This window comes from Lingula anatina, chromosome 2 (assembly GCF_051362555.1).
Source record: "Lingula anatina isolate TDL-2025a chromosome 2, LinAna3.0, whole genome shotgun sequence".
Taxonomy (NCBI): Eukaryota; Metazoa; Brachiopoda; class Lingulata; order Lingulida; family Lingulidae; genus Lingula; species Lingula anatina.
Window position 1 is genome coordinate 26,961,502 of NC_141768.1, and position 125,994 is coordinate 27,087,495.

The following is a 125,994-nucleotide window of genomic DNA, read 5'->3' on the forward strand; positions in this document are numbered from 1 at the left end:
GGTAAATTCAATTCAAATAAACACACAAATCCTTAATGGAATCAGAAACGATTTGTTTTGACTTCTGCGTCTGTGTACGTAGTAATGCTAACAGAGGGCTCTAAACGGACCCCGGTATCTCCGTTTCCAAAGTGCATAAAAACCTCTTAGTTTTGTCTATTCATCGATTCTGATACCACTTCAATTTCCAGCTGATACACAGAAGAGGTGGCTAGAATTTCTTATTCCTCCTTTATTTAAGCTTAAGATCTATAAAGAAATAATTCATATGTATCTTAACCGTGAGAAATCGCAAATGGTGGAGTGGACTCAAAAAAAGGATCTCAAAAGTGAGAAAATCCTTCCTGCTTTGGGTGCTGAATTGCTTTCCTATTATTTGCCAAGTGTTTCGCTTGAAGACACAGGCGTTTGTTATGTTACTTGGATATTAATTTACCATTTCCCCTCATACTTTACGCCACTAGGAAATACACACCATGACGTTGGAAAATGGAAGAGAGCGGCGTGCAGCCTATTTCCTCTTCTGTCTGCTTTATTCTCTCTTCTTTTTAACAGATAACGCCTTTTTCGCTTCTTGCACGGCACTTAAACGACTCAGTTCCGTAGCAAAATTTCAAATTCTCTATTCTTTTGTTTGAAATATTGTCATTTTCAATTTTCGACCTATAACATTAGCGAAACACCAATATATGATGGCTCTTTATAACATGGAATTTTGCCTTTTATTTTTAAGAAAATAACTGCCCCGTCTAGTAACAGTAAATACTTTCATGTGCATGTACAGTAAGATATTTATGCGGTATCAAAGGCAGGTGTGCTGATTTGATTAGCCGGCGTCAATGAACGCATTTACAAAGACATCAGGCCAGCACCAAGGAATGACACCAATATGTAAACAATAACAGTTTAGTTGACTTCTCAAATTCTCTTCGAGGTGCATAATGCGTGTACGTTTGAATAGACATGGCACCGCTCGGCAACAGGAGACAGATTCAAAATGACGGATGGCTTTCAGAAAAGTTATTGAAGAATAGTGCATCGACTTTGACAGCAAACTGGCTCAAGTCTCATGGATTCATTCTTCATTGTCTGTTTCACTACCAAAACTGACTTTTATACAAAAATGAATTAATCTGAAAATGGCTCAAATTTGTGCGCGCTTTGTGTGGTTTACTCGTCTGCCCCGCTTTGGCGCCAGATCTGCGGAGCAGAAGATGGAAGCTCGGCGGGAAACATAATCAGGCATTATCAACCAGTGGGGATCGTAAGGAAAATGATTGAAGACATTTAAATACGATGCAAAAATAACAATGCCACGCTTCAGGGAAATAGTTGGAAATACTTGAGCTTCACTTTGGCATCCCTCTAACGTGCGGGAAATGAATAACGATTGTAGACTTAAAGGTTTTGTTAAAATACGTTACATATATAATAAAGATATTAAATTAAATAAATAAAATCTGATTCGATACTGATTAAATTGAATAATATTTCAAACTGATCTTTGGGCGAAAAGGATATATGTATAAGTGGATGGATTGGATAAAAAAATGAAAAGATTAAAGAGCCCGCCTCATAATGAATATGTGGAGCATTTTTAAGGTCTGAGAGTCAGTATTGTCAAAAAGAAAGAAATTACAGTGATTATCTAGGGCATCATGGCACATTATTCTATGATTACCCCTCTCATTTTGGTGTTATTTGAGCAACAAAGGCTTCGTACGGAGCTGATTAAGCTTGCAAACGATCCCCCTATAGATTTCAGACCGCGCGGGTCGTTTTCAGACGGATCGGGTTTCAATTTATTAACTAAAACATATGCCTGGATCATTTGATACCTGTCAGCCCAGTGATTTTGCAGAAAAATTTCGAGATTTGAGACGGTGTAAGTATCCCAGTTAACGAGAGGAGAGAACATTGATCAGAACGACGCGTGAAGTTGATGGATGAAAATAGTAGCGAAAAATCGCATAATTACTAAATTGGAACATAATCTTTGCAAAAACGAAACAGTACTAAGCGCTTTATTGGGTATTACATATTACCAGGCAGATGGAATTATAAAGATAACGTGTCTCATAGAGCTTGGAATTGTAATGTCTTTGAGTTGGTGGCTGTCAGGCTAATTTGACATTCTCTAGACATACATAACAAGAAAGAAATAATAGCACATACATAAATTTCTGTTGTATTCTACCACAAGTGCGCTTCTCCCAGGGCCTCTAGCGTGTAAACGAGAAGGGGTAATTTACCCATCTGGACCTCAGGCAGTTTTGAAATAAATGTTAATCGCGAGTGCATTTCTTCGGCATTTCGATGTTGCACATGATCTTTTTTGTCTTTTGCTGAGGTGAATATTTTATGGTCAGTGACATACTTTGTAGCTGTAGCCCTTATTAGACAGTCACAGGTGTGCCACTCTTTTTATTGTGCGCTGTGGTCGGGACAAACTATCATATATATATAAAGAGATGGACAAGCCCTTTTATCATGGTGTAACGCCTTAAATGCCTGGAATTGTTGCAGCACAATAGAACTTATCACAGCGTCATTTTCCTGAAATAAATGACAGGGGCCGATGGATGGCGCTGCGATCATTTGTCCAGTGTTTGAGTATGTAAATGTTGATCTTCAAGTGAAAGCCTGTTTGGTGAAAATTTTAATCCATTCAATATTTGTATAGCTACCGTTGATCGATATGGAGCATCTCTTACGACGCTCTGCAGTCGCTGATGATGCTCTCCAAAACACCGTCGCTTTGATTCTGGTGGCGGTGGTGGTGGGGGTGAAAATTGACCGTGGAGAGCGAAATTGAAATGGTTTCATAAATTAATGATATCTCCTCGTTATGCCTGTTTCTTTTATGCTGCTGCTGGTGTGCCACAACTTTAATCGCAATAGTTAAGCAAACAAACCTGTAAAACGGCTCAAAAAGTGGTTTCTTTTTTATTTTGTTTGCTATAGCTTATAATGTGTGTTCCGCTATAAACATGAGCGTTCTCAAATGTTAAAACTGAGTTGCAAGAGAGAGTGCTTTCCCATTAGTAGACATACGATCTGGCATTCACGACTGTTTGCCAAAACAACCCATATTATTCAAGAAGGATGCGTAAGGTCTGTGACTCATTGGTACCAAAAGAAAAAAAAAATGAAGACAGAAAAAGGCTATATTTCAGAAATGTTAATAAAGGTAATATATACAAATTGTAAAAAGAAAGAAAGTAAGAAAGAAAAAATAAGAAGGAAAGGCAAAAGAACTGAAAAAGAAAATCTTTACTAATTGAAAAAGGTAAACTCTTATGCCAGGGGCGCAAACACAGAAAAAAATAATAAGTTGAACACTGTAGTTGCGTCAATTTGACAAACAGGAAGGACAAATCGTTAATACAGAAGAAAAGGGTGTAAGATTTTGGCAACACGTTCTCTTTCACGTATCTAAAAATATCATTGATTCTGTACAGCTTAATGTTGATCGTCTGCGCAGTTTTTAATCGTTTACGTGCTTTTGATACTGCCCCATCCCTCCCCACCTGTCCTGACACATCAATATTTTTGTCTGCTGTTGAGTTTGTGTTTGGGGAAGTAACTAATTCACAACTCATTACAAGTCGGGTGCCCGTTATTGATCGGGCAGGGGGCTACTTTCGAAACCCAAAGATTTATATTAGAACGTTAGCCTCTTTTCCCCCCTTTCATAGTGACACGTCGGTAATTGAGGGAAACGTCGGTAAATGCAACGGGCACCTTCCTGCCTCGCGTTACAGGATAAAAGAAGAAATACCTTTTTCTGAAAAGAATTTGAGAAGTCTCGATTTTTGGATCATTGTTCCGGCGTTCAATTTGCGGAGAACGATTGCGCAACAATAATATTTTTAAATTATCGTATCGGTTTGAAATCTCACTTCGCGTGATCGATTCGCAGCTTGAAGAAAAATCGGCTATTAATTGATTTGAAAGGTATCAAAGCGTGAAATGCAATTTACGGTCAAATTTAATGAAGTTGCAGTTTGAAAGGGACCGTTGAACGCTATAAATTTCTGAAGCAAAAACAAACATTAACTTTGCACTACAAATTGTATGGAACAAAAATGGTTCCTTTAGTTTATGATCCGTGAAGTATTTGGATAAAAAGCAGACGTTCAATATGCTCTGACTTCTTTGGTGGCATGGCATTGAAGAAGACATTTCTTCAGATACGTTTTAATAGTTACAAAACATCTGGACCACTGCGATTTTGATATCACCCCCAACAGATGTCAAATTTTCGCGTCTGATACTAATTAAACTTTAAAGTCCCTTACACCTAAACAACCCAGTTGTGAAATTCATCAAAAATTCATGACCATTCACTCTTATATTGAATATCCATTACAGATAAACAGTATTTGTATTGCTATAATACCTTGCTAAGACTGAACAACATCTGTGTATTGTGAAGGAGTGCTTTTCTTAAGTGTACGGATTTTGTGATAATTGGCAATTGTTTCGTCTTACAGTTTCTTTAATAATTGAGCCGGGTTCTTTTCTTTACGCAAGGCTCGTGTTAAACAGATCAAGAAAAAAAAAAAAAAACTACTTCGATATGCTCGCAGCAGCTCTTCAAAGTTTTTGTCTTCATTTTGCTCTCGATTCAAACAAAGGTGATTCCTTCAACCGCACAGCGGAGCCGTTACTTGTCTACTGAAACAAGTGCAAAGAAAACTGTCAAATGATCATCTTTTATCCTCTGTAATACGATACGTCTAACTGCTATTTCTTTCGTGCTGAGATAATCACAAAATACATGGTTAACTTATAATTTTCTTTTTGCAGTGCTTCTTCACGTGTGAACGCTGGGAGACTCTGGTGGGAGATTCGAAGCCGACATTGCCATTACGTCAGATGCGTTTCCCTCCCGCTCTGACGTGAGTCAGGTGGGCGGGACCGAAACCTCTGACGCAGAGGATCAAATTTCTTTTCTCTTCTGCCCCCTGCCCTCTGTGTTGATCCAACGTTACCTTACACTGATCAATTTAGAGCAAAACGTTAGAGCATTGGTCCAAGTAGCACTGGAACAGCTGTTTTGTCAATATTAGCGCAGTCTGGGGAGCATAAAGCATACCACTAATACCGGCCCTGTCAAATATTATCTTACCAAACATGTCAGGCAAAGTTGCACAGCCAAGCCGTGAGATTTACCTTCAAGAAACAAAAACATGGCGCTCAGGTTACTATTTGACTTTCTTGTGAAACAAAAAAAGTTTCCCAACAAATATACTCTCCTGTCATGTCAATAGAGGATAGTAGAACCTTAAAAGAACTAGCTGGTGGAAAGCCTCCATAATCTTTCTCCGACATCCTGTAAGTTGGGTCGGTCCACGTGTCCTGACTGTCCTGTCCTACTTGAAAATATTAATAAGAAACTTTTCAAACACGCGCTCTTTTGCTACTTATCACTATCGACATATCATAATTTACCATCTCATTACATGACAATACATCCACCGCCGTCCTAAAGTTTGCTATCCATTTCTAAAAAAATTCTACTCGAGCGATTTTGCTTTCGATTTTTTACCCCCGAGCCTTTCTACATCAAGTACCTTACAATGGTGCTACTAAACCGCGACCGTCTCTGAAAATAAACTTGGGGTTTTGTGGAGCGCGGAAGTTGACAGGCAGCATTTAAGTGTATAGAAATGGAGTGCATGAAGTCAGTCCATATCAACACCCCTTCCCGTATCAGGTTTCACTGATTGACGTGGTTGCCATGGTGTACCAACTCACTAAGTATTGTATGAATATCGATATTAGCAAGGGGTCGGGAAGCTGAACCAATCAGCTTCTAGCTTACTTCCACTAATGTCGCCTTAAAATAATAACGCCAAGATGTGAGCCCCACACGTTGGGTTGTTTTCACAAAGTTCAGCAGTGGCGGCAATACAAGCGTTCCGAGGCTACAGTGACACTGTGCCAGTGCTCGCTATGCTACACGAGCAGGGCTCACAAGTCCCAGTCACTAGTTCAGTTAATCCCCAGGGTCCGCCCGCGACCATGCTCCCTTCGTTCGGATTTACCCAAGAACAAGTCGCATGTGTGTGCGAAGTGCTACAGCAAGGTGGGAACATTGAAAGACTGGCCAGGTTCTTATGGTCTCTACCGGCCTGTGAACATTTACACAAGAATGAAAGTGTCCTCAAAGCCAAAGCCGTGGTAGCATTCCACAGAGGCAACTTTAAGGAACTGTATAAAATTCTGGAGAGTAATCAGTTTTCTCAGCACAATCATCCCAAGCTTCAGGCACTCTGGCTCAAGGCGCATTATATTGAAGCAGAAAAACTCAGGGGCCGACCCCTAGGAGCAGTAGGGAAGTACAGAGTGCGAAGGAAATTTCCACTCCCTAGGACTATTTGGGATGGGGAAGAAACTAGTTATTGCTTCAAAGAAAAATCCAGAACTGTTTTACGAGAATGGTACGCGCACAATCCGTACCCCTCCCCCCGGGAGAAAAGGGAGCTAGCTGAGGCAACAGGTCTGACAACTACACAAGTTAGCAACTGGTTCAAAAATAGAAGACAGAGGGATCGAGCGGCTGAGGCAAAAGAAAGGTAACTATACCCAAAAATAACACATATTGCTCATATAAATCTCTAGAAAAGGTCAGTTATGGGGTGTTATGTTTCATACCACCAACAAACCCCCGATACCCCCATACGACGAGCTATGCAGGGACTGCGATAAAGCCGCAATGCTTCCTTTTTATCTCTTCCTTACATCACTTTAAAACAATTTCTCGAATATCAAGCATAACACACTCGGGGCACTCGAACCCTGTTTGCCATCGCTTCCAATTTTTGCAACCATTAAACATAGGGTGAATTCTTTCTGGTTGAAGGCAAAGCACAGCAGCACGTCAGGTTTATTTATGGCACACACATGGCTAAAAGGCAACTAGCAGGGAAACAGCTGAACGGGAAGATTGTGAAAATTCACACTTAAGCTCCTCCGCTTTCAATTTCGTAATTATTATTTTACTGTAATCTTCTTAATAATGAAGTAACCACCATTTCCCCGAGTGATGAGCGGATTGTCCTGGCGTTATAAAAGTTATGAATAATTCCAGGGGCCTTTATTTAACAATGATAATAGTATCTTCGATTTTGTCTCGTCTGGTAGCATTTGAAGTGATTTAATGGGTTTTTCTTTTAAATGACCTTCACTTAAGTAGAAATTATGTCACAGCGATGAAAAGCAGACAAAGTGCGATATTTCTTCAAAGTTTAACTTTACCAACCTTCGCTGACCCTTACTCGGCACAAAGTGCAGAAATCAGACGAATTCAGCAATCGTCAGGATGGCAGCCATGTTTTCAACTAAAATTGACGAAGCGTAGAAAGAATGTGGAGTTATTCATGTCCTGTTCCTCCAATGGTGGGAAACAATAGGGTGTGTTTGAAGAGGAAAGAGCTTAGTTTGTGTAGTCTTCGACCTAACATTTTAACTTTTGCCACGCTCTAAAAACCCCCCATGTCAGTCTTAAAGAGTGTTGATCTCCATTTAACCACGTGTAAAGTTTAAACAGCACGTAAAACTGCACGGTGTAATGGGTCTTATATGAAGGCCTATGTTAAGTCAACATAACTGCAGAGTCACGGAGCGACTTAACGATTAAAATGAAAGCACACGGATTCGATGTGTTTACCAGCAGTCCCAAATACATATGCCGTGAAGTGCTGCCAACGTTTCCATCTGATTAAAACAGCAGGCTTCCGACTTCATATAAAATTCTTGTTAGTGTTGTACTTCTGCTTACTTCAACGGGACGTCCTGTAGAATTCACGCGGAAGCTTCCTTAATTATTGGAACACAGACGCCGCCATTGAGTAAGATATAAAAGAAAATAACCCTTAATTTCCTTGTTTTCACAACTCGATTTTTTTCTCTTCAATGTCGTTTATCAAAAATGAAACCAAACACGGCAATACAAAAAATGAATTATTTATGCAAGGTCGGGACCGTAAAGAACGTCAATTCGTAGTCCGTAATATTTCTTTATTATTACACAAAACGAAATACAGTTGGTTTGAATCAAAGGAATTTATTGTGAAGTAAACGGTAATAATGATTAGACAGAACGCTGGGGATTGGCCGTCCTGCCTTCTTTGAACTGACTAGACTCATTCAGATTTTGAGCCAATGATTGTTATGTATTAAAAGTTTCATATTGAAAGACATTGTAATTGTCTGAATCATCCATGGTGAAATGCCGCATAACCGGTGCGTAGGATGCTTCTCGTCGAACTGAATAACGTGATGAACGCACGTTTTATATTTAAATGTCTAGGTTAAAATGTAACTTAGAAAAAGGGATGTAAAAATACCTAAGCATGATATAAACAAAGTTACATCCTTCTCCTTTGTGTTTGTGCATATTTAATCCCTCGGCTTACTATGGGTTTGAAATGAGCTGTTAAATTGAATTAATTCCTTTTGTTGAACTCGGAAAACCCAATTACTGTGTTTACATTCGCATTTAATTAACAACCAATGAATCCGTGCATGTTATAGCCTATCTTTCTATTAAATATTCCAAATCATTTGTAAACATGCATAATTTATGGAAGTTAACACGATTATCACGGAAAATTAGGTATTCTGGCAAATTATCCGTACTCGAAGCACAGCGAACAACTGGACCCCGTTGAGAAGGCGCTAGGACGGGGATAAGGCCCTCGAATACGCTGGGAGGGGTGAAAGTGAAATTCGTCACCATTACGCAAGGGGGGAGATTCTTCGTGGATAATTATCAGTCTTGAAAGAAAATAGCACCTTACCGTCGTTCGTCTGGCCTGGGAACTCGACGTCCTAATAAGAGTAATGAAGGTGTTACTGTTCGGATTACGCAAACCTTAAATTAGGGTCAGTGTTGGGGGGTGTCTGGGGACGCAGAAACGATATTTAGAGAAGAATATCAGGCGAATAAAAATATGAAATAATTACGGATGAATGAACGGAGGTGGTGCTTCCTTCCGGCTACAAACTGACGGTCTGGATAGTTTCATCTGTGAAAAGTCTGGGCTATGAATGCTATATTATTATTTCTCTCTCTGTAAGGTTTCTCGGCTTGATAGTTTATTTAGTTAATAGATAAGCAGAGAAATCGCTCCTGGAAATTTGTCCCAGCAAATTGAAATCTTGCTGTGACTTGTGTTTATATAAAGTCAAGTAAGATTAGACAAAATTCTCTTAAATGACTCGAGTGGAATTTTTGACATTATTTCAATATCGAATTGTTTTACTTATATTCATATTTATGCTAAATGTCCAAAAATTCTAGAAAATTTTGTTATTTTTACATGTACACTTAATAAATTACAAACAGAATTTGAAAGAGATTTTGATATGTTCTTTTTTTGAAAATGAGTAACTAATGAATTTCATTTTAAAGATAGATTTATTCATTCATTCCATGTATGGTCAAATAGTGAAATTTTATGCCATGAATTGAACTAAATAAGGAGTAACTAATTTTATAAAAGAAAAAAATCATCTTTTTTATTTCCAGAGGAGACCATGCACCAAACGGAGAAAATGGAGGCTTGGGAGATACGTCTAAAGATGATTCTGATCTTGAATCCAGCTTAACATCGCCAACCAAAATCGAGCCCCCAGACCCACCAAATAGTATGTACGCCGATTTGAAGCCGTCCCCGACGTCGATGTCGTCTGGAAATCCTTTGCAATCGATGCTGAACACTGTAGGGGGACCTGTGGGGGAACATCATTCGGTGAGCGGAATGCTACAAGACTATCACGCACTCTGAAAACGATAGCATTTACTATACATACACAAATATATATATATATAGAAATATATATACATTTACTTATTCTAAAATGAAAATTTCCATATGTTATGTTATTCTGTCGTGTCTCCCCAGCGTTGCCAAAAACGGAACACAAGGCGTGCTGCTTTAATTTCCTGGATTTACATAGTACTTGTGGTCAAAGACCATTATGGAAACAAACTCACTGTTCAAATTTATTGTCGTGTGTATGTACGAACGTGGAGTTTTTTCAAGTTCTCTTTTTATTTTTGGCGTTTTTTTTTTATTCTGTGGATGGTGCTTCATTCGAGAGAATCAAAAAAGATATAGAGAATTAGATATTTTATTAATATCCTGTAATTTGCCAAGCTTGTTTTCACTAGTCCAGCGCTCGCTCTGTGGTTTCATCAATTTTGAGCTCTTAATTTGGGACTGCGTTTTTTTCTCACGTTTTTTAGCCTCGATATGAATATATAAGTCCTCATAAGCTCAGAAACGCAGCAGAACACTTGCACTGCCGAGTCTTAAAGGCAAGCGCTCTTAATCGTGATGAGGACGCAAGTTTGACGACCGGGGGGAATCCCTTCATTCGGACAAATTGTCTTGTTAGATTTGACAGAACATTTTAAAATAGCAAGAAGAGTCAAAGACAGTTGCGTTAGGTCAACATTTCACCGTCAAACCGCGAAAGATCCGGCAGTGCTCTTGTTCTTCCCAAATGGAGATGCTTTAAACCAGTATGGAGAGGGTCTTTGTTTGGTTTAGTTACGGTAGGTGTTTCAAAAAGGATTTTCGTTTTAATTGATGAAAATGTTTAAGCTTCATAAAATTTTGATTGAGATGCCGGCATTTCATTTCATTATCTTAACGTTTCCCGTTTTAGAACTCTGTAATTTCTAACGCATTGTCCTGCTTAGTTGTAGTTTGTTATGATCATGTTGTTAATTAAAGAGATAAATGGAAAACAGTGTTTAGCTTAGCAAACTCTTCGGCCTAGAAAGCCGTTAAATCTTAGTTAGAAATAATCTCAAATACAAAAATAACTTAGTATGTCATAGACGCTACTGGTGCTTTTTCTGTGCAAGTAAATATATCTATATTTTTGAAACAGTCGCCTTCGCTTTTGAAAACTATTCCTTTATTAGACAGCGAGATACATTGAAGCGAGTGTCCATTAGAAAGAGGTGCCTTTTCTTATGAGAAAGTCAAAATATCCACAGCGGTCGTTTTCCGTACTCTGAGCTGTAGACGGATCAAAAGAATTCCATTTGTATGTATATAATATATTATTTTACTTGTAATTTTATATCGTGCATAATTTTTTCAGCTCTAGTATTTGTAATATTAGACGCTTCCAAAGCTTGTTACTATGGCGGTTGTCATATTTATTAGAATTACAATTTAGAATTCTTTATATTAAAATCTTTCAATAAAAAATATCGGAATAAACATCAATGTCGTATTATCACTTGAACCTCAATTATTGGAGTACAGGCACATCTATAATGATGATTAAGTCGCAATTATATTGGATTATTTCCCTGATGATCGAATTATCCATAATGTCATGTAGACCTCGAACCCGGCATTATATAAAGACGGGTTGCACAAGTCCTAGCACGTCTGAAGTGGTGATGTATTAGATCCACTGCATAAAGTAAGCTGCTCGCCACAATTCTGCTGATTCTTGCGGTCTGGCGAGTCCGATCATATCTCTTCATTCTTACTATGCCAGGGACTTTTCCGATGTTCTTTTGCCTTTTATTTGAAGACGGTGTAGGGTTCCTTTCGGTCTATTAGGCAGGGCTTTTACTGTGCACCATTTGTTGCTCTGAAAGGAAACGACTTTTGGGGCAAAAGGGGAGAAAAGGCACAAGTAAGATATGATCTGTGTGCCGAGTTAGCGTATAATGCTCGTTTTTGAATGGAAGTAAACACACTTGTACACAGTACCTATTCTACGCACAGTGAATCGGGGTTACACATTAGGAGCGCAAGTTGGAAGTATTTTCATAACGGGTAAAAATATACAGCTCGGACAATTATGTAAATAGATCGGGTTTCCCCAACAAAATTCATACGAAGGAGACTAATGTGTCCCACCTGAGCTTCTTACTACGTACGCGTGTTAGGCAATTTAAAGGTTACCTAAAGTTGTACGGAGGTTTACTAGCCCAGCTTTCTACCAAATGTCGCTACTTATAATCTCGACGGCTGTATCCTTTTTTTGCTTTCCAAAGTCGTGGAAACACGAGGACAAGTGCCGCAGAAGTCGAAGTATGCCCCCAGTGAAAAGGCCAATTTTCGTTTGGTTCAGCGAACAGCGGGAGATCAACAGTAAAAGGCAAAATTATGCATTGTGCAGTGACTTTTCACATTCGTTTGTTAATTTTATTGAGTTGTTTTAAATGGGCATGTTTGTTCTTTTCTCAGGTGAGCCGTCGAAGCGATGCGAGTAAAAAGTAAAATAATAGTGGAATAATGCTCCCTCTAATTTGATATTCAGTTGATTGGCGTGACCGTTTACCATACCTACGACGTATATACGTTGCCCTTGACTCACAAAAGTGGCTGGAAAAACATTTGGTTTCCATTGTACAGGGAATCGTTGGTATTGTTCAGCGTTAACCCGGCTATTTAAAAGGAGTTGTGTTTTGATACTCAATACTTCAGCACAAAAGTCGCGCCTCGAGAGTCTGTGTGACAAGAAAGCTCTCATGCCGCTCAAGAGCACCACCTAAACGCTCCGTATTGTCACCTTTTCAGCCGTCCCCCTTCAAGTCTTGCTTACTTTGCCATTTTCCCGTACAAGTGTGTACACTGTTGGGATATCTAAATATATACCTGGGACTCCCGTGTTCATTATGTGGCTGTGGGATCAAAACCCGCCTGGCTTCTTGCCGTAATCATTCATTAAACACTAGTGTCAATAATACGGAACGTGATATACAGATATTGATATGATCATTTTGTAACTTCTGGATTTGACACAGCAGACAATGAGTACGTGTAAGATTCTAAAGTAAGATTCTAAAAGTATAATATTCTGATAAACCTTCCATGGACTTGTACGATCTTAATGATGCACATTTTATTTCATTTTGTTATTTCTGTTTTTAAATGAGGATGTCTGTGATGTAGACATTTTAAATGCCATTTTTGTTCGGGATGTATTTGACAATGTTGATAACTATTGTTCCTGAATTGTTAGAACAAGTAATTATATGTAGTAATAATATGTTTACAAAAAAGAAAAGTAAAAAACGGCACACGAAAAATGGCATAGCCCTGAGTGCGACAGACGTTCTTACATTTCCTTCAAATTCTGTCAGCAATCACCTTGAAACCACGTGATTTGATTTTTAAAAAAATGCCTCTTTGTCATTATATTCCAGATGGTTTATTTAAGAAATTCTTTTACAACAAATTATTTTTTCAAGCTTATCTTCATCTAGTTTCAACAAAATTAATTTCTGTTCAGATGTTAGTACTTAGGCGTTTCAACTAGGGCATAAATCACGTTAACTGCTTTTGTGTCGTGCGACCAGTTGAAACTTTCTGTCAGATTGTTAGTATATCTACTTTGACATACTCCAGCTTTTGTGGGGTTAATTATTTCGCAGTGACATAATTTTGAGTGTCTCGAACAACTGGTGGTTACTCGATCCCACTTAATGGGGTATCTGTTTATTTATTTCTTTGGACTAACGGCGGGTTGGAGTCGAGTGTACACTTTATATTAATGCCATTTACATTAACCTTTCCCGACTTCTCTTTGGCGAGGTCAAACGAAGTATAGTTTCAATTGTACCAAACAGATATTTCATACTTGTACAAGTATACACTCTCGAGGACGGAAACGGGAACGTTTCGAGCAACATCCTTGAAACATCCTGTGAGGAGCATTCCACAAGCAAAAAGGTTCACTGAATCATCATTCCCCCACGCTCCTCAATACTGTACTTTGCACAACATTGCGTACAAATGTCAGATACTGTTACTGCTCAGGTAATAACATAGTCAGATATTTCGGCCGAGAAGGCCTCACACAATCTGAATGCACTTTTAGCCCATATTTTGTCGGTATTGAGAATCGTATATCATTCCCTCACGCTCTTCAATACTGTACTTTGCAAGAACATTGCGTAAGAAAGTGGGATACTGTTACTGCTCAGGTAATAATATCTGCAGACATTTTGGTTTAGAAGAGAAAGTCTCGAAAAACAAGAGAAGTACATTCTGTCGGCATTTGTGGCTTCTATCAATCATGCTTCCCATTTCAAGTTCTGCGAAATGCCAGTATAATGTTGGTTGTCGGATAAGTACTGGCATTCTCCTAAGAACACATATAATTTCGGTTACATGGATGTTCCAGGCGTATTGCTGACCTGCGAACACGATAAAGTAAGCATTATCAATAGCACCAATTGATTAACACAGTGGACCGGAGGTTTTAGGGAACTGCCGACGGATACGGCACTAAAATACACAGAAACTATAATATTACTAATAAAAGGTGGATTTAAACCGTACAAGAATAATAAAATCACCAGGTTAAGGGCAACGTATTGTTTTTACTTCATTTCCTTGGTTTGTCGATAAGAAAAACAATGGTTGCGATCGCGGCAACAGGGGAGCATTAATTATTCTACGGAGGTATCGGGTTTCTGGCGAGCCACTCGTCTTATCTAAATTGTAATTCGAAATCGAGATGCTATGCCAGAAATCCGATGGCAGAAAATTAATTCTTATACATATTTGGGGCAACGTCATTTAGATCGGACTTGTGGTTGTTGCATACAGTTATTACGGAGCAGCCTTGAACAGGTGTTTTTAGTTTTAAGCGGTTTTTTTGTTGCTTTCGGGTCAGTGGAACAGTGGCAAACTTCATCAGTTTATGTGAATAGTTGGCAAAGCTGACAGCAGTAAAAAAACTATTTCAATTAGTAGGAACATTTATTAACTGAAAGCATTATTGAGAACAAAAATGGTTCGTTAATTTTACACGTCTGTGAATGAGTGCTGTTTGTGCACATTTCGGCATATTTGACAAGATGTAATGAAAACTCATTAAAAAAAATTAAAGATTCTCACCTTAGTAAACCCTATATTTCACATGTTAACACTTTTTGGACACAGAAATATAACACTCAAACACAGTCTAAGGTATTCTATTAAGAAGCTTAGATTGGAAATACTTAGATTTGAAATATATAATCCGATTACTACATATATTCATCTTTCCTCTTGATTGAAACTAATCTTCAGATATCTAGTTCACCAATATCTTGCCATCATGAATTCTTCTCGTATTCCATAACGGATTAAAGCGAAAACATTCTGCACCTAAAGCTATGAAATGATTGTTGCTATTTCACAAGGGTTTTTCGAGTCCATTTTCTTTCCTACCTCCTCGGCCACCCGATTACATAAATTGGGTAGCACACAGACTTTACTTTTTGATGCAAGATCGTGAGATCGCCACTGATTAAAAGATAATTAATTTATAATTAAATGTTTTAAGGTCGTAATGAAAAAGACAAGAAAATAAGATAAGCTGTCAAGCGAAAATGGTTGGCAAGGCGCAGAAATGAAATGCGACATCATTGCTCTCTAGAGACGAATGTTCATTTTGCCGTCGATATGAAAGCTGAAGTATGAGATGGTGTTGTCTCTCACTTCTCGAGCTCTCACGCACATCACGGCAGCGTCCGCGCTTGCCATTTCTAGGGCTGCGACCAATTCTATTTATGTAAACCATATAGAATTTGCAAGATATTTTTCTTTGTTTATTTCAGTAACGATGGCTGGTTCTCGCTACTCCATTTTCTCCTTTTATTTATTGAACCTCCTCTATGAGAAAAAAAATCAACACCATTGTAGATAATCGGTTGAATAACATATCGATCCTCCACTGTGCAGACTTTGAAGCATAATAATTTAAGGTGACAGTATTACCATAATTCGTTTTGAAATTTTTAATTAAGTCTCATTCCATGTTGCGTATAATTCGTGTTAATAATAACAAAAAATAAGAATCAAATCAGAGAGTATATCAAAGTCAAATAAATATTTCCATTCTTCGCTAAGCAACTGTGCCGTTCGTTGGCAATATTGACTCACTTTAAAATCGGTGAGCCAAGTGTCTTTTTACACAGCGTTCCAGTTGCAAACATTAATATTATGAGATCAAACCTCACGACAGAAAGAAACACGACCTGTCATTGAAGAATAATCAAACATTTGCCTTCAAATGTTTCTGTTTTCTGCTTAAGTAATTTACAGGCATGTTTTCCCAAAAAATCAAATGCGAAGGTTTGTTTTTTAAAACAACTAAGATATTCAAAGGTTTGACTTTTACATTTTAGTCGTATATTATTTCTGTGTAAACCTATTAATGGCGGTCGTCTTCAACGGTGGGGGAGCTGTTTTCATGGGCTTTAAAACACCCAAACAGAAAGAGTACATATATATCTAAAGACATATTAAAATATTACAAAGAAGAAACTTCAAAAGCCAGAGGATGATTACAGCGAGTTTATTAAGGGTTTTTGAGCCCCTCTCACCGGGCAATCTTATAGCAGAAAAAGTACAGAAGTCAAGCACTCCATTATCCACTAAGTAAACGAAGATCCCGCAGAAAAGAGTATTATTAACTTTATTAAGAAGCGTAAGTTAAAGTAAATTCCCTTCCAATTCAGCCTTGGGCTAGCTTTTATACAAACGGCGAGATGTTAAGAGAAAATTACCAGGCTGTGCGTACGAACCTTAAAAAACAGATTCTTTGTAACACAGTGCTATCCAATTACCGTTTGGCCCAGAGCTAGTTAGGAGCGACAAAAGACGAAAATGGTTTTCCCGCGATTGAATAGCGGGCCGCTTCACGCATGAAAAAATCTAAGTTTTCAATAAGAACATGTGCCTAAAGACAGTACGCTTTCAAATTAAAATTGTTTTTTTTTCTTCGTTTCTTTTTTATCATTGTCACACTAACCGTGATATATGCAACCGGGAGCTGAGAGTTACAGTTACTTAAAAAGGAAAGAGCGGTAAGGGTGAGTTGAATTGAACTTTTTTGGCAACGCGTTTATATCAAATAAAATTTCAAGAATGTGAATACAAATAATTTAAGTATACAAATATAGAAGTTCTATATATTCCATCTTTCTTATGTAATAAAATTTATTTGACTACACAGAATATTTTTAATCTGTGAAGTCCCATTACAATTGGGAGATTTTATCAATGTTAAAGAATACGTAAATGTGTGTTGAATAACGTCAGGGATCCAGATGTTAATTTTGAGAGAGAGAGAGAGAGAGAGAGAGAGAGAGAGAAGTGTATGCTACAAAATTATGTAACATTCCAGGAAAATGTAAATGTCCGGACATTTTACTCAGAAAAAAGAAGCCCGAGGCAGAAAGAACATTCTGTTGTTTTACGTAACAACCGGGAGAACATTTTGTTAATTACAGCTAATTCATGGTCAAATTAGTCTTTTTATCACCGTGTGTCATAATCATGGGAAATTACTCAGTCATTGCTTTCAAGCAATATTAATGCCTCATTTATTATACATTATGGTCAGTGAATTTATTTAATAAACATAAATATTAATAGAATTGAAATAATTGGTTGAGGTTGTTTTTTTTTTAGTGTTTATAAATTCACCTGGCACCAAAACCATGTCTCAAAATATAGTAAAAACACCTTTAATGAAATTAATAACGCCTAGAGCAACTTCGAAGTCGGTCGTGAAAGCAGTCACTAAGAAATAAGAACATGCTGACTCGGTGGAACAAAAGAATTCAACAGCTGCCTATTTTTGGCTGGCAAAGAAGTGGCTAGAAGGAGCAATGACCAGCATGACAACTACGGCAACAAACGGCAAAAATATCATTTCCAGTAAAAAAATAAAGAATTAAGTGAACAGTTATGAAAAATGTCCGTTTGTTCGGGGCTTGAGCCCACGCAATGCTGAAAAAGCCGACGGTTCGCTGAAAGAAGTTATTCACGTGAAATGCGCATCGGATTTACAATGTGGAAAATATGTCATTATTACTGATTAATCAAGCAACCTACTCAGTTGACGTAGGTTTTTTTTTCATGCCGGGTGTATCGACAAGTAAAGGCAGTTAGAGGTAAAAGCGGGGCGGGGAAGACACAAAAACAGTCATTAGGCGCACAAGACCTATTGTCCTTGCGACCACTCTTAGCAGTGTGTGACAAGACCGTGAAGAAAAAGCACAGAAGTAATGCAGGTTATTTGTTAATATTGTAGGAGACATCAGTTTCACATCCTCTGACAAACATATTACCCGCCCAGCATAAAAACGGCAAACTCAGTCTCAGATGGTGTAGTTTACAACTTGAATGGAGATGAAAAAACAACCTGTCTCGCTTTCAGTGAACCAGACGAATATTATTGTTCTCAACGAAACAAAACGTTCACGGTCATCAATAACTCAAATATTTTGCAGCACTTTTCGAGTCAAAAGTCAACGCGCGATATTCCATTTCACGGTGGGAATTTATTTGTTATTAAACACTCAAATTGGATTGAGTTTAGCAAATTTCAAATATGGATTACCGTTTTGAATTTGAAATGCGTCTCTGAAAAGAGATCTTCATAGACTAAGATTTAAACGGTCTTTAAAATGTTTAATTTTAAAGCGAAAATTTACTCAAATTTCAATACCATTGTAAGTTAAATAGTCGCTTGTATTTGTCCTCGCTTGCCTATCCCCTAGCTCCTAACAGCGGACAATACCGAGTGTTGACACATTAGATCTAACATTAGCACGGCTAGGGCTGGCATGACAATCATTTCACAAAGCCAGTGCATTAACTGGCTTGCTTGTGATTTGATGCTGTCACTTCTCTGTGGATTTTACATGTCTGTTATGCGTTCCTGGGTCTGACTTTTACATGTGTAAATTTGCTTTTTGCTCTTTTCTTAAAGTATAAGGAACAAAGACTCCTGCTGAACGCTGCCTGACACCGCGGGAAACAATGGCCAAAGGTTTTTAAGAATCACGAAAAAGGTTATTTGAAATACGAGTTACAAAAGATTTTAAGGGAAATGAAAAAGAATCGATAACGTATACCAAAGTAAAAAATTAGAGCACTCTAATTCGCAATTTTATTTTAAAAAATTAATTAACTGTCATTATTTCGAGAATGCAGTGAAGTGTTGTGAATTTTATTTAACTAAGAGCGTTTTGGCAACGAAGAAAATGCTGTATATTCAAGAGTGAAACGGCTACACGACAGGATAAAAACACAAAGTAAACCTATTCTTTGCGTGTATTAATAACATTAAATGGCGGATTAGGAGGCAAAGGATCTGGGAGTCTTTGTTCTGAAAATATGATCATATTATATATAAGAATGTTTTTAAAATATTCATTCTCCCTTGTTAAGAGATTCTTTCTCCCCTGTTTCAAAAGTTCGCCTCACAGAATTCATTATCAAAGCTAAATAACATTCGCTCATTTTGCATTCCTCGTCTCTGCTGTGGTCGCAGAGTGACCTGCTGTTTATACAAAGATTTTATGTCCCCATTCTTTTCAGACAAGATGATTTGTGGGTAAACGACGGGATCGAATTGCAGATCAGCTCACCCGAACACAAAATTCAGTTTTTTTTCCACTTCTTTCCAACAGACCGCATCCTTCAATATCACCTCCCTGAGGGGCAGTTATAAGGACGGGGCTCACAGGAGGTCGTTGGCGTTGCTAACATGCTCGCTCTGTTAAAACTGAGGAGTATACATCTCTCAGTAGCTGAGGAAATATCATGGAAATGAAACTGTCAGAAATTAAGATATTTACTATGATGTGTAAAATGCGTCGCACTTCACGGGGAACACGAATCCTTTAAAGGGCATTTATCTGTTAAATGTGTTACTAAGGACACAATCATAGAAGTAGATCAAAGTGACGATATTCGACACAATGGGACAAACTTGAAATTCAGGGTACACGAAAAGGGGTGGTGGTGTATGGGGCGGGAATGGCTTCCGTCCCGCTTTTTTCAACTCTGGGATAACGTTACTTAATGGCACCCATCAATCATCCCGTAGAGCTCGTTTGTGTGTGCCTCAGATCGTTCTCTCTTAACGTAAGACTTTTTAAGTCCCACTAATACTCATCAATAGTTTTCCTAAAATATTTTCAGTTGACGCAGTTTTATATAATAACTGAATAGGAGAAACACATTACCACAAACATGATAACAGCACAAGTTTTCAATCTAAAATGGCGGCTTCTTTCATCGAACCGCCTTTATATTTCATAATATCCCGACCAAACTCTATATAAAATAAGGTTTGGGTTTAGGTTTGGTCTTCCTTTGTTTGAGGCCTATTCCGTTCCAGTGTAAATTTTATTATAGTTCCCCCATGTTTTAATTCTTCCCCAGCTGCTGTAAAATGCGCATTCGTCTCTTATAATGTATCAATGCAACTGTTTGCTTCACAACTCTCGGGTTACAAGAAAGTCATTTTCCAAGTTTAGGTTGTCATTATCTATTCATTACCTGATAGCAAGGAAACCTGAGACGGCACTCTTACCGTTGAAATACTAAGTCCCGTCTACAGTATCTTAAATCATTGCAAATTAAGTATCGGAAGATCGTAAATACGGCACATAAGTAACGTCAGTCCACGTTTTAGGTCCAAATAATGAATTGCGATTGACAGTGTGGCAATTAGAAGGCATAAGATTCAGTCAGGCTTAGAGGTTTTAACAAAGAAATATAACATCACATTTACGTCAAAGACATTCATCTTCTCCTCCGACTTCATTGCCCTCCCCTACAGGTGTTAAATTATGGGTTGCGGCCATAACCTGCAATGTCAAAGGTCCGCTTGGCACAAATGACCATCGCCAGTCTGAAGACCATAGATACCCTGGACGCAGGCCCTGGACATTCTGTGTGGACAAGACAAAGTGAGTGCGTTTTTGATAATGACCATGGGGGCCACACTAACATTACAATCATTAGTCCCTGGGGCAGTGTACCTCAGCGCTTGGATGGAGGGAAGGAAATGACAATTTTAGTGCAAAGCTTGGTATTTTCAGTGAAATTTGTGGTCTGTGAGTTTTATATGTTTTTAAAAGTATTTTCTTTTCAAAATTATTTCATATCTTTGCAAGAGGACTGTGGTAATTAAAATGCAAAAAAATGTATATTTCAGGTGTTGTTATTGATTTTTTAAAAATATAATTGCTGTTGTTTATTTATTTATTTTATTTATTTACGTGAAGGAGTGTCACAAAAGTACGTTTTCACTCACGTCAAAAAATATACACGCCAAATTAAACAAGTGGTAGAAGAGAGTCAGACTGAGAGGGTTCACTGCAGGCGACAAAAATAACTCTATTATCTCTCAGTGAGTTTGATCCTGAGCTACTTACGTGATATTTTGGCCAGTTCGCCGACAAGGGATCAATTTTCTTCGACCATGGGACCCCACACGCGTTGTCGCGTCTCGGGATATTTAATCTGAGAGCGGAGCACACCTCAATCTCTAGGTCATTATCGACAGAGAATAGACTAATTACCCAAAGCTTGAAACTACAATGAGATGGGGAACGAAATCACCCAGCGTTTAGAGAAAAACTTTTATGGCGCTGGGATATGTCTCGACGTCACAATGCGAGGAGATCTTGGTTTAATAAATCAAAGTTTAACTACTTTGTCAACGATATGGTGCGTTCGTGATGTTGTGACAAACAGAGAGAAAAAACCTAGTTTTTATGTCCATAGTTGGAATTTGATACAGAAAACACTCCTTTATATGTAAAAATTCAACAAAGAATGTATGCGCGGCTACTTAAACTGCAATGAAAAAAATACATTTCAGGACAGAGTGCGTTATAAGAACAGCGACCTGATTGTATCATGAAACACTAGGTCACGTGCTTCCCTTTATTCCTGTAGTTGATAGGGAATTGGAATTTAAGGCGATGTTTCTGGGGCAAGAGCCTTACAACATGAAAACGAAACGCACAATTAAATTAAAATGAAAAATACTCAGTAAATTACACGATGAACAATAATTATTTACGGCCAGTCTTCCCATTCCATAATTTATGCCGCACGTAAGGCGTCGATGACAGAAAACAGATACACTATGTTTTAAACAAATTGTCTTCAGTTGGGATGTCTGTTTCTACAAATTACTAAAATTACCAAATTAATGCTAAGTGGTTAGCCCACCTAAGTCGAGAGATGAGATAAGGGTGGAGCTCACAGCGAGATAATTGTTTATTTTATTCGCGATCAAAACCACTCTTATTCTTATCGGAGGGGTAGGTTTATACATATCTTAATATTCAAGGATATTTCATAGCGTGGTGTTGGTTTTACCATACAGTCTTGAGTCCAGCGATATGAAACCTTGAACCCACCGTCTACCGTCTACTGTCTTTCCTTTCGGCAAGCACGGTTTCTTTTTATGTAACATTACCATCCCATACATAAAGTTTCATTGGCAGACCCTCATTACACGGGGGCCCCTGGATGTGCACGTACAAAAGACACTGAGAAATCGGGCGGTAAGTAATAGGCTGGGGTTTGTTATGTCATTGTATATGATGCCATCCACATCTGTACAATATCTGTCTTCATGTTCAATCAAAACGAATATGGCCACAGTAGTAATTACATGTACGTAGAGATCGTGAGAATGCTGTGCAAAAAAAGAAGCGACACCCACTCGGCAACTTTAAAAATAAGCAACGCATTTTTTTGGCCCAAGAAAACTTTAAGTTAAAAAAAAAAACACGAAATTTACTTGAAGTATGATTCTCTATACTACTTTTATAAGTGACTAGTGAGTTGATTTATGTTCCCAATGAAGTGCTCAATCATAACGCGAAATTAACTGCAGATATATAAGATATAGATATATATTTCATTCAGTTGAAAATTAGTAATTGTGTCTGTGATCTCTGGTGCTATGGGACATAAAGAGACTAATAACCTGAGTTTAAATGTAAGGTTAATACTCATATACGATGCAGAGTACTGCAGTTAATTGCTTAACTAATTTATAATTTCCTGAATAACAAACAAGTAATGAAAAAATGGCGATAGTCACATTCCGTAATACATGATTATCAGTGGATTAGAATGAAGGGAAATTTTATCTTCCACCTCAATTGCTTTTGATGCGATAATCTAATTCACCAGGCTAAGTAGAAAAGATCATTAATAATCCCATTTCCTCCGTAATATAACAAAAGCGCTATCCTGTGATACCGACAAGGGAAAATTAGAGGAAAACGTTGTCATTCCCAATCAGATCATTGAAATAATAGAAAAATGCTCAACAACATAATAACTAAACTGCAAAATTGTACGTTTCTGTGTGGTTGTTGTTGTTGTGTTTTTTTTCCGAAGGGCTTGTTATAATGGAAAAAAGAGGAATTAATTTGTTTTCGGTTTAATCATTGTAATAATATACCGCAGTATGAAAATGTTTCAATTTAAGTAATCTAATAAGTGTGCATGGATACGTTATGTGTTCACAACGGTCTTTTAATGGGCTTTGTTATTAGCAAATAAAAGGGATTCAATGTCCCCCTACACCCGCCTATGTTCGTCCAGCTATGTTGATTGAACATAGTTAAAATACAAGCAGATAATAAAAGCTGATGTCAAAAAATCCTTTCTCTCGCAATAACGTTGTCTGCCGTCACACGGGCATTGGTAGCGAATTAACCGGCGTGTGTAGGATGAATTGGAGACGAAATGAAATGTGAACTTTATCCGGGATCAGATGCAAAAATTGCGGACTCGGCACAGGTATCATTTCCGAACTCGTAATTGCAATCCAGAATTAATGATCACTGTGGAATTGATATGTCTTGGGGAAGACCAGAGCGCACACTTGGCATGCGATAGAGAACGCTTTGCTATGCCACGTCTGGTCACAGAAATCCAGATTCCTTGACAACGGTTATAAGAGACACGGGTTAATTGATGGATAGTATAACTCTCAGGTGCAAAATTCATGTTACTATCAAATGAGATCGATTCAAGGCCTCACGAGATGGAAAGATATAGAAGAAAGCCGCGTTGTTTTTGCCGAAATATGATCTTGATCTCATGTCGATTGCAGAAAGATGTTGTCGATTCCACGTGAAATGAAGGCACAATCATTCAATGAGCTCTGGCGTTTTCCTACCCTCCGTGATGTCTGACTGCAAGACTAATGAATAAAACCTTTTGTTCAAATTATTAAATGTGAAAGTCTATACACCGGCCTTTCACATATTGTAATTAAAAGACTATCGTTCGCCGTCAGCTGCCTAGGATATGGATTGCGCCTTCATCATTGCTGATATTTTTTCATCCAGCGAAATCGACACCGGATTGGGTTTTATGCATTGACGTGCACGAGACGATCGGATCAAAATGATTATATCTCAAAACTTCTATCCTTTAAAAAGCAAGAAATATTCGAGTGATATGTCATTAATCAAACGAAACGTACACTGCTTAAATTTCAAAGTACAAATCTCCATAGATCGTTTGATTATGGAGTTAGTAGCGGTTTTCATCAATAACGCATTGTAAGCTATCCATTGCTAAAACACCGCCTCGACACCTTGTCAGATGCATGGCTGTGTACTTTTTCATTTATTTCACGAAATTTTGAGTGTTGAATAATGATATCATATTGTATTTTAATACCTTGTAAGTGACACTCGGTTTTGCGTTGAGGCACAATCATAAATACACTGTATATGGAAAAATTGCAAGCTATGTTGGCGATCTTTTGGCAGGCTATTAAAGCAATGGTAGACGGTTAAAGCAAGATGTTATTTCTCCAACCTGTTTGAAGTTTACGAAGCTTGAAAAATACTCAGTAGAATTGAAATCTTTAAAAAATCAGTGCTTGATAAGGTTCAACGTCTTATTTCAAATTTGCATTAATGTCTGGTAACATATGCCCTAACTGTTTAGGACGAGAGGGTATATAAGAATGAACATTGTGATTATCTTCAAAAAGATTACGTAAATTTCAGCTGTTTTATGCGACGTCCTCATCGACTTTTGCGCATTGGATTCGTAGGTGTTCTATATAATTTGAGAGTTGTAATATTCTCTATCGATTTCGCCATAGCAATGGTCAGAGCGATTCGCAACTAGACTATTTCAAGAACCTTTAAACATTCATTAATTCTGATATTTTATATAACCAGATATCACAAAATTGAATGTTAAAGATGAAGATCAACGCACGCGGAGACCCCAATTGCCGTTCAGCTCGCTCTTTCCTACCTGTATGATAAATAAACTGCTTCTGGAACTGTACGTTTGTGGTGCGAATCAAGAGCAGAATATTTCCTATTGCAAACAAACTCCAAACTAGGTTTTGATAACTGTGTATGCTATATTCGAAGTGTAACTCAGTTCATATGGTTTGGATTTTGATAGTCATCAGCACATAAATAACCAACCTGCAGCTTCTGATGTATGAATCAGAATGACGGACACTTTTTAAAAATTTAACCAGCAGAATAGAAAATGATTACAGTGATCACAACAGTAATTTAAAATCAAACTGATAAATTGAAAAATACTGAGATCATTATTTGAAATGCTTTAATCGCTGGAATTAATGAAGACGTACGATAAATGTTTCTGATTAGAAAAAATTAAATTTGGTACGTTCACTACAGTTTCCGGCTTTCTATTAACGTGCAGAGGACCTGTGAGTCAATTGGTCTACAACTTTTTCGCCTAACAAAATAAATATATTCCGCCTGGAGCCGTTGCAAATTTTTGTTACTAGTTTTTGGACGTAACGTTGCAGTCTTGCTTCTTCTTTGTTGATTGTCGTGCATTTTCTTTATTTTCCTTGTATTATGCTTCCCGGACTGAAATGCAAAGAAAAAATTATAACTAAAACTTAAAAGTGTGTGTGTGTGTGTGTCTGAGAGAGAGAGAGAGAGAGAGAGAGAGAGAGAGAGAGAGAGAGAGAGAGATTAACGAGGTACAGTTACAGTGACAAGAAGGAGCATAATGAATGTCTCTCCAGAACATTAGAAATAAAATATGAAAAGGAAAATGATACAATAATGGCGGTCTATTTATAAGTACTGTGGCGGATACATTTGTGACCGCATATATGGACACAAAAACCAGTTCACAGGAAAAAGCCACGTATTCCAGCCTCATGAAACACACTGTCTGTCAACACGAAATCTTATACAACTTCAAGTCATTCCAGTGTAAATTAACAACAATGTCGGGTAGCTCCTTCCTTCTTGTCAAACAAAAATGCGAATGCCTGTCCTAATACCCCTTTAGAAATGTCGTCTCTGATGTCAAACCAAATTCTGGCTCTAAGTGTTCCATTGAAAATGATGACTCAATATATTTTTTATGATATCACTGAATGTTGATTTAACATTCTTTTAAGTGGATATCGTTTCATTAGTTTAAATGACAATTGAATGGAAAACATAACCTAGATCAGTTCAGCATTTTAAATACCCAGAAATCAATTTCTTCCAAGGAGGTCCATACTACACATTATAATGCAGAGTTATAGTATCACACATTTGTTAAATTTAAATTGTGGGTCCCAGTCAATATTTCAAACAGAATCGTCAGCGTTGACAATCGTAATTTCAACAATGCAACAGACCTCTATTAAAACTTTCATGGACGGGCACGTATATATATATATATATATATATATATATATATATATATATATATATATATATATATATATATATATATATAGTGGTATTTTAATCTTTAAATTCTTAATTTTGTGAAAGGAAATGTTGTCCTAATAAACCTTGTTAATATTGATGTCTTATTAAAGGCATAAGAAATGTCTGTATGATATTCTTATTTCACAATAAATACATTTTAAACAACACATAGAAATATAATTAATTCCATTTTACCACCAAAACAACGGTTATTGCAATTATTCTGGAATCTGTGCTTGTCATCAGACCACCTTCATGGATGGTAATACATGTACCTCGGCAATAATCTCTTGAGAGATTACTTCAAAAAAATTTAAGGAAAAAAACGTACTTACATGAATGTCGAAATAGATTCTTTAACCATTGGTAAGTATGTGATTTTTTTAACCAAAACGAACAGTTGTTATCCCTTAAAATCAAATCTGTGGAGTAACATCACATTCAGGATGGAACTCTTCTTATCAGTGCTTTTTACAAAGACAAACTTTTTTACCTTCTACACGTACGAAGTTTTCACAAATTTCAAAAATACGTACTTTTAAATGCATGGTTATTTGCATACTGTTGTCTGTTTTAGGATTAAAAAAATGGCGTTCTAACATTCAAATCTTGACTTTTATCCACTCGACACAGGTGCAAAAAGATGTAGACAGGAAAACTAGATGTTCGAGTTTCGATTTTTTATTTGCTAAAAAAAAAAAAAAAGAAACAAAATAGAAGTTGTTTTATTGTTCTTGAACACGCACTACGAAAGTAAGAGGCGCATGAAAATTATATTCTGCTTTCCTCGAATCAGGGAGGAAACATCTAAGACAAGCTTTCCAATGTAATCTCAGGAAGCTTATACAAAATCTAAACACCAGATAGATATCACATAAGGTTGTAGTATATAAAGGAAATTGTAATGCTCATGCTGGCAAACAATTCCTGTTAATGCCCATAAGGGTGTGCATTGTGATAGCGGTGTGCTAGAACTTTTTCTGTAGGAATTTTAATCCCGTTTATGATTAAATCAAACATGTGACAACAAATGCCTTATTCATTCAAACAAGTTTACTCAGTTTACTGCACGAGTATTTTAAGAATGCTAATGAGATGCTTTAGTCGAAGTCTTACATGTAGCTGTAGGTCGAACTTTCAAGAAAACAAAATACAAAAGTAGATTGCATTAAAAAATTTATCCAAAAAGCAAATTCCAGTGTTTTTTTAATCTTAACTGTTGATGTTTTTAAAAAATTAAAATGAATCCCCATTGGGCATATTTTTGTCTAACAAATCTGAATATAAGCTAAGAGTTGGATTCAAATGCGGTAAAGTACAGTTCATAAACAATGATACTCATTTTCAAAAAGATGTCAGAAATCATGACAAAAAATCTATATCTGCTACCGTTTGTTGGTGGATGTTGCAGTTAGAATGCAAAGCGTATTATTTGTCTACATTGAAATCGAATAATCCCTCTGTGTTATTAATTTCTTCAAATTGGTCTCCTCTGTTGATTAACATTTCTTTTCTTAAGAAACAAAAGATGTGCACACGAACTTCATTAACTCAGGAGCATTTCACGTCTTTATAATAATCCAACCAAACAACGTGAAAACTGCAATGGGATTCCTGCATATTAATTGAAATAATTGTCGCAGGTAAAAAACTACCAAGAGAGACATATTATAATTAAAAGGAGTTATGCACTGATTGATGATACGAGAAGAGAGAAGAATTCGAAATCTTAAATGTTATAACAGTAAATATGGTGTTAAAATTGTTTACTCATTTTGTTCGTGGCAATAAAAATTTTCAACATTATGACGACAAAGATCGTGGTAAATTATTATAGAGCAGAAATAAATTATTCCATTGGATGTAGTGCATTAATTATGCACGTGACATATTTTTGTAACTTTTACAAACAGATGATTTTAGGATATCACAAAATATTGGGAATGTAAGACATATCCGATAATGAAATTAAAAGACGGTCCATTTACAGTCGGGAAACTCTGAAGTCAGGGTTGTTTGAGCGCGAATAATTCGAGTTGACAGCGTTCTTAATAAGTATTGCCTGCAAAGTCAACTGTCTACAAAAGACGTGAAGAAGGGATGCAGCTAAAGCTTTGTATTGTGACGTGGTTCTCGTTGGGTGTAAAAAGGATATATTAAAGGTCCCATTGCAGTCATGGATTGAAATTTTGTTAGATCTTTTGTTTCCTGTGCATTATAATAAGCGGTGAATATTTTGTGTCTGACGTCGCCCTGTTTCTCTCTCTCTCTCTCTCTCTCTCTCTCTCTCTCTCTCTCTCTCTCTCTCTCTCAGACACACACACACACACACACACACAAACACGCGCACACACATACATTCATACACCAACATAAAAAAGATTTGGTCGGCGTTTTTCTGAAATGAAATCCTCGCCTATCTTTTACAGGCCGACATTTGTTTCTTTTTTGATAACCAACTCCCTGTGTGGCCACACAAACCGAGGTGAGTTGAAACGTCAGAGAAAATCTTTCTTTGCCGACTGTTCCCCTGTATATATTTCTTCTTCGTTCTCTAATATGTCAGTGGGAATTAAAACATTTGTTTTTGATACCGAACCAAGATATTCTCATTGACATATACTAAAACCGACACCGTCTCAAGAGTATGATCCAAAAAAGACTTCATGCTTTACATAATTTCTTTAATTTCCGCTCTAAGTGGAAGTAAGGGTGTGCAGACCCGCAGTGGAAAATCTATCGTTCTGAACTCGACCCTTTTACGTAAACCCGATCCTATCATTGCCGACTGACCTTTCGGGGGTTCTCCAGAGTAGTTCTGCATAAATGTGAAGTAAAGGCGACCAGGTATCAAATCGTGGATAATATAAACACAATCTTATTAAAACTGGGCGAGTGACACCGCTCGCTAACGATCCCTGATTAAGCGCGTCTCTGATCTTTGTTGGTTTAGGTTCAGGCAATCCCGTTACCTTGGGATATTAACTACCTGGGGAAAACAAACATTGTTCCATTAGACGGCGATGAGAAATGGAACCTCTATTAAAACAATCACGTGAAATGTAAGAACCGCTTTTAAAGAATACCGGTAAGGAATATAACGAAGTGGCAATCGTCTTTAAAGGTTGGGATGGATGCTGTGAAAGTTCGATGCTTTTAGTTTTATCTATACATGATGATAATTAAGAATGCAAAGAAGAAAAAAATCCAAATAGGTCTAATAACATTACGAAAATCATAGTTTTAAGATGGTAAAAAAGATACGCAAAGAACTACATCAAAATGGTTTTGAACTTGGGAGAAAAACTAGATGCGGACACATTTAAAAGTCACGCACTGACTCGCAATTATAACGAGTTGAACGACAGGGCTTTTAAGTGCAATTGATAGAAATCCTAATATTTACAGGGACGTACACAGGTGAAATTGACAGGAAAGCCTTCGATGACAACCTTTCAAATATTACTACTGTTCGTGCAAGTACCTAGAATTCCATAAATGTGCTCTTTCGTTAAGCAAAAAGCGACCTAACTTAAACCAAAAAATAGGAAACGCATCTCCTTAAAAAAATTCATACCCGTCCAGAAAATGGCACATTCGCGTGCTTCGATCTAGTTAAGGCGGTACCTAACGGAAGAAATAAAGCAGAAAAGCGTAAGAATAAAAACAGTTGAGTTATTTATTAGACGGATAATAGCTTGTAGTACATAATGATGATTAGATATAATTAACAAGTGCGATACTTTTTGCACCTGTGAGGGGAATAAAACGTGGTAATCGCTACTTTACGTGTCGTCGTTTTCACGCACAGTTTTACTTCAGAGTTTTTTCAAAGAGGACGTTTTGCAACAATGCAAAACCATCCAATCGATTACCAAGCGTTACTAACAGGAGCATATGCACTGGTACAATAAAGTTTAATATAATTAATTAGCCCGTATTGATGGAGTGTGAATTTTAACTACACATGCATAATGTGCACCCTGTGACCGCCCGCCAGCCGTCCAGAGAAAGATCCGTCTGAACAATGCTTCTGCACATTAACAACGTTACAAAATAAAAGACAACTTAGAACTTTATTGTCCTAACAAATTTTTAGGAGTTTATGAAAATGATCTTAGATATGTACATAAAACATCGCATATGTCATCCTTATATATTTTTTTTGCCAAAAATAAGCGTCTTTTTTATTTCACTAATGGTAAGGTACATGTAGGATAAAAAATAAAACAGCGCGACGTTTCCAGTGGGTTCATTTGAGATGTTTCCATATTGTGTGTGTGTGTGTGTGTGTGTGTGTATGTGTGTATGTTTGTCTACCAAAAGTGGGGTTTTCTTCCAAGACTGTCGTCTTTATTTGCATTTGACGTTTTACCCTTAAACATTACGTGAGTGATTAAAAAAAACACTATAATCTTAATAGACTTTTTAAAAAATGAACTAGCGAAGGTTATTAATTAGAAGGGATTTTTTTTTTGTTATTCAAATATTCGAACGAAGAGAAAAAAGATAAATAAATATAAAGTTGTAAATTGCGTGCATTTTAATGGAAGCTATAGTCTGGTGTGGTACAAATCAACTGCTGTATACAAAGACACGTCGATCGCAGTAGATATGAGAATGAATTTTTTTTCATGCAATTTTCACGGTTGAATCCACAGTGGATGGGGTTGATATCTGCCTTGATGTGAACGTACGTTTGTGTCGCCTTGTCCAATATATCTTGACTGAGAACAAAGAGACAAGTTCCCACACTAATAAGACAAAATTGTTTTTTCTCTGAAAATGAGAAATACCGAATAAATCTGCTATCAAATATCACGAAAACGTGAAATGAAATCTCTCAACCACACGACTTGAGTAATTCAAATTGCGCGGCTAGAAGACACAGTCATTTAAACAATTTTCGTTTCGTCAGTGTGAATTAAATATAGCAAATATGATTACGGTATAACACTGCAAAAGGAGATATGCCTGTCTTTAGTATTAGTTATTTTTTGTATTATTTACGTATTTTGTTCAACGTCAATTGATAACTACATAGGACTATAATTTCATATGATGTAAAAAAATAATAAAAACACAAGCGTAACATTTACACAAATAATGTCTCACTCAAAAAAATCCGGTAATTTGAAAATCAGTGCCTTCAGCATTGTTATCGATCACACATTTGAAGACAATACCTGTCCCAACCTGAATCTTCCTTAATACATGAACTTTACGAATTCATTACTACTTCAACATCTTTTTTGAAAAAAAAAAAAAAAAAGAAAATAGACAAAATCCTCTCTTTCCACTCCGAGAAAAAAAGGATCAGCTGGTATTTATATGGCAACTATTTTGAACCGAAGAGAATTTCCCACGCGTATCTCACTAAGGTGTAAGTTTGTTTTTAGAAATGAGTGCCGGTTCATCGGGGCTCCGGGCCTTAATTGGACCTGGAGTCATCTCCAAGGAATCAAAACTCAATGGTTGGATTGAAATGTTGTCTCGTAATTGTCCCAGACATTTATCAAATAAACCAAGGACAGTGGATGCCTGTCGGAAAGATATTGATTGATGACACGATTGGCCAAATCATGTAATATCTACAATTACCGAGTACAAGGGTAACTTTACTGCGTGCTTTCTAAATAATTTATGTATATTTACCATTAACATTTGGGATGGTTATTGTAATGAAACAATTCTGTTTAATGATATTTATCGTAAATACAAGCTGAAAAATTATACATAAATATTTTTTCGGGATTGTACTGAAAATAAATTAACTTGTTTACAATAAATAACTCAGAAAATTTCCGGAATAATCCTGGCATTCACCCAGATAACATTCCAGCGTGTGTGTGTCCTCCTCAAACACTAAGTATCTTTTTAATACATCGACGCATCAAAACCAATCATGTTAGGAGAGCCCACCACAGCTTGAAGCTAGCTGCCAGATCAGCCCACACTATGTTCTATTATCTGTCAATTGAGATCATCGCCCGCTATCCAAACTTTCCCACTCGTTCGTATTTCATGCTCTTTTATCTTATTTAGACTGTCAATATTTATTTTGAAGAGGGAGCCGACACTTGCGGGGAGATGATCTACTGGCCAGAGACCGACTGGCTGCTGCTAAAGTAGATGGTGAAAAATGACACTGGTCACTCTCGCTGGTCAGTTGGTTCCCGGTGGCTTGATTCTTGTTATTTAGATTTTTCAATATCTACACAATTTCGCCCACCATTTTTTTTTCTGAGAAAAAATTGTGGCCTAAGATACGGTTGTTGGGTCTTTGTTGTTATGTTTTTTTCAAAATATCTATAAGGCTATACGAAACTGATAAATGCTGCATATAATGCAAACAGCAATAAGACATAGGCTATGTGGGGCACGGATTTTTAAAGAAATGAAATTGTTCATTAAAAGCGAGTAACCACAGAATAACATGGGAAAACAAACCACACGGAGTTAGGACATTATCAGGTTAGACAATGCCACAAAATGCGAAACCATTCAGCGAATCAAAACTAATAATATTGCTCAAAAGCTGCAAAACAGCGCAACACAGCCAGTTCTTTTTCTGGTAATTATCTGACAAGAGTAGTCTGAAATTGAGCGTGTAAAACCCGACAAACCATGCAAACACAAGCAGCAGGTGACGAAGGCAAACCCGTGCGTCGACGGCACGCAACAAGACCGGGTTCTCTTGTTATGGCACACCGGGTCACCTCAATGATACACGCGGAGCAGCAGCCCAACACACGGTCCACCGTGAGCTGCCAGCACACCAGCATCCATTACAAAAGGAGACAAACAATAGCGGTAGAGTATTTTCACTTTCCTTGCGGACTCTTTTTACCTGCACACCTCATAGATTTTCATAATTACACGCAGCACCTTAGCTAGTCCCAAATTTGATAAATGAAAATGAAAAAGAGCTTACCTGAACCATTAAGCAACGTGCTTTCATGGAGATCCACTGATTGCTGTGCCCCCTAGCGGACAGCTAGAGAAAATGGAAGGAAACTTCATTTATCAAGAAATGTCTTTATTTTTTATTTTCAGTGCACATTTTCGTTTCAGAAATATTTGAGTGTCTATGGAAATTAACATATCTACTTTTTCTTTATATTTAAATGGACTAAGTGACACTTTAGAAAGACAAAAGATGTTGGGCGGTGACATACAGTGTGGTATGGTATTTGAGAACGGGTGTCAATCGCAGCCAGCGTGATACCAAGTGTATCATTATGGATAGTTCATCTCTGGTGTGAATGCCATACACCCTAAATTATGAAGGGGTTTTAGAAAACCACAACAAGCTATGGGAACATGATCTATTTATCGAACTCCGCTCTGTTTTCAATTTGTGACCTGTCACACTCATCACACGCAATCTGGTAACACAGTATCTTACATGAAAGAGTCGCCGAACATCGTCAGTTACAGATCGTGCATTCCGGGTTTATATCAGTCCCACATCCCTGCTATTAATGCCCATTATGTCTATTGTCTGATAGCATATCTTATTCTGGTTTTGTTCGGTGACACTGTATTTTTCTGGATCAGATGAACGTGTAAGTTGCTTGGATTTCTAAAGGAACTAACGTGCAAACAAAAAGCCACCAGTAAGTTGGTCACGGTAACAAAACCGTATGAAATTTAAACAAACAATAGGCATAAGTTCTCTTGTCATTTTGACGGAAACTTAATCTGTAAAGATTTGCAATTTAATCCAGTCATTTAACATCTCACGCCATTGCGATGTGCTCGTTTTCACACGAAATCGAGCAAGGTCTGTTTGCTTTGTGTAGGAGAGAATTTTCGCTGCTTTTTCCGATGCCATCTTGAGAAGCGAACAAAGAGCTGGCTTTGAAGAACATTTTCAACCGATTTATTTATTCTTTATAATCGTCTGTGGCGTGTCAAGGTTGCTATCGAATCTTAATTACCGTTGCATTTGGATAAAAAAACGTACGCGTCCCCTTCCTGTGCGCGTGTATACCGTTTTCCGTGTTATTGAAGGGGTGGGGTACGCTGTTATGCATGCAGGGAGAAACACGTTCTTACGCCATTGTTTTTCTTTCGAGCAGTCAGACAGCATAACAATGAACGTCACAAATTTGGTATCAGAGCTTTTGGTGCACGTGCGGGCGAATGGCATCCCAGCGTCTGCACATTTTCAGACAGCGTTAAAACTCGGTTTCTCCCGGAACCCTACCTCCCCTTGGTAGCGCAAAGCACATGCTAGCTCTGTGGGGTGTGTTTTTACTATTGATTGAGAGTCATTAAATGTATTTTTTTCGCTGTTCTTATTATTCAGTCTAGCAGAAAAACGCGTCTGGTTTGTTGAACACACGACCCCCGATCACCTGGACTCTAAGGTTTTCATCATACGTGGTAACTTGCGGTAATCAACCCTAAGTCGTCTTTGAACAAGGTGTTTCCTTAATTACAAATTCGGGCGCTTTCCTCCATGATCAGTGAAATTTAAACGAATTCACTTCATCAGCTTTTTCTTTGAAGAAAGCCGAGCCTCGGAAGAGTATCTCGGTGCTAGAGCGCGACCGACGTCTCCGTTTTCTCAGGTTAGAAACTGAAACCGACTAGGTTGTTAACTTTTGACTGAAGACTTGTACATACTAGACCCTGCCCCAGCTGTTGGAGAGCTTTATTTTTGACACTGTTAAAAAATCGAGATTTGACCTTCGATCTCTCTGTGAAATTTGAGGGGTCGGAATGTCACATTGACAAATCCATTGCAAGAAAAAAAAAAAAAAAAAAGAGAAAGAAAGAGAAAACAAAAAATATATATACATCTAAATGAAACGCATTGTATCTTATCTATTGAAACTTGCAATAACTCTTTCACCGATCATTGATATTTAATTCAGTGATTTCTCCATTTTCCATCGAAATAATTACTTCTTTTAATGATATATTTTTCTCTCATTTTAATAATAATGACAAAACCAACCTACTATTTATCTATTTATTCACCAACAAGGAAGAGATCTCACATATTACAATATTTCAGAAGAAATTATCTGGGCTATTTTAATTACTGCAACGAAGTAACTGTTGGGCAATATCACGGAAGCAATTAAAATTTAACATAATGCATCAAATAAATATCTAAAGGGGACAAAATATATCCATATATATATTCAACCGTTTTTGAAAGTCAGTAGATATTGGAAAGTTAATAATGAAAAACTTGAAAAAAGGGTAAACTGTACAATGCATTGAAATTGCCACAAAGTGACACGCAAAAAATAATGATCATTTTTTCTATAAACAAAATGGCTCAATACTGTTTATTCTTATGCAGGTTGTCACATAAAACAATCGATGTATTTCAGGTTTTGTCGTGAGAACGGGATGAACTGTGTATTTCGGCATTGAAACATTTATCCAAAATACATATAAATGAGAATTTTCCTTGCCGAGAGGTTTTACTCACAGCTCTCACTAAAATATTCTTCCTCTAAAAATTATGTTTCAAGTCCGATCGATATATCAGTTCAAACTCTAAGCTCGTTCACTGTATCAATGGTGTCTTGGCAAGGGTAAATCTTACCAGCCCACGGTACATTGAACTAATGATGCAATTTTCGAAATTCGTTTAGAGTTCTTAGATTAAAAACGCTTATTTGAAAAATTGCTTTTTTGACATTTGGAAATAATAACCACCAAAACGAACATCTAACGATGTCTAGCTCAACACCTGTGGTAAATCTGAACATGATAAATCATTTTAAAAACACGAATTCGTAGTTGTGCAAATGTTGATTTCATTAGCCAGCCGCCTAGGAAAAGATATAAATCATGACATATAAGCGAAAATAAGTCCTCCAAAAAGAGCTTTGAAAGCCAGATAAAATATTTCAGCAGCCTTGGCTTGAGATAAAAAAAGTCACGTTTCAGACTTAACAGTGTGTGTTCATTAAATCCCCCGGCGTTACAAAATAAATCATATCTAACTAGTGATTTGAAACGAAAATACATTTCAATTAACGTTCTGTAACACACAGAAATCGACAATTGGGTGTCTGTTTCAAATAAAAACTGCGAATAGATCATATTTAAAAGGCGTGAACGGGAAATATCTTAGATCAGTTTCACATGGCAAGATTTAGGGACGCGACACCAGTGACCCCGGAATCGAGTTTGTTTGTTTAGAAACGGGATCATAAATTATTTTACCGAACTCTTCACAGTACGATTTTCCTTCTAATTTTCCGTAAAGGAAGCAAAAAACCCTGGAATCTTTATGTGCGAAAAAAAGAGAACACAAAAAGAGTTCAGTAATTTTGCCACCAGGTTATTCAATGCCGTATTATGCTTTACCGTGGGAATAAGATCTCTATTATGGCAGCTGAACTGCTTAAGAAAGGTAATGAAAAATAAATACATCTTTGTCCTCGGATGATCGTTTTGACTTATCATAATCGTGAATACAATTGAAGGTACCGTGTTCGTTGCACTTAATGCTGTGAGCTGGTTTGTCGCCCGGCCAGGTACACCTTTCTGGGTTCGGGATCAAAATTGAAACTTTTGTGGAAATAAATCAGTTTGAATCTCTTCTGTTCCCGATTCTTCGTGTCGTGCGTTTGCAAGTGACAAAAAATGAGCAATGCTGCTTCTCACGCAATCTTTACAATATCCTCACTACTTAAAACATCAATTTAGAAATTTATCAGTAAAAAGAGTTAATATTTTGCTTTTTGTCAATCTTAAGCCTACATAAAGAAAACGTGAAATGAGATTGATTTTAATTTTTTCGACGTAAGTTTTTGTATTTGTTTCAATAATTTCCCCCATTTTTACGTTTTTTTCAACTCTGAGGATAATCTTCATCCCGCGTATAATGAATTGGTCGCCGTTATGTACAGCTTAAAATGTCCTGGTAATTCGACACTATCTAGAATTTTGTTCATAACACTAAATGTGTTTTAAATCTACTAATCAAATGTTTTAATCTCATTTGTAAAGAAACCGACTCCCTGAGAATGTACTTCTTCGTAATCCAATGTTTTGAGTGGGTTTTAATTATACATGTATAATCTAGTTACTCGGTCTTCTTTTACGTAAAAAATGGATCTTTTAATTGCTGTGCAAACTTACTCCTCTCCATAACTATAACTCCTTATCAATTATAATTTTTTAGACAAGAACCCCATCTTATTTACTTATTACGGTGGGTTCACAAGTGACTACGAACTTTGTACGATTGCTTTTGGTGAGAAAACACACACTAAATGTTGAGGCAAATGCGTTTGCAGCAACAGTGGTAGAAGGAGTTTTTCATCTAGTTATTGAACTATCAAAACAATAACAAGGCAAACAGTCTTTCATCTTTATTGAATAAAATTAGACAGAAGTAAAGATAAGGCGTAAAAGAAAAAGAGAGTATTTTAACGTGCTTGCATGGCGCTTGTGCGTATATTTATTTTAGATTGGACACTTATGATTGTATGGTTATGATTCTGAGACCATATAGAGATATGCTTCGAGACCGACGCCTCAAAGAAAACAGGATTCGCTCAAGGCCTATAGTGTGAAAATAAAGTGCAAACATTGTTTAGATTTTGCAACGGAAAAGTAAATATCCTGAAAAACAAGACGGGAAAAGACACGAAAAATTAACTTAAATGTATTCATATTGTTGGCTATTAAGAGCACGTCCATCTTTATAATTAATAGCCTGATACATAGACTACGGATTCCACGAATCGCCAAGAATTGATAACTTTTAGAAATCGTGAGGAATTGTGGAATTTCGCACAGTTCTGGTTGAAGTCTTGCCCCTCTAGGATTCAGTTACAAATTTTAAAATAGACTTAAGAAAATAGACTTAGGAATATTCTGCTTGAACAACACGAATGTTGTAAAGAAACAGCTGCGATTTGCAAGAGTGACTTTTAAGTTCTTAAAAGAATACTTCACGAATATTAGGATTCAGTCAAGAGAAAGCAAAATAACTGCCGAATGCACCTGCCATTCCGGTACGATTATAAATATAATCTTGGCTATTCTTGAAATTTCAAATAATGTTTCCTCAAGACAAGTATAGAAACCCTCATCCCTGCTTGGGCATCTTTTCCTGGTATTCTTTACAGAATCGTAGTCAAATCTTGGTTATACAAATGCCTCACGATTCTCAGAATAAGCTAAAAATACATAAGAATGGCTAGGAATGTACTAGGAATCAGTTACGATATCTAAGAATGTACCACGGGTTTGTTAAGGATTATCCAAGATATTTTTTGCATTCGGGAGTTCGGGAGCAAAATTTTTGAACAGTTCAAATTTTTGGCCCGATTTCACAATCTCTCAAGACTTGCAAGAACTGACTTAAAATATATAAGAATCAGTTAAGAGCTTCAAGATTTTATCATGATTAAACTAAGAACGCTTGAATTTATTAGTACCTGGCGATTAGTGGAATTCGTAGTCTGTGTCGGAATAGTAGCATTAAATACTTTAAAATTTGATCTTAATAAGTAAATATTTTTTATGAAAAATCAATCTAACAAACAAACAAACAAACATAATTTTCCATTTTTTACGTTAAGACTTTTTACGTTGTGCCCTAGAAAATACCTTATATTTGTGAATGGGTTTATTTAAACTGCAGAAGAAAAGTTTTATGAAATAACACACTCATTCGACACAAAATGACTACCGCTTTGTTGTTGTCATTTTCATTGCGTAAGACCATTTAACTTCTGATGAATAAAAGTAAAGATCGCAAGTTGCTTTTTAAGATTGAATTGAACTGGGTAAATGCGGCAGTTGTGCCAGCACCTGTGAACCCCTTACTCATAATAAGACAGACCAATGCATCAACATGACAATAGACAGGTGAGTGAACTGTATCTGTCTAAGCCAGTTACCGCCGGGTAATTTTGAGTGGATACAGTATAAGACTTAGCACATTTGGCAATGAGGGGTTATACGATACTTTTGTATTAAATCATATATATCAGACTAACGTTAATATTTAAATCTATTTTTATTAGTTTAGTAAACCTATGAAGTAATATATATTGGCCCTTTTGAAGAGAGCGATTTAAAACAGCTATTTTCAGATCGGAATGTTTCGTACAAGGCTCTAGGGTAATTTGCATAACAACAGGCGTCCAGCGCAGTGCGAACAGTCTTTCTGCCTGGTCACTTGACGGTTGGATCTCAAAAAGAGAAGACGCAACGTTTGGTGTACAGAAGTCAGGAGCCCGTACTGTCAGTGTTGCTGCTTTTTCATGGTAAGTAACAGTTCTTCTACGGCACAGTATTTATTTATTTACCAGAAGTTTGATTTATATTCTCGATTTTGAATGATATTATAGTTAAATTGATACAGAGGACAGACTCCACATATCTCAGGCATAAAATTTCATCAAGTTACCGTGCACAAAGGTTCGAGTTAGAAAGTGCTCATATTGGGTGTCAACTGATACAAACATGTACCAAGGGAAAATCTATTACAGATAATTAGTTTGATATTAAAGTTAACTTGAGTTATTAGATGAAGAGTTATGCGAAGTCTTCTGTATTTATTGTTCATCGTCGATAGATAATCAAATGTCTTTTTTGTGTACCCAAGATAATTTCTTGCAACTTTTATTAGTCTTTTTGAATTGAAATTCCTCTGTATTTTGACTTCTCCATTGAGTCTTTACTTTGAAAATACTTTCTGATAAAGTTTCTTTTATGGACACTCTTTAGAAAGTGAAATTTCCTTTTGTTGCAGATTATTCAGCATTGAATTGTCACTGTGTTTATATTGATATTTCAGATCTGCAATCTCCTATTCCAAGAAACTGAGAAATCATATGCAACTGATGAAAACATGCGAAGAATTCTGTATGATTAGGATTATAACACATGTATACGGCTTTGCACGCTCATACGCTGCTATTTGAAGAGTTGTTTAACGAAATAACATGCAATGTAGACTGCGAAAGTGAGGATTCTATATATTTACTTGCATGTCATTATTTTTATGGTTCGAGAGGGAATTGCTGGATGAAAGTCGAGGAATATTGATCATTACTACAGTCAACTGCCATTTCATAAAATAAATAAAATTGAATTAAATTCACTTACGTTCATTTGTAAATGTTTCTGAATGTTATTGTTTAATACCGAATGTTCTTATCTTAATCGAATTCACTTGAATAAAGACACTTTTCTGGTGTTTTTGTTTAATCCATTTCACTTGATCTAAAGATGCAGGGGTCAAATTGAAATCAATTTTAAACTAAATTGTTAAATGTATTTCGTATTCTTTTGGATTTGAGACCGCGTGGTTTGTATCCACATCTTTTAAAAAAATTACATTACTTCAAAGATCTGTAGATGAGTTTTCGTTCTAAATTTCATAATTTGAAATTTTATTAAGCACATGCATAAACAAATATTGTTAGAATTGCTTTTATAGTTTTTCCAATTTTTTCAATATTTAGCTCCACGAAACTAGTATGAAGTCTTTATTAAATTACCTTTTCCACTTGACCTAAATCTGTGCATTGTAATTCTATACTTTTTTAAAGGGTGTTTCATTTTGAGTTTTCAAAAAAAATTCTGCATAATAAATGAAAAATCATCAAGTGTTTTGTTTTTTATTTCAAATAAGAAAGCTCAGAGAGTCTAATGTAGTATGGGGTGTTAAATTGGGTAATTCCATTCAAATTGAGGGTGTGATTGGTTTGACCATTCCGTTCGATTGGAGGGGAAAAAGAAGGGTTAATAGGCGGTACGCGTCCAATCATTTAAAGGGTGACAGGTGGGACGACTTTATTCCATTTGAGGGGTGACAGGTGGGGAAGTCCATTCATTTTGAGGGGTGACAGGTGGGACGAGTCCATTCGATTTGAGGGGTGACAGGTGGGGAGAGTCCATTCGATTTGAGGGGTGCCAGGTGGGACGAGTCCATTTGATTTGAGGGGTGACAGGTGGGGAGAGTCCATTCGATTTGAGGGGTGCCAGGTGGGAAGAGTCCATTCGATTTGAGGGGTGACAGGTGGGGAGAGTCCATTCATTTTGAGGGGTGACAGGTAGGGAGAGTCCATTCGATTTGAGGGGTGACAGGTGGGGAGAGTCCATTCGATTTGAGGGGTGACAGGTGGGGAGAGTCCATTTGATTTGAGGGGTGACAGGTGGGACGAGTCCATTCGATTTGAGGGGTGACAGGTGGGATGAGTCCACTCGATTTGAGGGGTGACAGGTGGGGAGAGTCCATTCGATTTGAGGGGTGACAGGTTGGATGAGTCAATTAGATTTAAGGGGTGACAGGTAGGGTAAATCCATTCGATTTTAGGGGTTATAGTTGAACACGTCAGAATTATTTTTATCAAATAGCATTATCAAACAACAACAAAACATGTTCACTTTTTATTTTATTTCAATACTTCAAATAACTTACATTATTGATTGTAAACCACTGTCCAAGTGTGTACACAGACATAAAAAGTGCTATAAATAACAGTATACAGATGTGCCATTTATTATCAAATGGTTAAAAAAAATTTTCAAATCTGGCTTAAAATGAAGATAAAAATTTATAAGATTTGAATTGTTTTATGACTATCGGTATCTATTTTCATGAGAGCAAAGCGAAACTTTAATAGATTTGTTCTGCAACACTTTTCAGCTTTCAACTGAATTTATTTCCCACTTTTCTCAAATTTAGAGACTCCTTTCGTCATACTTTGACACAGAAATCAGATGAGAAATCAGTGTTGTCTGTGGCAGCTCTAAAAAACATAAGAGATTTTTCTTCGACTTGTAACATCTGAATCACGTTTGCATTTTAACAATGTTGAATAGAAATGGCCAATTAAATAAACGTGAGCATCTTTGAATATTTCAAACAAAGTAATTGCAAAAGTGTAAAATTCTTTCTAATCAAATGTCGCTACATTAAGTAATCTGATACATACAAAAGGTCATTTCAAACAGATCAAATATATTATGAAAGGCGTTTTTCTATCAGAATTCGGATAATTTACTCTATGTATCGAAATATAATTTTAAGTAGAGAGCAATGCTGGCAAATATACAGACACTTTCCAGAAAAAAACTCCATTGCGACATTTCAATATAAGCTGACACAGTAAAGTAAACACTAAACAATATTAAAATCTTGCAAAATTTCCCAGTGACTGACACCATGAAATGTGCACTTCTGCCTTCTAAATTTTTTCTTCTTTTTTTTTCCATGAAACACAAGTTCTCAATTAAAAGTATGCATACAGATTCAGCTCTATTTAATTTTTCAGTAAAAACCTGGGACAAATGTTCCCAAAATTGAACATAACCTTTTATCAAATAAAGCTTACTTGTAAATTTAAAGTAAAGGAAAATATCGTTTTGCCCTTTTTGGGCAAACGTCACCAAAATGCATTTTTTTTTTAAATCGCGCATTTTTACCGAAAAAAGTCACTCAGTTAATTTTAAAACAAATGAAAATTATGGTCTTTATAGACGCCTTTGGGCAGCGCCAGAGACGAGATGAAGAGACACAGTTAAACAGAGTATATACATACTTTATAGTGTCTGCATACAAAAAACCAACGCAAGCAACATATTTTAAAAATATCAGCCCAGTAAATTGTCTTGTGACCAAATGCTGTGAGCTTGGTAATATTGTAAAGGACCCCGACGACCTAACGTGTGACAACTTCGCAAGCCGCTCAGTTTTGTGGCATGACGTCTAGTATCTGAAATATACAAAATATGCTGTTTTAAATAGAGAAAAATATTTTTAAAATTTTTTGTAACTGCATTAAACAACGATTAAGGACAGAAGTAAAATACCATGTCTACGTATACAGTAAAAGCTGTTTACATTCATCAAGCTGGGGTAGCCTGCACATTTAAAGGTACATACGAACCGAGTATCGGATTCATGGTAACACATGTAAACCACTTCTACTAGTTTGTTATAAATAAATATAAATGTCAAATAAATTCCACATGCCAAGGGATAAACTGAATAGATCACTCGATCAGCCATAAAAGAGCTTTAGACTTTTGGTCTGAAATTTAACCTACTTTCGTGACCTACTTTTCTGCCCCATTGACATACAGCATCGAATTCTAGCAGAAAAATCTGTTCAAACACCATTTTCGGGTAAAATTAAACAATGCCTTTTGGTAATTCGCTTAGTTATACTACTTGAAACTATATGCTGCCATTTGGTCGGTTTTTGTGACAAAAAATTGACATTGTATGCATCTTTAAGCAGGACTAGTCAAAATAAAATTGATATATAAGGGAATTTCATAGTTTTGAATTTTTACATTTGCTTTCATAAATCTTTTCAGAATCGACTGAAATATCTGCATACACTGGCGGGAAATAATAAAAAACATTTAGCTATTATTCTAACACGAAAAAGAAACCCAAGTAATATCCAAGTTTATATAAAACGGTAAAATGGCCTTGGTGTTCAAAGTACGAACATTACTTACAACACGTTTGTATACTACCGCTTGCAGACTAAAGAATCCGTAAGCAAATCGTTCACTGTACTCGTTATGGTTTTCCTCCACGTATCAGTGACTGAAAGCAAAGGAAGAAACTTGGTAAAACTGATAAAATCAATGATCATGATAAAACAAAACGATCCAACAAAGTTCCCCTTATTTTGTATCTTCTGTTAAAAAAACACGAAAAAATAAACATTTGCCTTAAGCAGTTAACATGTATAATTAGATGAAAATATTTTACGATTGATTTGCATTATACAACGATAATATTTGTAGTCGGCTGTTTCACAATCAGGGTGAACAATTAAATGTGGTTCATGTTACAAGTGTCTGACAAATTAGCAATTTATGATTGGAGATTGCTGATAGACTGATATCAAAGACACTGTACATAGGAGCAAAATATGAAAAAAGAATTATAATAATCGGACTACAACTTACAAAAATATAGCCAATTATGTGTTCAAAAAGTAAGCATTTTTAGCTGTTACGATGGGTCATTTGCAATTAAGGTCATAAATATAATGCACTAGCTCTTTATGTCAATGATTTATGGTGAATATGATATTGGTATATAATTCCCACAACATATGTCTTCTCTTCTAGCAGGTACTTCCAAAGATATGTTCTGAGAAAAAAATATTTTAACCATTTTGGTGAAATAGGCTTTGATACACATTTTATTTATTTTTGTTCATGCAATGAAAAACATGTTTGACAAGGCCAAATATTACTTTGAAATCACCTACGTGATGATTAGATGAATTTACAATGTTATGACTTAAACATAATAAAGGAGTTGTGCATATGTAACAATTATTAATAATGCTGTGGTATTTATAATCATGAGCCCCTTGATATCTCATAATTTTTGTAGTGTCCGTATCCCCCAATCTGTTTTATTTAAGAATCACGGCATATTCTGTCTGATTTTATTATTTTATGTATGTCCACACTGACATTTATTTTGCAGGAAGAAAATAGCACATAACCCCTTATTATGAAAAGATATGCACGTATTTGCTGCCAAATGTAGTGTCCGTACCCCCACTGTAGTGTCCGTACCCCCAAGTTATACATTAACCATTGGATAACTGGCTACTTATCAATGATGATAAAACTTCAAAATATGGTACAAAATATTGTTCTAGATTATATAAAATGCATCCATGTCTTATGATGTTTAGAAAAACATTGAATATAAATATATATTAGATAAAGTGATGCTAATTAATTAGAGTCAGGCAAGAAATTTTGCAAAGAAATAATATCAGTAAAGATGCTACTCTTTGCATTCAAAATGAACAATATTGCTTTGAATATATTGCCAAATATAGCTAACTGCAAAATAATGAACTGTATATGGATATTATTCTATGGATTAATGTATATGATATTTTTTCAGGGGGTACGGACATTACAATACATGCATAATTAACAGAAGAACATTTATAATTCTCTCAGTGAATGAAGTATCAAACATGGATGACAATGAACAAAGGCCAAAAAGAAAAAGAAAATGGGAACCTGAAAATTTTACTGTCAGCAAAAATACTTTGAAAAAAGACATCAAAGAGCTAATATCCGTAAAGATGCTAATAGTCTTGCTGAAGCACGTAAGGAAGACGCTGAATGCAGGGGCGGATCCAGAGTTATTTTCTGACAGTATTCCAATTTATCTTTGTTGATCCATCCCCCATTTTTGACCGTCTTCCGACAGAAAAAATTAGATACCAGTCAATGTAAACTTGACAAATCTGACCGTCTTCCGGGAGACCCAGAGGACGCCCTAAATCCGCCGCTGGAATGCACGCAATATAGCAGAGAAGCAAAAGAACCATCCAAGGATGTCCCTGCAAGAAAGACTAAAGAAAAGAGAAGAAATGAGGGCATACTGACAGAGAGTCAAGGAGAAGCAGAAATCCAACAATCCTGAAAACAGCAGAGCAAGAGGTGCAAATTAACGAGAGATGAAAAATAAGAAAAGACTCGAAAAACAAGAATAAAGACTGAAACAAATAAATAAATCAAAAAGGCCAAGCAACAGAAAGAAAATGTTTAAATTAAAGTCTGGTGAATGAAAGTCAAACTGAATGACAGTGGGTGTAACAAGAATAAAACGCCTTCTCACACAACCAAACGCCAGCATCCACTGAAAAACGTGCTGTGGTGTTTCTCCAAAAAAAAAAACGTTTTGATTCATACATGTACTTGTATCCTTTTGGTTAAAGATTTGCTGTTATATCTTTATTTTGATATTTTTAGAATGTTGACAAAAATAACCGGTAAACAATATGATATTTCAGTTACAAAAGCATCAGTCACTTGAATGTGTAGTGTCCGTACCCCCAAATCATAGCCTAAGCTGCGTTCTGTTAATTTGAACGTAGCACAAAAAGTAATTAATATTGTGTTCTAAAAATTTTGGATGTCATAGTTAAGATGTTATTCATTTTTTCTGTTGCAAAATTAAACAAATGCATCAGAGTTCATTTTTCTCTATTTGGTACCCCTGATTGTGAAACAGCCGAGTGCAATGTGTAAAAACGTTTGATTATATTTTATGTCGAGGACTTGTTGTGGCCTGATAGCTTTCGAGAATTTTCTGTTTCTGTGAGTGAACAATAGTGTTACCTGTACATTGTCGAAACTCAGAAAATTATCTGAAAATTTTACCAAATGGTAATCTTAGGGCCATTTACGAACCCATTAAAATATTAAAAGAACATTTCAAACAAAATGTCTTAAATTTTCGTTTCAATTACCAAAACAGTTCTACAAGTGGTAGATGGCGAAAAAAAACGTCCCTACGCAATGTCACATGCTTTTACAGAAACTAAAGAATATATCAATTTTAAGATATCTGTGCCCTTGTGTTATAATCTACCTGCCTGTGGATCTTGACAATAGGCCCATTCAAGCACCTCTGCTTTTCTGCGTCTTTGTCTTTGCTTCTGTATTATTTTGCTTCGTCTCTGTTGTGTTGAGGTTCATCATAGTTATATAAAAGGGGTACATTTTCCAAACTTTATCTGAGCTGCTTTTGAAGCTGTTAAATGACTCTACTGGAAAGTTGTTCCAGGAACCGGTGGTTCTAACTGAAAAAGAAAATGATTTTTAATATCGCTGACGATGTCACGTTTGAAGATTCAATGGGCGTTCCCTTGTTGAAAAACATTATTCACTCAATTTGTTTTAAAATTGATACCTTGGTCATTAATTTGTTAGAATCTTGTTGAGTTCTGTGATATCTGATATCTTCTATCAATCTTCGACATGCTAAGCTGGATAGTTTTAATTTTTAAGCGTTGTGGAGATGGGAGATCCTTTGTTGCGAGCTTCTGTACATTTTCAACTGCAGTTACGTTTTTCTCATGCCGTGCCCAAATCTGGTTAGCGAACTCTAAACGATATATTACCAGTGATTTGAATAAAAACTTAAGTTAACAGTGCCAAAAATATGAAAAAACTATGAAGCTGAAAGTGTATGGAGTATTTCCCAAGCCACACACATTAGTAGATGTACTTACGGCACACTATTGCTGGCACAAATAAAAGCCCTCGGTACCATCAGCGTCTCCGCCTTGAACCTCCACCTTATTTAGTTGGTCCTACCTGAGCACCGCTCACTAAATGGTCACTTACCTGACCTTATTTGCATAATAACAATCAACTCAAGCATTCTCCAATAGGGAGCGCTCTCTGTTTGGGTGTGGCGTAACGAGATCGTCTTGTACTCAGACTGATCTGCCAAGTGTCTCGTCTTCTTACTATTGGAAACCCAGTAGTTGGAAATCAGTGGTACAGAAAAATTTTTTTAAAAAATCTACAGTGCGGCTGAGTGTGATGTGATATTATGTTAAATAAGAGAATATTTATAAATGTAAAACAGCATTTAAACAATTTGGCAAAGTAAACGAGATTGTAAAAAGAGTAATGTTTGAAATGGTAATTGATATCGAAACATTTATTGAAATATTATATAGGTATTTGTCATAGGTTTTCAGAATTTTTTATTCGTTCTTTGTGATCCATCAATTATCTTCAGTCTACATTTGCCAACTATCTGAAACGCAATCCTGAGACGTGTGAGGAACGAAGATACTTCAGTCTTTATTTTATATTCTCTTCTAATTTGACCAAAAAATCATGAGACAAAATTCCAATTTCACAATTTTGCTGAATAAAGAACCAACGGAGTTCCAGTTTGTAACCCCGTTTTCTGCTAAACTAAGATGCAATTATTGTTATATCGATTGCTGTTTTAATTTGGTAACTGATAAAATATTTTCCAATTTCGTCACCTAGAAGAGATGTTGAACAAGAGATTCAGAAAAATGAAAACTATAAATAATGTATAATCATGTTTTATTCATCACTAGTAACTGGTCAGAGTGATTCTGTATTCACTTATCAAGGTTTTTCTCCATAAATCACAAAGTAGCCACACATTGGAATAATGATTACCAGTACAGCAATGAATAACTACACACATAACGCCATGATAACAATTTCAAATTGATTACGATGATATTAAAGACAAGTTTCAAGACATGGTTTAAGACAGAATATAAATGTAACATGTAGGCAACGTCTTTAAACTTGACAGATTGTCGCCATTAATTGTGCTTTTATTCAGGTGTTTTTCTCAATTACCAGATTCTACTTATTTTCATACATTACAGCAATGTCTCAACATGTTTTTTTTAACTTGCTACTAAACACATGTTAATTCACTCCAGTAAATTCAAACTTAAAGTATAGTTAGGCTTAAACAACATTCAAATCTGCTTAGCAGTTGGTTACCTTTAACTGATCTGGATTCTTTACCATGAAACAATACTTTCTAAACAGGAATAACAGTGATTGTTATATCAGAGGCTCACTGCTATGATATGATTGCAAAAATACAAAGTAATAATTTACTGGCAAAACTCATAATAACAGCAACATTTCTTCTTCTGTTTGGGTCTGTTTACTACAGTGCCATGACACCCATATAGACACCAGAATATTTGACGAGGTAAATAATCACCACAGTTAAAGTGTGTTGTCTTGAAGAGGTGTCAAGTTCATTCAATTTTGTCCACTGTGCTACCTTTCTTTGGTAGAGTTTTTATTTTCAATGGAAGAGTAAGTGTCCTTGCTAAAAACATAGCTCAGCCCAGACAACCTTCATGCAATAAAACATAATACTTAACAGCATATTGACCATCAAAATTTTTATAAAAAAATAAAAGTATCATGAATATTCAGAAAATGTGATTTGGGAAGGTCTTCAAGGCCATGGAAGTTCAGTCACACTTTCAAAATGCCAAAATGTAAACAAGAGATAACTGTACTGAAATGATTTTCTTTCCATTTTCAACACCTTTTTTAAAACAAAACTAGAGGATCAGAGAGGCGATACCGCCTCTGGATATTGTACCACCAGCTGGAGTAAGAGCATTCGTATGCCCCCCCCCCACCAAAAAAAAAAAAAAAATTGGACACTACCACCAGTCTTGTGCTTGACAAGCTCTATAAAATGCAATAAACAAGAGTTCTCAAAATATGCAAAAAAAAAAAAAAAAAAAAAAAAAAAAAATCAAAAAAACATAACAGTTAAAATGGTCCAATCAAGGAGATGTTCAAATTGACCTGTATTTTCCTAACACTGATCACTCCTGTGATTTTCTAGACAATAGGCCTATTGGTTTTCCTTGAAATGCATTATCAGTATTGCATATACCGGTATGCTGACAAAAGAGAAAACCTAGGGACAACACTGGGCAGATCTCTGCTAGTTTTGAAGATATGAAGGGCAAGAAAATATGCAGAGTTCAGTTTGTGATAAAAAGTAGGTCAAAGGTCAATTTCAAGGTCACAGTATATGACTTCCTATATAAGTTCAATAGTAGCTATGGGCATTTCTTTGCCAATGTTGGAGATATGAAGGCCAGGAAACAGCAAAGTGCAGTTCATCATAAATAGTAGGTCAAAGGTCAATTTCAAGGTCACAGTAAGATTGCCAGTATATGACTTCCTATTCAAGTTCAATAGTAACTTTGGACCTATCTCTGCCAGTTTTCGAGATATAAGGGATAAAAAAATTTGCAAAGTTCAGCTTATGTTGAAAAGTAGGTCAAATGTCAATTTCAAGGTCACAATAAGAATGCTAGTATATGACTTCCTATTCAAGTTTAATAGGAACTATGGGTGTATCTCTGCCAGTTTTGGAGATATAAGGGATGTAAAATTTGCAAAGTTCAGTTCATGGTGAAAAGTAGGTCAAAGGTCAATTTAAAGGTCACAGTTAGATTACCAGTATATAACTTCCTATTAAAGTTCAATAGTAACTATGGGTGTATCTCTGCCAGTTTTGGAGATATAAGGGCTAGAAAATTTGCAAAGTTCAGTTCATGGTGAAAAGTAGGTCAAAGGTCAATTTAAAGGTCACAGTTAGATAACTTGTATATAACTTCCTATTCAAGTTCAATAGTAACTATGGGCGTATCTTTGCCAGTTTTGGAGATATAAAGATCAGAAAACTTCAAAGTGCAGTTCATCATGAAAAGTAGGTCAAAGGTCAATTTCAAGGTCACAGTTAGATTACCAGTATATGACTTCCTATTCAAGTTCAATAGTAACTATGGGCATATCTCTGGTAATTTTGGAATATTTAACATTTTCCCCACTGAATATTGCGATGTTGTAATTTTTGATATAGCGCAATGCCTAAACCATATCTAAAACAAAAAAATGGACACCACCTCCAGTATTGCACTTGACAAGTTTTACAAAATGTAAGGAACAAAAGGTCTCTGGCATTTACCATTCCAGAATAAAAGCAAGTTTTCAGTTTCGGTATCTAATGGCTGCTTCTCCCGTGAAAATGCACCGATTGACCCCAAACTCCCAAAGATGAAAGGAGTCCCCAATTGTAACCCCTCACTATAACAGGAGAGCTTAGATCTGTGTAGTTTCCAAAAAATAGCACAAACAAATATTTTTTTGCAGAAAATTCCCATTTTTAGAAAATTTTGGCTTGTTTGACCTTGAAAAAAAGGTCAAAAGTCAAATCCAAGGGCATATTTGGAATTTCCAGATATGACTTTCGGTCAGGCTTCTGTGGTAATTTTTCCCATAATTCCTTTGGTTTGGGAGATATTTAGCCTTGAATTTTCAAAAATTTTGACAAGGGTGCGTTTCAACAAGTGTCAAGCCCAGGCCAATGCACCGACAGAGACAAAAAAACCAGGGTGTTCAAGTTGAGATCATATGTGACCTAAATCCAAGAGATGGGGACACAGGTCCTGGCGGTCTAGGAGGAGAAGCGGTAACGGTGACTTGTTTCCGGCGCCCGACTGCGGAGCCGCAGGAGCCGGCGGAGCCGCAGGAGCCGGCGGAGCTGTACGAGACGGGTCGGGACTAAAACCATGAGTACCGCCAGCGTATACGCTGGTGGTACTAATAATCAATAAACTGTCATTTTTAAATGTTCAACTAGGAAAATTGTTGACATAAGAAAAATATCAATAGAACAATTTTCAATGTCCAATTTGCTCCATTTGCAGATGCTGAACATAGTGAATGATTAAATCTGACAAACTGCAATGATGAGTTCCTTTCCATTTATGAAACTTTATTACACAATGCACAATAACAGGTTTACCGTCATTTTTATATAATCAACTAACAATATTGTTAAGAAGCAGAAAATGTCAAAACAACACTTTTACATATATTATTAGTTCCATAATGAGACTGTTAACATGCCCAAGAATTAAATCTGAAGAAATAACAATTATATATAAAAATACAGAAAATGCACAGCACTTCTGGTGGATGGGAGTTAAAAATCACATCTTGAGGATGCTAGTGTTTGAAAAATAATTTTAAAAAAATTTTAAATAAAACGTAAAAATTTCCAATAAAGCTGCTATTCAAACTTTCAATCTAGCTGTATTAACTTGATATTAATAACCCCACCAAGTTTGAGAAAAATAAAGCACTGTTATTCATCTATAGCATGTTGGCATAACACATTTTTTTGTTGTAAATTTATTTGCAATGTTAAACACCATTTATCTGCACAATTATCCCCAAATCCTAATTTTGTGACACAGTTAAGAGAGCTAAACCTATGGGACTTTACAGGGAAATCTCAAGGAGTGTTTTATGTAATCTCATTTAATGGCCAAGTAACTTTATAGACCTTAATTTAATTAGTGATCACCCATTCCTACAGTACCATCATATAGCACAAATGTGTTATAGGTGTTGTATACATGCTGAAAAAAGTGAAAAAACAGCATTACTTCCCTAAAAATGACCCGAACATGCTGATTTTCAAACTTGACCTGCGTATTATAAATATACATTTGTTCTGCAAGTTTCAAGCCAAAAGGTAAAATGGTTTTCCACTTATCATGTTATCAGTGTTGCATATATGCTGAAAAAAGTGAAAAACAGCATAACTTCCCTAAAAATGACCCGATCATGCTGATTTTCAAACTTGAACTGCGTATTATGAATATTCATCAGTTCTGTAAGTTTGAAACTAAAAGGTAAAATGGTTTTCCACTTATCGTGTTATCGGTGCTGCATATGTGCTGAAAAAAGTGAAAAAACAGCATAACTACCCTGAAAATGACCTGATCATGCTGATTTTCGAAACTGACCTGCGTAATATGAATATTCATTAGTTCTGCAAGTTTCAAGCCAAAAGGTACAATGATTTTTCACTTATGTTATCAGTGTTGCATATATGCTGAAAAAAGTGAAAAACAGCATAACTTCCCTAAAAATGGCCCGATCATGCTGATTTTCGAACTTGACCTGCCTATTATGAATATTCAGCAGTTCTGTAAGTTTCAAGGCAAAAGGTAAAATGGTTTTCCACTTATCGTGTTATCGGTGCTGCATATATGCTGAAACATGACAGCACTGTTCTGCAATGGGTTTACTTCCATTTTTAAAACACTTTTTTAACATAAAACAAAATAAACAGTTTACTACCATTTGTATATGACCAACTAAGAAAATTGATGAGATGGGAAAAATATCAATAGAACAGTGTTAAATGTCCAATTTCCTCCATTCTGAGATTCTGAAGATAGTAGATGATTGAATCTGACAAACTGCAATGAAATGAGTTTATTTCCATTTTTGACACTTTACTACACAATACACGATATCAAGTTTACCATCATTTTTACATAATCAACTAACAATGTCATAAAGATGCAGGAAATGTCAAACAAACACTTTTACGTATCTTATTAGTTCAATAATGACACTGTTAACATGCCTAACAATTGAATCTGAGGAAATGTGAAAAAACAGCATAACTTCTAAAATAATGGCCTGATTATGCTGCTTTTGGAACTCAACCTGCGTTTTAGTAAGATTGACCACTCCTGTAAGTATAATGACAATTGGCCTATCTGTTTTTCTTATATTGTGTTATCAGTGCTGCATATATGTTGAAAAAAGTGAAAAAATAGCATAACTCCCCTAAAAATGGCCTGATCATGCTGATTTTCGAACTTGACCTGCGGATTATGAATATTCATCAGTTTTGTAAGTTTCAGGCCAAAAAGTAAAATGGTTTTTCACTTATCGTGTTATCGGTGCTGCATATATGCTGAAAAAAGTGAAAAAACGGCATAACTTCCCTACAAGTCACCCGATCATGCTGATTTTCGAACTTGACCTGCGTATTATGAATATTCATCAATTCTGTAAGTTTCAAGCTGAAATAAAAAACAGTTTTCCACTTATCGTGTTATCGGTAAAAGTGCACGACGGCGACGACGGCGACGACGACAGACGCAGATGATGGCTATATGTACAGACACGTGTCTGTACATAAAAAGATGCCAAGGCCCATAATACATGCTAATGATTGTGTTACATGTACATGTATAATTAAAATAAGGTTGTGAGGACTTTGTAGAGCCAATCTGAATCAAAAAGGTGATATTGTAACTTTGAATAAGATTGAAAAATAAACTTATCAAAAACTGTATACCTTTTCAGTCATGATAGATAAAATAATATGTTGACTGAAATGTTAGTGACTGACCTTAATTGGAGTGATGTTTGTTTGTATTGGTCACTGCAAATTTACCAGTACTTGTAAATGGTTTTCTTGCCTCAGTTCTCAGTCTTGCCTATAAGTGCTAAGTACCCTCACTGCAGGTAAGGCCTCGCCCCATCTAGTGTTTCAGACTGTAGTGACTAAGGTAGTAAATATAAAGAGACGTGCATACTTACTATACTGTGTCTTGTTCTCCAGTTTTCTAAAATTTGTTTGATGTAACTGAATTTTTGGTATTTTCTTCACCCTTCTTTTCAGCATCATTAGCTTTTATGGCACTTTCGTGAAATTGTCCCACACTGCATTTCAATGGATGAGATTGTAATTTGCATAAAGGAAATGACTTTCTCCTTTCGTAGTTCATCCTCTCAGTTCTCTCATTTTATTTTCACCACTGAACATTGCTCAGTTGTGCTTTTTGATATAGTGCAACTCCTTGACCGTATAGCAAACAAAAAAAAAAAAAAAAACGTACACCTCAAGAGGTCTCTAGCATTTATGGTTCCAGAATTAGGGAGAGTTTTCAGTTTCAGCATCTAATGGCCGTTTCTCCCATGAAAATGCATCGATTGACCCCAAACTCCCAAAAATGAAAGGAGTCCCTAATAGCATCCCTCCACCATAATATGAGTGCTTAAGCCTGTGTAGTTTCTGAAATTCGGCACAAATAAAAATATTTTTGCAAAAAATTCCCATTTTTAGAAAATTTTGGCCATTTGACCTTGAAATAAAGGTTAAATGTCAAATTCAAAGGCATATTTGAAATCCTCATATATGACTTTCGGTCAGACTTCTATGGTAATTATTCCCATAATTCCTTCAGTTTAGGAGATATTTGGCATTGAATTTTCAAAAATTTTGACAAGGGTGCATTTCCATGAGCGTCACACCCAGGCCAATGCACTGACTGAGACCAAAAAAACAGGGGGTTCAAGTGAGACTATATGTAACCTAAATCCAAGAGATGGGGGCATGGGATCGTGCGGTCTAGGAGGAGAAGAGCCGACAGAGCCGTACGACACAGGTCGAGACTAAAACCATAAGTGCCGCCAGCGTACACGCTGGCGGTACTAATAATCCAGAAGTTGAAGAACAGTGGTACAGAAAAAATTACCAAAACAAAAATTCTTAAGTGCGGCTGAGTGTGATATGATCACAAGATATAATGTCAAATAAAAGGACATGTACATGTTAGGCAGCATTCAAAATGTCGGGCTAAAACACTAAACACCCTCACATTGGAATAATGATTATCAGTCCCGCAATGACATAACGACACACTGCGTAGAGGCACCGTGATTACAATTTCAATCATGACGATATTGAAGAAAAAAGTTTCAAGACAAGGTTTAAGACAGAATATAAATGTAACATGTAGGCAACGTCTTAAAACTTGACAGATTGTTGCCATTAATTGTGCTTTTATTCGGTTGTTTTTCTCAATTACCAGATTCTACTTATTTTCATACATTTCAGCAATGTCTCAACTTTTTTTTAACTTGCTACAAAACACTTGTTAATTCATTCCAGTAAATTTAAACTAATAGTATGCTGTTTAGGCTTCAACAACATTCAAATCTGCTTAACAGTTGGTTATCTTTAACTGGTCTAGATTCTTTACCATGAAACAATACTTTCTAAACAGGAATAACAGTGTTTCTTATATCAGAGGCTCACTGATATGATTGCAAAAACACAAAGTTATAATTTACTAGCAAAACTCATAATAACAGCAACATTTCTTTTTCTGTTTAGGTCTGTTTACTACAGTGCCATGACACCCATACAGACACCAGAATATTTGACAAGGTAAATAATCACCACAGTAAAAGTGTCTCTTGAAGAGGTGTCATGCTCATTCAATTTATCCCACTGTGCTACCTTTCCTTGGTAGAATTTTTATTTTGAATTGAAGAGTAAGTGTCCTTGCTATAAACATAGCTCAACCCAGACAGCAAAGTGGTTGCCCCAGTCACATACCTATATAATAATAAAACAAGAAAAACTCATATTTTTCATGATTTTCACAATCTACTTTTTCTCAGAAAAACTCTTAAAAACATTAAAAATATTTATCTACTAGTAAATTCATAGTAGGAACCTGGTAGCAAGACAGTCATAAGACACTGCAGTTGAATACTTTAGAAATTGTATGACAGTCACTGTATAAGAAGGAACATTTCTGTAACTTCTGACTATAGTTTATTTCCAATAATAAATAAATAAATAAATAAATAAATAAATAAATAAAAGATTAAAACCTACCACATCCCATGCAATACTGTATGATCCACATAGTTAAAAACTGGAGCTCCGAGTGTAGCAGCAATCAGTGAGATTTGGCAAAATGTATTAAACTGAAACAAACAGTATTTACACTTCATGAAAACTTGGTTTGTATATCCAAAAATAAATGTTCAACTCTGTCTCCCCCTTCCTATTCTTTTTACCTCCGCCAAAAAGGTTATGTTTTCACCCCTGTTTATCTGTCTGTTTGTTTGTCATCAACATAACTCAAAAAGTTATGGACAGATTTTGATGAAATTTTCAGGAACTGTCAGAAGTGGGCCAAGAAAGAGATTATTATTATTTGGTGGATCAATAATCAATCAATAATCAAAAATCGCTGTCTTGGCAGAGGTCTGTGCTCTCAGAATGTTTTTCTAGTTTTCTGTTATTTTGCTTAGGCCACACTTTTTTATTTTTATGGATGACATCCTCTGGGGACCCCAACATCGGTGCGAGCGGGCGATAAAAAAAAAAAAGTCAAAAAAAAAAAAAAAAAAAAAAAAAAAAAAACTGCTTAAGAAAAGTTATGTTTTCAGTACACAGCTGGAAACACTAATTTACCACAGAAACACGTATCAAACTAACAATATGTCTTTATCCATGCTCTCAAAATATTAAAGCATTGTGAATAGGGCCTACTTCGTAGAAAGGTAAAAAGTCGAATATATATGCTGCATATTACCAAATCTATTTAGGGTTATTTCATGCATTCTGTTGGTAAAGCAATCAATAAAACAAATATCAAATAAACAGCGTATCTTTATTTGCACTCTCAGAAAATTAAAGCATTGTAAACACTTCAAAGAATTGTTAAAAAAATGAAGCAAAGATAGGCCTATGCTTCCTACTACCAAATCTAAAAAAGGTTATTTCGGTCGATACCATTTTGTCTACTTCGACTCACACGTAGCAGCCAACTATCGGGTGGCCCGTCCGACCTTCAGTCCACCAAATACCACAACGCTCTTCGCTACAAAAAAAAAACCTGGTATGTGCTGCTTTGGACAGAATGTCACTGAAATTTTCCGGGCGATGATCGCTGGCCGCGGCCAGCCTTTCGTATAATTGTAAAAGGGTGATATCTCCATGTCCAATATCAATGGCAAACCAATCCAAAACGACGGCCCCCGTTCTCTTTATGACTTTAAAGGTATAATAACTCTTCGTTTTGGCCAAAAAATGAATTTTCCTGGAGTACACAACAATTTTCCCATACTTACCAATGTTTAATGAATCCATTTTTACATTCAAAGTTAGTCCCTGGTTTTTTTCTAAAAAGTTTGGTTTTTTGTTAAAATCTCTTAAGAGATTATAACAGAGCATAGCTATCAATGGAGGTCACGTGGTCTAAAGACAAGCTCTGATATCAGAATAATAGCTGTAACTGCCGATTTTGTGGTACAACAGAAAATATTATATTTTTATGAGTTGTTCACAATGTTTTTATTGTGAAATATAGATCTCATACGAAGAGTTATTATCCCTTTAATTGTCGTGTATTTTGAAATTAATGCTAGAGATGAATTTGACGGCAAAGCGGCCATATTTCCACGTGGTGATAATGCGCATGCGCAGAAAGCTCATTTTCCGCACTTGGAACTACTCGGATGTCTCCGCAGTCGACAATGACAGTATGGAGCTTGCGGAATTAGCCGAGGATTGCCGATTGCATTTTCTGGCAAATTCAATAATGACGTTTGCGACAACCGACTTCCTTGGGGAGGGGGGGGGGATTTTTTTTTTTTTTTTTTTTGGATAACGGACGAAAATCAGTGCATGCGCAGGATGTCATCCATAAAAATAAAAAAGTGTGGCCTTAACTATTTGGTGATCTGTAGAGATAAAATCAAAAAGTTGTTACAAAAAATTCATACTTACTTTGCTTAACACAGTTGGGTTCACATTGTGTGATGATAATGAAGGATTGAATATTCTGGAAAGGGTTTTCTGAAAAAGATTCAAACATCAAAAAATGCTTCAGAAGTGATCTAATTGTAAAATGTGCACTGACTACTTTTATTGTTTTGAAGAATTAAAAAAAATCCTGAAGTTTAACTGATTGTTAAAACAATTTATTTAATGTACCATAACACCACTTTCATAAACAAGGAGTTCATCCTAGAGAGTAGATTGACTGTAGCATTTTTACCAGTTAATATACTTCTATACTTACTGGAGGGGGCAACATTCTGTATCTGATATAGATTCCCCCTGTCAGCAAAGCTACATCTCTGCCAATGATCAAAGCAGCAAGGGGGACTAGAGGAAAAAATAATATATATTTATACATTTATCTTTCTTCTCACCATTCTCATATTACAATAATGACAGATGAAAATAAATTACATATTTCACAAGTCTCACTTTTCCAAAAGTTAACTTTTAGTAAATCACGAACACTGATCACTTTTCAGAACTTTTAAATGAATCCCTTGCAGATATTACAAATAAACTGAGCAAAATTATATATTAACTCATACAAAGTGAATCTTATTGTTCAATGTGCCACAGATTAACATCAGCTCATTTGGATTCGTCCATTTTATGTTACATAAATAATTCATATGGGTCCTTTTTATTTTTCCTCTGTGAACAGTTGATTAATTTTGTTCAAATTCAATGACTGTTTCTCCCAATAACAAATAATTTCAGATGCCATGTATTATTATCATTATTATTATTATTATTAATATTATCATTATTATTGTACACAGCACTGAGATGGAGAGTGTTTGAAAGAACTTATTTATCACTTTTATTGATTACTGTACTACTGCAACACAAAAATTGGTGCTTACATTGGCCTGTTGTGGATGGAAGAGCTTTATAAGTGAATACATACATGGAAGCAAGTCCACTTGGGTCAGTGTGACAGTGAGAATGGTCATCAAAATCTTGTCCCCCAGTGGATCAATCAGGCTTCCGAGAGCTGACCTCTGGCTGGGGAATTTCCTGGCAATGTAGCCATCTATCTGTGAAAATAAATAAATAAATAAATAAATAAATAAATAAATAAATAAATAAATAAATAAATAAATATGTGGGAATGTCAACTGGTCTTAAAAGCTTGCTCTATTCAATTGAAAGGAAATTGTGTTCATAGAAATGAAAATAACAAGGCTGAAAGAATTACATGTTCAACAAACGTATATCAAGATAAGGTTCGTGTCTAATGGAGGAATGGACTGACAATGCAATTCCTTATATACTTTTTCAATTATGTTTGCTTGTGTGATAATAAAAAACAAGGCAGCAAAGCTGTCAAATGTACAGACAAAAAGCAGGAAATAACTATGCACAAAATAGGCTACTGTCAATTCTGATGCAAAAGTACATTATGTTAAACTGCAAATTCAACATCAAATTTTAATTATGCTCAACAGGTAATACCAATGTAAGGAAAACGTGTAACAAGCCTAAGGCTTCAGGCCCATGGGAGTTCAAGTTCACACTTTGAAAATGTATAACTTCCAGAAAAAGAAGCCAATTAGACTACTTTTCCAACCCAGGCTGCATTTTAGTCCTGCATTTCTTTTTTGAACATTTGGCAATCATAAGTAACATGGTTTTCCCATAATAATCATGGCAGCAGCACCCATAATTGTTTTCTTCTATTCTGATGCAATATTACATATTGGTTAACAGCATAATGACCGTCAATTTTTAATAATAAAATATACGTATCATGGATTTTCAGAAAATGTGACTAGCATGGGTCTTCAAGCATGTAGAACTTCAAAGTCACACCTTGAAAATGCCAATATGTGAAATATGCTGAAAAGTGAAAAAAAGCATGACTTCTACAATAATGGCCCGATCATGCTGATTTTCGATCTTGACCTGCGTTTTATGAATATTCATCAGCTCTGTAAATATAAAGCCCAAAAGTAAAACTGCCCTCCACTTATCGTGTTAACAATGAAAGTGCAAGGCGCCGGTGACGGCGGTGACGGCAAAGACAGACGCAGGTGATGGCAATATGTACAGACACATTTTTGACACATCTGTACATATTTACTGTACTGTTTGAGAACAGTAAGTGACATGGTTTTTCTTAAATGGTCATCATGGGAGCAGTGCCCAAAATAGGTTTTTTTCAAATTTTGATGCAATATTACATAATGTTTAACAGTATAATGACCATCAATTTTTAATAATAAAATATTAGTATCATGGATATTCAGAAAATGTGACTAGCAAAGGTCTTCAGGCCCATGGAACTTCAAAGTCACAACTAGAAAATGCCAAAATGTAAACAAGACAGCACTGTTCTGAAATGTTTTTTTTTCCCATTTTTAACAATTTTTAACATAAAACAAAATTAATAGTTTACTGCCATTTTTATATGATCAACTAAGAAAATTGATGAGATGGGAAAAATATCAATAGAGCAGTGTTAAATGTCCAATTTCTTCCATTCTGAGATTCTGAACATAGTGAATGATTGAATCTGACAAACTGCAATGATATGAGTTTATTTCCACTTTTGAAACTTTATTACACAATACACGATAACAAATTATATTAACCATCATTTTTACAAAATCAACTAACAATGTTATAAAGATGCAGGAAATGTCAAACAAACACTTTTAATATCTTATTAATTAAATAATGAAACTATTAACATGCCTAAGAATTGAATCTGAGGAAATGTGAAAAAATAACATAACTTCTAAAATAATGGCCCGATTATGCTGATTTTTTAACTCAACCTGCGTTTTAGCAGGATTGACCACTCCTGTGAGTTTAATGACAATTGGCCTATCTGTTTTTCGTATATTGTGTTTACAGTGTTGCATATATGCTGAAAAGTGAAAAAAAAGCATAACTACTAAAATAGTGGCCTGATCATGCCAATTTTCGAACTTGACCTGCGTTTTAGTAAGATAGATTACTCCTGTGAGTTTCATGACAACAGGCCTATCGCTTTTCCTTGGAATGTGTTTACAGTGTTGCATACTAGTATATGCTGAAAAGTGAAAAAAAAGCATAACTTCTACAATAATGGCCCGATCATGCTACATGTATTTTCGAACTTGACCTGCGTTTTATGAATATTCATCAGCTCTGTAAATATAAAGCCAAAAAGTAAAACTGCCTTCCACTTATCGTGTTTACAATGAAAGTGCACGGCGCCGGCGCAGGCGACGACAGACGCAGGTGATGGCAATATGTACAGACACATCTATATATATATATTTACTGTACTGTTTGAGAACAGTAAGTGACATGGTTTTTCTTAAATGGTCATCATGGGAGCAGTGCCCAAAATAGGTTTTTTTCAAATTTTGATGCAATATTACATAATGTTTAACAGCATAATGACCATCAATTTTTAATAATAAAATATTAGTATCAGGGATATTCAGAAAATGTGACTAGCAAAGGTCTTCAGGCCCATGGAACTTCAAAGTCACAACTAGAAAATGCCAAAATGTAAACAAGACAGCACTGTTCTGAAATGTTTTTTTTTTCCCATTTTTAACAATTTTTAACATAAAACAAAATTAATAGTTTACTGCCATTTTTATATGATCAACTAAGAAAATTGATGAGATGGGAAAAATATCAATAGAGCAGTGTTAAATGTCCAATTTCTTCCATTCTGAGATTCTGAACATAGTGAATGATTGAATCTGACAAACTGCAATGATATGAGTTTATTTCCACTTTTGAAACTTTATTACACAATACACGATAACAAATTATATTAACCATCATTTTTACAAAATCAACTAACAATGTTATAAAGATGCAGGAAATGTCAAACAAACACTTTTAATATCTTATTAATTAAATAATGAAACTATTAACATGCCTAAGAATTGAATCTGAGGAAATGTGAAAAAATAACATAACTTCTAAAATAATGGCCCGATTATGCTGATTTTTTAACTCAACCTGCGTTTTAGCAGGATTGACCACTCCTGTGAGTTTAATGACAATTGGCCTATCTGTTTTTCGTATATTGTGTTTACAGTGTTGCATATATGCTGAAAAGTGAAAAAAAAGCATAACTACTAAAATAGTGGCCTGATCATGCCAATTTTCGAACTTGACCTGCGTTTTAGTAAGATAGATTACTCCTGTGAGTTTCATGACAACAGGCCTATCGCTTTTCCTTGGAATGTGTTTACAGTGTTGCATACTAGTATATGCTGAAAAGTGAAAAAAAAGCATAACTTCTACAATAATGGCCCGATCATGCTACATGTATTTTCGAACTTGACCTGCGTTTTATGAATATTCATCAGCTCTGTAAATATAAAGCCAAAAAGTAAAACTGCCTTCCACTTATCGTGTTTACAATGAAAGTGCACGGCGCCGGCGCAGGCGACGACAGACGCAGGTGATGGCAATATGTACAGACACATCTATATATATATATTTACTGTACTGTTTGAGAACAGTAAGTGACATGGTTTTTCTTAAATGGTCATCATGGGAGCAGTGCCCAAAATAGGTTTTTTTCAAATTTTGATGCAATATTACATAATGTTTAACAGCATAATGACCATCAATTTTTAATAATAAAATATTAGTATCAGGGATATTCAGAAAATGTGACTAGCAAAGGTCTTCAGGCCCATGGAACTTCAAAGTCACAACTAGAAAATGCCAAAATGTAAACAAGACAGCACTGTTCTGAAATGTTTTTTTTCCCATTTTTAACAATTTTTAACATAAAACAAAATTAATAGTTTACTGCCATTTTTATATGATCAACTAAGAAAATTGATGAGATGGGAAAAATATCAATAAAGCAGTGTTAAATGTCCAATTTCTTCCATTCTGAGATTCTGAACATAGTGAATGATTGAATCTGACAAAGTGCAATGATATGAGTTTATTTCCATTTTTGAAACTTTATTACACAATACATGATAACAAGTTTACCATCATTTTTACAAAATCAACTAACAATGTTGTAAAGATGCAGGTAATGTCAAACAAAAACTTTTATGTATCTTATTAGTTTAATAATGAGACTGTTAACATGCCTAAGAATTGAATCTGAGGAAATGTGAAAAATATGCTGAAAAGTGAAAAAACAGCATAACTTCTACAATAATGGCCCGATCATGCTGATTTTCAAACTTGACCTGCGTTTTATGAATATTCACCAGCTCTGTAAATATAAAGCCAAAAAGTAAAACTGCCCTCCACTTATCGTGTTTACAAGGAAAGTGCACGGCATCGGCATCGGCATCGGCGACGACAGACGCAGGTGATGGCAATATGTACAGACACATCTGTGTCTGTACATAAAAACCTTTAAGAACTGTCAGAATAAGCTGCCATCTTATTTCACTTTTGAATAACTGCTATTAGAGTGAAACAGCAATTAACACTTACTAGAAGAAAAACAAGAATCTTAATGCCTAGAACCAGCGCACTGGTTATGGAATAACTTGAATGACCACATTTTCAAATCAAATAATGGAAAGAAAAAAATGCAAAAAAGGCAATAATCAATCTTACAGATTTTTTACAGATTTTGTTGATGACTTTTTCAATATTTCTCAGTAATACATTCATGTAGTGCAAGTAAAAACAAGACACTGTTGATGGCAGGGCCGAGAATTAATTACAGCTTTGGAAGTAACTGGCTCGCGCTGCCCATAATTACGCCGTGGGGTATTCAGGGCACAGACCGTGATCACAAGATACCGCAAATAGATTTTTAGATTTTTAGAAATAGATTTTTCATGTGAACAGAGCCTAAAACTGACAACAATGCCATCGTGTAATTTAGACAAATAAAACAGTTCACTGATTAGGGAATCTCTGCTTTTACTTTTAAAAAATGGTTGAAGTGTGTTTATATTTAAGTCTCTACCATTGTCTAAAGTAATTAAAAAATTGTGACAAAAATATTACATTAATAAAAATTAATTTCATCCCCTTCCTCAACCTTATGTCAAAAAATGAGATTTGTTCAAGAAACAAGTAATTAAAGAAATTGTCTTGTAAATGAAAAAAGGTTACAAAGACTGGGTTCCCATAAACCTATCGTACTAGCAGGATTAATCTTACTCCAGGGGAATCTTGCTAAATTGCAATCAGTTTAAGCAGCTTAAATTTCTGTCATGCCCACTGAAGCTGCTAGGGGGTAATTAATTTCCGTGCATGCTAAAACTGAATGCGATTTAGTGAGAATCCCCTCGGAGATAGATTGATCCTGCTAGTACAATAAGGTTATGGGAATGGTCCAAAAGGCACATACCCAATCAGTTGTTCCAGCATAAACAAACAATCCCAAGGCCCAGGTGTAGCTCTCATGCAGTACTAGGTAGCCAAGGAATGGAGACAGTACTATCCTGGATACTGTAAGGGCATTGGGCACTGTCAGTATGTTTTCTTTCTGAAAAAAAAAATACAATATATAAAATAAATTTAACTAAAATTAAAAATAATAAATTGAAATATATCCATTTAAGTAAAATTTAAAAAATAAATTGAAATATATACATTAAAATGAAATTTAAAAAAATAAATACTAAATTATTTGAGAAGACTATAATTTCATTTATAGTGCAATATACTTTGGGAGTCTCCCGTGCTTGGGGTGTCACACACGTGGTTGTTTAACATACTGTCACCACTCAGCTAGCCGCATGCATTCATTACACCACTCAGGGTATTACTGTATGCCCAGTCGCAGGTCAACTCCTTAATTCTTAATTACAACGCGTCCACCAAATGCGCCCAGCATCAGATCATCCTGAGCAACCAGACTGCAGATCGAGTCACATACAGATCACAAGAATATCGCCTCAAGATAACACAAGACCAGCAGAAGGTAACAAACTTTATTTTCAAACTTAGGTACACAAGAAAGCAACATCATACAGCTTGTATTCCTTTAAAGTTTTATAATTGATATATACCTACATTCACGTAGCAATTTACCTTCCCCCATCTCCAAGCTAGACCATCTCATTGGCAATACACAGTGTAACCACCCATGTTCCTATTTTTCTTTATTTATCCCACCTTCAATAATTGCTAACTGTGCTTAAGTATCTATCTCAGTATTTAATCAAGCAACACAGGGTGACTTCCGCTCTCGCCACCAACAACAATCAATTATTGTAGCGAGCAAATAACTACTTCCTCTCCTTTCATATAGCAACTATAAATTGAAATAATTGAAATATAAATCCATGTGGAGCATCATTGACATGCGGCAGTCAAAAAATTGAATAAAAACAACTGTAGACTGAGTCTTCAAGGAAACGGAAGCTTGTTTGTGGGCGATTAGATCATAAAATACATGCACCAAACACAATTAGGGGTGCAAGCTTTAAACCAAAAGCTATTAAGAAAAAATGAATTTAAAATAAATAACTAATTATCATTCATATTTAGTTGTATTAATGGCTACATGTTTAAGGATGAAATATTAAATGTATCTGTAGAAAAAAGAATAAAAAATATTGAAATAAACTGTTGATAAGTCAGATAAAGTGTTGGTTAGTTGACAAAGGAAGAACTGAAGGTTAATAAACAAAATCGATTTTACCTATACGGATAAGATCAAGATGGGAGGAGAAAAATTTAAGAATAGTAAATTGTTGGTAAGTCATAAGGTGTTGGTCCCATTTAAAAGGACGATACTTTCAGAGCACTGAACAAAAACTTGACATAAGCGGAGGGGTTTACTTAGGTTTAATCATTGCTGTGACCTACTTCCTGTATGTACACAAGTACTAGTACACACTGACTACAAATAATGTGGCCATACATACTGGCACATGTACATACTAGCTGTATTTAATAAAAATACAAAGCAACAATAATCTCTGTTCAAAATACTTTTTTACAACAGGTAACACATGTATACTAATTGTGATCTTGAGGAATTTTTTTTTATAGTTAAAAATAGATCTGGCGTGCCAAAAGTCCCCTTTACTCATTACGTATACTCATTACTCACTGGAAATTTCCTTTGTAATCTAGAGTTAAAATCACAGGTAGTACAGCTTAAGTGGATCACTTAGACAAAATCTATCATGAAGAACTACAACATCATCCTGTTCACTCTCCATTTGATACAGCCAATTTTTGCAGCAGTATGTAGGTGAGTTGTGACCTCTTTTTATCGCATATTTCAGCTAAAAATATCGCTACACCAACTCATTGATCTATTTTGACCGGAATGCCAAATATATCTTATGCATAACTTATCAGGGTGTCAAGTTATAACGGACCTTCAGAAAATATGAAAATAGGAAAAAATTTACAAAAAATAGGAAAAAAATAGGTATTTTGTCAAAAAAGTATATGAAAAATGGAATAATTCTAAAAGAATGATGGCTTCACAACACCTCTTAAGCCATACCAGGCTAATACACATCTTTAATTGTAGTAAATAACACTATTTAGTGTAACAACAATAATTTATCTAACCAATTTACAAACAACAGCATAAAATACTAAAGGCTCTGTCACACCTAGCATAAATATATACATAAGAACTGTATGAATGTGATCAATTAAATGCAAAACTGTAAGTAATCATCATTCCCAGGATATAATAAAGATTTAAGCAGCATCTGGAATTGTTTTTTGACATGCCCAAAATATTTATCCCCCTCTGGCAGGGTGTCAAGTTCCTATTTTTTCCTATTTTTTGGTCTGAAAATGATGTTATGTATCAAGTCGTGTTGGTTATTGGGAAAAAAAATGAGGATCCCTTAGTCAATATTGAGCTCAAAGTGGATGTTTAGATTCATCCAGTTGTATTCTAATTAGGATAATGAAAAAATTTAATCTGATACTGTATCTTACTAGAAATGAGAATCACCATGTTTCAAGTAAAATCCAGTATAAGACCCAATTTTAATGTAGCCATTACCTGCATCTGACGTTGCCGTCACAGTACAATTTCAATGATATAATAAATATGATAAGTGGGAAACCATTGTAGCTTTTGTCTTCAGCCTCAGTACAAAAAAGGCTGGATGAATCTTGTCTTTTTAGTCAGTGACACTGAAATATGTAGTTTGAATGACTTAAATCTTAAATCATCACAAACCCTTGAATATTATTATATTTTACAGAAAGAACGAAGAGTGCAGTAAGGACCAATACTGTGATATCATTGGACTTGGACATTGTGTTGATTGTAGTACCATTTGCAATGTCAACACCAATGCCATGCAGAAAGAATGTGAAAGAGTGTGCCCCGGTGGGTAATTTTTTAGAATACTTAACTCAAAAATAAAATAAAAAGTCAGGTCAAATGGAATGTCTCTCACGGGTTTAAAACATGTTAAGTATTTCCCAGAAATTTTCTTCTTTTACCATTACCACACAAAATAAAAGCAATTTCTCAAAAAAGAAAAAAAAAAAAAAAAAACTTTCTAAGAAAGCAATATTTCATGGTTTCAACCCAAAGCCAATTTGAATCCTAGCAGTAAACAACGAGCTCATTCTCTCCTCTCCATCATACAGTATATATATTACAATAGCACATAACAGATGACAGTTCATTTACAGCCATGTTTTTTTACTTCAACAGGTTACATTCAGGCTCAAGCTAATAGGGCTGGTACCACAACGGCACCTTGGGTTATCCCATCTGTGGCTACAGCTAATAGGGCTGGTACCACAACGGCACCTTGGGTTATCCCATCTGTGGCTACGGATGTAGCCAATGGGGTTGGTACCACAATGGCACCTGAGGTTATGGCAGGTGTGATCACTGGTGCACTGATCGCTGTTGCTGCATTATTTATTGCTGTTGGGGTACTTATCTACTGCCTCAAAAAAGGAAAAAGGCCATGTAAACGGTACCGCAGAGGTAGGGAAACAGTACTAGTATATCATGTTATCGGAAAACAATATCTCATCTTCATCTTTTTATCTTCATCTATCATTTGGAAGAAGAAACATATTGATTTTTACAGTAAAAACATGATTTGTTAAAAATATTTACTTAATGCAGCACTGTCTCCTGTCTATCATGATTTGAAAACCCTTGAAATACTTCAGTTGTGTAAATGTACATTCGCAATATGCAATAAATTTTAAACAAAATGAACCTCTAAAATACCTTTTAATACCAGCAATTGAAAAAAGGTTTTATTCATAAAAACTTTCCAAACTAGAGGATCAGAGAGGCGATACCGCCTCCGAATATTGTACCACCAGCTGGAGCAAGCGCATTCGTATAGACCCCCACATACACAAAATAAGAGACACAGCCACCAGTCTTATGCTTGACAAGCTATAAAAATGCAATCAACAAGAATTTTCAAAATACGCAAAAAATATATATAACTTAAAATGGTACAATCAAAATTAAGTTCATCGTAAGGTAGGTCAAAGGTCAATTTCAAGGTCACAGTAAATTGCCAGTATATGACTTCCTATTCAACTTCAATAGTAACTATGGACCTATCTCTGCCAGGTTTGGAGTTAAAAGAGAAAGAAATTAGCAGAGTTCAGTTCATGATTATAAGTAGGTCAAAGGTCAATTTCAAGGTCACACTTAGATTGCCAGTGTATGACTTCCTATTCAAGTTCAATAGTAACTATGGACCTATCTCTGCCAGTTTTGGAAATAAAAGGGAACCAAAATTTGCAAAGTTCAATTCATGATAAAAAGTAGGTCAAAGGTCAATTTCAAGGTCACATTTAGATTGCCAGTATATGACTTCCTATTCAAGTTCAAAAGTAACTATGGACCTATCTCTGCCAGTTTTGGAGATAAAAGGGAACCAAAATTTGCAAAGTTCAACTCATGGTGAAAAGTAGGTCAAAGGTCAATTTCAAAGTCACATTTAGATTGCCAGTATATGACTTCCTATTCAACTTCAATAGTAACTATGGACCTATCTCTGCCAGTTTTGGAGATATAAGGGACTAAATGTTATAATTTTGGAGTTACCATAATGTGCCATAAATTTTCTACGGAAAAAATTAATAAAAATAAAGAAAAGGTCATTTTGGTCAAAATTCTTGAAATGGGAGGTGCTCTGAAGTTCCAGATGTTCTAATTTGATGAAATAATGTCATTTTTGACCACAAGTTGTCTGCTTTGCCAAGCCTTATTCCGGAGTTCAAAATTTATTATCCATTACTGTACTGCACATTTTGCTTTAACCACCAATATGTACTTTTTGATACAGCGTAACTTTGGAGATAAAAGGGAAGCAAAATTTGCAAAGTTCAGTTCATGGTGAAAAGTAGGTCAAAGGTCAATTTCAAGGTCACAGAAAGATTGCCAGTATATGACTTCACAAGTTCAATAGTAACTATGGACCTATCTCTGCCAGTTTTGGAGATAAAAGGGAACCAAAATTTGCAAAGTTCAATTCATGATAAAAAGTAGGTCAAAGGTCAATTTCAAGGTCACATTTAGATTGCCAGTATATGACTTCCTATTCAACTTCAGTAGAAACTATGGACCTATCTCTGCCAGGTTTGGAGTTAAAAGAGAAAGAAATTAGCAGAGTTCAGTTCATGGTGAAAAGTAGATCAAAGGTCAATTTTAAGGTCACATTTAGATTGCCAGTATATGACTTCCTATTCAACTTCAATAGTGACTATGGACCTATCTCTGCTAGTTTTGGAGATAAAAGGGAAGCAAAATTTCCAAAGTTCAGTTCATGGTGAAAAGTAGGTCAAGGGTCAATTTCAAGGTCACATTTAGATTGCCAGTATATGACTTCATATTCAAGTTCAATAGAAACTATGGACCTATCTCTGCCAGTTTTGGAGATAAAAGGGAGGCAAAATTTGCAAAGTTCAGTTCATGGTGAAAAGTAGGTCAAAGGTCAATTTTAAGGTCACATTTAGATTGCCAGTATATGACTTCCTATTCAACTTCAATAGTAACTATGGACCTATCTCTGCCAGTTTTGGAGATAAAAGGGTAGCAAAATTTGCAAAGTTCAATTTATGGTGAAAAGTAGGTCAAAGGTCAATTTCAAGGTCACAGTAAGATTGCCAGTATATGACTTCCTATTCAACTTCAATAGTAACTATGGACCTATCTCTGCCAGTTTTGGAGATATAAGGGACTAAATGTTATAATTTCGGAGTTACCTTAATGTGCCATAAATTTCCTACAGAAAAAATAAATTAAAATAAAGAAAAGGTCATTTTGGTCGAAATTCTTGAAATGGGAGGTGCTCTGAAGTTCCAGAAGTTCAAATTTGATGAAATAATGTCATTTTTGACCACAAGTTGTCTGCTTTGCCAAGCCTTATGTTTTATTTTTCCAGAGTTCAAAATTTATTATCCATTACCGTACTGCACATTTTGCTTTCACCACCAATATGTACTTTTTGATACAGCGTAACTCGAAAACCGTATGGAATACAAAAAAACGGAGACCACCTCCAGTGTTGGGCTTTACATGCTCTACAAAATGCAAAAAAGAATGGGTCTCTAGCATTAACGGTTCCCGAATTAGAGACAGTTTTCAGTTTCGGTATCTTATGGCCGCTACACCCGTGAAAATGCACCGATTGACCCCAAATTCACACAGATGAAAGATGACCTGAAGGGTAACATTTTCCAATAATATTATTGGTTAAGTCTGTGTGGTGTCTGAATAACAGCGCAAATAATTTTTTTTTCGTAAAAAAATTCATTTTTTTGAAAATTTTTGCCCGTTTGACCTTGAAATAAAGGTCAAAGGTCAAATCCAAGGGCATATTTGAAATCTACACATATGACTTTTGGAAAGCCGTCTGTAGAAATTTTTCCCATAATTCCTTCCGTAGGGTAGATAATTAGCATTTAATTTTGCCATTTTTGGACAAGGGTGCATTGCAATGAGTGCCACACCTAGACCCCAATACCGACAAAGCCCAAATTTTACGTGGAACGAGTTGAGATTATAGGTGACCTAAATCCAAGAGATGGGTATGGGGGCCCTTACCGTCTAGGAGGAGAAGCGGTAACGGTAACATGGCGGCGGAGCCGGCGGAGCCGGCGGAGCCGGCGGAGCCGGCGGAACGGACCGGACGGGACTAAAACCATGTGTACCGCCAGCGCTAACGCTGGTGGTACAATAAAAGGATAATGATATATGTTTTCTAAAGTCACACTTTTTATATATTTTACAACTGTCAACTCACATCTGTTTTACAGACAGAGCTAAGAGGAAGAATAGACAAGATCCTGAGGAAAACGTAGAAATGCTCAATGCATCAGATACAGCTAAGAGAAAGGATAGCCAGGATTCAGAGGAAAATACAAAAATGCTCAATGAATCAGAGAGTACGTCCAAACTTTCACCTGATGAAACACCTCCCTCAACGGGACAGTCTCGTACCAGAAATTATGAAAGGGAGGACAGCAAGGATCGCCTCAGCATAAATCCTATGCAACCACCGCCTCTCCATTCAGACCAGCAGGTTCAACCTTCAACAGGGAGGGATCCAGATGACATGGTTCTCAAGCACTCAGCTGATCCTGAGTCAAGTCAAGTAGCAACCATAAATGAAAAAAATCAAACAGCAACCCCTTGGACACTGGAGGATTCAGAAAGATATCGCAAAAGAGAAGATAATGATGTGGTAACCAGTCCCACCACCACCACCACAGACAGTGGCTTCCCTCAGAGTGATCCAAATTCTCAGACAACAACTCCAGATCATACACACAGATCCTCATCAAGAGAAGAATCACCAGAAGGTTCCTCAGATCCAGGAATTAAGGTCATGAACAGTTCAAATGTCCCACAGCCTCCATCATCTGCCATTTTAAAAACAGCCTCTCCATGTGCAAACCAAACAAATTATCGACATGTCAATGGCCTAACTGAACCAAAACCAAATAGCTTCCATTTTACTGCTAATGGTTCAGTTATTGATATTCATATACATGCCCCCCCTCTTACTAATAATAACAATCCACTAAACAATGATACTCAAGAGAAGAATTCTCCCCATAATATTAACCCCTCAACACAAGATAAATGTGAGCTTGTGACATCCAAGAATGGAGGACAAGGGATTTCATCCCCAACCCAAGAAACTTTTAAAAAAGCACAATTGGCAAATGGACACACTTGTTAAAGGATGGCTCATATTAATCTAGCTACATGTATATCAGTTGGTTTAAATTAATGTTATTCTACAACACTGTGCTAGAGCCAGTGGGGAAACCATTCAAAGAAGATGCCGAGGCCCATAATACATATGCTAACGATGATGTTACATGTACATGTGTAATAAACAGAAGGTTGTGAGGACTTTGTAGAGCCAATCAAACGGGTGATATTGTACAGTAACTTTGTGTTAGCTAGATTGAAAAAAAAAAAACTTATAGAAAACTGTATACTTTTTCAGCCATTTTAGATAAAGTAAAATGTTGACTAAAACACTAGTGACTGACCTTAATTGGACTGATGTTTCGGTCTGTTTGTATCGGACACTGCAACTTTGCCAGTACTAGTACATGTACATTGTAAATGGTTTTCTTGCCTCAGTTCGCAGTCTTGTGTACCGGCAAGTTAGGTACCCTTACTGCAGGTAAGGCTGTGTCTGGTGTTTCAGACTGTAGTGACTAAGCTGGAGAATATACAGAGATGTGTATACTTACTTTAGTGTCTTGTTCTTCGCTTTTATTAATGTTTTTTCCTGAAACTGAATTTTTGGTATTTTCTTCCCCCTTCTTTTCAGCATCATTAGTTTTGATGGCACTTTCATGAAATGCTCCCACACTGCACTTCAGTGGATGAGTTTGTATTCTGCATAATGGAAATGACTTTCTCCTTTCGTAGTTCAACCTCTCAGTTCGAGTATTTTTTGGGCTTCTTGTGTAAAATGAAATTTTATCAATTTTGCAAACATTACTTAGACAACGCCAATGTTTGATGCATCGCTCAGACTTGCGATATATTCTTGATGTTTGACTAAATGCATGTATTTTTATTATCGTAGATAAATGCCTTTTCCCAGTGTTTACTCCACTGCTGTGGACAAAACGTTTGGTGCAGTAAGGACTCGAAAAACTAAACAGTGTCCGTGCGACAAAACTAAACTCACAAACTGCAGCCATAGTACTAAACTACTCTCTAATCCAAATATCGGAATTTAGTAAATATTCCAATAGAAATACATCTAAAAGTCAAATTTCTTAATGAAATTGTATCTAATGCTTTATTAAAAAGAGAAAAGTTACATTCAAGTATTTGAAAATATATCTTTTGATATAATCACATGGAAATAATTCCATTGTTGGGTTTCAAGATTAACACTGACAACAATATCCGGTGAACGATGGAGGTGAGTTTGAGTGGGCATCCCAGGCGAAATTCTTTGCGTTTTATCACTGATATTTTTACACAGTAATAACGAATAAGTTGTGAATGACTTCGATTTATAGTGTAGTTCATTGTAGTTGGATTTCAGTAGGATAATGTTTTGTCTAGTCAACAAATCTTCTTTACCCTCTGAGAGGGTGCGGCAGAGCTAAAAGGGGGGGGGGGGGGGGGGGGCGCAGACGTAGCATACTGTACTAGCATACATTAGTAGATCTTATTATTCTGTTCCACGTACACGTGTCTTTGCCAACATGTGAACGTTGACAAAATATCAACGTCTCAGATGTATTTTGTTTTAATTGCGAAATATAATTAGACTTCACTTAAATTAAATTATTTTAAAAATGGACTCTGTCACCAAATAATTATATTGAAGTACAAATTTGAGAAATATGAAGTAGACGGTATCATTCACGACAAGTCTGGGTGCATAAGAGCTTCCAATATTTTTAAAAAGCTAATGGGGATGGCAGAAAACAGACACACAGTCATACAGACCTCCAGAGTTTCCAATCTGTAACTACCTAACTTTATTACCCTTTATTATAATTGAGGGGTGGTGGTTGGATTGGGGGGGAGAGACTTTTTTCTGTACTTCAATGTTGGCTTTTAATTGACCATTTATTAAGAATTTTCCTTAATTCAGTAATTTCTGTATTTGCCAATTCTACATAAATCAAGTTATTTTCAACTACTAGAAGAAGATGTGTATACTTGATAAATATTTTACATTCATTCAATTTTTATTTTTATTTATATGAAGATTTTATATTTAATACAATTAATGCATATGTTTGAGAAAAAGTAAGACAAGTGCCAGTGTGTTGCAAATAAATGCTTCTTATCATGCAACATGAAGAGCTGCATTTTAAAGAAGCAGTGAATAACTTAAAATGTGAGGTCAGAACATAAATCTCTAATGTCACTCGATGTCACAACACATATGGAACAGAGCTATGTTTTGTATTTGGTACTGCATCACTTATGTACAGTTGCATGCAGTCTCATTCACCATGTTGAATGAAAAATACTGAGTTAGGTTATATAAATATATTTAACCTATCTAGATTGAAAACAAGACCTATTTCTGTTTCGGTGTCAGTGAACTTTATATGTCTGGAGAGGTGACAGATGTCGAAATAGGCGTGGCATCTTACAGAAGCAGCTGATACTGTGCAAAGTAATTACAGAAAAGCTGTAGGACTTCAGCATAAGCACTTCCTTAGCTATACCTTGGTGGTGAGTTTATTCTTGAATATTGGAGAAGAACCATATTATGAATTTCATAATGGCAGCTGCAGTGAAAATGGGTGGAAATGATCATGTTAAATATGATTCGCAAGTGTTTATTACATGTCTGCTTATTTTCAGAATGGGGCCATGGAAGAGGTTTACTTGTATGAGCCTAAACTCTTGAAGGAGATAGACTTTTCAACAGTTGAAAATAAATTTAAACATGGTATCTCACCCATAAATCCAGGGGAAAATCTGATTTTGAGGCCACTGTCCTCAGGTGATTTTGACAGAGGTAAGTATCACTGGGAAAGACTTTGGTTTCATATCAATAACCTTGGTGAATGTATAGGCCTTTAAAGATCATTACCTTGTCAGTAAGCTGCAGGGCGTGAGGGAGGTATTCTCCCTTTCACAAGTTTGCATCTACTAGGAAGCCAAAGTACCAACCAAAATTAATGGATAGTGTCAAGTTTGAAAGGTTCGGTTTGGGTGATAAACTTACAAAAGAACCAGACTACTAAGCTGTCTGTATCTTAAAACATACTTAGAAGTGCAGAGGGAATGCTGATATATAACCCTCAGTATGAAAAAGCCTTCTGATCACAGTGCATGTAAAAGATGTTCAAAGGTATAAATTATGACAGTCTCTTTTCACCTGTAATTTTAAAAGTAAGAAGCCTCATTCAACTTGTACAGTGCCAAGTATTGTGATTGGTATTGCTTATCTCCCTGTAATAACAGTACTGTGTGCTGGCTGAACAGGGTTATCATTATGACCAGCACAAGTACAGGTAGGATTTCATAACATTAAGAAGGGAACATTATTCAAAAGCCCTCATGAATTAAAGATACAAAATTTTTAAATCTTAATTACTCATGAATAGTTGTGTGGATTCCGGATGTGTCTCTTAAAATATTTCATACTGCAGAATTAACCTCTAAATGCAGCACAAGAAATGAATTTCTAAAATATAAAACTTTCCATTGAAATACAGTGAAAATGCAGTGGAAGTAAATTAATTTAAAGGCTTTGAAATTCCCACTGATGTAATGCAATGCTTTCTGTTGTTTTTTTTTTCAGGTTTTCTACAACTCCTAACACAACTGACGTCTGTAGGGGAGGTCTCCAGAGCTATGTTTGAAGGTATGTATATACAAATATATAATAGTTTTGTTGCATTTATGTTTTAAACTGCACAAATGCTGTAGAAAATGTCTTGGATCTACTTTTCAGTTACAGAAATAGGAGTTTGTTAAAAAGTTACTTTAACTCAAAATGATATAAATGAATATTATAGAAGAGAGACAGTTAAAAATTACGAGTACTTGCTTGGGTATAAAGTCTGTTTTCAGTACCGTTTGTTTCCACCAAAGCTATCAAATCAACTTCCTCCCATGTTTTTTAATGTTGACTAAAATATACATACCATTGACTGTTACAGAAACCTACTGACTTGATCCAATAACTTATAAATGTTTGAATTTCTTGCTATGTTGCTTTCATTGTAGATCAGTTTAACAACATGAAAGCATGCAAGAACACTTACTATGTTACTGTGATTGAAGATAAAGAGACAAATGCTGTAATAGGAGCTGCTTCCTTAGTTTGTGAAGAAAAATTTATCCATGCAACTGGAAAGGTAACAAATTTTACGCGTACAAGTGTTTTGATAAATTAAAACAATTGGAAAAAAAGCACAATGACTTTGACTTATATATTTATTATTATTACTGTTATATATTATTATGATGTTGATATGATTTACCAGTTCCTAACTAATGACAGTTGAGGTTACTAAGATTTTATCATAACACAGCAGTTACTTAGATAGTCAGTTATTCAAAAGGATTAGCTTGGTGCAAATTACATTTTTTTTTTCGTGATATTCATTTGATTGTATAGTTGTACCTAAAAAATACTATAAGCTCTAACTTGTATATTTTTGGCAGAGAGGAAGAGTTGAAGATGTTGTGGTTAGCAGTGATTATAGAGGAAAACAATTAGGAAAAGTGTGAGTATATTTTAAAGCTGGGTTTGTTTTAGATGTTAAATTGGACATGCCTCTTCATTTCCTTAATCATTAACTGTATCATTTATTATTATTACATGTGAAAAAAAAATGGATGACTAATCTTGGATGACTAATCTACACACTGTAATTCTTACATAGATTATTCTGTCTTATATCTTCAGCTCTAGACTTTTTTTTCCAGGCTTGTAGCAGCTTTGACTTTTCTTGGAAAACATGTTGGATGTTATAAAATGTCGTTGGAATGTACAGACGACATGGTTCCTTTTTATCAGCAGCTGGGATATATAAGAGAACAGAACTACATGCAACAGCGATTCAAGAATTAAAACAAGATTTTGAAATGGAACAAGTTTTTCAGAAAAATCATGGCTCAAAAATTGAATTCCTTTAGAGCACTGTTACTGGCTCCAATATGTCCCATACTTTTTAAGTATGAACAGTATAAAAAATTGTGGACTACTGATTTCCTGCCTGAATTTCCATCTAGATAATGAACTAGTAAATAGTTGTTTAACCTTTGTAGAGGAATTTGGAAATGGTCAGCTAGAATATTTTATATGCCATGTGTCTTTACAAGAGGAATTGATCAAAAGAGGATTCAAGTCTTAACAACGAGTATTTATTAATCTTCGGGCAGAAGGGTATGTGCCTCATCTTTGCAGCTGTTTCACTATAAAGATCTGACATCTCTTATAAAATCTTCCCATCAGTAGTTTGTGCTCATATTTTGACAAGCTGTTTAAATGTACAGAATTGTTGAATTTTTTTTTCATCATTAATACCTAAAACTAAGGTATTCCAGAATTATCTTTACTAATGCTGTCAAAACCATTAAATTGAGCTTTTTATTATTATCATTATTTTTTTTTGTGTGTGTGTGTAGCCAAGGTTCAGGGTCAAGAAATATATAAATGGGCATCACGCAGCTGGTGAAACTATGGCATAATCTGTGATAAAGAACAACAATACCTATAGACTTTGATAAAAACAAGTTGAATACAACATAATTGTGTATTTTGAACAAAATAGTTTGTGTGTGTCACATAATTGTATATTTTGTTTGAAAAGTACATTGACCAATTGCAATATGAACATTTTGCCACGAGACTTAATTAGCTTTTATACTAGAATGCGGTTTGCTTGAAGAAGCTGGTCATTTGTATCTCAAAATGGGTCCAGGGTTTTTCAATTACTTGTTTTCATATATTATAATTATACTATAATTGCTTTTGGTAGTACATGTGAAAATGGTAGATTAGGACCAGATGATTTTAAATGCCTCTGAATCAAGGAATAATTGGATGCATGAAAAATCATTTGCAGTAGCAAATTTGTAGAATTAAATAGTTTTCTAACATGATATACATGCAAGATCTGGAATGTCTCAAGAACCTGGTGTAAAGTTTATGTATCATCTTTTTGTGTTCATGTCTGTAGGTGCATGCTTAAAAATTGCTACCTAGTTTGTACTAATATTTTATGTGAAATCCTGTGAGAGGTGTGTCTGCCAAGCCTCACCATAAAAACTCCCAAAAAAAGAAAAAGAAAAAACTGTGATTGTCCAGAAAAGTTTATCTCTAGTCATTATGCAATCCATGTATAGTTTTTACTTCATGTAATTTTAATGTTCATATGTAATGATATCATAAATCATTAAAATCCAATGACATATGTACACTGGGTGTGAAATTCAGAGGATGCATACACACCATTTAAGTGTGTAAATATATCTCTATATGATTGAAGTTTCATTTATGTTTATTAAAATACAAAGACAATATCGGTGGGAAAGGTTTTAAGAATGAATGGTTATATTTATTTACTAATGCAGTCCAAAATGTGCAGCGATTCACAATAAATATCAGGTGTATAGCTGATATAGTTTGTTGGCTTGATGTTCTGCAACATTTTTCACCATACCTGTTGACTTTTTGAAGAAATTAATTTTTTTTCAGAAAAAACAAAACAAAAAAACAATGGTTGAAGATGAGGTCTAGTTCTTGATATGCACATTGATAATGTAAAAGTGCAAATAGAAATGAAGAATTTTATTCCATATTTTTGTTCACAAGAGAACTCCTCCATCCTTGTGACACTTAAGGCATGCTAAGTGCTTTTAAGACCTTTATTCAGCACAAATTAAAAATGAAATGAAAAATAAGACTCCTGGAATTCCAGCAACTTTCCCTTTATCATCAATTTACATCCTATCCAAGAATGTTAACAAATTGACAAATTATGAACCCATTTTCCAGTAATAATTACTAATGTTTACCATCAAAAGTAAAGTTGAGTTTCTGTCCCCGTTATGGGAGCCACTGGATAAGAAGTTTACAGAAACTAATTCTGCAAACAATTATGGATATAGCATACCTTGGTTATTGAAGTGAAAACATTCCAATCTCTAAGGAAATTGTATTTCTCCAATATAGGTCAAAGTTCATTGTGTGGTTTTAAAGGTTTTACTTAAAAGTAAAGGTGCTGAGCTTACTGATTTGGTGAGCTTTACAATGCACACTTAAATCAGTCAAATCAATGAACTTAACAGACTTCTGTCTTGGGAGTTCAACCCCCTTGTAAATGTCTTTTCTTCTGACCATGTCTTCTTAAACACTCCAAAAAACACTGAAAACAACGCAGACTCCCCTCTTCAAGAAATCGACAAAAAACTGGAAGCAGGTGTCATTTTTTGCTTTTTTTCTGACTTGCTAGAGTAACACCATATTTTTAAATAAAATGGATAATCTAAAACAAAGTATCAACAGTTCAAATTTGTAAATGTGCACTTTTTTGTCCATTTCTTGAAGGTTGAATCTACAAAAACAATTTTCTGCACAGCAGTCAAATATGGCAGTAGTTAACTATGGTCACCCATTGAAGTTCTGTACATTTCATAAGCATGTACCTCTTTATGTTCCTTATCACAGTACACTCCAATATAGTCCAATTCTAGGCTGAAAGGTCCAGCAGTACCATCTGCTATTATTATAGAACACACTGCGACTCTTGAGAGGTCTAATGGACGTTGAATATCATTTATAATCCCAGAATTTGTGAAGAAGAACTTAGAAAAGGGGATCTGAAATTCAAAATAAAAAAGTAAAAAATGACTATTTTCTGAAAATACGTGTTTTATTATTTATTCCAGCTAATAAGAAAAAAAAGTGCTATAATTAAGTTTGATAAAACAGCAGGAGGTTAGTAATAACGGTTTAGATTACAGTCAATAGAAATTTAGATTTATAAGCACATATTTCCTCTAATCCTGAAGTAAATAAGAGACCATTCCCACAGATATTTAGATCGATATATCCCCCTGTCGCGTCTCACTAGATTTGTGTCAGCTTAACTTTAGTGTGTGCCAGGCTCCCGGAAGCTGACAGCAATTTAGCATGAATCCCCAGGGAGTTAGGTCTATCCAGATGGATCGGTCTAAATCTGTGGGAACTGAGTCTAAGACCCCATTCCCAGAGATTAGATCGATCCAAACTAGATTGACCTAACTCCCTGGGGGGTTCATGCTAAACAGCTGTCAGCCAAGCGGGCACGAAAGTTAATTACCCCCTTACAGCTTGTAGTTGGCGGGACAGACATTTAAGTCGGATTATCTGACAGTAATCTAGTGAGACTTCCCAGGGGGGATAGATCGATCTAAAATCTATGGGAATACGCCCTAAAACTATAGTTATTTATTTTCACCTTGATAGTCTGCCAATAAGGACCACCCCTTGTGTACAAGAAGAAGTTGTGCATGTCATAAAAGTTGAGGTTAAACTGTTCATCACGCCCAAGCCCAATTCCATACACTCTCCCATCGCCACGGCAACGGATAACAAGATGTGTGTAGTCTGACCAATCAAAAGGGGCTCGTCGTCCAAAAGATTCCTAAATAGACATATACCATGGATTAAAACAGACTGCATATCAATTGCTCAATTATTCATATATTTACAAGACCCAACAGTTAAAAAAGGCTATTTCACAGATAGTCTCTTTGTCTCACATCTCAAAAATTCAAAATTATCTGGAAAAACAAATGTATCAGGCCAAAGAAAATTTAAACTCCAAGGCATGAAAGAGGCCATTCAGAATGAGATGAGCCAAGTGCTAGCTAGGCCACGACCTAAATATGGCGGACATACATGAAAGGAAGACCGCTTAATCGTGTAATGGTCTCTCCGCCTCTCATACACCTCCCCACGTGTCATTAATTCCTGCATGGGCACAGTAATTAAATCTCAGGTCAACTCAATCGGTCAAGGGACAATGCGTGGGGAGCCGTGTGAGAGGCACAGAGACTATTACAGGATTAAACAGTCTTCCTTTCATGTAGGTCCGCCATATTTAGGTCGTGCACTTTAGGTTTAGCACTCGGCTCTTCTCATTCTGAATGGCCTCAAATTGATTTCAACAAGAATGTCTGAGAGGGTGGTTAATAAAAAAAAAATAGTCTAACCCATCTCCTCTTGTTAATTAATGAACAATATCCTGCTCTCTCTTGCAATTCTCTATTCTGAATAGTTGTTGCAAGGGTTCCTCGGAAATGTCCATGATTGTTTTTTGTTAAGACAAGTTCTGCCTCAGAAAATCCAAGATTTTCTTGCTTATCTGTGCTCAGAATCCAGTCATTAAGACTATCTTCCCCCTTAAACTTCCATACAATACGAAGATCACCATGGCGGACTTGTTGGCTGATTTCTTGGCTAATAGGCGAAAGGAGAGACAAGGGATTACTGCGTAATTTTTTTCCCCACATCTTAAGGTGTTGTGGAAAGTTTTCTAGAACTTCATCTGTAGTTGGTATGCCTACATAATAAGACGGTGGCTTTTTTTTATGATGGAGGACTGACTGCCTTTTGTATCTTTTGGAAATCACACATGTCTGAAGTCTCTGAATACCATTGGTCTTTAGTATACTGTTCCCAGAGTGTATAACAGCTGTCAGTGGACGTGCCATTAGCATTGTGTATAATGCCTGCAAGTATAATATGATAAAAGTGTAAGCACTTAAGCAAGCATGGTCTTTCTTTTCCAAACAGACTGAAAATGAAAGAATACATGCACCGTCTGAAATAATCTACCAGTACAACTTACCTTCTAAAACCTTTTCACCCTACTTAGATCATTTATTTCACACCTAGATAACCAAACTAAGATTCATGCCATAAGGATCACAGACCACATAAGTAACTCTAGTTGATGTTTACACAAAATGCCATAAATACATCTTCCCCCCCCCCCCCCCCCCCCCCCCCCCCCCCCCCCACTGGTCATCACATCCTGATCAGGGCATCAGAAGAGAACGACATCGGTGTGATCCTTGGCACCAAATGATCACTTGAAGCCCATGCAATGCTGTTCTGACATCCAATAGAACCATGGGATCCATAACATCGACATACCAATATGCAGACATGGTCTCTTTCAGGCAACTCAACACAGCACTTGTTAGGCCACATGTGGAGTAAGGAAATGTCTCATGGTTTCTCGATCAGAAGACCTAAACACAATTGAGAATGTACAGCACAGAGCAACTAAACATATAACTTGCTTACATGACCTGAGCTATGAAGAGCAACAAAAAGAGTTGAAGTCACCAACATTGGTATACAGAGGCATCTGACAGTGAGGGGATATGATTGGGACCTATGGTACAAGATCCTTCACGAGGTTTATGACACTAGAATGGCATCCAAGTACATATTGAATCCTGCTCCAGATGGAATAACCAGAGGCCATAAATAATAATAATCATCATCATTATTTTTAGTTTTAGCATATTTTTACAAAGGCGCTTAGGCCATGACCAAACAAATATGTGAGAAGTATAATGAAATATGTAAATGTTTAGATATACTTACTAGTAATTATAAATTATGATATACAGCCATGCAGTGGAACATGATATCCTTTTTACAGAGATTGAAGTTACTGGTTGTCTGACATATTCTTTACTTTCATTAGCTTGGATATTTCCATATTCCATTTATACAAATTGCTAGTTTCAACACCCTATATAAAGGCACAGCAAAACTACTTCGGCCTTTGAGTAGCAAAGCTCTGAAACTCACTGCCTGAATCTGAATCCACCAACTGGTGCTGGTCACATACATACATACATACATACATACATACATACATATATATATATACAGTATATACAGTACATATATATATAGTATACCAGTAATCTCATCAAATACAAATAAACCACATTGGTAATAAGTTTTATACTTTACTGTGTAATCCATGTATAAATGAATATTGTGGATAAAATTTAATGTATAAGATTCATTTTAAATATGAAATAAATCAAATCAAATCAAAGGCTTAGGCATTTAAAAGACGACTAGACAAGCACTGATGTAACCAAGTCTGAATATGACCCAGACACATGCATATTACCAGAGACATTTAACGTGTTCAATGACCTGAGGGATATGAAAACAGTTGAAGGAAATCTGGACATAGAGGCTCCATAGGCCGCATCTAGTAATTGTTACATTTGAATACATACATGTAGAATAATTATAAGATACAGTGTACATGTATGTAGCTACCTGTGTGTTACCTACAACTAGCTAATGGTCAACTAATGGGTGTGAAAATGGGTAAACATAAGGGCAAAAAAACTAATTATAAGAAATGGTCAAAATGTTACATGTCTCACACCGTATTACAAATGCACATTTTCACAGAACCGACCTGTCCAAGCTGGGATGCTGTAAGGTCACTGGCTGCGAAAACACATTTACTGCGGGTCTATGAACGTTACATATGTCGTCAATTGAAATTACCAAAATTAGATTTTCCAAATTATTTTGGGCCAAATAATTCTTCCATTGTTTGTTGGTGACTGTGAAGCCTATATTATTTTTATAGAAGAGCACACTGTGTATAATTTTGCATTTATCCCCAACATCGTCATTACGTCATTACGTCACTTCCGCCTTCCTCTGTTGATCGAGAAGTGATTATAAAAAGATTGTAAGACATGTAAAGATATACTTTTTTCATCATTTTTATAAATTATTCACTATTTAATAGCTAAGATGGGTTCCAAGGCATCAATCCTTCTTCAAGACGAAGAAGTTAGCGAAATACAAAGGGAAACTGGATGTAAGTAAAATTTTCAATGTCACCTCTGAACGGAAATCGTCTCTTTCTTAAAAACTGTTTCAGCCCTTATTATTTAGAATGTTAGACTTACATTATGTGGGTAATCTCGCGCTTGGTCGCAAAGGAATCCCCCCTCCAATGCAATAATTTTGGACAGCCTGTTTCAAAATCCTGCCTAGACCATTGCTTTCATTGTAAATTAAATGGAAAATCTTTCAATTAAAGTTTAAACATTATTTTTCAGTTTCCCACAACCAGATTGTTAGACTGTACAGCCGTTTTACAAGTCTGGATAAGACCAACAATGGTTTCCTCAGGTATAGTAATAATGATAATGATGATTACAATTTATTAAAAATTGCAGCTAAAAGGTTAAAGTTTTATAGTTTTGGTATAGTAGAATATTGAAAAGCATATGATGATTAATTAAATTATTATGTATATTTAAATTTAGATCTACATAATTTAAATACTTGAACTTAAAAGTATAATTTTCAGGTATATAATTAACAGTAGTTAGTCTTTTTTTATAAGGGTTGGCAAGCAAATTGAACTGGAATTCATGTTTAAATGTTTACTAGTAACAGAACCAAGACAGGCATTGAGCTTTATTACTATTTTTAGTGAATTTAAATAGCAAGTGACAGCAGATGCAACAAATACCATTGTTGTATTTCTTGAACTATGGATGAGCAAAATGTGTTTAAATAATCCTACTTTGTTTATGGATTTATATGTTTTCTTTTATAGTCGAGAAGACTTCTTGAGGATTCCAGAACTAGCCATTAATCCATTAGGTGACAGAATAGTCCATGCATTTTTCCAGGAAAGGTTTGTAATTTTATAATATTAATATTAAAAGACACGTGATGTCCTGTAGAGGGATTAGATATCTACACTACACTTACGCCTTTTGCCATTTTTGGATGACCTGTTGATGGGTATTTCATGCATGAAAATGATAATCTAAAAATTGCAGTGTACTTTTTATGCAGTGTTTTTATGTATTCTTTTTTCTTAGCAATGATGACAGTGTTAACTTCCGTCAGTTCATGAGAACTCTTGCCAGGTTCCGACCAATCAAAACAAACCGCCTCAATGAATTGAACAGTAGAGATGAGAAACTTAAATGTAAGTCGCTTGATGAATCAGGGTGTGTTGCTCTCAAGCTCATCTGTTGAAGTCATCTAAATATTAAAAAGCAGCTGTTAATGTGTTAGTATTTTAAAAAGAAAAGTGAAATTTTATACATGATGATGAAATTAAATCTGAAATCCATTACTGAGTTTGGTTAACTTGATTTTTTAGTTGCATTAAAATGTATTTACTTGTTTTTTTAGTTGCATTTAAAATGTATGATCTTGATGGAGATGACAAGATCTCAAGAGAAGAACTGCTTGCAGTGTTGCACATGATGGTTGGTGCCAACATCTCTGAGGAACAGGTAAACCAATATATATAATTATGTAATTAAGCATTTAATTGTGAAAATAAATATCTTCTGCTGTAAGATATTGAACATGAAAGATTAAAAAAAAAATTAATATGCTTATGTGAATAAGATTTGTGTATTATTACTTAATTAAGGATAACATTTGTCAACATTCTAGGTTTGTTATTGCTAGCTTTTTTATGTTTCGGATACTTATGAAAAAAATATCAAACAAAATTATCATCCCAGTAATCCAAAATTTGTACAAAATTTGTTCAGGCATATTATTGATAAGTTGAAAGTTTGAGATTTGAACTTTGTAAAATACTTTCTTTCCCCAGTTGGGCAGTATTGCAGACAGAACAATTGCTGAGGCTGATCAGGATGGAGACAGTATGATTTCATTTGAAGAGTTTGCCAAGGTGTGTAGAATGGATGTTCATGACTCTGAAATGCTGTTTATTTGACAAAAAATCTAAGCATGAAACTGGGCACATTCTTAAATAGGCTCAGTGCCGTGCAAATATTTCATGATTAATATAATTTTGTTGTTGTTTCACTTCATTTTTTATCCAATAAGAAACTTTATGTACAATATATCAATATGGCTAACTTGAACCACTTCAGGCTTTGTATGTTGTGATTCAGCACGTTTTTTTTTTTATGATACAGGCTATGGAGAGAGTTGACGTTGAACAGAAGATGAGTATAAGATTCCTCCACTAGGTACATTTCTGCTGGACAGAATAGAACAAGATTGCACAAGATCACACAATGACATGGAACATTTAGGTTGTCTGACTTCTGACTCAGTTATGGTCACAGTTTTGGATAAGTAAGACTGAGGTCTTGTTGAATTCAGCATTACTTAAGTTTGTTGGCGATGTGCATCAGTTTCTGTATCACTGTTTAAAAGTCATTTTGTTTAATAAGAAAGACTGTGAGAGTAATTTTCTGTTAAGAGATGGAAGCAAACCAAGTGGCTTCAATTCCTTCAATATTAATTCAGGATGTGTTATTGTAACTGAAGTACTGCTGTTAGTTTATTACTTAAAGAAAAATAAGGGAAAATGTCACAGATTTCTTTTGAATTCATAACACTAAGTTACATTCTATACTTTACAATTATTATGAGCTGGGGTTTTATATTAACACTGCCTTTACATAGTCTACAAGTATATTAATCAGTATTTGTTAATGGAATACTCTGCGTACAATTTTTTTCTGTCAGCTTTAAGACAATGGTGGCTTGCTTTATTTAGGGTTGATAAAGAAACAGATCATTGATGTTAAGTTTTGCAAAGACTTGTTGCACCCTAACATTTTTTATTCACAAGAAGCATCCAACAACAGATTTAGACAAATGATGGTAAGGAATATATATTTTGGACACTTGGATTGCTTCAAGTAATGGAGAGGAGTTCTGTTGAAGGTTATATTATACTTTATAATACTCTATACACCAGATAATGTTTACTATTGAAATTGCTTCTATTATTTTCATGAAACTAGCTTCAAAATAACCCGTTTAAATGTATGATTGCACCAAAGTTTTATTTATTTGTACTAGTTTCAAAAGTCCTAATGGGTGAAAGGATGGTGTAAATAAATATTGTTGACTAAGTTTTCTTTGTAAAAGCGTCTTTATTTTTTTATCCATTTATAATGTGAAATTTTTGAAACTATGGCTAACAAACCATCGAGTAAACTATCCTATAATCAATAATCATACCACTGGCATATAATTATTTTGACACAGAGAAGCACATTTGACATTTCGCTACCTAATTTAATACAACACGCCATTTTAATGTCATATTTATTTAATACTATATCATAAATATTATATTCACATATACATGTGTATATGGAATTTGGCATAAAATATTTTTTTATCCAAAACAGCCATTGTCATCAACTGTGTAGAAATAGTTTAATATCATGGAATAAGCATGCTCAAATATAATTTTGCAGTGTCTCGTGCAAAGGCACCATTTCAATAGAAGCATATCAAACTATTCTGACATCAAGAAATTGTTGAATTCATAAGTCTATGCATACAATGCATAGAAAATCTAGTGCCAACATACAGTTTCAGTGTGTGTCCCTTTCTTCTGTCTTCGTATCAGCTACAACCGTTTGGATCCTATCACATAAGGTCTTATTGAACTGCCTATTCAGTTTCACTCTATTATTACAAAACACAGACCTCTCTTTTCAAAAGGCAAATCGTTCAAATTATTTATTTATTTTTGCACAGAAATGCTTTTCTCTGTGTTATGTTGAACTGGACACTGCAAGCTTCTTCAGATGTTCCATGAAAATTTGTAAGCTAACGTCATCTGTCAAAACTGGTGCACCACCATCCTGAAAAACAAAATATCACGTCCATGAAAACCATATTGGAATATTTAAAACGAGAAATGTGAAAGACGTGCAAGTTCAAGGTCCCAAATTAATTTGTAAAAGGACTAGACAGTTGACTTGGGGATAATACTGCCATTCAGAGAAAAAGTTGGAAAATATGGCGTGGGGTCCAGGGGGCTGGAAGTCCAACAACAGTCAGAAAAATCTCATCCCTGGTTGTCCAACAAACCAGATGCAACATCAAGGCCCCAATACCAGGGCCATGTCTCCCAAAAGAGCTGAAGTCAAGTCTTTTAAAAGTCTTTTAACTTAATTGTACTTTTACCAGAGAGTAACTAGTAGCAATCTCCTAACATGGATGTTGGGTCTGTTTGACAAAAAGTAAGTAAATAAACATATAAATAAAAGTAAAAAAAAAAAAATAATAATAATAAAAACAATGAAAAATATACAAAATTAATTTAAAAAATAATAGACTGATAGTTACTGCATTTTAGTGGACTACAAATTACTGTCAATGACAATGAAAATGCCAGTCTTCAAGTTCTAGATAAGAACACTTTTACCCTTGGTCCAGCTAGTACAACCTCAGCAAATGCCAGCAAATTTTAATATTAAAGGAGCGACAGCTTTTATTTCCATCACCACCACTTTAACATCATTTGCAAAGAGATGTGCAATGTTAAGAGACACCAAAACCTTCATACACCATACATGTTAGCAAAATGTATGATCTGATTCACCCAGATGTTTCAATCAATAAAGAATGGAAATAAAAACAGGGAAAATTGGCTCCATTTCTTGATGAAGTCTATATGGGATATAGACAAAATGTCTACCAAGCAAGTATCCAGTATGAGATTTAATTCTCCATTCTTTATTGATTAATACATAATATGTTTATAAAGAATACCACTCCAATAACAAATTTTGTAATCAGGCCATATGACCTGTTAATTTAAACATCCACGTCTTTACTGGCATTTAAAAGCTTAAGGTAAATGATGGTAACAATCTCCTGCATACCACTAAATTCCCATACCCAAGAGTGTTTTCAATACCTAATACCATTCATGACAAATGCTATTAAATTTCTGCTGAATTTCTCAACCCTAGTTCCACTCTGTACAGCTCATTTAGATATCAAATATTGTCTCTCTACAACAAAGGGTCCATTCAGTTAATAAGGGAATTATTCATAAACTGTAATTTGTTTAATTATTATGATGAATGACCACAGCACATTTAAAGTTTGAGGTAATCTGCATACATGTAAACTGATCTTTCTGTGTGACATCAAAGCAATATTGTTATTTCTATGCAACTTAGTGACTAAGATGGCTCTGCCTTGGTGGCACTTTATGAGTTGGCAGTTTGACATAGGGTAATTGCAACCTGGAAGTTAAAACCTTTTTAAAACCTGCTATTCCCACGTAAGCAATTTCTCTCAAACATGCAGTATATTAAACTAATGCCAATAACCTCATTAAACCTGGCTATGACTACAGCTATGTTAATATAATTAAATGATTTTACAGCTAGAAGAAAAATGTAAAATGTAAGTAAAAAAGAACAAACCGTGTTTGCCTGTTGCTATTAGAGAGAGGGAGAAAGAGATGTGAAAGATGAGTTATTGAAAAGATATAATTCTAACAGAAAAAAGAAAAATTACAGTCATCTAAAATATGTGTTGATTGCAAAAACAGAGGTGGAACATTCACTATTAGTATAATTAAAGAAAAGTAAACCTGTAAATCTGTAAGAAAAGAAGTTCATCTACTTAAGTGTATTCAACTCAATCATGGATAGATAGCCACCAAATGTTTTTCATCTGACAAACATGACCAAACATACCTTTTCCAAACTAGTAAAAATGTTGTAAAACTCATGACAAAATGTTTACCATAGCATAACTTACCTGACCCCATCCATACATGTTGTTGTGGGTTTGGGAGGGATTCACTCTTGACAGTAAGAAACGTGCCTAATATTGAAGAAATGAAAAATACAGTAACTGTTAATAGACAGATAACCACACCCTTATCTTCAGAACTAGTCTTATTTTACTCATAATGCTGAAAATATCTTCAGACACCCTTCCTCCCTACCCCTAAAAACTAATTCTATTTACAGTCACAAGAATGACAATAACACAAACCATTTATTTTGTAGGATAAAAGATTTCAACGTTTCCCGCCAGGTATTTCCTGGTATTGCAAATCATTAATTAGAGAGCCTCCATTAAGGCAAAATGTAAGTAATGATAAAACAAAGAATAATAAAATTCAAAATAACACAAGGCCCAGATTCAATCCATATAGTTGTCTTAGTCTTACCTGTGATCCATCAGCTTCTGTATCAATGTATCTTGGCATTGGAAACCTCGTTTGTAGAATGTCCTGGGCATCATCTACAGGGGCCTGAAGTAACTGCTTGAAATTTTCATACTCTGGTAAATTCTGATAGCCTTGTTTTCTCCATGATGCTACAGTCTGGAAAGAAAAGACAATTACAATCTTCTTTAAGCACTCCATATGCAAAGTTTGAAGATGATGCAGATGACACAATATAATTGTGAATAATTTACAGATCTGACAGAAGAGAACTTTTGAAGTATCAATTCACTAAACTTTCATCAACAAAACTCATAAAATAATCTAAGGGATCCTCAATATTTATCATTAAGTCTACAAAATATACATTGGGGGAGGGAGTTTATGCCCTCTGTACACTTTTGAAAAAAAGAAAAAAGGATCCAAACTGCTGTCAAAGGTTATCATTTTTAGCATTTCCCCTGTACTGGAAAAGTCTACTCTTTGTAGTCTTGGACAAATGATGATAAAAATGGATGACCCCTAAAGAACCTCCTATGCACACTTGTGCCATGATTGTTTCAATTTTTAATCATAGATATATATTGAAAAATACAGCCACTTACAGCACCATGGTAAATGACTATCTGGAAAAATGTGTCCATCAAGAGAATTCTGTCTGGCTGGATACTGCTTGTGTCCAATAATACAGGCTGCAACAAAGGGAAAATTTTAGAATGTCACATATAGATGACTTTAACTAAGACCTTCTATGTTACTAAAAGAGACAAGATATCTTTATCAGTTAATACCAAATAAACGTTTTCCAAATAAAGCTCTAATAAATAATGTTGCAACAAATGGATAGTGAAGCTAATTACTTGAATGATGATATGCCTAAGACAGTTAAATTATATTACAACAGAGATCTCCCTCCTTATAACACTCACCTCTGGAGGTCCATTGAATGAATATGCATATAATATTGGCTGTATCATAATCAAAGACTGAGTTAAATCTTCCCTGTTCAGCATATGCCTGAAATAAATCACAATTCCTCAACATATAAACTTTTTTTATGGTATTCTGCAGCTGTAACATCAAATCATGTACAAGACACACATAATTTTTCTTACTTTTGTAATCATTCAATTACTTATTATATTTTCTCATTCACAAGAAGAGAGATAATATATATTCATATGTGAATCTGAAATATCACAGAAGACATAATGTGAGCTATATCACTATTTATTCTCACCTGTAATAGGATGTTTCATCAGGACTATTGTTAAAAACTTGTAAGAACTGTGATCTTCTGAGATGGAACATAAATTGTGGGAACAATGAAAAAGTTTCAGAAAATCTGAAGGAATTTTGATCATCTTTGTGGTAGTCGCCAAACTTCTGGCACTGAAAAAAGAAAAAAATAATAATAATTAATTCCAGATAAATCTTATTCCTTTGACTAAAATATGAAAAAATGAGCTAACTAGTGAATTAGATCAAACACATGGCTTAGGTTCAGAAATGGTATAATACATGATGTAATATATAGTTCAATGATGTGCTTGACAAAATACATTTCTTCTGTCTGCTCATGGGGCTTAATTAAAAGACAAAATAAAGAGGTAGATTTTTTGTATAAACTCAACTCAGTCAGCTAAAATCCTTAGCTGTCTTTGCTAAGACTGATCGTGGCATGAATCATACTGTGAAAATAGCCTCAGAGATCTTACGAAAACTTCCTTACCAGTCTTATCAAGTTTCTATCCAGCCATCTGAGAACATCTGGACCTTCATCAGTCTCTGCTCTGAACACGGCTGTTCTGGCCATTATCACAGCAGCTGCCTCTTGATCAAAGCCCGCTGATATGTGCTGAATGTTCAAAGAGGCATCAGCCCAACTGAAAAATGTGTAGTTGTATATATATCAACAGCTAAACAAAAAAGGAAAGTACTCTGAAAATCAATGGACAACAAGTACCAACTTTAAAGTGCATTTTACCAAAAAGGTTGTTTGCATCCGGCTAAAAACATGTACACACGATAAAACAAGCAGTAGTCTTTAACTGGTGAAAACAAAGTTCAGTTTAAAATTTCAAATTGTTTTTTTTTTGTGTGAGATAATCAGTTTTAAACCTACTTCCTTGCCACTGTTGTAACTCTCACTCTCTTTTGTCCACTGGAGTGCTGATACTGAGTGATGAATTGTATGTAGCCTCGCCCACCTTGCGGTATTGGAGCATTATGCTGAAAAGAATATTTAAGGCAATCAGAAAAACTGGAATAAAGTATGTTCATACGTAAATAACAAACATAAAGAAATATCTTGTTGAATATTTGGCCACAACTTCACAGCAAAGAAACAAGCAAGTATTAGATGAACACTGTCAAAGATAAAGCCAGGAGTCAAACCATATTTCAAAACAGTTAACAATACATTAAATGAATAGCACATACAGAAAACTATCAACCAAAATATCAACTTACCTGATTGACCACCTCAAAGAACAGAGCATGTGTAGTATTGGGATAGAGGCCACACATCTTCCACGAAGACACCCCTCCCACTCCAATCTCTGTGTCCGAAATATTCTGACCTTTGACATTCCCTGCCACACAAGACCCCACACAGCCACTGATCTTCAACTCTCTGGAGGTCTGTGGATGACATATGTGCATCATTATTTAACCAAAAACTTACAGCCACTTTTTATCAATTAACATCTTTATATATTTCAAGGACCAATGCTAAGAAAAAGGGGGTTGGAGAAAAACAGGTAAATATCCAAAATTTATTTTGGATCATTTAGTCAGAATGGGATCAGACGTTTGCTTAACTATATCAGCAGTTATGTAAAGATGAGATGGATTATGTAAATGACAAACAGAAATATGAAAAATGATTGCAATGATTAATTGCAGTAACCGCCTCACACTGCCCCTTACCTTCACCTCCATAGAAGCTCCAAAGCCCATCTTGAACTCTCCTTTCTGGTCCTTGGCAAATACTCTCTGGAAAGTCTGCTTAAACAATGATGTGTTGAAGGAGTCACCCATCACCATGTGCCCACTGAAGGATAAGGAAAGTATTTGAAAGGGGATGTTTTAAAAATATAAAATATGAAGGACAGCCTCATTGCATATGAACACCAAACATCCCAAAAAGAATATAAACAACAAGAATATTAACCACAGCAGTGAGTGGATTGGCTTTTAGACATGTCATCAACACCAAATGAATATTTTTTTACTGCACCACACCAACCAGTTTTATTGACATTGATCATCATTCATGATTTGAGAATTACTATTCCAAATTTAAAGCAGCAATTCTTACCCGGTGTAGTTAGAGACATATTTCATCTCATGGAGACCAGTCTGATCTAATGCACATGAATACAGGTCCACTACATGACCATTGTTTGCAGCTCTGGTAGCAAGGCTTTCATAATGCTAAAAGACATAAGGATCATATAGATCACATTTAACAGTAAAACAGATAAGACAAAATCGAATTGTGTCTTTTCTTGTTCAACGCATCAAAGTCAATTTCAGCAACATTAAAAATGTTATGTGAATGAGATTTAATTTACATACTCTGAAGACTTTGAAAGACCTGAATTAGAATGGCTCTCCTGACCACGTATACCAGACTTTGTTGATAGTATGGCAAGTGTGATATCCCACCTTCATAGCTTTCTTCATGTACTTGGCATTGTCTTTCTCAATATCATGATGGGACCTGATGGGGTGCTTCAGCTCATCATCCACCACCATCCCTGGGCCCTGTGAGCATGCTCCCCCAGCAAACATCATGATACGGGCCCCAGTGTTGGGGTAGGTGCTCTGGAGGAAATGAGCAATAGATGTTTATATTTGAAATCATGCTGGCTTGTTTTCTGACAGTCACTGTGAAGGTCTATGGCATTAGGAAAACCATTAACAGTAACACCCAAAGCAATTTAAGTACACCTATGTTGATATATTAAATTGGGAAAAGGCAGGTTTATTAATGTGGAGCACTTGATTACCTCCAAAAGTCCAACAGCTATGGACAGGGCCACCCCTGAAGATCTGAGTGGACGCTTGCCCTGTGCTACAGGCCATGGGTCACTCTGCAGTTCACCCAACAGGTCAGTCAAACTCATGTCACATTTATGCACTGGCTGCAGAAATCTACAAACAGAAATAAGATTTTAAATGTTAGATCTGGGTGTTGGCTTTCAAAATTTATCTTCTATGCTCATTCATAGCCCTTTACATTAGCAATCATGATGAATGTCTAAATTCCTGACTGATTTTTTTGTTGTTATCTTTTGTACAGGCACATGATTGTCTTAGTATGCGTAAGGCACAAGCACTGGCATTTAGTGGTCTTTTCTAAAATCAGTACAGTATAAATTGAATCTAGCCATCAGCTATAACAACACCCCATGTGTACAAAAAATTAAACAATATACCTGTTCGATGGCAACTGATAATGTTGCTGAGGGCCATGTGGTTGCTGTGGGGCACCCCTCTGCTGCTGGGGGTTACCCCCTGGGGCTGCGCCACGCCCTATACCCAGCATGTCATGAATCTGCTTTGAGGTGAGGTCTTTAGTGCCTCTGAACACATAACTCTTGGAATATCCCTCACATCCCAACTCATGCACCTGTACCATCTTGCCGTATGTGATGAGGCCAATCAGTGCATTGGGTGGTAACAGAGACAAGGACATCTGCAGAGATTCCTGCAATAAAGAAAGTATTCCAAATAAAGCCTGATATATAATTTGAAAGGATAGAAATCAGTTTTTTTTTGTTGTGCAGACTTTCTCATGTTTTAACAGGAAAACCAATGAGATTGTGACTTTCTCATCAGTTGAAAAACAAAAACATGCAAGATAAATATTCTCTTTGTGCCATCATCAATACTTTAAACCGCAATAAATCTATAAATGTTGCTAATCATTAATAAATGAACACTAAAAGCCCCTTGTGTTTATCAGCTAAATTGGAAGACCATCTATGAGTCCAATTAAGCTACCTTAACAGCCTGCAAGTCATCTTCATCCATGCAAGTGTCCAGAACAATAAGGAACACTGGTGGTGGACAAGTCACTCTCTGGAAAAGATAAACAAGGGACAAACTTTACTAAAAGTGAGTCCTAACTTTATAAAAACAGTAGAATTCCATTTACAGTGAAATCTGTAACATGTCATTAAGATATTCTTCAATTTTATTATTTTAAAGACATATTTGCTCTAGACTTCTACATTCACCCTCAATCAAAATTAAGTTTCAAGTTTTTTGGTCTAATTTCAATGGCATATGACATCCACAATATAATATCCAATGGCTATATAGAACATCTTCATGTTTAATAACAATAACAGTGTATTCCTACAAAGGTCCTAAAAGGCCCATGGTGTCAACTTACTGGCAAGGTATACTCCAGAGTGGTGAACTGTGGGATGATCTCTGCAGGTTGGTGCTGCTCAGAGATAGCTGCATACTGAGGTGGGAACTGAAAGAGAACACAAACACATGCACAAATTTCTACTTAGCCAAATAGCCTACTAAGAAATTTCTTATAATAATAAAAAAAATACACTGAAAATTAATCAAAATGATATCTTTCGCTATTTACTTAATACATATAAAATGTACTTTATATAATGTTAAACATAGTTCCAATCACTTTAAATATTGAGAATAGAGCTATTCTATGATGACTAATTAGCCATTTCAAACACTTACTGGGTTTCTATTGAAACAGAAATTGCAAGCCCACAACTTGGCTCTGTAATCCACTTGACTGGAAAGAAAGAAAAAAAAACATTTTGTGAATACTTTAAAACAATGTTGTAAAATTCATACTTTTAAAATTCATTAACATTGATGAAAAAATGTTTTTTGTTTTATGAACTGGAATATTTCCTTTGCTTTGTGAAATGTCTCTGTGTAGGGAGTATCAAAACACTTAAAAAAAGACATGTTGTAATGCTAATGATTACACCCTTACCAATATGGATTCAGGACTGCTCTACAGTTTGGTCTTGTACACAAAATTGGCTCATAGTTTATAGGTGGTAGGTCAGGTCTTTCCTTTATAGGAGTATACAGACAAGCTAACGGCACGACCATTCTTGTTGCCTCCAGACGACTTGAAGGCCACACATTCCAGGTAAAGCGTACTCCATCCCGGTCTTCATTTTGCTGAATGAATTCTTGGTATGTAGCCATGCTATATGACATGAAAAGTAGAAAAACATGAGAAAAGAAAGCATTTAGCTAGATATAATAATGATTGTATTGCAACTGGTTGAGGAGATTTTTATATTCACAAAGCTTTGTGTTGATTTAAAGAATACTGCACTATTTTGTCTAAACGTACTGAGATATAGCATTTCTACCTCACCTGCCTTCTGACTATGTTTGCTGGGGATGGTGTACTAAAATGAATAAGATTAGCACTGTCTCAATGTGCCAGATTCATTTAACTAGAACTTGGGGTAGAACTTGGAAGAACGCGACTCACTTATGTTATTTAGACGCACATACAGTATGTCTCTGCTTAACGACCAAAAACAAAACTCAATGTTAATATATAAAAATGAAGGCGATTCAATAATTCTACTCGACTTCTCACTGCCTAAGATTGTCAGCTTTTGACGGTCCATTTGAGCCTGGACTGAAACTTCCCAGCCGGCTTCAGCTTCAACGCCAATCTGTCGTGAAGTGTAAAGTGCCGACGATATTGATAGAAGCCGGTAAACGAAAAGCTGCGTAATTGTAGGTTTTTAAACAATCAAGTCTCTTTAAAATATAAACTTACCTTTATGGTTTGAAAGTGTGTTGTCTTTATACCAATTACCACACTTAAATAATATGAAAATACTACACGTAACACATTGACAGATGAAGCCACTAAGCGGAAGATGCCACGTCGAGTCCCACAATGCAATGGAATGTGACGTCAGCGGAAGGGAATTCCCTCTCCATTGACCTTTGTCATGTTTCAAAACATTACAACGTGTTAATTACAGCGAGAATCTAAACACGTTGATATGTAGGGTGAGTAAAATAAGTTAAATAAAAGTAACAATAATCACAATAATAAGTAAACAGATATCAAACTGATAATCTGCATACAAAATGAAATAATAGATGATTTGTGAATGTGAAATGACAAATTGTGCTGGATATGGCAGTGAGCAATTCAAATTGGAGGACCTTGGAGGGGAGGAGCAGGTCACAGATTGATATTAATTTCGTGATTATAAGAATGCGATTTCTGTCGAAGTAAGCCCTAAAATATTAATATCATAATTACCCCTTCCTCTTTTACAAGCATTTTACAAATGCCAATTTTTGTAAACAAACTAGTAGAAGTCAGTTTCTTAAAATTTATTTGAAAATCATTTTTTAAAAACATACTCTGTGCATCTATACATCTCTTATCTTGTACTAAAGTAAATGTGAAAATCATTTTAAAAAATCGCTTGCTACACTGTAACAGTATATAATTAATCAGACTACTAGTACTTACATGTATATTGCCCCAGTACATATTCAGATTCCAGTGAAAAAAATTGAATTGGTAATTATTGTGATTTAGAAAGAGTACTGTATGATATGGACTGCACAAAGGAATTGCTACATAATGGGCTTGAGGAAGCAATTCATAAGGCTGAGGCGATTTTAAAGAAGGCCAAAGATTATGCACAAGGTAATAGTTTTTCTAATGTTTTGCCTTGTGTTTAAGATTTCTAAGAGATAGAGGATAATTGATAAATAATGACTTAATGTACCAATAAGGTGCATTTCAAAAAGTTTTGTAATTCTGGAGGGGCATATTTAGCCACTTAATTATCTTGTTAAATGTGAAAAGCTGGGTGCATCACTGCATAAGATATGAATTACAGACCTGTACACTCATATTTCAGATCTCAGTGAATTTTTTTCAAAAAGATAGAATCTTAAAAGCCTAGATATTAATTTGTTGAAATTTTGAGAAGACAGATTTTCATATACTTTTGATATATTTAGGTTAAAAGAACCTGAATTTTTCACAATTGATTTAATTTCAGAGTCTATGAAGGACTTTGCGACAGACAACCACACATGTCTTGGTGGTTTAATTGGGGTGTATTACAATCTTTTCACAAGGTAAAAATTTACTTTATAATAGGAAAATCTAAATACAGTTTACATTAACATGCACTGAACTATCATTTTAAAATACAAAGAAAAAAAATTAAATATAAGTTGGTTATGAATCATATAAAATTATCCATAGATCTATACCTTTCACAACAATCATTACATTGCTGAAGGGTGAAATAAATATTATTTATTTTTCAGTTTGGGTGTTAAATCAAGACAAGAACTTGAAAAAGTGTGTGAGAGAAATTTCAGGCATTTGGAAATACAGGAAAGTTGGCATGAATTAGAAACTGTGGAGGTGAGCACTGCACTTGATGAATGTAAAGATAAATTTTGACAAAAATCATAAATGAATAAGTTTTTAGTTTTCTCTGAAAGGGTATAGTGAAATAGTTTTTAATAATGCATACTGTCACCAAGTAGAAAATGTCTGTTATGTGTCTGTTTAAACAGTAATTTTATAAAGGTAAATTGTGAAAGTTACCTTTACAACAAAATTTTCCTTGCTTTTTATTCAGAGGGAATGGAATCGGTTTCTTGATGATGTAGATAAAGAGCAATACTTTACAGAGTATACCACAGTACCTCTGCAGATTGGCTCTCCAGCTCCTGTTGACCTCCCTTTAATAAATTCTCAAAATAATCAAACAAATTATCTCAAAGAATGGATGAACAGCAGCTACCTAATCCTTATCTTGTTGCGCCATTTTGCTTGACTGCCATGACGAGACCACATAAAAGATGTGGAGCAGAGAGAGGTAGATTGGTTTTCAGCTGATTGACTGAATTAAATTTTTGTACCTGTACATTGTTAGAAATGTTTGTCTTTTTCAATCACCAGGTTTTATTTATGTACGAGTTGATGAAATGCTAAATTTTGAATAAGAATTCAAAGCATATCATTTTAAGAATACTAGTTCATTTATCACAATGCCCACCATGATTGATAGTTTATTTGTTTTATTAGTTCTTTTAGACTTACTTCATAAGTTATTTCTGAACTTGGTGATGTTGTGATTTCAGTCAGAACTGACAGCAGGTGGCAACAAGATAATTGTGGTCTCCTTTGGAGGGATCGAAGGTGCCCGCCAGTGGTTAGAGGTCACACAATGTCATTATGAACTCTTACTAGATCCAGATAGAAAGGTATTTATATTCTTGCATCCTAATTCATTGAGTTTAATGGTTTATATAAACTTGTATTTAGGTTTATTGCAAATGTGCCATGTGTTTAAAACTCTGTAACATAAAAAACTTGAATAATTACCAGGTTACTTTGATGTTGAATTTGATAAATAAATCTCATGTGTCCAATTCACTTGGAAAATGTATATTTCAGTTGTATCATGCTCTTGGCCTAGGTAGATCCATGTCAAAGGTCAGTTAATATGTATTCATAAACTGAAATATTATTGAAGTAAAAATAAGTAAATTTTGTAAAAGCACAGCAGACTTTCTTTTTTGTTTTCACATAACCATAAACTGCCTTTTGTCTTTAGTAGAGCTCCCTATGACCTTTGTAATCATATAGTACACTTAGTGTGTCTGTAATATTTTGAAGGAATTCTTTTATCATTAAATTAAATGTGCAAATATAATTTAAAATCAAAAAGAAAAAAAAAAACATTGTCAATGTTTATAATATGAATATGGCTATCATTATTCAGCAGATATGCTGAATGTTTTCTTTTGTTGAATTTCATGTAGGTGTGGAAAACTGACACGCTGAATTATTATGCGGAACAGAAAGCATCTGGACGAGCTCTTCCCAAGCCAGTGGAGGATGATCCATTGCAAGTAATGAGGAAATAAATGGAAATAAATTGGAAGATAAAAATAATGCTAAAGAAAAGAAAGTAATATGTGATTACAATGTACTTTGTTGTATATGGCATATACAGTGTATTAGAATAATAAAAACTTTTTGCTATATCACAACATGAGGCAAAGGGACCATTCCCACAGATATTTGAATTGATCTATCTCCCTGGGGAGTCTCACTAAATTGCTATCAATTCAACCGGCTTAAATGTCTGTCACAACTTGTAAAGCTTTTTAGGGGGTAATTATCTTTACCCCCTAGCTGATTTGTTAGGCGTGACAGACATTTAAGCAGGTTAGTTGATAGCAGTTTAGTGAGACTCCCAAGGGAGTTAGACCGATCCAGGTATGGGAACCCAGTCAAAGTGACACACTCATTATAGTACAGGTAGTAATGACTAATTTGTTTGGTTCCAGATGGGTGGTGATTTTGTCATAGATCCAACTGGCCACTTGGTTTACATCCACTGCAGCAAAGACCCCACTGACAGACCCTCAGTTGAACATCTCATTCAGCTTATTAAAGTAGGTGTCCTAGAGCTACAGTACTAATACATGTTTGCAGCCCCACTTTTCTCATCTTACACATTCAATTGACTTAGTTAAGTATATATGACAGATGATTCTCTTATATGTACGTCTACTGGAGGACAATACATCTTTTCTGATTCTTCAGTTTAAAGGAAGTGAGACGTGTGAGTGATGAGAGTGTACTAGCTACAGTAGTACAGGTATTAGGTCTGTAGGTGTTTGTTTGTGGGTGCATGACAATAGTCCAAAGGTTAAAATGTCAGAAGGTTCATCAATGCAAATGTTTACTTTAGAACCTCCAACCAACAAACCCAATTATTGAAAAAAAAATTGATGAAAACATTACATTTTTTTTAATGAACCATTGTACTAATGTACCTTCAGTCTAGATGCAAGATGCACCCTTGTTCTCAGATGAAGTCTGTTAGTTAACATATTTCTCCATAATATACTTCATTACTTATTATCTCATTAAGTTTTGTTTATTCATTTGATATATATGGAAGATGCTAAAATAAAGATATCTTTATATTATCAGGACCATGCTGCCACAGGACCAGAAAGCAAGTAAAATGTGTTGTTCCTTTTAAATGCCAAGATGACAGTTTTAGTGTAAATCAGTTCCTACTGACCACAAAAGCTTGAAGGATGCATTAAGAGGAGCTGCATTCTATTATTTCTGAATTTATTCTTCCACCATGGATGGATTTTATCAATTGCCAATTGTACTTGATTATATCAAAATGTTTTTTTTACTGACAGAAGAATATAAAGGGATTATAAGTAAATATACAATGGAAATGTAATCTGATAATTTATTCAAGATTATTGTTTTTAGCCTAGATAAATCAAAAATCATCTACTGAACTACAGGGTGTTCATACCATGAGTTGAGCAACCCTCAATTGTGTAAAATGTGATATATGACCAGCATCAATGAAAAATGATTTAAAAAAGACTATTCTTTATTGGTGAGGTTATTGTTTTACAATTAATTGGTTATTTTAGCATGTAAAAGTTTTCAGGATTATGCCTGATTTTAGGATTTTCAGTTTTTATTTTGGTCATCTTTTATCTTTATAGTCTAAGTGTGATGAGAAATTGCAAGTAATGTTTTCAGGATTTTTAGTTCTTACAACTGTCACCCTTGTGTTAGCATACAGCAAAACAATATTATGTATTATTGTTCCTGCCGTATATTAAGACTTTGTTCAATAACCATCTAAAACATTGAATCAATTGCACATGTATGGTTGAATACTAAAGATACTCAGTGAACTATCTCTAAAATTATGTTTGTCATCTTTGCTTATTGCCAGTACAATTGATGTGAATATTACATATTTTAATAAAAAAAAAACATCATTTAAAATGTATTTTAACTATAACAGCTAGCAAAATATAGCCTTCCCAAAAGTCAATAAAAATAAGATGAATATATGTGATTTTGTAACCCAAAAATAATAAAATAAATAAATAAAATAAAATAAAGTGTTATAATTAACTTCAAAGGTTCCATAATAGTAAATCTGACCAACTGCACCCGTGAAATTATTGCATTCTCAAACCTTACTTTCTGAGAGGTGCATTTAGCCTATCTTGTTTACAGCGCCACCTATGCTTTGCATTTCTTGCATCTAGGGAAGCTTTTTAGCAGGTGGGAGATTTGTGTGAATATTTGAATTTCTTTTGTAAACATATGTCTTCCATCACTCTCTGGAGAAGAACAAGAATCAAACCTCCCAATATTGACAATTTAGTTTGCATTCTTTCAAAGAAGAAGAGAAATGGTAATGGATATGAATGGCAACTTTTCGGATGATTGATTGAAATGATAGCCAATAATCCTGGCGGCTGCCCATTCATATTTTTGTCGCAGCCAAAAATGATATAGAAAGTTCAGTTCGGCATATTTGAGGTAAAATGTTACCTTTTGTAATGGAATAAACCACATTAAGAGAAATTATGTAACTGGGAACATAAACTGTGATAAATGATCCGTCCAAAATGGCTGAAGACAATGAGTATGTTATGCAGCTGCGGGAGGTATTTGACAGTTGCGACCATTCCAATACTGGCTATCTAAACAAAGCTGAGCTAAAGGAGCTGTGCATTAAGTTACAGCTGGAGGACCAGAGTGATGCAGTGATCAGACAGTTGTTAGGCAGTGATGAGGAAGGCAGGGTGAGTTTTTATTAGTATTATTTCTTTTACATGTACATGTACACTCTGGTCTAGCAGGTTTTCTACTATAACGCCCCTGTTTTTTTTTTTTTTTTTTCTTTTTTTTTTTTTTTTTTTTTTTGTGTGTGTGTTTAAATGTATTTTGATGTTGTAGATGCAACAGACATCTTTGCCATCTTTGCATTCACGTTTGGTGGCAATATGCATGTGATGAATTATAAGCTTCTTAAATGAATGTTTGTTATATTTGTAATTGCAGGTTGGGTTTGACGAGTTTAAGGAAGCTTTTGTGTCAGTGTTGTCAAGTGCTGTTGATGCTCTTGATGATGCCTCCTCCACTGAGGATGAAACCAGTCAAAGAGAAGATCCAGGTAGTGATATTAAAATAAACCAGCTGCCTTTGTCTGTTTAATTTTATCATTGCAATATATCATGTACTGTATGCTTTAAAACAGTTGGAAATTTTTATGAATGGTAAAATTAAATATATCTTTAGTGGTATTGTAACTGAATGCAAAAATTCGATGTCCACCCAAAATCTATTTCATCATTTAGTTAGAAATAATATATTATTATTTCTTTTTGATTTTGTGATTTCAAGTAATTTTTAAACAAACAGAGCAATATAATTATATTAGTGAATAATGCTATTACAGTATCTTATAAGATGGAAAATGTATGATTGATAATTCCATCCCATTCAGGATTATAGACTTAAGTTTCTAGGGAGAAGTTTTTTTACCAATTATTTCCTAAACCAGATTAAGAATATGATTCTGTTATTCTGTCAATAGGAGAAACAGTGTCCCCAAAGTATGTTAAAGGCAGCAAGAAATATGGCAGAAGATCGAAACCTGAGTTTGACACAGACTATTCTGATACAGATGTTAGTTATCAATCTCCTAGAAACACACCCAGAGTACGACTTGGCAATAGGGAAAGACTGTCTTCCATTGATTCAGTTGAGGTATGTTTCTTTGTGCAGTTGATTCACCAAAATACCAATGAATTGGACTAACTTTGTGAGATATTGTTTATCAGATAAATCAAGTAGGTATTCTAGAAGTAAACTATATTTTGAATAGTATAAAAGGTTTTTAAAGAGAAAAAGAGGAATTATTTTTTCAGTAAAGTTAAGAAAAACATATAAGGGGATGCTACCAAGCATCTGAGCAGAGATTGAGTTTGTTAGTTGTTCTTCTGGCCTCTTGAATGCTTTTTTGCTCCTCTTAAACAATTTAGTTCATCAGATCATAACAATTATTGTTCTTATTTGACTTTTTATTTCTATTTTTTAGAGCATAGGGAACTCGCCAACTGACAGCAAGTTTAATAAATCAGATGACAACGTTCTAAGCAGACCTGGCAGTAAAGCTGAAATGTTTGAAGCCGAAGGTAAGTATCAGCAAGGGAAAATTTTTAAAGATATTTAATACGATATTTCTTGAACACAGGGATTTATAAATGAACCTTGATTTTGCTTATTGAATTCTTATAAGTTCCATATGGTTATGCTCATCATCATCATCGTCATCATCATCACTGTAATTATCATTATTGATTTCAATACCAACATACTCCAGGAATTAACCATACCAGAATAGACTGACCTATGTTAGCCCATACAATTCTAGCCTCTTTCATTAAACTTTAGATTAAAGGTTAACTTAAAGCAAATTTACCCCGAGTTTCATAGTGCACTGGAAACTCATTTCTCTACATTTTGTCAGAGGATAATAGAAATGCTGAGGCGTGCTGTAGTTGAGAGACGAGTCTGCAGTTTCCTCTAAAACTTAAATATTACACTGGGTTGCTCTTGAAGATGAACTATTTTATATTAGGAGTAACTGTACATTGCTCTGAGATATCAATTTTAGCATAATTACATTTAATGAGAGATAAACATGAAGGTCTACGGGTATCAACCAGGAATCTTATTTGCAATCAGAATTGCAGTTCTGTGATTTTCATTGAGTCCATCAATGTTATGATTGCTGATTTTTCTGCTGAGTGTGCGAAAATTGGGAAACTGTTTTTAGGGTCATTATGTGAAACCTTGGATGTATTGCAATTATAACTGGTCACACAACTGACTCGTTAAGAATCTTAAACCCAAACCTGAGGATGATATACATTATTTATAGAAGAAGATGGAACATGAAATTGATTTTTAAATCAACTGTGGTTCCATACAGGTAACTGAGAATTTCTAAGTGTTTATGGGCTCATTCCCAATAATAATAATAATAATCTTTATTGGAAAATCGCAACCCGAAGGTTGAAGTTATACAAATATGTAATTTATTTATTTATTTAAATGAAATTTTTATTCAAGTCAGAGAAGCTAATGATACTTTTGTTCTATGAAGATCAATCCAACTCTACAGGGACTCTAACTAAATGCAATCAAATTAAGAGATTTCAAAACACGACTCCTCTTGTTTCCAACATACTGGTTTCATCATTAGCTTTTTCTGCCAGGAGGAGTCATGTTAATCTCTTTATCTGATTGCATTCAGCGAGAGTCCCCATGGAGTTGAATCTACATTGAACAATAGTTTCATTGGTAACAATATTGTGAAGTAACCTAACAACTTATCTGAATTCACACATATGACTGGTATGTATTTGCAAATGGAATTTGGTTTTGATTAGAAAAAAATGATTACTGTACATCTATCCTTGTTGCTTAAATAATTGTATGCTTACAGTAACTCTTCAGAAACCTTAAGTTAGCTAAGAATATTACACATTCAAACTACTCAAAAAATAATTCAGAATGACTCGAGTTCAGTAGGTATTAAATTTAGATAAGAAAGATATTTTCCTTTCAGGTTGCTAAATTCATCCCATTTAGCCAGGTTTTATTCATCAAAAGAAAAAAACTACTTAAAGAGATAATAGCTTTGATAATTTTAGCTCACATTAATAGAAAAACGTAAACACTGTTAACAATGTAAAATAATATATAATGCAGGGATTGTGGTTTATGAGTCAGTGTGAGCCCAGGCACCTGCTTTGGTTGTGTCAGTTTGATGGATATTCAGCACTCAGGTGTAGAGCTTGAAGATAATGAATCAGGAGAACTTGTAAAGAGGTCACCGCAGTTCTATTGAACTTTATAGCAACAGGGTGTAAGGTACTGGAAATATGAGAGATATTTGAATGGTTGTTTGATAGCTTTAAACGCACCATAAGAGACTGTGAAATGTTGTGTAACAAACAGAAAAATGATTTGGTTCAAATTCCGCATGTCAGTTTTTCATTTTTCTTTCCTTTTTTTTGGCATGCTTTTCACAATGTTGATTTGGGGTCTGACACATGCTTTTTTTAAATTCACAGTTGTACAATGGAAGCATGCAAATGGGGTCTCAAATTGTCAAGATTGTCCATTGAGCAATCTTCATGTGAGATGACATAATTGTTCACTATCAAAAGAAGCCAGTAAGTTTATCTAAAAACATAGCAACAGTATAGGGTGTGCTTCTTTGTTTATGAGACATTTCATTAACTTCAGCCAGATCTGGTTTAAGAGCAAGATTAAACTCACGTCTGGCATAAGATGGAACTGACTCTGGTAAGGCAGTATTTATGGTGTACAAGATAGTAAATCATTAGTGATACCTAAGGAATGCATTTTTTTTTCTGTGGGAATCTCCGGAATATTTTTTATTAAGCATGCTTCTTTTATAGTAAGTGGATGAAAATTGATAGCCTCAAACCAGCAGGATAGTGGGAAGATATCCATTAGTTTATTGTGTGTATCTCTATGTGGGGCTATATGGATGGTATTACAAGTAAAAAACTATTGCAGTTTTTAAAATCATTTTTACCTGTCAGTTTTCCGTATACTAAAGGTGGCACAGTTTTTGAAACGGTTCCTGTTCATGTTTGTTAATTATTTACACTGTCACATTTTGAAATCAAATTAATACTTTTGATAAAATCCATGACGTTTTCCATTTTATAATCTAGCATAATGATTTAGAATACTTTCAAGACAAATTAGAATGACATTTACATTAACTGCTGTGAAATTCAAGATTTTTTTGTTAGAAACTATCTTGAGATGGTCCCTGAAGACCTTTACCTATCTCACTGACTGCATACTTTATCTAGAACGTGAGGGTTTCTGCTGCTTTAGATAAACACAGTTCTTCTGCAGGCAGCTTTGGTTAAACAACATGTAGTGCATCCCAGGCAGCCTTCATCGCTAGGCAACAATATAAGATAAAGAACTGTTGTCCATAAAGTGACTGAAATGGTCAGGTATGATATTGAAACTGCGAGAACAGTGTTAAATAAGTACTGATGTCTGTTTTGTTTATTTTCAGATTTAAGTTGGCATTCATGGTGATACAATAAGAATTTGTGTGGCTCATTTACTTGTAACAATATAAAGTGCTTAAAGCTCTGTTGTAGAAGGATATCAGACATGTATCTGAAAGACTCCTGTGTAACAGGATGTTGAAAGGTGTTATATTGTAATTTTGGAGAGATGAATCCAAAAGAGGTTGTTAGCCATTGATATACGTGAAGCATTGTAAATAATGGGCGGATCCAGATATTTTTTTGACAGTCTTCCAAATTATCTTTTTTGAACTGTCCTCCATTTTTGACCGTGTTCTGACAGAAAAATTAGATGTCCTTCAGTGTAATCTAAAAAAATTCTGACTTTCTTCCAGAAGACCCAGCAGACGGCTTCCATCTGCTCCTGAATGACTTAGATTATATATTTTTATTATTACATTTTGATGTCAGTGTACGGAAAGGTTTTACACAAAGCAAGGAAGAACTGTATAAAAATATATATAATTCCTTGCACATCAGATTCTGTAAACTTAACATTTTCTTTCATTACCTAGGGAGAGTTTTAACATGAGGCATGCACACTTCCTGTGATGAAATGATTCATGAACTTATATTGTAATTTTCTAAATAGTTTGGACAACCAGATTGAATGATGCAATGAGTTTTGGTACCTGTCTCTTGAACTAGCACACACCATTATATTATTATCATATTTTTTATCTAAACCACATGCTGTTATCCAGGGGCTGTGTTTCACAGCAAAAAAAATTGACAGTACATAATTTCAGCCCAGCATGTGATATATACAGAAATCATCCTCTGAGTTTAGTGAGTCAGCTGTGAAATAATAAAAAAATGTCTGTGCATTTCCAGGCCAGATGGACCAGTCTATGAGTGCCTTAGACCCTGTCAGTGAGGAGCAGCACCTGAAGGCAATATGGAGAGAGCTGGGCGTTGGTCAGATGGGGTCACTCAGCATACATGAACTCTCCACTGTCTGTGAACATATTGGTATGGAGGAAATGACTGATGAGGTAAGGCAGGAAACAATGGCTGTGCTCTTGGCAACTGGTACCAAATGTCAGCTTCACCTTTTATTATAAAATTTAGATTTTGATGTTATGATAAAGTTAAATTGAAAAAATTCTCATATTGAGAACGCTCCTCAAGTTTTTTTAGATATTTTTAAAAACAAATTTAAATGAATAAACTTGGCTATTAGTTTAAGATATTGAATATAAACACTTCATCCAACAGATAGTTTATTGCAGTTTTTGATTTTTTTTAACCACATTGTAATTCAAACTGATGCAGTATACTAAACTCATATTCATACATAGCCATGCAATACATGATGAAATCTTTTTTTTTTTTAATTTTTCAGGAACTCAGTCAGCTTTTTGAGAGACTAGATGTAGACCAAGATGGCCAAGTCAGCTTTGATGAATTCCTCAGGGGTCTGTTCCAGCATGGGGGCTCAAACCTTCCATCCACTCCAATCCGTCCAATAAGCTCCCAGAAACAAAAGCTCAAACTACAGATGTCCATGTCTATGAATATTGATGAATCTTTACGTGGACAGACGCCGTCCATAGTTGCAGTTGGGAGTGGTTCTGGGGTGTTCTCTTCATTAGATGTGGGAAATACAGGGTGATTGTCTTTTTTTTTGTGTGTTTATGTGAATAATACATGGAACCACATGATTTAGAATTCCAAGCGCTTTCACGATCATTACCAGCCATAAAGTCATCCATTTTTGCCTGAACTAAAATGCATGCATTTCTTATGAAACATCAGTATAAAAGCATCACTGTGTTTTACAGTTTCCATGACTCACATGGTAAAATACAATATGTAAAGCACATAAGTAATTCCTTTTGATGTTCATGTTCATTTGCAATACAGATAAAAGCACTACGAATTGAATGGCATATTGATAAACCAAAAGCTTATTGTTTGGTTATCTATTGTTCTGCAGCTACGCCAAACCAGAGGAAATTACAGAGTTCTGGGACAGTCTTGGAATAAAGAATACCACAGATATCTTGCAGGTACTTAAAAGTTGATTGTTGCCAAATTGGAAAATATATTCTATTTGTGTGAGCTAGATAAAGACAAAGGACCACCTGATTTTGCAACTATTTTACTAGCAAATATTGGGTAAGATATTTTTTATATACAACATAGAATATCTATGCGGTTTTGCCACATGTTAAATTTTCATTCATATAACTCTTTTTTTTTTTGTCTTTTTCAGCATTTAGAGTTTGATACTCATTCCAAGATCCACCTAGCAGAGCTGTCGTATGCTTTGGAGCAGGAGATTATTGGTATGGAGGAGGACAACGCTGTCTACCAGGCGGCTGTGGCAACATATCAACAGGAGCTACGGCATCTCAAGTGAGTAGGATCATCAGGTGTATCAACATAGATAAATTAATAAATGAATGAATAAATAATAATAATAATAATAATAATTGTTGGAAGTGCACATTTGTCGGTCATACTTGGAACAGCTCACATATTGCAAAAAGTGCTGTGTGTCTAAGCTGCAGGAAGCAGCTGGCACAGATAATAGATCCAGAAGATCATCTAAGAACTAGAGGGATTCACATAATAATAATAATAATAATAATAATAATAATAATAATAATAAAAGTCTTGCTTGGTAGTGCGTATATCATCAGAAAGACGCTATCCATCTCATGAACACTAAAATTGCCTCAGAGTCATGGTATGACTCCGGCATCTTAGTAATTACCAAAGGTTACAAGAATCATCACATAATAATAATAATAATAATAATTATTATTATTATAATTATAATAATAAAATTGGTTAGTATATCTAAAGGTATAGTTATTGTGAAAATCAAATTGTGATGTAACCGTACACAAACAGGCAGTGGTTCTTCTAATTAATTTGATTACAAGTCTGTTTTGTTTTTCTGGAAGTTTATTATCATAATGCATTTTTCCAGATCTCATACAGAACAGTTGACCAATGAAAGAGACAAATTAAAGTCTGATGTGAATGATGCCCTAAACAGAAGTACAATTCTTGTCAAAGAGGCAGATGAAAGGCATATGAAAATGGAGAAGGAATCTGAAACTAAGATAAAGTGAGGACTGAAAACTTCTAAAGAACTTATGATAATTATTAATGTTGTTGAGTATCTAAAAGATGACGTAGAAGATCTTTTGGTTTTTAAATCAAGTTTTGTTTAAGCTGGGGAATAAAACTAACTTGTCATCACTAGTATTGTCATAAAAGTTATTGATTAAAATGAGACATTGTTAACATATATAAATGAAATATCATTTAAGACTACTAGAGAAGAAATACCAAGACCAGATTAAGCAGCTGCAGTCAAAACTAGAAGAAGAAACTGAACATTTAACCACCCAAGCAAGAAAACAGAAGCAAAAGTTGGAACAGGAATTGAATTCTATGAAAGAAGAAGAAATCAAATATAAAGACCAGATAGCAGAACAGCAAAGGGTAAATATGTATTGTTTCTTTGTTGATATTTCAAAGTTAATGCTATAAGTAGATTTTGAACCTTAGATTTGCAATCATACAAAAAGATAAACAAGTGCTTTTGACCTCTTATGAATGGAACATTTTGAAACCCCACTACTAATTAAGGAGAAAATAGACCTTTAAGCAAAAAGAGAAAATACAATTAATGAAAAGAAAATACAATTAACGAGGCTTATATGTTTTATTTTTTCATATTACAGGAGATTGAAAAACTAGAGAAGGAACTGGGAGATGCCACTGAGAAAGTGATGGAACTGCAAAAAGTTAACTTCAAACAACAACGAGAGCTAGATTCAGTGGCAGAACTGCAAGAAAGGGTAAGATTGCATAAACAAGAGTGATCTTGAAGAATGTGTTTATAAACCTAAAATTGGCCATTCTTTTTCTGTGAAGAATTTAGAAATGAAAATTTATGTAGGTAGGTTGGGGAGACAGATTTAAACAGAGGGTCCAATATGAAAATAAACATTTGGATATGGCATACTGGAAAAAAATTTTTTGAACCGATGTTTCATATAAGTGAACATTTCCTTTAGAAAATAGGATCCAGGTTTTTGATTATAACATAATGTATTTCTATTTTTTTTTCTTTCTATATAGTTAGCAGAACTCGAGTCAAACAGAGACCTCATGAAAGATGAACACCAAAAATTTACACAGCAAAAACTAAAACAAGTGGAGACAGAAAACAAGGTGACCTTGTATTTATTATTGTGATTATTTCTAAATTATATCTAAATTATATCATTCTGACTTCTGAATTTGTTTGAATGAATCCCATGATTGAACATTTGTATATACAGATGTTGTATGTGTCTGTATGTATTTTGGGTGTCTGTGTCATCTGCGTTGCAGTCATGCCAGTACCTGCAACTGCAAATGATTTTTACAAAAGTTGTTGATTTTTTTGAACATATTTTGATGACATTATCCCATGATTGATGTACTGTATTTATTTTATTTTATATTTGCTCTTTTGGTAAAGGCAGATTTCTTTTAAAAATCAGCAGGCAGCACATGATCTGATAATTTTTACAAAAGATATTGATATTTTGCTTTTTTTTTTTGGTAATGTTTATCCAGCTGTCCTTTTTTCTGTTAAATGTCTGCTTATTTGACAGCTTTGCTTTAGAGTTACCCTTTGGCATACATTTTACACATTGCACACCTTGTTTATCAATACAGGAACTAAGGGATAAGAATGATGAGCTGACAATGGAAGTCGAGACTCTAAAACAGCAGTTATCCTCCAAGAAAAGAGGGAAGTCAAGAAAGTCTAGTGAACACAATAAGCCAGTGAGGAGTGGGTCGTTACTGTCAGACTACACCAAACCTGTGATAGTCAAAAGGGCAGGAAGGTCTTCTTCAGGTTGGTTGCAGCATAACCATTATCAGATATCTTTTGTCTCTCGTGACATGCTTATGTTAATGAATCCCGTTGTATCTTTGGGATGTGCATAAAAATAGCAAGCTCAGTTGTCAGGTACATTTTTGTTGGAATTTTTAGGTAAGTTAGTCAGAAAAGTTTTTTTTTTCATATTTTTATCAATGCTTTCTCTCATTTACCTAGCATATTCTTTTTTTGTGACTACAAATTTAACCCTGTACTTCCAAACAAATCAATTTTACAATGCTTTCATTCTACACATGGACTTTCCTTACATAAACTTCGGCTACAGCAATGTTTATGGGAGTATACATCTATCTGTTTATATAAAATTATGTATGTTTAGAAAATTCTGATGAGGATGACAGTATGGCAACTGGCAGACCCCGGCGACGTCTGCCATCCAAACCAAATACTCAGGATATGACAGGGTCTAATGAAGAAGATGGTAAGACTTGTGCAGGATGAGTACTGAAACTATTGGAAACATGTTAAAGTGTTGAAAATATATTTTGTATGTTTTTAAACTTTATTTTATGTATATTGTGAATACTATAATAATTCATGTTTGACATTTAGGTGAAAATATATGCTTCTTATATTTGAATATTTCTATCCATGCTATTGTGATAATGAAATTATTAATGTTAACTTTGTTTTTTGCATTTTTTACACCAGACAAGCTACAAACGGAGATAGACTCATTAAAACAACAGCAAGAAAGAGAGGTCAAAGAACTACAAAACCAGTTAGAAATGGAAAAGAAAGAAATAGAACAAGCCTACAAATTAGAGATTACCAAAGTCGAGGAAGACTTTGCCAAAGAAAAAGAGGACTTGTTGAAAGGATTTACTTCAGAAAAGGAAAAGGCCAAAAAAGAGTTTACCAAGGAGAAGCTGCAATTTGCAGAAAATCTGGAGAAACAGCTGGCAGATAAATTTGAAAATGAAAGACAGGAGCTGGTCATAAGATATGAATCAGAGAAGAATCTACTTGAGCAAAAGTTTGCAAAGGAGAAAAACAAGATGACAGAAAGGTATGATTATATGGGTTTTTTCCAAAGTTTTGTCTGTGCACAGAATGCCTTATTTTCCCATAGAAAAATACTGTACACAAAGACAGAAGATGACACAATTTTCACACTCTCACACATATATGAAATAATTAATATCTTCCATCATCATCATCATTATCATTATTATTATAATTTTATTTTATTATTAACATAAGTTACATATTTTCTCCTTATGAATTCAGACTAAAGAAAGAGTTCCAAGAAGATCTCCGTGCTAAGCTCCATGAGCTCCAGGAGGAACATGAAAGGGATAAGCTAGTTCTGAGGGGTGATTTGACCAAGGATAGGGCAGAAGTGAGTAATATGCCATTATTTTCCAAATTTAAAAAAAAAAAAAGAAAAAAGAAAAGGAAAAAGAGTGTGTCAATTTGCATATACTGATAATGGAGCTGAAAAGAATCTGCCCAATGTCATTGTGTGTAGACATATATATATAAGATCAATCACCAAGAATTTCATCATTCTTTATTTAAATTTTGGGACATCCCAATGCTGACATCCCCTTTTACATGCCAAATGTAATTATTCATCTTTGGTTAAATTAATTATGTGATATTACATGATTCTACTATTGGTCATATCTCAGTGGGGGTAGTGATCTACACAATGGTGCCTCTCAGAGTAGTCAAGATTGTGATGATTTTTAAAAATTATGTGATTAATATCTGTCCCATTCACCCTTAGTTTGAAGAGGCAAACAGACAGAAGAAGGAGATGGAACTGAAAATGAAGCTACAGAAAGAGGAGATGGAGCTTGAATTTGCCAGAGAGAAGCAAAAACTTAGAGAGAATTTTTCACAGGAGAAAAGGGACATTGAGGACCAACACAGAATGGAGATTTATGATTATGAGAATATTTTTGTTTTAGTAAGTGCTTTGGCAAGTAAAATTAAATAAATTTAATTGTTACCATTTAAATATACTTGTTATTTTCAGCCAAGATTCTTGACAGCTGATACTTGATTATAATATTAAACTTATTTTATTATATTGTTCGTGCACTACTTTTTTAATTGTCTCAAAAGTCTATAATTAATTGCAAATGAAAGCTATTGCGTTAACTACCTATATATTCTGTATCAGTTACATTGTATAATGTGTAAAAAATTAGTATCAACACATGTACATAAATAGGATGTTAGAATTTATTTTGGAAAAAGTGGTAACACAAAAAAAAATTACAGAAGAAGATATCATGATATGCGTAAAGACTGAAAGAAGCATCAATGAAAAAAAAAGTTGATTTTAAGTCATCAAAATGATTACATTACAACAGGCTTGTTCAAATATGATTATAAATATTTTAATTATAGACATGAATTATAAATATATTATCTGAAAATTGTTCTTTTAATTTTTTTCCTATTTGCTCAATTTTTAGGGAACAGAAGGCCTGAAAGGTAAAATCAAGGATGATTTCTATGCTCTGTTGAAGAAGTGCACAGCGGAAGAAGTAGAAGAAGAGAGGGTGAAACTTTATGAAGATTATGATAAAGAGAAGGAGGGAATGAAAGAAGCATTTGAACAAGAGAAGGCTGCCATTTGTAAGTTCTTGCATCAGTGTGTCACTGCCTGGACGGATTTTGTGCAGACATTCCCTTCAGTTACAATGCCTCATCTTATATGGCATACTTATCTTTTGTTTTAGTTCAGCTTTATTACAATTCATTACCTCTTAAGATTTTTTTTTATTCAAAAGTCCTATAAAAAAACTCAATACTTTTGATAAGCATTAATCAAAAGAAGATACATGTATCTTGCATTTAGTGGACTTTGGAATTCAATAATTTGTATATAAATATATGTGTATATAATTTATTGATCACACTGAAATTATCTCCTTATAGCAAGGCATGATCTTAATGCCTTCACATGAAAAATATATATATCATATGCACATTAGTAACGTCATCCTTTGATATCTTCAGGCCAAGCTTTCACAGCAGAAAGAGACGAACTTGAGCAGACATTAAAGAAAGAAGTAACTGGAATGAGAGATCAATTTCAAGTTGAAAGAGATCGCCTGGAGAAACAAATCATACGCTACGAAGAGAAGCTGGAGAGCCTGAAAAGAGACCGAGATGCAGTGGAAGACAAACTCAGAGAACAGATAGATGAACTGGAAAAGCAAGGGGGAAGAAACCCTTATGATGATGAAGAGTTCATGGAGGAAGTCAAGGAAAAACTAGAGGTTGTTTTGCAGATAGTACTTTATATTTGAGTAAATTGATATTTAAAATACATTTTGAGCTAGGAAGCACTTCAAAAGCTCAGACCCAGGCTGAGAAAAAAGACAAGAAAAATATATTTGAAAAACATTCGGAGGAGGCAGATATATTGAGATATATGGAGATATGTAGGTGGAGATACATCAGTATTATTCGATTCATTTTCACCACTAGCTAAACTAGACCAAGTGTTTTAATTGGATTCCTTATACTTTCTGAACCTTAGAGGAAAAAAATTGCTGGTTATCATTTTTTATTAGATTTTTTTATACCCAACAGCTGCCACAGCATCACACTCTTGATATAAGTTCCCCATTTACATTATGACTATATTTTACTGCTTCAGGAGGAATTTATGGGTCAGCTGGAGAGAGTCCAGAATGCATTTGATGCTGAGCGAGATCAGTATGATCACAGGATAAGTCTTCTGGAAGAACAGCTGGAGGATATGAGGAGACACAAGGATGTGGACGAGGAGAACCTGCGTAAGGCAGAAGAACTGGAAGTCAGGCACAAGAATCTGGAGAGAGCTAAAGCAAGGGTAGGGATGACTGACGGGATGGTAGATCTGTTAGCTTTTTGTTACATGTAACAGTTTTTGCATTGTCATTTGATGTGTGATTTCACCAAGAGTTCTAACAGCATTTTGTTTATGGTAAACTTTTATTTTTCGCTCTGACGTTTAAAAAAGCTGACCTCTCACCCTATTCTCATCTTTTATTTGTATTCCCCCATTGTGGCCACTATTCGATGGTGTCATGATCAGTTATAATTCAAGCCCATAGCATGACACATTACATTCACTTGATTTAGACATCACAGTTCAGCATATGCTCACTTTCACTTTCACTTTAGGCAGAACAACAGATTGAGGACCTGAACCAAAGAGTAGATCAACTCCTCTCAGAGAACAGTGATATCAGGCACACCCTGGAGGGGAGGATAGAGAGGTTGGTGGCAGAGAAGGAGAGATTATCGCTGTCTGCCAAAGAGGACAGTTTGAGAGCGGCACAGCTAGCAAGCAGTCAGGAAAAGGTTGGTATATGTATTATGGCATTGTTATGGAGTTCTTTCGTCCTGGTTTTTGTGAAAATTGCTCTTTGATATGTGCACCGGTTGTGGCATTGTGTTTTGATTGTTTATTGATGTTATGGTAGGATTTTGATTACCTGCATGCCCCCTTTTTGTTGAAAAGTAGCATATTATTAAATTAAATTGCCAACAGTTTAGAACATAATAAATTGAAACTTAATTAGACTTTGATTATTGCATATTTTGTTTTAATAGTTCCTAAAATTTAACAACCCATCAGTCATAATTTGCCTTGAATAGTTCTTTAGGCAAATTTCCATTGAAATTTATAATAATAATGCACGGTGTATTTGATTGGGTTGACTGTTTTGACTCACAGACACTGAAATGTTTGATTTGCTGTGGTTTGCAACTAATATTGAATTGTTTCCCCTTGCACCAAGGCTGCACAGGATGCACTGCACAGTGAGAAAACTGCACTGCAGCACAAGGTGTCTGAACTGCAAGACCAGGTCAGAGACTTAAATATGAGGCTGGCCAGCCTGGTGGCAATAAAGGTTAGCCCTTTTAGTATTAGGAAATGGAATGTATTCAGAAATATATGTACGGCTATGTATTTATGTGGCAAAAGTTGGAAATAGATATCCAAATTCCAGTATAGCTTGACCTCCTGGGGCATCATGCTGACAAGTTGCTCTTGGGGGTTCAACTCTTGTATGACACTTAAAGAATTCATGGGAGTTTTTAATGGAGTCTTTTGTATAATCCATGTAATGCAAGATAATTTTTGAATTGGTATCAAATATTTTTTTTGCTTGAATAATTATACTCAAATTTGACCGTAGGTGTTTTTCAGGACCTATTCAGATTCTACAGATACTTATTTTTATTCATGAAAAATTAGCCCTTCTGCTGTGTATTGGCGTTGATGAATATTCCACTGTCCTGCACATTCTTTCCTGTCACTTTCACTTCACATTTTTATTTCAATTCACATATTTCACTGAAGGCTGAGCACACTACACTGTTGGGAGAAAAGAACTCACTTGAGGATAGGTGTCACCACTTGCAACAAGAGCTTTTGAGTCTCAGAAATAAACTGACTTCCACTTCAGCAGCCCAGGTTAGTGCAAATATGTTATGTTTGTGTAAATAATAGATGTAGAATGTCTCTTTCCTACTTAACTTTCCGACTGTAACATTCTACATATAAATATACACTCGTTATTATATATAACAGTCTTGCTAAATTTTATTTCAAAAATGCCTTCTACTAACCAAACTTGCGGTCAGAAATTCATTTGTATGAATTGATGTGAAAATAATTTATTGCTGTTGTGAAACACATTGGCAATTGTGCTGTGTAATGGATTTTTTTCTTTTTTTTCTGTTTAACTAATACTAACCATTGAAAGCTATATTTTCCTGATGGTTTATATTTGTTAATGCCCTTGTGATGGAAAATGTGCCTTTTGCCTTGAAATTCTTAGCCACTAACCCATTGCATGTACTAACATTTTGCTTAAAGGCTAAGTGTGAGATACTCTCCACTGAGAAACAGGCTTTAGAAAATAGACTGAAGGAATTGCAGCACCAAGTAACACTTGACCAGCTGAAATCTATGGAAACTGATAAAATTAAGGTACTCTTTAGTCACTTTGATTTTTGAATTTTGAAAGGAGGTGGAAGTGATCAGATAGTATTTATGCCAAGAAAACACAATACAAGCAATGTTATGCCACTCAGATGTGACATCTGAGCTTCATTTGGAATAAATTGCTAGATTTAAGAATAGCCGAATGTTTCATGTGTCATAACTATTTGATTTTTTTTCCTCAGGAAAGAATGGAAAACTGGGAAAATGAACGCAATATTTTGAAGGGACAGCTGCAACAAGCTAATGATCAGGTGTGTGGCAAAATTGTTTCAGAATGTGATAAAACTTCTTTTGCAAAGTCTTTTTTTTAAGTTTAATTAATATGACCATGCTATATCTCAAGTAGATATTTGAAGAATTACTCTGCATCTTTAAGGCAACAGACAACATTTGTTTCTAAAAAAAATGACAACTTTAAGGTTGTCGGAAAAACATGCATTTTTTGTGATAAATGATTCAGAATATATTTTTACATTTGTACTGTGTTTTCTAAGCTCCTGGAAGCCAACACCAGTCTCTCGATTGCCGAATCTCAGCACATCCGGGAGATCCAGGATCTTAAGGATCAGACAGAAAATATGGTGAATACTGCCATGTACAATGACCAGAAGTTACAGCTGGTGGGGGCAGAGAAGAAAATCAGGGAGTTAGAACAGGCACTTGAGATGAGAGTGACAGAGGGGAACAAGATACTTCTAGGTACAGAGTTAAAAAATGAAATTGAAAAAATGTAGAAAATAATAAAATTTTTCTTTCTCATGGTTTGTGTATTTTTGCAGTTTTATTCTTTTTAGGTGTTGGCAATATAGATCAGTGCAGGTATATAGTGTACAAATTCATAAATGAGGACATTTCAGTTTGTTCAAGATCTTTGAAGATGCACTTTAAGATCAATTTATATTATGTAATTTTTGTGGGTGGTCTACAAATGTATTTTTTCTCTTCTGCTATGTAAAAAAAGGTTGTAAACCATGACGATTGATTGATTTCATTTATTTCTTGCCAGACTCACAAGCAAGTCATAAGCGTGCCTTGAGAGAGACAGAGGAGGAAAAGGAAAGCACAGCTAGGAAACTAAAACAAACAACAGCTCTCCTTGAAGAGCAAATACTGAAATATAAAGATCAGGTAGGCAAAAGCTCAAGATAATGTTTTAATCTTGACCTGAGAGACACAATGCAGTCAGGTGTTTAACAGATATTGAACTCTCAAATAATTGTAGGAAGATTTTAATTCTAATTCTAATCTGAATCTAAAATAAAATGAGGGCAATGTTGCAATTAGATGGTCATCAGTGGTTATCAAAATATCAACTGTCAACTGACTGTGGGAAAAATTATCTTAATGTAATCTGAACCCAAAATGTAAGGGGGGGGGGGGGTTAAAATGAAATGCATCCTACACACTTTTATAACATCTTTATATCTCAAAATTCAAGCCATATAATTTTCATATCACAAATTCAGGTCACCATATGTCAAAATATTTTTTTCCTGTTCAGTGTGAGAAGACAGCCAGGGCAGGGATGTTGGTAAAGGATCTGTATGTGGAAAATGCACAGCTCATGAGGGCATTGCAAATAACAGAGGAAAGACAAAAGAATTCAGAAAAACAGTGTTATAAATGGGAAGAAAAATATGTAGCTCTTCAAAGGGTTGTAAATAAAATTGTTCCAGCAGCATTAGGATAGATGTGTAGTGCAATACACAAGATAGTCATAAAGTAGTGGTATCTTTTAAAGATTTTTTCATTTCTATTGAAAACAATATATTTGGCTATTATATCTACTGTTTTTATATTTGTATCTTTAATTCTTAAATTTTGACTGAAGGCAATAGTTATCTAATAATTTAAAAGAGAATGATTTACAGATAAAGTTTTAAAATTAAATCCTGGAAAGCATTTGAAAGTTAAGTAAAACATGTAGCAATTTATTAATTTGTAGTATTGTTAATAAAATCCTTCTGACACTAGCAAAAATAGTTTTGTTACAGTTTTCAATAACGCAATTAATAATAATGATAACTTGAATAGGGACCTACTGTCATTGTTTATAACATAAAAAACATACGCTCCTAGTGAAATAATTTAAATTAATGGCATGTTTTTAATCATTTACTGTGTGGCAGTGGACATATCCAAAAAACATATTTTATATCCCAGAAAAAAAAGTAATCAGTTTCATTTCAGTTTTTTAAAGTTTACTTTCAATTACATACAATTTTTTAAAAATTTCTCTTAATCACATTATTAAAAAACAGACAAAGTTGGGTAAGCTTGATAAAAACAGCAAACATGTCATAACTTATCTTTGTACTCTGTTATGACTGTAATTAAGCAATTTTAATTGCTCTTGCCTGATTGCACAACTTACTGAAGTGCAGCTCATGGTGAAAAGTAAGCCAAAGGTCAATTTCAAGGTCACAGTTAAATAGATTGCCTTTGTATTCAAGTTCAGTAGTAACTATCAGCATATATCTGCCAGTTTTGGAGGTATAAGGGATGGAAAATGTGCAAAGTTCAGTTTACCATAAAAAGTACAATGTATGTCTAAATCTGCCAATTAAAGTTCATTTATTAGTTGGAAAAAAGAATGTGGAAACCAAACTGCTTGTAGAAGTTTAAGTTTCTGATAAGATTTTATACTTTTTACTTATTTCAAATCAATGTTTTCACTTACACAGTGACTTACATAACATGCATTGCTATTTTGGAAATAACTGTTCTTTCAATTTTTACATTTTGCTTAGATGAAAAACTATCCATTGTGGACACTGAATTGACAGGCACTTTTAACTGCTGAACCTCAGATACAGTCTGATGTTGAACAGCATAATTTTGATTATACAGGTTGTTATATATAGTCATACAAATTTCAAAATTTTATGTATGCTTTAATTAAATAAAATTTTAGTTATTTCCCTATATATGTTTTGCAAATAACAAATATGTATCACCATTAAATCATCCAAACGTTTTCATCTAAATGTTAAAATTTTCAGATATTGCTTAGATTTTTATGCTGTAAAGTGAGTGTGGGTGACCATTGACCAACCACTGACCCATTAATGCATAGTAATGTGCCCTCTTTAAAAAAGTAAACTTGATGAACATCTTTTGGATACAGGCTATGGTACAATAGCTTTGTATCTTACTTCTTCCAAATTGAATGAAAGTAAAATTTCATTTCCTGGCTCCTTATAATAGAAAGTTTTCACTTCCATTTTGAATTGAAGTTATATAATATGCAAATAAAAAAATCTAAGAATTAAAGAAGGGGCCTCAGACTCGATGAACTAGTAAGTCTTTAATAGTCACACAGCATCTAGTTATACCCAAAAGTATTCCTATAATCGAAAATGTTCTCTTTTAATGGTGTTTAAGTTCATATTTATGAAAAAGCTTAAATTGTTGATGAAGTTTAGCCTCAGCTGACACTATTGACCTATTTCTAATGAAGCATGACTTTGTTTACATGTCTTAATCAAAAAAAATGAAACGTCCTTTCCCAAAGCTGCATAAATATGTGCATTTTGTTGCTGTATCTTCTACTGCCTTCAAATGATGAGCACTTTCTCTCTCCTACCCCCACTTACAAAGTTGGCAAATTTTGACTGTTAGGCTACACTCAACTAGTTACATAATTTTCTAAAATAAAACTGTTGAGGCTCCAAAGTTTTTTACATAAGTATGATGCTATACCATAAATATAAATCATTCACCAAATACCAATTTCTTTTTCAAACAATATTTTTTTTTAAGAATTTGGTTTAAATTTATGAAAAATCCATAAAATTTGACCGCTTGTGACCTCTGACCCATTATCAATGACCCTTGACTTATTGCCATGCATAAATGATTTTAGAAATTAATTGTCCCATCCCTTTCCTCCATAAGGATATATAATGCATTGATATATCTTTCACCATATTAATGTAGCGAGCATTTTCTCTCCCCTACCCCAACTTGCAAAGAGGGCAAATTATGACTGTAAGGTTCATATTTAACTAGTTACATAATTTTTTTTAATAAAACAGTTGAGGCTCCAAATTTTTTTCATGAGTGTTTAACTATACCATGTCTACAAATCATTCACCAAATACCAATTTCTTTCTCTAAAAAATATTTTTAAAAAGATTTTGGTTTTAATTTATAAAAAATCCATAAAATATGACCTCTTGTGACCTTTGACCCATTATCAATGACCCTTGACTTACTGTCATGCATAAATGATTTATGAAATTAATTGTCCCATCCTTTACCTCCATAAGAATATATAATGCATTGATATATCTCTAACCATATTGATGTAGCAAGGATTTTCTTTCCCCTACCCCCACTTTCAGAGATGGCATATTTTGGTCATTAGGTTCACATTCTTTTACATAATTTTCTGAAATAAGACAGCTGAGGCTCCAAACTTTGCTCATAAGCATAAGACTATACCATCTTTACAAATCATTCACCAAATACCATATTCTTACTTAAATAATGATTTAAAAAAAAACTTTTTGGCTTTAATTTATGAAAAATCCCCAAAAATGACCTCCTGTGACCTTTGACCCTTTATCAATGACCCTTGACTAATTGTCATGCATTCATGACTTTTGAAATAAACTGTCCCATCCCTTGCCTCCATAAGGATACATAAGGATATACAATTTATTGATATACCTGTTACCATATAGATATAGTAAGCATTTTCTCTCCCCTACCCCTATCTAGAAAAAGTCCTTGCTGCTGCAGGGGCGGGGTTATATAAGGTGTGATAGCACTCAAAAAGCTACCAGTATGAGAAGGCTATCACACATATTTGGGCACTAGAGACATAGGCCTTACTAAAAAACACTATGAGAATTTGGCCCTTTTTTGGTACCAATGGCTGAAAATCAGGGGTCTGGCTCATGGACTAGTAGGTCAATGGTCAGTTTCAATTCACAGTTAGATTGGGAGTCATTTACTGGAATTTACAGAACAATCAAATCTTACTTTTACTTTGGAGATAAAAGAATTGATTGGATTACAAATACCTCCCCAGATTTTGACAAAATATAGATACCGAATATGAGTTTTTTGTGCATTTCATTATTCAGAAATACATCTATATTTGTGCTGATTCAAACAATAAAAAAACTCAAAAATATAAAATATGTGCCTTTATATTTTTCATAAGCATTGGCAAGTCAAAAATTTAATTTTGAGGTGAAATAGCAATCGGTATGAGGCATAACTTCATCCCTGAACAAGATTTTTGATTATCACAAGTTAATTAATCACAAGTGTATGGGTATAACAATCCTGTGCCATCATTTTGGTTTAAACGTTTTTGCTATGGTGTTATGAGCCCCTAATTACAGATTTTCATTAAACAAAGGCATTATTTTGCTTTATAAATGACAAAAACTGAACTAAAATTTAAGAAAAATTCCTGGCAGGGTTTTGGAGCACTAAATGGTGTGATTTAATCAGCATTGAAATGGTCATCATAGGTGCTCAGGTAAAGGAGAAATTTGAGAAACCAATTTTTCAGTTTTTATCCCAAAGTCACAATTACTGGTACCCCAGATAGCAAGATGATGTTGGGCCAACGTTGGCACAGTTGGCATTTGGTTCGGATTGGCATGCCGCAATTGGGCCAATGTTGGGCCAAAGTTGGCGCTTTGATGTTGGCCTGCCGCCATTGGCCTAACGTAGGACCAACATAATTTTTTTACGTTGATCCAATGTAGGGCCTACGTCATTTTTTAACCTTTAATTAAACTTATGTTGGGCCAGAGTCTTTTTTTTTTAATGTTAAGCCGCCATTAGGCCAATATTTGTTGATGTCAGTTTGTTCTTTCTTTTTTTTTTTTTTTTTTTTTTTTTTTTTTTGACCAGTGAGCTGAATTCAATGCATGAACTGACGTCATTTTGTCAAATTTGATTTAAATCTATCGAAAAGATCCTAGACCACCCGTAATATGACATATGTGTAAATGTTAATTAATTTAGTCACTGCATGAACACTTATTATTCATCTATTACCCAAAGGAGTTTTGGGTGACAATATCCTTAACCATGCCAACATCGGGGTATATCTGGATCAACTCAGTCACATCTATTTTCTATTCCAAACTAACACAAAATATCAATTTTGCTGTGTGACAAGTATCAGATGAATTTTGAAGTGGTAAACTAACGGAAACAAGCTTAAAGATTTTTTTTTTTTGATAAAAAAAAAAACAATAATTTAAATTGATACATACAGAGCTAATGAAACTGTTCTCTTAAAGATGTTATGTACTAGCTAGTAAATTAGTTATTGTGTTCATTCTGCTTGATTTCCGTTGATTCCAGAAAATACTTTTGAATCCGCTTTATGATCCTTTATTTGTTGAGAATGACTGTTTCTTTTTTGTAATTGCAACTGACTTGTAAAGCGCAGCTCAGCTACACCTGGATCTAGGGGATTTCCAACTTAATTAATTAATTAATTAATCAATAATAAATCTGTCAAGGCCCCTTTAAGACCTTTGTAATCAGTCAGAGACGCTTAACCCAAGAAGTTACAACTCCTTGCTAAACCAGACAACCAAGAAGAAGAGTCAGGATTATTCAATTTATTGATGCTGCACAAAACGGATGAAAACATCTGCTCAGAGTTAAATAATTATGTCAAAGTCCACTCAGGCTTTAACTTTTCAGTGCATTTTATCATGATTCCCAAACTCATCACAATCAGGATTTTCTCTGTTATTATCACTTCTAACTGATGTATGCAAACGATGTAACATTTTTGTTAAGCGTACGCAGTAAAAATTGACCTCGACGGGCCGCGGGGACAACAAGCGTGTGCGAGAGGCGGGGGGGGGGGGGGGGGGGGGGGGGGGGGGGGGGGGGGGGGGGGGGGGGGGGGCGTTGAAATAAATTACAGTTTTAATGAGCACACGAACGAAACGGGGTGCCTCGATATGAAACCAGACAACTTTTGTGTTTTTAATCTCCAAATACTTAAAAAAATCAATAAAGCTAATAAATAGGCCGTCTACAAGAATCTATTATATCGTATATTTTATATTAATTATTATTAAATATCACAATTATAAACGAGTCGCCTTTTGGTGTACGCCCGGCTATGACCTCTATTAAAAAATATCCATTTTTACGAGATTACAAATTGTATCGGGGTCCGCCATATAGATAAACGTCCCAATAAAATATTCGCCCCGATAGATACGTCTCTATACATACACGTCTCAATAGATTTACGTCTCGTTAAATTTACGTTCCGATAGATCCACCAACAGATTCCTATAAACCCACGTATCTTTAGATCCAGGTACCGCTAGATCCATCTATCTGACATCGTAATCGGCTAAAAGGCCCATATCAACTTGCGTTGTGAAATTTAGAAAACATTTTTATGTTCTTTTTTGTTTTTTTTTTTTTGTTTAGAACACATTTACATGTAAATTCAGAACACTTTTTACGTGTTCGAATGATACATTTTGAGAACGCTTTAAACAGTGTTCTGACGCTAGAACAGTAATTAAGCGTTGTGAAATATAGAACACACTTTTGTTCTTTTTATGTTCTTTCACTGGGTATTGTGTGAAAACGATCTAGTAGAATAATATATTGCTGACTGCGTGCTGTCGTTTTAAAGAAGTGCATTTTATGTACTGAGTAGTATACCAACCATTTCGAGCAATAGTGTACCTGTAATGGATCTATCGGTATTTGGATCTAAAAATAAGTGGATCTATAGGTATGCGGATTTAAAGGACGTGGGTTTATGAGGACGTCATATCTATAGGAACGCAAATATATAGGACAGCAGAAAAAAAATCGGATCTATCGGTATTTAAATCTAAAAAGACGTTTTT

The 125,994-nt window shown here is 35.0% G+C and overlaps 9 protein-coding genes and 2 long non-coding RNA genes across 24 annotated transcripts; 7 read left to right on the forward strand and 4 right to left on the reverse strand.

Annotated features, from left to right (window-relative positions):
* The first annotated feature begins 5,857 nt into the window (after positions 1–5,857).
* Positions 5,858–11,265, forward strand: LOC106176673 (homeobox protein six1a). The gene is made up of 2 exons (XM_013559155.2): positions 5,858–6,584; positions 9,542–11,265. Exons 1-2 carry the CDS (start codon positions 5,962–5,964, stop codon positions 9,798–9,800), a joined length of 882 nt encoding a protein of 293 aa, XP_013414609.1. The 5' UTR covers positions 5,858–5,961; the 3' UTR covers positions 9,801–11,265.
* A 28,073-nt stretch (positions 11,266–39,338) lies between these two features.
* On the forward strand, positions 39,339–40,742 carry LOC147763510 (uncharacterized). Its single transcript, XR_015333138.1, has 2 exons — positions 39,339–39,807; positions 40,341–40,742. It is a non-coding gene; the product is annotated as an uncharacterized LOC147763510 (long non-coding RNA).
* Positions 40,743–41,930: 1,188 nt separating this feature from the next.
* LOC106176651 (uncharacterized) lies at positions 41,931–47,706 on the reverse strand. 2 transcript variants are annotated; one of them, XR_001239780.3, is made up of 4 exons: positions 47,569–47,706; positions 46,926–47,136; positions 44,021–44,111; positions 41,931–43,266 (listed from the first exon to the last, which is right to left on the reverse strand). It is a non-coding gene; the product is annotated as an uncharacterized LOC106176651 (long non-coding RNA). The 2 variants fall into 2 exon arrangements; XR_015333137.1 differs by lacking the exon at positions 47,569–47,706 and adding an exon at positions 47,247–47,429.
* Positions 47,707–55,484: 7,778 nt separating this feature from the next.
* On the reverse strand, positions 55,485–73,446 carry LOC106176656 (cardiolipin synthase (CMP-forming)). The gene is made up of 7 exons (XM_013559126.2): positions 72,981–73,446; positions 64,642–64,779; positions 59,254–59,383; positions 58,585–58,670; positions 58,290–58,358; positions 56,388–56,479; positions 55,485–56,102 (listed from the first exon to the last, which is right to left on the reverse strand). Exons 1-7 carry the CDS (start codon positions 73,437–73,439, stop codon positions 56,000–56,002), a joined length of 1,077 nt encoding a protein of 358 aa, XP_013414580.2. The 5' UTR covers positions 73,440–73,446; the 3' UTR covers positions 55,485–55,999.
* LOC106176655 (uncharacterized) lies at positions 66,360–72,909 on the forward strand. The gene is made up of 4 exons (XM_087007247.1): positions 66,360–66,498; positions 67,481–67,608; positions 67,942–68,223; positions 71,526–72,909. Exons 1-4 carry the CDS (start codon positions 66,431–66,433, stop codon positions 72,452–72,454), a joined length of 1,407 nt encoding a protein of 468 aa, XP_086863373.1. The 5' UTR covers positions 66,360–66,430; the 3' UTR covers positions 72,455–72,909.
* Positions 73,447–73,613: 167 nt separating the features above from the next.
* LOC106176661 (putative glucosamine 6-phosphate N-acetyltransferase) lies at positions 73,614–78,850 on the forward strand. The gene is made up of 6 exons (XM_013559133.2): positions 73,614–73,666; positions 75,076–75,232; positions 76,022–76,084; positions 76,450–76,580; positions 76,891–76,952; positions 77,155–78,850. Exons 1-6 carry the CDS (start codon positions 73,661–73,663, stop codon positions 77,297–77,299), a joined length of 564 nt encoding a protein of 187 aa, XP_013414587.2. The 5' UTR covers positions 73,614–73,660; the 3' UTR covers positions 77,300–78,850.
* Positions 78,851–79,006: 156 nt separating this feature from the next.
* LOC106176657 (complex I intermediate-associated protein 30, mitochondrial) lies at positions 79,007–83,783 on the reverse strand. Of its 2 annotated transcripts, XM_013559127.3 has the most exons (5): positions 83,679–83,697; positions 82,376–82,473; positions 81,430–81,948; positions 80,673–80,858; positions 79,007–80,052 (listed from the first exon to the last, which is right to left on the reverse strand). In XM_013559127.3, the coding sequence occupies exons 2-5, from the start codon at positions 82,430–82,432 to the stop codon at positions 79,831–79,833; spliced, it is 984 nt and encodes a 327-aa protein (XP_013414581.2). In that variant the 5' UTR covers positions 82,433–82,473; positions 83,679–83,697; the 3' UTR covers positions 79,007–79,830. The 2 variants fall into 2 exon arrangements, with proteins under 2 accessions (XP_013414581.2, XP_086863374.1); XM_087007248.1 differs by lacking the exon at positions 82,376–82,473 and having other exon boundaries at positions 83,679–83,783.
* A 114-nt stretch (positions 83,784–83,897) lies between these two features.
* On the forward strand, positions 83,898–87,148 carry LOC106176659 (calcineurin B homologous protein 1). The gene is made up of 7 exons (XM_013559130.2): positions 83,898–84,092; positions 84,337–84,409; positions 84,843–84,923; positions 85,114–85,223; positions 85,433–85,536; positions 85,866–85,946; positions 86,197–87,148. Exons 1-7 carry the CDS (start codon positions 84,026–84,028, stop codon positions 86,248–86,250), a joined length of 570 nt encoding a protein of 189 aa, XP_013414584.1. The 5' UTR covers positions 83,898–84,025; the 3' UTR covers positions 86,251–87,148.
* A 290-nt stretch (positions 87,149–87,438) lies between these two features.
* Positions 87,439–97,160, reverse strand: LOC106176654 (protein transport protein Sec23A). 6 transcript variants are annotated; one of them, XM_013559122.2, is made up of 21 exons: positions 97,030–97,160; positions 96,613–96,646; positions 96,217–96,438; positions 95,952–96,009; positions 95,632–95,718; positions 95,238–95,315; positions 94,670–94,941; positions 94,241–94,385; positions 93,897–94,055; positions 93,547–93,662; positions 93,156–93,279; positions 92,697–92,867; positions 92,350–92,456; positions 91,957–92,110; positions 91,465–91,616; positions 91,154–91,241; positions 90,830–90,916; positions 90,228–90,383; positions 89,810–89,875; positions 89,470–89,484; positions 87,439–87,891 (listed from the first exon to the last, which is right to left on the reverse strand). In XM_013559122.2, the coding sequence occupies exons 3-21, from the start codon at positions 96,435–96,437 to the stop codon at positions 87,802–87,804; spliced, it is 2,346 nt and encodes a 781-aa protein (XP_013414576.1). In that variant the 5' UTR covers position 96,438; positions 96,613–96,646; positions 97,030–97,160; the 3' UTR covers positions 87,439–87,801. The 6 variants fall into 6 exon arrangements, with proteins under 6 accessions (XP_013414576.1, XP_086863370.1, XP_013414575.1 ...); XM_087007244.1 differs by lacking the exon at positions 96,613–96,646 and having other exon boundaries at positions 87,439–87,713; positions 87,771–87,891; positions 96,217–96,445; positions 97,028–97,149; XM_013559121.2 differs by lacking the exon at positions 96,613–96,646 and having other exon boundaries at positions 97,030–97,157.
* LOC106176658 (peroxiredoxin-like 2C) lies at positions 97,120–101,827 on the forward strand. Its single transcript, XM_013559129.2, has 10 exons — positions 97,120–97,268; positions 97,813–97,923; positions 98,285–98,363; positions 98,559–98,658; positions 98,879–99,118; positions 99,384–99,506; positions 99,700–99,738; positions 100,068–100,157; positions 100,599–100,706; positions 101,251–101,827. The coding sequence occupies exons 2-10, from the start codon at positions 97,830–97,832 to the stop codon at positions 101,281–101,283; spliced, it is 906 nt and encodes a 301-aa protein (XP_013414583.2). The 5' UTR covers positions 97,120–97,268; positions 97,813–97,829; the 3' UTR covers positions 101,284–101,827.
* A 497-nt stretch (positions 101,828–102,324) lies between these two features.
* On the forward strand, positions 102,325–121,054 carry LOC106176666 (uncharacterized). Of its 7 annotated transcripts, XM_013559140.2 has the most exons (28): positions 102,325–102,896; positions 103,156–103,267; positions 103,691–103,863; positions 104,195–104,291; positions 108,081–108,241; positions 108,592–108,857; positions 109,186–109,258; positions 109,465–109,607; positions 110,188–110,328; positions 110,534–110,708; positions 110,951–111,067; positions 111,351–111,443; positions 111,936–112,119; positions 112,484–112,585; positions 112,816–113,173; positions 113,395–113,506; positions 113,897–114,079; positions 114,594–114,756; positions 115,141–115,403; positions 115,787–115,981; positions 116,296–116,475; positions 116,916–117,029; positions 117,482–117,595; positions 118,001–118,114; positions 118,312–118,380; positions 118,624–118,828; positions 119,136–119,257; positions 119,631–121,054. In XM_013559140.2, the coding sequence occupies exons 1-28, from the start codon at positions 102,720–102,722 to the stop codon at positions 119,817–119,819; spliced, it is 4,395 nt and encodes a 1,464-aa protein (XP_013414594.2). In that variant the 5' UTR covers positions 102,325–102,719; the 3' UTR covers positions 119,820–121,054. The 7 variants fall into 7 exon arrangements, with proteins under 7 accessions (XP_013414594.2, XP_013414595.2, XP_013414596.2 ...); XM_013559141.2 differs by lacking the exon at positions 118,001–118,114; XM_013559142.2 differs by lacking the exon at positions 116,916–117,029.
* The last annotated feature ends 4,940 nt before the right edge of the window (positions 121,055–125,994 follow it).

Coding starts and splice junctions, on each gene's coding strand:
- LOC106176656 (XM_013559126.2), bottom strand. CDS start 73,439: ATGGCTGCAGTTTGTGAGTTTAGTTTTGTCGCACGGACACTGTTTAGT. Junction 64,780..72,980: donor GCGAAGAACAAGACACTAAA/GTAAGTATACAC, acceptor TTTTTTTTTCAG/AAAGAAAACATACTGACAGT. Junction 56,480..58,289: donor ACCCAACTGTGTTAAGCAAA/GTAAGTATGAAT, acceptor TGTTTGTTTCAG/TTTAATACATTTTGCCAAAT.
- LOC106176655 (XM_087007247.1), top strand. CDS start 66,431: ATGAAGAACTACAACATCATCCTGTTCACTCTCCATTTGATACAGCCA. Junction 66,499..67,480: donor ATTTTTGCAGCAGTATGTAG/GTGAGTTGTGAC, acceptor TATATTTTACAG/AAAGAACGAAGAGTGCAGTA. Junction 67,609..67,941: donor ATGTGAAAGAGTGTGCCCCG/GTGGGTAATTTT, acceptor TTACTTCAACAG/GTTACATTCAGGCTCAAGCT.
- LOC106176661 (XM_013559133.2), top strand. Junction 76,085..76,449: donor CTCCAGAGCTATGTTTGAAG/GTATGTATATAC, acceptor CTTTCATTGTAG/ATCAGTTTAACAACATGAAA. Junction 76,581..76,890: donor TTATCCATGCAACTGGAAAG/GTAACAAATTTT, acceptor TATTTTTGGCAG/AGAGGAAGAGTTGAAGATGT.
- LOC106176654 (XM_013559122.2), bottom strand. CDS start 96,437: ATGGCTACATACCAAGAATTCATTCAGCAAAATGAAGACCGGGATGGA. Junction 94,942..95,237: donor ATGACTTGCAGGCTGTTAAG/GTAGCTTAATTG, acceptor TCTTTATTGCAG/GAATCTCTGCAGATGTCCTT. Junction 91,617..91,956: donor ATAGAAACTTGATAAGACTG/GTAAGGAAGTTT, acceptor TTCTTTTTTCAG/TGCCAGAAGTTTGGCGACTA.
- LOC106176673 (XM_013559155.2), top strand. CDS start 5,962: ATGCTACACGAGCAGGGCTCACAAGTCCCAGTCACTAGTTCAGTTAAT. Junction 6,585..9,541: donor GCGGCTGAGGCAAAAGAAAG/GTAACTATACCC, acceptor TTTTATTTCCAG/AGGAGACCATGCACCAAACG.
- LOC106176666 (XM_013559140.2), top strand. CDS start 102,720: ATGGCTGAAGACAATGAGTATGTTATGCAGCTGCGGGAGGTATTTGAC. Junction 104,292..108,080: donor TGAAATGTTTGAAGCCGAAG/GTAAGTATCAGC, acceptor GTGCATTTCCAG/GCCAGATGGACCAGTCTATG. Junction 111,444..111,935: donor AAGTGGAGACAGAAAACAAG/GTGACCTTGTAT, acceptor TTATCAATACAG/GAACTAAGGGATAAGAATGA.
- LOC106176657 (XM_013559127.3), bottom strand. CDS start 82,432: ATGTGGCCTAACAAGTGCTGTGTTGAGTTGCCTGAAAGAGACCATGTC. Junction 81,949..82,375: donor GAGACCATGTCTGCATATTG/GTATGTCGATGT, acceptor TTATACTTGCAG/GCATTATACACAATGCTAAT. Junction 80,859..81,429: donor TAATTAACAAGAGGAGATGG/GTTAGACTATTT, acceptor ATGTCTATTTAG/GAATCTTTTGGACGACGAGC.
- LOC106176659 (XM_013559130.2), top strand. CDS start 84,026: ATGGGTTCCAAGGCATCAATCCTTCTTCAAGACGAAGAAGTTAGCGAA. Junction 84,924..85,113: donor CATGCATTTTTCCAGGAAAG/GTTTGTAATTTT, acceptor CTTTTTTCTTAG/CAATGATGACAGTGTTAACT. Junction 85,537..85,865: donor CCAACATCTCTGAGGAACAG/GTAAACCAATAT, acceptor TTCTTTCCCCAG/TTGGGCAGTATTGCAGACAG.